The 144,179-nt window shown below is 44.7% G+C and overlaps 1 protein-coding gene and 1 long non-coding RNA gene across 2 annotated transcripts; one reads left to right on the top strand and one right to left on the bottom strand.

Moving 5' to 3' along the window:
* The first annotated feature begins 18,395 nt into the window (after positions 1-18,395).
* Positions 18,396-78,191, top strand: LOC311236762. The gene is made up of 3 exons (XR_014620249.1): positions 18,396-18,540; positions 57,485-57,567; positions 78,077-78,191. It is a non-coding gene; the product is annotated as an uncharacterized lncRNA (long non-coding RNA).
* A 7,085-nt stretch (positions 78,192-85,276) lies between these two features.
* LOC311237248 (E3 SUMO-protein ligase ZBED1-like) lies at positions 85,277-87,623 on the bottom strand (the record flags this gene model as incomplete). The annotated part of the gene is made up of 3 exons (XM_084325055.1): positions 87,458-87,623; positions 85,787-86,965; positions 85,277-85,283 (listed from the first exon to the last, which is right to left on the bottom strand). The coding sequence occupies exons 1-3, from the start codon at positions 87,514-87,516 to the stop codon at positions 85,277-85,279; spliced, it is 1,245 nt and encodes a 414-aa protein (XP_084181181.1). The 5' UTR covers positions 87,517-87,623.
* Between the last annotated feature and the right edge of the window lie 56,556 nt (positions 87,624-144,179).

The raw sequence follows: 144,179 nt of genomic DNA on the forward strand, positions 1-144,179 counted from the left end.
TCCGGCCACTGCTCCACAGCCTGGATCTTGCGAGGGTCGGCTCGGGTCCGGCCGCTCTCCACGATGAAGCCAAGGTAATCGACGGAGTCGGAGTGGAAACGGCACTTCTCTGCCTTAACGAAGAGCCGGTTGTGGAGGAGGCACTCCAGTACTCGGCGGACATGCTGGACATGTTCCTCGAGAGTCTTGGAGAAGATGAGGATGTCGTCAAGGTATACCACCACAAACTCCTCGAGCATGTCACGGAGGACGTCGTTCATGAGCGCCTGGAATACCGCCGGAGCTTTGGTGAGGCCGAACGGCATCACCAGATACTCGTAATGACCCCTGGGAGTCTTGAAGGCGGTCTTCCATTCATCGCCCTCTCGGATACGGACCAGATGGTGTGCGTCCCAGCTGCATGGGTTCCTCCTTGGTCACAGATCTTGGTCACAGCCGTCGAAACATCGTGGGTTGGAGAGATGGGGCTCCCGAGGAGCGAGGTCGGGAGGTGCAGGGTCTGTCGCGGCGGTGGGTGGTGGTCTGGCTGGGACTCCTGCCACAGGTGGGGTTAAAAGCAGGGCGTTAAATGCTGCACTGAGAGCCTGTAGCTGGTGCAGAATATCAGCCTGCTGATTACCCTGGGTAGTCTGCTGGGTGGTTAGAGTGTCAAGAGAATTCTGAATAGGCTGGACCTGGGCCCGGAGGTCCTGCACAGCAGCCGCAGCCGCACCTAACTGTTGGGTGTGGTCGTTGGTCAGCTGGATCTGCCAAAGCTGCCCTAACACTGTCTGTGTCGGCTGGGGTCGACATGGTCGGGTCGTAATGTTATGGTTTGTAAACAACCCCAACAGCACGACACAGACAGGTAGTTCAGAGTTAGCCAAAAACTATGGGCGTATTTATTTACAAAACAGAGAAGAGCAAAAAACAAAAAAAAGCATTCAGGGGGAGTGTCCTTGGGCAGAGTAGGCTCTGCGGCTCTGCAGCTCGGCCCAGAGCAGAGTCGGCACTGTGGCGTTGCGCCTCTGTCTCTGCGGCTCTGCAGCTACTTGTATTTCCACTCTGGGAGGAACAGAGATCCACTCGGGGAGGAACAGAGAGAAAGGGAATGTCAATAAACGAGCACAGGGATTACGAGGCAGTCCAGTATTAAAGCTGAGTTCAGTACTAACACAAAGCGACACATCTTCAGTGTTTACCCAAACACACAAAAAACAGAAAGGTCTTGAGTCCAGGAAAATACGAGGAAAAACAGAGCATCAAAAAAGTATGTTTCCAAAACTCACCAAGGCGCAAAGCGAGCTACGAGGCACAGGTCCACGGATGGCAGAGAGGAGCAACAGCGGCGACTTCCAAAAACGTTCTGGAGAAACAACGGTGAAACAACACGGGAGGAAACAAGCAGCAGGTAGTGGTAAGCAAAACGACCCGACACAGAACGTTCAGAACCCCAGAGTATATAAGGGCTCCCTTTGAGCTGATTTGAAACTCACTTCAGGTGCGTGAAGGTAATTGGTACCTGGAAGCGTGCGGTATTGGACCAATCCTCACTGTACATAAGTTATTTACAGAGCATGGAGGACATGCTAGGTCCTTTGGTAGTGCAATACACTGTTACTGTTACTATACTATTTTTAAAGTGACCTTTCCTTAGTGGCCATACGTGTGGGCATGTGCAGCATGAGTGTGTGCTTGCTCATGTTAAAGTGGCTGCTAGTGTGCGAGTGTGTACAGTGTGCATGTCGTGTGTGTGCTCATGTGTGCTTGTGTGTGGAGAGTTCAGTGTTCAAGGCTCTGGTGGCCTGGGGGAAGAAGCTGAACCAAAGTCTCTCTGTCCTAGTAGCTGGGGTTCGCAGGCGTCTGCCTGACCTCAGCAGCTGGAACAGGCTGTTGTTGGGGTGGTGAGGGTCTTTAGAACCTGCAGGGGAGGTAGTGCAATACCCGTGGTACGCTCGGCTGAGCGCACCACTCTCTGTAGGGCCTTCTTGTCCTGTGCTGTGCTGTTTCCATACCAGGCAATGATGTTTCCAGTCAAGATGCGCTCTACAGCTCCAGAGTAGAAGGACTGGAGTATCTTCCCAGATACTCTGAACTTCCTTAACTGTCTCAGGTGGTAGAGGCGCTGCTTCGCCTTTTTTACGACTGAGTCTATGTGTGTTGTCCATGTCAGATCCTCTGAGATGTGGACCCCCAGGTACTTGAAGCTGCTCACCCTGTCCACGGTAGCCCCGTTAATCATCAGTGGTGTGTGTGTCTCCTGCTGTCCTCTCCTATAGTCCACGATCAGCTCCTTGGTTTTACCAATGTTCAGGAGCAGGCTGTTGTCCTGGCACCAACGTTCCAGTACCTCAACCTCCTCTCGGTAGGCCTTCTCGTCGTTGTCCGAGATCAGCCCCACCACCACCGTGTCGTCGGCGAACTTCACTATGGAGTTGGAGCTGAACTTGGCCACACAATCGTGTGTGTAGAGTGAGTACAGCAGGGGGCTTAGAACACAGCCCTGGGGGGACCCGATGCTCAGGGTGATGGTGTTGGAGGTCTGACCCCCCACCCTGACCGCCTGGGGTCTTTCACTCAGAAAGTCCAGTACCCAGGCGCTCAGGGCGGAGCTCAGACCTAGCTCGATCAGCTTGTCCACCAGTCTGGTGGGGACTATGGTGTTGAACGCTGAGCTGTAGTCAATGAACAACAGTCTCACATAGCCCTTCTGACGGTCAAGGTGGGAGAGAGTGCTGTGCAGTACCTGGGAGACCGCGTCGTCAGTGGACCTGTTTGTCCTGTATGCAAATTGCATAGGGTCCATATCACTGGGGAGAGAGGCACAAATGTGGTCCTTGACCAGCCTCTCGAAACATTTCATGACCACAGAGGTGAGTGCCACCGGTCTGTAGTCATTTGGGCATGTTGGGGAGGGTTTCTTCGGTACAGGGATGATGGTAGACATCTTGAAGCAGGCAGGGACTACTGACTCCGCCAGGGATTGATTAAATATGGCGGTGAACACCGGGGCAAGCTGGTTTGCACAGGACTTAAGTATGCGTCCTGTTATACCATCTGGGCCCGCAGCCCTTAGTGTCCAGGGTCAGGAGGGCAAAGCTCCAGTTTGTATGAGACTGGCTGGATGGCCACAGAGGCTGGGACACACTCTATCTGCAGAACTCCACTAAGTGTGTCTGACTCTTAACCACCACTGGCTGACTGATTATGACGATTATGATGCCCTCCCTCCCACAGGTGATTTTCTTTTTTCTTCTCCCCCCCCCCCCCCCCCCAAAAGAATAATGATGTATGATAAATATAATAATAATTTTAAAAGTCCTGCCTCTGAATACCATAGTCCAATCGGTTGCAGCATCTAATTTAGTTCTGGAATGAATCTCAGAATCACTGTCTGACTCCATGGGCGACTTCTCTCTGGCTGCCGATCGCCCCTCAGTCCTCTCGTACATTCATGTGCCTGGTGCCAGTGTATGGCAGCCATTGAGCCTGCGTAGCCCAAGGTTGGGTGCTACCAGTGGTGGTGAAGGAGACAATTTCCACCCTACATTGTGGGGAGCGCTTTGAGTGTCTAGAAAAGCGCTATATAAATGTAATGAATTATTATTATGTGTTGGCATTTTTATTGATTTTTTTACACCACGACCTCCAATGCATTTCTATGGGTTATTTTAGTGCAAGCCCTTACGGGCTTTCGTCGTAGGGAGTGGGGGCTGTATTGACTCTGGTTTCGCCTTTTACTAAAGACTTCCATGGAGAGGAACACTTATGAGTTCAGAGTATTCTTGGAGAGGCTCTGCTATTTGGCAGAGCCCAGTATGACTGTGTAATATAAAAGCAATCCAATATGACGAAAGCCCGTAAGAAATGCATTGGAGGTCGTGGTGTAAAAAAATAATATGTAAGTCACAATAATTAAACAAATAGTCTATTGGCTGAGCGTGTGGCATTCGTTTGACATCACATCCGGAATCACACCAACCAGGAAATAACTAATAGTTGTCGTCGATGAAAATTGATAATAATCACAACATACATTCAGTGCTGGATCTAACTAAATGGATTTATAGACACATTTATGGAAAGTTCAAGCCCGGACCACAAAGCTTCTGGAAGGGTTAGCGCGACACGCAGCGGCTCTTCCAATTCGTACGGCGATGTTCTACCGGCAGCAAAAAAAAGTGAGTCTCAGCCTCTGTGTTATGATATTATGATATGAAAATGTAATCGTAGTGCTGTCAGACCCAGATACGGGTTGTCTTTTCCCTTTATTTTTTTATTGAGTGCTTCGTTTACATATTAAAATCACAACGATTTTCTTCTGGGGGACAATGCCGGGATGCCCACACACCCTACAGGGGTTTGGTTTACAAACATGTCACCTTTTCCACCTCTTATCAGTTTGCAGGTCTGGTATATACAGTAGTTACTGAAACTGAGTGAATATGGCACCAGGTCTGGTTATATACAGTAGTTACTGAAACTGAGTGAATATGGCACCAGGTCTGGTTATATACAGTAGTTACTGAAACTGAGTGGATATGGCACCAGGTCTGGTTATATACAGTAGTTACTGAAACTGAGTGAATATGGCACCAGGTCTGGTTATATACAGTAGTTACTGAAACTGAGTGAATATGGCACCAGGTCTGGTTATATACAGTAGTTACTGAAACTGAGTGAATATGGCACCAGGTCTGGTTATATACAGTAGTTACTGAAACTGAGTGAATATGGCACCAGGTCTGGTTATATACAGTAGTTACTGAAACTGAGTGGATATGGCACCAGGTCTGGTTATATACAGTAGTTACTGAAACTGAGTGAATATGGCACCAGGTCTGGTTATATACAGTAGTTACTGAAACTGAGTGAATATGGCACCAGGTCTGGTTATATACAGTAGTTACTGAAACTGAGTGAATATGGCACCAGGTCTGGTTGCGTGAATATTAAAGGCAACCAACTTGTGTTCAGCTTTTCGTTCAGCGTTTCTCTGATTGGCCACACGGCCAATCAATCAATCCACTAGCATGCGGCCTTGCGGCAAGAGAGACAAGAGAGACAAGAGAGACGCTGCAGTCGCGGCAGAGAGCCGCGCATGCGCATGAGGCTCCCCCAGGTGCTCTTGAGAGGAGGAGGTCCTTGTGTTTGAGACAGCCATATTAGACACATAGCCATAATTTAAGATATAGTTTATGCATTCGCAAAATATGAGAGCGCTTGTCATTGAAGGGCTTCCTACAACGGAGGAACGGCCGCTGCTGCTGCTGGAGCTGAACCGAGTCAAGCCGCGGGCAGCACACGGAAGCCGGGGAAAAAACAACCGCGTCGCCCCGTTGGCTCTTCAGCAAGGAGCCTCCACAGCTCCAGTTAACCTAATTTATACCGTAATGAATCATTAAAAAATATACCGTTAACTGGAATATGTTGTTTCTTTACACATATGTTGGATTATGTAATTGGGTTTTCATGACAAAACAATAAAAATCGCTACTTTACATCAGGGTGAACGCTGAACCGAGTCAAGCCGCGGGCGGCGCACGGAAGCCGGTGAATGAACAACCGCGTCGCCCCGCTGGCTCTTCAGCAAGGAGCCTCCACAGCTCCAGTTAACCTAATTTATACCGTAATGAATCATTAAAAAATATACCGTTAACTGGAATATGTTGTTTCTTTACACATATGTTGGATTATGTAATTGGGTTGTCATGACAAAACAATAAAAATCGCTACTTTACATCAGGGTGAACGCTGAACCGAGTCAAGCCGCGGGCGGCGCACGGAAGCCGGTGAATGAACAACCGCGTCGCCCCGCTGGCTCTTCAGCAAGGAGCCTCCACAGCTCCAGTTAACCTAATTTATACCGTAATGAATCATTAAAAAATATACCGTTAACTGGAATATGTTGTTTCTTTACACATATGTTGGATTATGTAATTGGGTTTTCATGACAAAACAATAAAAATCGCTACTTTACATCAGGGTGAACGCTGAACCGAGTCAAGCCGCGGGCGGCGCACGGAAGCCGGTGAATGAACAACCGCGTCGCCCCGCTGGCTCTTCAGCAAGGAGCCTCCACAGCTCCAGTTAACCTAATTTATACCGTAATGAATCATTAAAAAATATACCGTTAACTGGAATATGTTGTTTCTTTACACATATGTTGGATTATGTAATTGGGTTGTCATGACAAAACAATAAAAATCGCTACTTTACATCAGGGTGAACGCTGAACCGAGTCAAGCCGCGGGCGGCGCACGGAAGCCGGTGAATGAACAACCGCGTCGCCCCGCTGGCTCTTCAGCAAGGAGCCTCCACAGCTCCAGTTAACCTAATTTATACCGTAATGAATCATTAAAAAATATACCGTTAACTGGAATATGTTGTTTCTTTACACATATGTTGGATTATGTAATTGGGTTGTCATGACAAAACAATAAAAATCGCTACTTTACATCAGGGTGAACGTTGTTACACTGCCACCACCCACTTCAATGACAGAGCTCTCATATTTGCGAATGCATAAACTATATCTTAAATTATGGCTATGTGTCTAATATGGCTGTCGCGAAGTCATTGATAAGCGACAGCCATATTAGACACATAGCCATAATTTAAGACATAGTTTATGCATTCGCAAAATATGAGAGCTCTGTCATTGAAGGGCTTCGTTCTACAACGGAGGAACGGCCGCTGCTGCTGGAGCTGGACCGAGTAGAGCCGGCGGCGGTGCACGGAAGCCGGCGACAAACCACCGCATCGCCCCGCTGACGTTAAAAACGCGAAATAACGTTACTGATGTACAGTGACACCCAGAGTTTCTAGTTACAGTAGTGACGCGTGACTCGAGATAGTCCTAACACTGTAACAGTGTTTATTATTAAGAGTCAGATAGTCCTAACAGTGTTTATAGTCCTAACACAGTGTTTATTAGTAAGAGTCAGATAGTCCTAACACTAGTGTTTATTATTAAGAGTCAGATAGTCGTAACAGTGTTTATTATTGCGAGTCCTAACAGTGTTTATTATTTCATAACTGTATGGGCTTTGTTTATACATGTACAGTGACGAGTGAATCTACCGTTGGTTGTTAAAAACGCGAAACATAATAATCAGTCAGCAGCGCTCCACTGCTACCGCAGCCCAACACAAGTGCGTTGGAACAGCAGCCCAACACTACACAAGTTGGTTGCCCGCGCTGCCGCGCTTGCTCTTTGGATTTCATTTGGGACGTGGGACGGCTGCGCTTGCCTGCGCGTGGGGGCGGGGGGGCGCGGCCAATCAGAGAAAAGCCGAACACAAGTTGGTTGCCTTTAATATTCACGCGGTCTGGTTATATACAGTAGTTACTGAAACTGAGTGAATATGGCACCAGGTCTGGTTATATACAGTAGTTACTGAAACTGAGTGAATATGGCACAGCCCCACCTAGAATATTTTTCACCAGCCGCCACTACACTGTTTTTCTCCTATTTTTATATTCAGAGTGAATTATATTGTTTACACTGTTTATTTGTTCTCATTTTATAGCCCATATTTATGTCTTTCTACTATTACCCTGCCCATACATGTACTTCCCCTCCACCATGCTGCCATGACGACTGAATTTCCACAAGGGGATCAATAAAGGAATATCTTATCTTACAGTATCTTATCCTCCAAGATCTTGTGTTGAAGTTTGTGGAGCTGCTGCATGTTTCTCTGCAGTCGATCCCGCTGGCAGAGAAGAGGTGGGACCTCTGGCCAGAGACTGCAACATTAATAATAATAATAATACATCTATCTTATATAGCGCTTTTCCAGGTGCTCAAAGACGCTTTACATGGGTAGGAGAGACAAAACTATGGCAGAACAAAAAACAGAACAAAAACAGAACAAAAATAAAATAAAACCGACAGAATTAGAGGTCAAAGGCAAGATTGAAAAGGTGAGTTTTGAGGGCTGATTTAAAAGATGTCAGGGTGTTTGCATCACGGATATGGCTGGAGAGGGCATTCCGGAGGGAGGGGGCAGCAGCAGCAAAGGCCCTGTCGCCCCAGGTCCGGAGGCGTCTATATTAATCCCAGCCGAAGAGTGCAAGAGCGCTTCCGCATTTTGCCCTGATTGGCCCCGGTAACGCCCTCCAAATGCGCATTTTCTTTTCCCCCGCTCAGACGCCGAAATGGAATACATGTATATTATCGCGACGCGATTCACTCGCAACGCCATAACGTTTTCCCTGTACATTGCAACGTTAACACAACGCAGCTGTCAACTGTACTTTACATATTATCCAAACGAGGACCACATGTACTTTACATATTATGGAATACATGTCAATCAATCAATCGCGTACCTCTTAGTTAGCTCAGTTAGCTGCATGTTAGCTCTATGTTAGCTCAGCAGTTAGCTCATGTTAGCTCAGCAGTTAGCTCATGTTGGATCAGTAGTTAGCTTCATGTTAGCTCCATGTTAGCTCAGCAGTTAGCTCATGTTAGCTCAGTAGTTAGCTCCATGTTAACTCAGTAGTTAGCTCAGCAGTTAGCTTCATGTTAGCTCAGTAGTTAGCTTCATGTTAGCTCAGTAGTTGGGATAAAGGAGTCGGAGGCGGTGTATCGAAGTTGAACCTAATTCCTTTATTCAACAGCAGCATAACAACAATGTCAACGTAGTCGAATCGATAGGTAGAATGATGTATCGAAGTTGAACCTAATTCCTTTATTCAACAGCAGCATAACAACAATGTCAACGTAGTCGAATCGATAGGTAGAATGAATGCTCGAGGCAGGAAGTGCTACACACAATATCGTCCGTGGGGAACTACTATTCCCAACAACAGTTCTGTGTGAATTATGTACAGTCACTACACAATCAAGCAATCAATCAATCATGTACCTCTTGCACGGCTGCGGCGCGGCGGCTGACGTGGCTGAATAACAGTAGCAGTGATCGCCAGCAATAGCAATAGCAATATATAGCAATAGCATATAGTATTAATGTGATTGACCAGCGTTTAACGCGTCGCGTGTATATATATACCGTATTAGTATTAATAGCATATAGCAATAGCAATATATAGCAATAGCAATAGCATATAGTATTAATGTGATTGACCAGCGTTTAATATGGCGCGTTCTGGCATCTGTGATTAGTGTTGAATGGGGGTCTCGCGTCGAACCAAGCGGCGACCTCATGCGCATGCGCGGCGAGCACCTGGGTGAAGGAAAACTAAATGCACATTACCGTACTGGCGTATGGCGAAGAATGCGGAAGCGCTCTTGCACTCTTCGGCTGGGATTAATATAGACGCGGTCCGGAGCCTGGTCGTGGGAGGTGTTAGGTGTAACGTTCGGGAGCCTATCCTCCTTAGGATAGTATCCTACTGTCTACCTGGGTCACTTCCTGTTGTTTTGGGTTCACCTTGTATGTCACCACTGAATTGCTGTCATCACTAATTGTCTGTCACACCTGGGTGCTGTCATTGGTTGTCAGACTGCTGTCACTCATTGACAGCGTGGAATGTTTGGTATGTGCCTATCCTTTGTCATTTGCTAGAGCTTCACCTAAACTACGGACAAGATACAGATGGAACAAGCACTGACCTAACGTCTTTATCACTGTACTTGCATATACTCTTATCCCTGGTAATAAACAGTACACCTGTTTTGGAAGAGTAAACCTAGCTCTGTCTCGTTCTTCTTCGACAACTTGGAAGTCACTTACCCCGTTCGTAACAGAAGCTCTAGCCAATCATGACTTCCAACGAGGAGATACGGGACGAAATGGTGAGCCTACGGGACCAGCTCCGAATCATGATGGAGCGGCAGATGGCAGTCGGGGTCGAGCTCGGTCGACTGGGAGATGTTTCCCTGTCTTCTCAGGAGACGGCGGAGACAGCGTTGGCGGCGGTGAACCAGGCTCGCTCTGCAGCCGCTGGGACGACACCAGCGATGAGATCCGCAGCCGGAGCATCATCGATCGGCGGGGAAGGCGAGCGGGGGTATCCGGTAGATCGGGAGGAGTACCGAGAGCCACGCCTGCCGGCGCCGGATCGCTATGGAGGGGCTTCGACCGGCTGTCGTGAGTTCATCGCCCAGTGCTCTCTCATTTTTCAATTGCAGCCGCGTACTTTCGCCAGTGATGTGGCTCGGGTAGCTTACATTATAACTCTCCTCATGGGTCGTGCTCTCTCTTGGGCCACAGCGGAGTGGGAGAGTGGGTCTGTGCTCTGCCGCGACGCGGATGCCTTCACCCTGGAGTTACGTTGTGTATTTGATACCTCCAGGGTGATTTCCATTTACGAGGCCGGCGGTCGACTTATGTCCTGCCGGCAGGGCATTCGCGCCGTAGCAGACTACGCCATTGATTTCCGCATTGTGTCTCGAGAGGCGGACTGGCCTGAGATTCCCTGCTGTGTCCACTTCTTGCATGGTCTCTCCACTCGCATGCAGGACAAGATGGCTACACGGGAGCTGCCCGAGCGCCTGGATCTGCTGATCAACATGGCTATTCGATTGGATAATCGTCACCGGGAGAGGGGGCGCGAGAGGGAGGCTTCGTCACAGGTACTCTTCAGCCCCTCTCCTAGTGTCGAATGGCCAGCATACCAGCCCATGATGAGAGAACACCGGGGCGATGACGAGCCCATGTAGCTGGGAGCGTTGAACCTCTCTGAAGCGGAGAAGCAGAGGCGGGTCAACGAGAGGCGCTGTTTTCGTTGTGGCCGCACGGGGCATCGTTTCGCCGCCTGTCGTGGCTTGGGAAACGGAGGAGCCCGCTAGGCCTGGGGAAGGTGCTGGCAGGTGGGCATGTCTCTCCGGTCATAGACGTTCACGACTCACATACTTTTTTTGATGTCACTCTTGGGTGGGGGGATTCTTCTAAAACGGCCAAGGCTTTAGTGGATTCGGGGGCTGAGTATGCGCATAATACCCTCCTCTCCTCCTCTACTGGTATGTCTCCCTTTCAGTGTCAATATGGTTTTCAACCTCCTCTGTTTCCCGAACAGGAGGTGGAGGTGCCGTCGGCCCAGGCACATGTGGCTCGTTGTCGCAGGACGTGGAACAGAGTACGGACGGCGCTGCAGAAGGCCTCGGTTAAGGCTCAGCGGCAAGCTAACCGCAAGCGTCGTCCGGCTCCGGTTTTCCGTCCGGGACAGCGGGTTTGGCTTTCCACTCGTGATCTCCCTCTCCGGGTGGAGTCCAGGAAGCTGGCTCCTCGCTTTATAGGCCCCTTTAAAGTGGTGCGTCGGGTGAATCCTATGGCTTACAGGCTACGCCTTCCAGCCTCTATGAGGGTCCATCCGACGTTTCATGTGTCCCTGTTGAAGCCATTCCTCTCATCGCCCTTGTCCCCGCCGCTCCCTGCGGTTCCTCCGCCCCGCATTATTGACGGTCAGCCTGTCTATACGGTGTGGAGAATCCTGAGTTGTAGGCGGAGGGGTAGGGGGTTTCAGTTCTTGGTGGATTGGGAGGGGTACGGGGTAGAAGAGCGTTCTTGGGTGCCTCAACGGGACATGTTAGACCCCAGCCTGATCGATGATTTCCGGCGGCTGCATCCCGAGGCCCCTAGGTGAACGTCAGGTGCCGTTCGTCGGGGGGGGGGGGGGGGGGGGATACTGTAACGTTCGGGAGCCTATCCTCCTTAGGATAGTATCCTACTGTCTACCTGGGTCACTTCCTGTTGTTTTGGGTTCACCTTGTATGTCACCACTGAATTGCTGTCATCACTAATTGTCTGTCACACCTGGGTGCTGTCATTGGTTGTCAGACTGCTGTCACTCATTGACAGCGTGGAATGTTTGGTATGTGCCTATTTAACGTTTGCTCTATCCTTTGTCATTTGCTAGAGCTTCACCTAAACTACGGACAAGATACAGATGGAACAAGCACTGACCTAACGTCTTTATCACTGTACTTGCATATACTCTTATCCCTGGTAATAAACAGTACACCTGTTTTGGAAGAGTAAACCTATCTCTGTCTCGTTCTTCTTCGACAACTTGGAAGTCACTTACCCCGTTCGTAACAGTTAGGAGGTTGGCATCTGCAGACCTAAGGTGACGGGTGGGCGTGTGCCGGTGGAGGAGGTCAGACAGGTAGGGAGGGGCAAGGTTGTTTACATTACAATTACATTTAGTCATTTAGCTGACGCTTTTATCCAAAGTGACTCACAAGTTGTGTACAGCAAGTCAGCAGGAAGGGTACAACTCTGGCAGCTAAGTAACATTGTTCCTCAAACAGTGTTGAACTTGGGTGCTACAGTCTTGGGTGCATAGTAGACAGATTAGCATAGTAGGTAGTAATATAGGCAAGGCAGATTACTTTGTAGCAAAGTGCATGATAGTAAGATGGTACAAAGGTTAGTAAGTAATTAAAAATATATATATACATTTCAGATATTGATTGAAGAAGTGTGGCGGCGGCGGAAAATTGGGCGGGTTTTGTCAGTCCTGACTGGTGGGAAGTTTGTTCCATCATTGTGGAGTGAGGACTGAGAATAGCCTGCTTCTCTTTGATGACCCCCCTGGAGCTCAGGTGGGAGTGGGTCTGAGGCGGCCAGAAGATGTAGAGAGTAGGGGTCTTGGGGGTGTGTAATTAGAGATTATTGACCGGAGGTAGGAGGGAGCTGTTCCCCTCCTGCATACAGTAAACATACAAAATAAATAGCAAAGACTATATTAAATAATAAGATAAAGTGAGTGGGCAGGTACACTATACCAGAAGTCTTTAGTGTCCAGGGTCAGGCAGGGTTCCCACTCGTCCTGGAAAACCTGGAAATCCAGAGACTAGATTTCCAGTCATGGAAAACCTGGGAAATTACCAAATATGCTGGAAAAAAGATGATGTTGTCCTGGAAATGTACAATTGTATTTTAGCCCCTAGATGTGCATTTTGATTGAAACTCAACTGTTGGTAGGATTATAGCAGTACCGCCCAATTTTGGGCCTGGGGCCAAGTTTGGCCCACGTTCCCTTTGTTTTGGCCTAACATGGTATTTGACAAGCACATGCTTATTCTCTTATTATTTAAAGTGCTGTAAAATCCTGATGTAATGACTACAAAAGGTACATTTTGTGATGGGTGTAGCAGGCACTTGTAATGAACAGGTTTGATTCAAATGACAATACTCCCCATGCTTGATCATAGTCTACAGATCTGCATGTAAGACCTCACTCCACAAACTTGATGTCCTCTACCACTCTGCTATCCAGTTTGCCACCAGTGTCCCTTTCAACACTCACCACTGCTCCCTTTACTCCTCCGTCAACTGGCCATCCCTGCACACTCGTCGCAATATGCACTGGTTCATGCTCATTTACAAAACCCTCCTTGGGTTGTGTCCCCCCCCCCCTTATCTATGTCACCTGTTGCAAATTACATCTGCCACTTACAACACTCGTTCTGCTCAACACATTCTCCTAAAGGCCATGGTTAGACTGGTGTTTTTGTGGCGTTTTTTTTATACGTTTTTGAATACGTTTCATGTCCCTATTACACAGAAATGCGTTTTTTGGCGTTTTTTTGTGGATACGGCTGAAACGCTAAATTGTGTTTGCGTTTTGGAGAACCGCTAAAAAACGCGCCGACAACAGCGTGTAGTCTGCATGAGCCGTTGTTGCGAAAACGCCCATGCGCAGTAGATACCATCTGCGTGCCCTTCCGGTGACAACAGAGTGTGTGTGTGTGTGTTTGGGACAGAGGCAGAGCTGTCCCAAATAACTGCAGCTACCATGTGTTGTCAAGTTATTGTTATAAGGATCCCAGTCCAAGCTACAACAGTCTGCATTCCCTTAACAATTGTTTGTATTGAGCCGTATTGTATTGTACCCATATGCAATATGTTAAATAAAGTTTACATCCATTCATTCTGCTAGCATTACCGATTGCATGAGCAGCTGGCTAACGTGAGCTATCAGATCCTGTTAGCTCAAAGCTCCTCTTTCAACTTAACAAGCATTAAACAAAATGGCCCAGTCATCTATTCACCTTTGTTTAATACACACAGCGTTGTCTCTAATGTTATCTAACTACTGATAGCTCTCGATATCATCAGTTTGGTGCTGGCTAAATAGCGTGAGCTATCGTTAGCTTCTAGCCACAATGCTATACTGTTATAATGGCATACTCCATTGATGTTAGCATGCAGCTAACAATGCTACCGATCTTTTTTTAGACTAAACTATCCGCTCTTGGTGGTCACTTGTGTTGATGTTAGTTTTGTTTCATCAACAAATGACAGGCAGAACACACAGTGAATGTATCCGTTTTGTTTATTGCACTTTTATTAGGCTTTGCTGAAAAAGAATTGCTGCATTGAGTAAATAGGCAAGATCGTGGCGCCCATAGGCGTCTGCCTTGTTGACATTTTCTTTGCTGGAGCTACCAGGAAGTGTATTGGCACATTCAAGTTGATTGGTTGAAATTGCCTTCATGTTCGCCACCTACTGCCACCTACTGCTTTGGCAGTGTACTACATCAGTGTGCTCAGTTGACAAAAACAAAAAAAAAACGAAAGTGTGACTCGAGGCGCAGGACGTCGCGGCGAAACGCGTATGACAATGAAACGAAAATGAAACGAAAGGTGTAACCGCAGCCAAAGATTCAGAAAACATACACTGCACTTGGTCAAACGTCATTCAAGGCTGCTGCTGCCAGGGACTGGAACAACCTACAGAAATCTCTCACACTGGTTACCTTTATGCCTATAGTCAACATTCAAGCACTCTCTGATGAACATTCTCACTGATTCCTGCAACTGTTTCTCAAGCCAGTAACATCCCCCCCCCCTGTCTGTCATGGTGCCCCTCTCACTGCTATATTACTTGTTGTATGTATATTTATATTGTAATAACATATATTGTATGTCGGAAATGTTTAATCCTGAATTCCTTTTCATCCCCCCCCGGCCCCCTCCCTTCAAGAGGCATTGTCGCTTGCCAGGCCATCATTGTAAATACAAATTTGTTCTTAATTGATTTGCCTGGTTAAATAAAGGTACAAACAGGTGGGTTTTGAGGTGGGACTTAAATGTTTCTACGGACGGGGCTTCTTTAAGTAACATATCTTGGATAGTTTGGGGTCAAATAGAACACCAGAGTTTTTCACTATGGGGGAGGGGAGGACAGAGTGGTTGTTGATGGATATGGAGCAGTCAGGGTTTTTACGGAGAAGGTGAGGTGGGCCTATTAGAAGGATTTCAGTTTTAGTACTGTTAGTTTGAAATGTCTTTATTGGGAATAACCCCTTGAGATGAAACCATCTCGTTTTCAAGGGGGTCCGCAAAGACAATACAGAGTTATTTGACAATCTTATATAACAAAAACAACAAACAACAAATAAAAAAATAAAAATAAAAAAAACTAGACAAAACAAAACAGAAACAAAAGCAACAAAACAACAGAGTAAGCAACGCCAGCCAAGAAAATAAAAGAATCCAAAGATAAAAAGCATACAACAGTATGTCAACAACAACAACACAACACAAGAACATGAACTGCAACACCAGCAATGGTTAATCTATCATATTATTCTATTGAGGTCCAAAGCATAAGCAGATAGTCTCACCGTGAGAGGACAACATATTTTTAAACTATTTAAAAGATGATGTTGAACGGATGTGGACAGGTAGATTGTTCCAGTTGGCTGGGGAGGGCATTCCAGATTGTTGAGTTGGAGAAGGTTGTGGTTCATCCAGATGTTTATTTCAGGAGGCAGGAGGAGAGGGCAGTAGTAGCAGCAGTGGTGTCAGGAGGGGATCTTATGTTGACGTTTGTCATCAGCTGCAGACTGCTGTGGAGCTCCTGCATGTTTCTCTACAGTCGATCCCGCTGGCAGAGAAGAGGTGGGACCTCTGGCCAGAGACTGCAACACTGTATACCGTATACATTTATCTATATCAGTATGGATATATCTGCATATATACCTGTATACAATTATGTACACTGTACACACTGTATACTTTATCTGTTACATGCACTCTGGTTAGAACTTATTTTCATTCTACTGAACTTGTGTGGTATGATGATAATAAATATGAATCTAATCTGATCTAGGACGTTTGTTGTGAGAGTCAGTGTGTCTGTTTAGAGAGAATAAAGCATATCCTCCAAAAATTACTTTAGTTAGTCAACTCTTCGGTTCAAATAACAAAAAAGACCGACGGCTTCTCGGTTGCAGTGGGTGACAATATTATCACAAGGAAAGATGAAATTACCTACCTGGGTTCCATCCTAGAGGCTAATCTTTCCTGTGACAAAATGGCATCCAATGTAATAAAAAAAGTCAACCAACGAACGCGATTCTTGTACCGGATCTCCTCTCTGGTAAACAAGAATACCCTGAAGACTCTAGCAGGAGCACTCATTCAAGGGTACTACGACTATGCTTGCACCTCATGGTACCAAAGCACCTCAAAGGCACTAAAAAACAAATTACAAACATCTCAAAACAAGCTAGTCAGACTACTGTTTGACCTAACTCCTAGAACCCACCTCACCCCTGCCCACTTTGACAACCTAGGATGGCTTAGAGTAGACGACAGAGTACAGCAACTTGCAATGGGCCTGGTCTACAAGATACACTACGCGACCAAGGTACCCATGTACATGTCAAAATACTTCCCAAAGGTCAGTGAATACCACGATCACAACACCAGAGGGAGCTCCACAAATCATGTAAAACCCAGATTCGGCTCAAACAAGGGACTAAACACGTTCGCAATTATGCCACATCAATGTGGAACGCCCTACCTAAAGCTGTAAAGGAATGTGAATCACTACCCACTTTAAAAAACACTCTCAAAAAACACCTACGTGAGACTGCAATTCGAAACTGGCCCCTACAAATGTCCTAACCTAGTTGTACAGTAAATGACCAAGTAAGGCTTTGTCAGTATTCCAATGTACAGTGTAAAATGTGTGTGTGTCCCCTACCCAACCCCCCCCCCCCCCCCCACACCTCCAATGTACAGCCCTCACCCAACCCACCCCACCCCACCCCACCCACCCAACCTCCTCCAATGTACAGTTTCTACGCCAAATGTATATACACTCTTTTTTTTCTGGACACTTTTGTATCACAAACAGTACTGTATTTGCAAATCTGATATGTCATAAATGTATAGATGTAGCAGTACTGTATCTGTATGTCATATATGTTATGATGAATTGAAAATGGGGGACCCTGATGTAAACAAGACGAAAGTCTTTCTCTGGTCTGCATCCCCTTAACAATTGTATGTATTGAGCTGTACTGTACTGTACCCATTCTGCAATCTGTTAATAAACTTTTCAATCAATCAATCAAATTGTTTTTGTGTAAACCTCCCATTGACTGCACTTCATTTTACACTTACTGCACTTCGAGCGCCATCTGCTGGCAAAGTTAGAGTTGGTCCAAGGAGCGCATTGAGGAAGTCCCCGCCCAGCGGAAATGACGTCAAGGCTTTGTGTAGCTTCTTCACCTCGTTGTATGCAGACTAGAGCCGTACTACTACTCTGGTTGTATGTTGCTAATGGGCTAATGCTAACTTGTGATTCTGAACAGATCTAGAATGTAGAGATCGTGTAAAGAACGGACTAACTGCAGCTGCTGGAGAGATATGTGAAGTATTTGAATGGACTAAGGAGCAATAACTACAGTAGAGTTTGGTCGCCACCTTGAATGTTCTGACGTCTGAACGTGAGATGAAGAAACACTAGCATCGCGAAGACACTCTGACGTGACGAGACCGCCGCCATCTTGGTATTGGGGAAACAAACTGATTTCTACTATCAAATGTATGCGTTGAGCTCCGTTTTTATTACATATTTTATTGATTGATTGATTGATTGAAAAGTTTATTAACAGATTGCAGAATGGGTACAGTACAGTACAGCTCAATACATACAATTGTTAAGGGGATACAGACCAGAGAAAGACTTTCGTCTTGTTTACATCAGGGTCCCCCATTTTCAATTCATCATAACATGACATACATGACATACAGATAGACAGTACTACATCTATACATTTATGACATATCAGATTTGCAAATACAGTACTGTTTGTGATACAAAAGTGTCCAGAAAAAGAGTGTATATACATTTGGCGTAGAAACTGTACATTGGAGGAGGTTGGGTGGGTGGGGTTTGGTGAGGGCATTCTTGTTCATTTCATAACCTTTTCGTATCATTTGTTTTTGAAAATATTGAGGCCAACATGGCATTTCACTATTTCGAAAGCCTTTCTGGTGATTCTAAAAGTGCATGTTTCCCCCCAAGCTGAGTATGTTAAGAGTGGGGGGAGTGAGGTGAGCGGCCGTCACAGCGCATGCGCGGGTCCAGAGTGGTAGAGTAACGTTAGTCAACAAGAACATAGAGCTGTTGTCAAACCAAACCCAAATAAACTGTTTCCTGGTTTACTGTCACCACCTTCCAGAGGGAATGAGCCCGAAGTCCGGCTACTTCTAACCAGTAGGTTACATGAGCGGTGTTGTTGTGTCGGACTCGGACTCCCTGCAGAAGAACCACCTCGTGTTGTTAGCAGAACGCTGCTGGACTCTACTACGTTCAGAACAACACAGGAGAAGGTAAACAAAGGTAGGTTCATGTCCACCTCTCCGTTTTGTTACAGTAACATCTGCTTGTATTCAGGCACGTTGGAACTTTAAATCTGTAGGGGGTGCGGCCTTTGAGCCGCCGCGGGGGGTCGCCAGTAGCCCCTTTCGTGACTGCGGTTTGCAAGCCTGGGGCTTTTGTGACCGCAGTCACTTGTTTATGTGACGCAACCACTTTAGAAAATACCAACCAAGCGTGAATGTGTGGATGACGTTGTGTCAAAAATATATCAGATATGAATTTCAAAGATACCCAGCGTACAATATGGGTTTAACACAGCTTTACGGTGGGGTCTGGAAGCTCGGAGTTGCTAATAAACAGTTTAAAACATTGTTAGGAAAAAAAAGTGGTACTCACAACGAACTCTGGCAAGATGGCGTCTTCTTCTGCAACTTTTTTGGGATAGGGAGCGCAGTGATTGCTGGACGCACCAGGCATGCGACAAAAAAAGTTGCAGAAGAAGACGCCATCTTGCCAGAGTTCGTTGTGAGTACCACTTTTTTTTTTCTAACAATGTTTTAAACTTGTTTATTAGCAACTCCGAGCTTCCAGACCCCACCGTAAAGCTGTGTTAAACCCATATTGTACGCTGGGTATCTTTGAAATTCATATCTGATATATTTTTGACACAACGTCATCCACCATCCACACATTCACGCTTGGTTGGTATTTTCTAAAGTGGTCGCGTCACATAAACAAGTGACTACGGTCACAAAAGCCCCAGGCTTGCAAACCGCAGTCACGAAAGGGGCTAGTCGCCAGATGATAAAAAAAAAAAAAAAAATTGCAGTCAGGCCACTGAACTTAGAAGCAGGCCAGGCCAGTGTTTCTAGTTGCACCAGCGCAATAGTTAGATAACCTAGGTGGGGAACAACCAGGAGATCACTGCAACTCACACAAGTTGGAGAACTATCTCTCTCTCTCTCTCTTGCTCTCACACACACACAAAGGGAGCCGCATGTGATTGGTGGAGGCGGGACCCTTACAAAAAAACTGCTAATCATTGACACATGCTAGCCTGTAATAATCCCCCCCCAGAAAAATCTACTTTGCATTTGATATATTGCAAATATATGCTATCACACACACTGGCATTTAAAGGGTTAGAATTATAAAATGAATATGTGGTGTTATGATCAGGGCTGAAGTTGAATAAAATATTGTATTTATCAATTACAAAAAAACTGAAAATCCATAAAAATCTGTGTTGTTGCTAATCATACATATGCTAGCCTGTTTTTTAACAATAATTTGTGATGCCATCACAAACACTGGCATTTAAAGGGTACAAATAAAAAAATTCCTGCACCAGAATCCAGGAAATGAAGTCTTTGTAACAAAAAAAATCCTGGTGGGGGACCCCCAGACCCCCTACTTAAAAAGTGGCCTGACTGGGGCTATATTTTGCACTATATTTCCTGGCCTGAATGATTTCCCCAGTCCGGCCCTGGTTAAACGCCTCCAATGCTTATTAGTGTGTACACGTGCGTTTGAACGTTTGCATGTTTCAACCATACATTTCCATTTATTAAAAAAAAATTTAAGATTAAAATGTTTTATTTAAATTTTTTTACCTCTTATAATAGTGGGGGTCTCTGACACAGTTTTTTTTTTGTCGCGGCCTGAAAAGTTTGGTGTCCCCTGGTCTAGCCTGTTCCCTCCCAGACATGTTGCTGGCCCCGTCAAAACAGTATCCTATCAGCCTCTCCATGGGCAGGTCGAGGCGTAAAAGTCTTTTATACACAAAAACAGCGTCTCGGCTGTTGTGTCTGGGCCGGGCATTGTAAAATCCCCAAAAGAAGTTCTGAGCTTCCAAGTTGTCATCGGCGAACTGTATATTACACGAGAATTGTTCTTTTCCAGTGAGTGACATCAGTGGTTCCGTCAGCGCTCAAGCCAAAGAATGGGCTTTTGGATGCTTTGCCTCTAATTTGTCGCTGAATATCATGGGCAAACAGCTGTAAGATTTCGTTTTGGATGTTGTTGGACATCCAGTTGTCTCTCTTTTGGAGCCAATTCTTCAACTCTGACGTTTATCGGAATTAGTGGGACTGTCAATGGGACCGGCGGGACATTTCGAAAATAAATCTGATATTTTTATTTTCTGCGAGTGAGACATTCTGTGCTAGCAAAGTCTGACTACTAGCTAAAATTGACTGACTGCGCAAGCACTGTATCACAGTAGCTCAGTGGTTCGTGGCGCGTGGGAAGGGCGGGAGATGGGAGGTGAATACAATTAGTTGTTTCACCTGTCATTCAATCAGTCTGTGACAGTCATCACTCGAAAATCTACTCTGCTGCAATCTTGTCGGTTTTACACATATGATTGTGTACGTACAGTAGTGTAATGAATGAATGAAAACTTTATTTAACAGATTGGAGAATGGCTACAATACAGTACGGCTCAATACACACAATATTAAAATGGTGAAGTGCTTTGAGCAGGATAAACTTATAATATACAGTGTTACAGTTATACAGTTACAGTATATAATATACAAATATATAAATACTGTCATAAAAAAAAACTAAAAAAAAGAAATTATATTTTATTTTTATTTATTTTTATTCTTTGCATTCTCTGCCGCACCCCCCCTTCCAATGTGCCTGCTTGTATTCATCTACTGACCGGCGACCGCACATCTGATCTGTTGGGCGTTTCTGCCACTTTTCCATCCAGACTGGGCCTTGACCAGAGGTAGCTGGAGCAGCTAACAAGCTAAGCTGCTATGCTAATGCTAAGCTAATGCTAATGTTACTTACTACTGAGTTTGTGACGTTAGGTCAGAAACTGGTGCGACTCTGTGTATAGAGAGAAATGTGCGTTTATTCAGCTCGTTACTAATGACCGAACATCTCAACTGTTACAGGCTGGATACACTCAGCAGAGACAGTAGAGCAGGACACCTCTTACAGACTGGATTAGGGCTGCAACGATTAGTCGACATAATCGACGACGTCGATTATAAAAAATCGTCGACGAGAAATTGTTGCGTCGATTAGTCATAATTTTTTTTTTTTTTTTTTTTTGTGCACTACCTATCTTTGTGAGAGTGGCTTCTCAGGGTTCCAGACAACATCATAACATGATGATCCCATAGCAAATTTTGGACATTGAAAACATTGTTCCCCTGCAGGAGATGATGATCAGACTAGACACACAATACATTACACACGCACTCCTCTCACTCACACACAGCGATCAGAGTAAGACACACACATACACACTCCTCTCACTCACACACAGCGATCAGAGTAAGACACACACACATACACACTCCTCTCACTCACACACAGCGATCAGAGTAAGACACACACACATTCACACTCCTCTCTCTCACACACAGCGATCAGAGTAAGACACACACATTCACACTCCTCTCACTCACACACAGCGATCAGAGTAAGACACACACACATACACAAATTACACAGTACACACCTCTCACTCACACAGCGATCAGAGTAAGACACACACACAAATTACACAGTACACACACTCCTCTCACTCACACAGCGATCAGAGTAAGACACACACACATACACACACACAGACTCCTCTCACACACAGCAAACAAAAGTTATTTAAAGTACACTTCCACTTTAATTTGTATTATTTAATTTATTTATCTTGTTATGAGTGATTGCTGTATTGTTCTTCAAATACATTTTCATTTAAAGTGGCTTAAAGATCCAAATTCAAATGTTTCATGAGTCATTATTTTAATTTGCTATGGGATCATCATGTTATGATGTTGTTGTTTGGTCCTGACAAGAGTCTCAAAGTCTGGGGTGATGGTAGACAAGCAACTCTGAGGTCATGCTCAATGTCCAATCTGTTCCTCTGCTCTGTCTTCAGCTGGACCAGAGCTGAGAAGCCACTTTCACAAAGATAGGTAATAAAAAAAAAAAAAAAAAAAAAAAAAAAATCATTTTTTTGTTGTTGTTGTTTACATTGGTTTTCGATTAGTCGACTAATCGAAAAAATAATCGGCAGATTAGTCGACTACCAAATTAGTCATTAGTTGCAGCCCTAGACTGGATACACTCAGCAGAGACAGTAGAGCAGGACACCTCTTACAGACTGGATACACTCAGCAGAGACAGTAGAGCAGGACACTTCTTACAGGCTGGATACACTCAGCAGAGACAGTAGAGCAGGACACCTCTTACAGGCTGGATACACTCAGCAGAGACAGTAGAGCAGGACACCTCTTACAGGCTGGATACACTCAGCAGAGACAGTAGAGCAGGACACCTCTTACAGGCTGGATACACTCAGCAGAGACAGTAGAGCAGGACACCTCTTACAGACTGGATACACTCAGCAGAGACAGTAGAGCAGGACACCTCTTACAGGCTGGATACACTCAGCAGAGACAGTAGAGCAGGACACCTCTTACAGGCTGGATACACTCAGCAGAGACAGTAGAGCAGGACACCTCTTACAGGCTGGATACACTCAGCAGAGACAGTAGAGCAGGACACCTCTTACAGGCCGGATACACTCAGCAGAGACAGTAGAGCAGGACACCTCTTACAGGCTGGATACACTCAGCAGAGACAGTAGAGCAGGACACCTCTTACAGGCTGGATACACTCAGCAGAGACAGTAGAGCAGGACACCTCTTACAGGCTGGATACACTCATCAGAGACAGCAGAGCAGGACACCTCTTACAGGCTGGATACACTCAGCAGAGACAGTAGAGCAGGACACCTCTTACATGCTGGATACACTCAGCAGAGACAGTAGAGCAGGACACCTCTTACAGGCTGGATACACTCAGCAGAGACAGTAGAGCAGGACACCTCTTACAGGCTGGATACACTCAGCAGAGACAGTAGAGCAGGACACCTCTTACAGGCTGGATACACTCAGCAGAGACAGTAGAGCAGGACACCTCTTACAGGCTGGATACACTCAGCAGAGACAGTAGAGCAGGACACCTCTTACAGACTGGATACACTCAGCAGAGACAGTAGAGCAGGACACCTCTTACAGGCTGGATACACTCAGCAGAGACAGTAGAGCAGGACACCTCTTACAGGCTGGATACACTCAGCAGAGACAGTAGAGCAGGACACCTCTTACAGGCTGGATCGTTTATTTTGTACATTATTTTGTACATTATCTAACGTTAACACAAACCTAAACTAACGTTACAACTAACCTAACGTTAGTTTAGGTTCGTGTTAACGTTAGATAATGTACAAAATAAACGCTTTCCGCTGCTATAAACGTCGCACTTTTATTTTGAAAACCCCAGAAAGGAAGTCATTATATTTGCTTTACTGACCGTCCTGTTCTGTGTTAGCTCCGGTTAGCTACGTGCAGTAGTTAGTATTATATTATCAATACCAGCCATTTGATTACTGTTTTCTAAATTGGGGAGGCTTTTAATCGTCAAGGTAAGAGGATTTTAAGTCATGGTATCCATAAACTTCAATCGGTTCGGATCCTTTGAATTAATGAGAATGTCCACAAACATGGCTTTACGTAGAAATAACGATAGGTTATGTATATAACCTAGTTATATTAGTATTGGCTGAGCGTCCCGCTCTAGCCTATTGAGATACCCCTTATCTCATATGGTACCTAATGTACCCCACGAACAACTAAAATGCACCCCACCTGAGGGCCCCGCCCCTATGGAGGCGTAGCCTATATAACCATGACTCTGGTCACCAAACACTCTTCCTCGCCAAATCTCGTTCCAGCAAAAGATCCCTCAAAAGGGAACTCGGGGCCGCGTAGAGCGGGACGCTCAGCCAATACTAATATAACTAGGTTATATACATAACCTATCGTTATATATCGTATGGCTATCGCGTCCCGCTCTAGCCTATTGAGATATGGGTTAGAGCGGACGCGAGACCCGACAGATGTACCCCCTGAGGACCCGTAAGCCCACATCAAGGGGTGCGGGGAGCCCTGTCACCCCATCCTTCCTAGTGAAGGGGGGGCGCAGTCAACTCCACCTGAATGCGAACAAGAGGGAACCAGAACCCCTTGAACACACCGCACAGGCGGAACCACGTGTGACTCAACACACTGTGGCCCAAACCCACACACTCCTGCTACCCTACCAAAGGACGGGAAGCAGGGAAGGCCACAGACCCCAGAACCGCCTGGGAGACAGAACCCCCGGTCATGTCCATGAGGTAAAACCTTACAAAGGGGCCCGGGGAGGGCCATGAAGCTGCAGCACAGATGTCCTCCACCGAGGCCCCACCCAGGAGAGCGGCAGAGGCAGCCATCCCACGAGTGGAGTGCGCCCTGATGCCCCCAGGGGGATCCTGCCCAGCCAAGGTGTAGCAGAGGGTGATTCCCTCGCACAACCAATGGGACAGGCGCTGCTTCGACAGTGCCTTACCAGCACGAGCCCCACCGTAACAGACAAAAAGCTGATCGGTAACCCTGAAGTCCTGAGTACGGCTGAGGTAAATCCCCAAGCACGGACTGGACATGACGGGTGAAGGCCCGCATCTAACTCACCACCGTGAGGAGGCGGATGAAACGCCTGAACCACAATATCCCTGGAGCGGAAGAACTCCGGATATTTACAGGCACGAAGGCAGGATTAGGCCGTAGAGTGGCACCGCAATCGGAACGAAAGACAGGCACTCTGGGCGTACCAAGAGAGAGCACAAAGCACACCCACGCGTCAGCGGAGGTGACGGCCAGCAAGAACGCGGTCTTGAACGACAGCTGTTCCAACGGCGCCTGCTCGAGCGGCTCAAACGGGGCCAAGGACAACCGACCGAGGACCAGTTGAAGATCCCAAGTCGGAGCCCAGGAGCGTTGCACCGGCTTAACGCGTCGAGCGCCAAGCAGGAAACGCTTCACAAGAGGGTGGCTGAACAAGACATCCCCTCAAACCCCTCATGATAGGAGGATATAGCTGCTGCATATACCCTCACCGTCGAAACCGACAGTCTATCAAGGAGAGACTGGAGGTAACTAAGGACAGCATCCAGGGGGCAGGAGACTGAGTCCCGGCCCCCCGCCTTACACCACACTTGGAACATACGTCATCTGCCCGCGTAAGCGCGACAGTGGAGGGAGCATGCGCATTCCGGATGGTAACACCATCAGGATCAAGAACCTGCGCCCCTCAACGTACCCGTCCCAACAACTGACCTAACAGATGTATGGGGAAGAATCCCTGGCGGCACGGCATCGGTCCCAGACCTGCCTGGCTATGTCCAGACGTAATCCTCACCCGTCAGGATGAGGACCGCCCCGCGACAGTACACCTGCACCCACATTCTCCCTGCCGGGCATGTGGGGAGCCCTCAGGACGCCCAGATGGAGGACGCCCATAGCCAGCCGCCCGCCGCCTGGTGCAGACAGGGGGAGCGTACTCCTCCCTGTCTGTCGATACACGACACTGACGTCGTATCGTCCGTCCTGATCAACACCATTTGTGGACCAGAAGGACCGCTTTCAACACCAACACATTGAACGTAGCGCAGACCGGGCAGCATGGTTTGCCAGCTGCCCCCTACTGCGTTGGCCCGACACGTCACCAGCGAGGGAGGCGTCGGTGAAAACGCGACGTGAGACAGCGCCGTAACCGTCCTAGGACGGAACCTCCCGAGCGTGTTGACAACACGCTCTGAGAGGGATGCCCATAGCCCTCCAACCGTTGACTGGGAAGAGGAGTACTCTACATCCAGTCTACAGCAACCCCAGGCTGGTAGAGACCTGCCTGGTACGAGACCTGACGATCGACCTTGACCGCGAAGGACCAGAACGTCATCAGGGCAGAACACTCCGTAACCCCTGACGACGCAGAGGCCCCAGTGCGGCCTCCACGCACTTGGTGAAGATGCGGGGAGCCAGAGAAAACCGAACGGCAGCCTCTGGTACTCATACGCTAACCCTGCAAAGGAAGCGTAGGTAAGCCCTAGGATGGAAGATCGGAGATGCGCATACGCATCCTACAGGTCTATGGAGGAGAACCAGACCCCCACCTGACAGTGTTCAACAGGTAGGAGACGATCCAAAAAATGCTGAACCTTCCCATGGGACAGGTCCAGCCTGGGTCTTACACCCCTTCCTCCCGACTTCTCAGTCAGAGAACACCGGGAGGAGAACGCCACGACGATGGCTTGCTTCGTCCACAGAGATTGGATCTTGTTGACCAGAGCTGTCACTGCTGGAGACCCTGACAATAGGGTCTGTACCAAACCTGAAAACGGGTGGGGTTGTGTAAACACAAGTCCCCGCCTCAGCGTTCTCTCCATCCATCTCGACATATAGTACTGCCGTAGTCATATGTGATGACACTCCCAACGCACCCGCCGTCACGTGGCGCAGGTCCGCCAGGAACTGTAGATAGTTGGCCCGGTCCCCCCGCTGTGCGTAGCCAACCCTGGAACCGTGCGAGGAGCGCGTTCCGTGTCGGGACATCTGACCCTGACACCACCCACGAGGCAATCGCACCCAAGGGGGGACCCCGACAGAAAGGACCGGTCTGATACGGGGGGCTTCCGATGAAAAAAGCCCCCCCACTGAACACCCCTCCAGAACATGCTGAGGAGTTGTTCTGCAGCCGGACATGCAAGGTGTAAGGACCCCATGGGTTCCTACACACCGTAGCCCTGCAGTGATATTACTACCACCCCAAATCACGTGTGCCTGCGACCACTGCCAATATTTCAGGAGTGGGAGGCACCAACATGATACCTGGCCTGGCGAAGGCGAGGCCGGGGAAGCCCGCACTGTGTGCCTCAAAAGGTTTCGAGCCCCCCTGCTGACAACACTTAAGTTGACAGACGTAACACCAGGCTCAACCAACACAGCTTATGGTGTGGGAGCCGCTTGACAGCACAACATTCTCACGGACAGACCCAGGCTCAGCCATCAACTGGGTGTCAGCCCCTGTCCCCATGAGAAGCGAAAGGGGGGCCGCCCGCGCTTCAACGAAGGCACGCGGCCCGCAGCCAAAGGAAACAATCAGAGCCCACTTTTTCCGCTGGTGTTGGGGAAGGGAGTGATCGGAGAGCGGGCTGCTCGCGGCAGGACGGTGACGGCTTGTTTGTTCAAGCCGAACCCATCCTACATGGCCGATCCCTCGGCCGCCAAGGCTGTCGGCCTTGTGGACACCTGTCGAATCAACGCCCAGGATACCTCCGGCGGGGGAAAACATGGCCGCCTGTCGATAGGGATGGGTATCGTTAGGATTTTATCGATACTACTACTCTTATCGATACTGCTTAACGGTTCGGTACTTTATCGATACTCTTATCGGTTCTTTTTGATAATTTTTTTATGATTTTTATATTTGCAGTTGAGAGCATTGGTCATCTCCCTACAGTAAAGATTAGAAATGATTGAATTATTGTAAATTTGTGTGGAGTGGTGGGAATAGCTGCTTCAATAATAACTTATAACAACAACAGACAAGTTAGACAACTATGTATACAAAAAAAACGATATACACTGAATGATTAGTTGTTACCTAAAGTCCTTGGACTCCACTGTAGAGAACGGGTGCAGGCCTTTGACAACAAACTTTGTCACAGCCCTGTGACACTCGTTCACCCTATCCTCTGTCATCTTTCCTCTAGCTGCTAGGGGGGAGAAAGGACTTTGGGTGGTGGAGGTAGAGGGAGGATGTGTGGTGGGCTCACTGGCCTGGGACACATTGGTGGCTGACGCCTCAGCTTGACGATCTATAAAAAGTTTTTAGATTGTAGTATTTGTAGCTAAACAATTATTTTGTTTATTAGCCTATTTGTAATAATTCGTTATTAGCCTAGGAAACTCCGTATCTTGGCTTACCGGCTGCAGTGGACGTGGATGCAGATGGACCACTGCGCGCAAGGCAGTCGAATACGGCGCATTTCTGCACACTAATATCTTGTTTTGCCAACAAATGTTTTGATAGATTGCTCGTATTGCCACCCTTACTGGCAAATGTTTTGTTGCACTTGTGGCAATGTGCGTTGTCGGCATTGACCCTTGTGAAGTATATCCATACTTTAGAATGCTTCGCTCTATCCGCCATCACGACTCAGTGCATGCAGAGGCAGAGCCGTCTGTGTGCAGCGCGCTTCAGCATGGGCGTCGGGGACAGCACTTTCATTAAGGAGTACCCGTATGTATAAGAAGTACCCGTATGTGTAGCGCGACTCGCGAGGAGTGTGTGTAATAATGACTCGCTGCGGCTCGCTTCTCGTGCAGAGACAGAGAGAGGAGAGATCGTTCGCAACTTTTAAATAATAATAATAATTTCTCTAGAGTATCGATAGCAGTACCGAGGACGTCGGAGCTTATAAATACTCCGGTATTTTCTAATATAGTACCGGTTCCCTACCTGTCGAGGGCCTTGTCATCGCCGCTGACGAGGCCGTGCTCTCTCTTCTTCTGGCTGCGCGGTGTGAGGCGGTGTAGGGCCTAGGACAATACCGCCCGCGCTCCAGCAGAAGACCAAAATCCCCTGCGGAGAGGGGAACCCTGAGCGGTTATAGCTTGCGGCTGGGTCAAAGCTAATAACGTCAACAACCTCGCGCGATGTGTCGACGTCGGCTGGCCCTCAAGGCCCCGCCACCAGACACCATTTTTTTTATAGAAAAAAACAGCAATTCGAACACAGTTCTAATCGCTGCCAATTCCATACCGTGGCGGTACAGGCTTTAACAGCCCACCAGCCACTCGCCAGGCCGACCCACCCATGGCGCCGGCCGGGCGGGGCACTGTTTCAATATGTCAAAAACAAAGGACTGCAAACAGCAACCTCCACTGTGGTGTGCACCATGAAAAGGTTAAATGAATAAAAGAACTAAACCACAAAATACTGTAGAATGAGCAAACCCATATACACAACGTTAAGGGGAGGCGGACCAGAGCGAACTAGTCCCGCCTTCATTCAAAATATTCACAACAGCACACCAGCCCTAGCTTAGCCCAAAAAAGGTAAACAAGCCCCCCCCGCACTACTCCCCCAGTATACCGATTGACCGTCAGTATGAATGGTTGAGAGGAGAGAAAGCTGTAGCAAGACAGACCTTCTCATAGCAGAGTGACAGAACGAAACAATAGCCCACTACACAGGGGGTGGGGGGCCTCGCGTTTAAATTCGCACAGGGCCTCACATTTCTCCCAGGCGGCCCTGCCCCTATACTACTACAGCCTAGCGTGAGGCGATGTGGGACCCAGATCAACAACCGCCTGCGCACAGACCATGTCGGCTGGACCCATAGCCCCACTACCCGACGCCAATGTGGATAGGAACTAGCCAGCTGAGCCATAACCCGCCGTTAAGTCCCATCCTGCAGTAATATAGCTCTACTGCTACACCGCCGAGCTCACGCATCGGCCCCAGATGGGGACACCGTTCCATAGACCCCGCCGGAACACAAGGTAACATACCTGGCTAGGGTACCTAGCCACGGCCTACCCTGTTGTCAACCCATTTACCCGAAAAAAGGTAAATAGGACTCAGCACAAACCCCCACAACAGCTACCGATTGACCTTCATTGATGAACCGGGCAAGAGGAGGGAGAAGTGACAACATCTCACGGCGGAGACATTAGAACAGCGTAGCAGTTAGTATGTAGCAGTAGAGGTAGCATGTAGCATTAGCGATAGCATGTAGCATAGCATTAGATAGTTAGCAGCACGCCCAAGACAGTTTGGAAACCGTTCCCTGCAGTGAACGTTCACCAAACCATCCTGCCCCCGGCGCCAACACACAATATGGTTGTGTAACAAAACAAACCAGCATTACTAACACTAATACCCATGCCTGAAGACACAGGGCCTACCTGGGTACAAGCTGGCCCGACAGCCAATCTTGTACAGCTGAACCTTGATCTGCTGTCATCAGACGAGGAACATCAACATAGGCCCGTCGTGTCGCCGAAAACATGCGTCGAAGATGCCAGGGGCCAGCAACCTCCGGTAAGCTTTCAACATTATGACTCTGATCTTTTTCATCCTGCTAGTTACGAAAGGTGCACGCAGCTGATGGGATGGAACGAAAAATAGAGGAAGAGTGTTTGGTGACCAGAGTCATGGTTATATAGGCTACGCCTCCATAGGGGCGGGGCCCTCAGGTGGGGTGCATTTTAGTTGTTCGTGGGGTACATTAGGTACCATAGGAGATAAGGGGTATCTCAATAGGCTAGAGCGGGACGCGATAGCCATACGATATATAACTGGCTGCGCGCAGAGACGAGTGCTTAGGCAAAAAATAGTTCAGAGTATATTTGCTTAGAAAATGTAATTGTCTAATTCAATTATTTTTTATTTCTCCACGTGGTAAATACACAGGTCACAACATGTTTACATGAACGTTTTGGAGTTGTATTTGGAGTGTATTTGGTGACTATACACTGTAAGGGAACGTCAGGCTATTGTCCCCCCCCACTTCCAGTGATGAAGCTAAGCTATGCTAACGGAGCGACTGTTCCCAAAGCTAAATGCACGCACAGAGACAAAAAAGGTATGCATCTTCTTGTCTAACTCCAGGGAAGATGTATAAGCTAATTTCCCCAAATGTTGGAGTTTTCCTTTAACTATATTAACTAGTCAAGGCTGTACAGAGAATATGTATTCAACAGAGAAACATGGCATTTTCTATAACATGCTCTCTCTACACTATAGAGTGCTAATAGGTCCAGTAAACTGTACAACTAACTGTAATAGTAAGTAAGTAAGTATTTATAAAGCACCTTTCATACATGTCATGTAGCTCAAAGTGCTGTACACAAACATAGACATATATAACGATAAAAGCAATAAAGTCACAGTGATCAGTTAAGATCAATGTTTTAAAGAAAAAAGAAAATAACGTAAAAATGAAAACAGTCATTTGCGGACCAGTTTGGGAGAACAGGTCCGCGAACTTTCTTTGAAGCGCATGCGGCCCCACTTTTCGCTTCTCATGGGGACAGGGGCTGACACCCAGTTGATGGCTGAGCCTGGGTCCGTCCGGGAGAATGTTGTGCTGTCACGTGGCTCCTGCACCACACGTTGTGTGATGGGTGAGCCTGGTGTTACGGCTGCCACTATTTACAGTGGTCAGCAGGGGGACTCGAGGCCTCTTCGGTTGAATGCTCAGCAAGGGTTACCCCAGCCTCTCCTTCGCCAGGCGGGGTATCACGCTCATGCCTCCAACTCCCATGAGAGCGGCAGTGGTCTGCAAAGAAGAGGCGAGCGTGATTTGGGTGATAGTAATATCACTGCAGGGCTACGGCGTGTAGGAGCCCATGGGGTCCTCGCGCCTTGCATGTCTAGCTGTAGAACAACTCCTCAGCATGCGCTAGAGGTGTGTTCAGGGGGGAGGGGGGGGGGGGGGGGCGTAGGGCTGGGCGATAAAACGATAACGATAAATATCGCGATAAATTATTTCCTCGAAATAAACATGAAACGTGGTCGCAAAGTTTCGATATATCGATTTTCCAAGTTTGGCTCCGTTCAGCCTCAGCTCAGCACACTCACTAACAACAACCAACATTACGTGATGACGTGCTTACGCACCACAGCTCAGGACTCAAGGCTGCTAGGATACTTAGCTTGCACGGCGCTATTTAATATATTTACGTGCCGAGTATGTATGTGGCGTGAATTCTGATGCCACGGTTATAGTAGTGTGTGGTATACGGTGGACGTCGTTGCAATGTATTGGCGGAACAGAGTATTTTATGGTCATATTTTAGTACATTGTCATGGAATACATCGCTTGGTAACGAAGCTGGCTAGGATAACTAGCTTGCACTGCGCTGTTTTTATATATTTACGTGCCGAGTATGTGTGTGGCGTGAATTCTGAGGCCACGTTTATAGTAGTGTGGGGTATACAGTGGACGTCGTTTCAATATATTGGGGCGGAAGAGAGTATTTTATGGTCATATTTTAGTATATTGTCATGAGATACTCCGCTTGTCGGCTAACTGCTAACGTGCGCGGACTGATGACGACATCAACTCGACTCGAGACATTCGCAGCAGCATAAGAAGTTAATTAAACTTGACAAACATTATATCGACGATAATTATCGATATCGAGTTATATGAAAATAATTTTATAATTTTATCGCGATAACGTTTTTGGTCATATCGCCCAGCCCTAGGGGGGCGTGTGTCAACCAGTTTGATGGGAGCTTCTCCCGTATCAAACCGGCCCTTTCTGTTGGGGTCCCCCCTTGAGTGCGTCGCACAGTGGGAGGGACCGGGCCACCTATCTACTGTTCCTTGCGGCCCAGCGTCAGTTGACGGCGGGTGCGCTGTGGGATTATTTTCACATTTGGCAACAAGAATGCCGTTTGGAGGGGTGGATAGAGAGAACGTTGAGGGAGGGGCTTGTTTTGCAGTTCGCACAACCCCACCCTCCGTTTTCAGGTTTGGTGCAGACCCTATTGTCAGGGTCAGAAGCAGTGACAGCCCTGGCCGACGAGATTCGATCTCTGTTGGCGAAGCAGGCCGTAGTCATGGTCCCGAGAGAGGACGCGATGTCAGGCGTCTACTCCCGTTATTTTCTGGTGCCAAAAAAAACGGGAGGGTTCAGACCTATACTGGATCTGTCCGCATTCAATCGTCTGATTGTAGCGAGACCATTCAGAATGTTGACCGTCAAACTCCTTCTGCTTGCTGTCAGAAGGGGAGACTGGTTCACCTCCATAGACCTGAAGGATGCGTATTTTCACATCCCGATTTTCCCTCCTCACAGGAAGTTTTTACGGTTCCTGTTTCAGGGCGTAGCGTACGAGTACCAGAGGTTGCCGTTCGGCTATTCTCTGGCTCCCCGCACATTCACCAAGTGCGTAGCGACTGCGCTGGAGCCTCTACGTCGTCGGGGAATACGGGTTCTATTCTATCTCGACGACATTCTACTCCTCAGCCGGTCGGAGGAGGTTGCCAGGTCTCATACCAGGCTGGTGGTGGAATTCCTCACCAGGCTGGGTTTTGCTGTGAACTGGAAGAAGAGTACGCCTCTTCCCAGTCAACAGGTGGAGTACTTGGGCTTGACATTGAGGTCAAGGCCCATGATTGTAACCCTCTCGGAGCAACGGAGGGTGTCTATCCTACACACGCTCGGGGGTTTCCGTCTGGGAGGGACGGTCACGGCGCTGCAAGTGATGCGCCTGCTCGGTATGATGGCATCTGCTCACACGGTGGTTCCTCTTGGCCTCCTCTTCATGAGGAGGATACAGAGGTGGTTCTTCTCTATGGGAATAGATCCGGTGAGGGACAAATGGAAACGGTTGACGGTTCCTTTGTCGATATGGGGAGATCTCGCCCATTGGAGGAGGCTGGGTATCCTCACCATTGGGGTCCCCATGGGCCGCGGGCGCTCACACGTCACGGTCTTCACGGACACTTCTCTCACGGGTTGGGGAGGGACGTGTCGGACCAACGCAGTGGGGGGCAGCTGGCTGGTCCGTGCTGCCCCGTCTACCCTGCACATCAATGTGTTGGAATTGAAGGCGGTCCTTCTGGTCCTCAAACGGTTCGACCACCTGGTGGTAGGGGAGCACGTTCTGGTCAGAACGGACAGTATGACTGCAGCGGCGTATATCAACAGGCAGGGTGGGACTCGATCCATCCGCCTGCACCGGGCGGCGGTCGAACTCTGGCTATGGGCATCTCGCAGGCTGCACAGTCTGAGGGCGCTCCACATCCCTGGTATGGAGAATGTGGGCGCAGATATGATGTCTCGGGGCGGTCCTCGTCACGACAAGTGGGAACTCCGCCACGATGTAGTCAGGCAGATCTGGGATCGCTTCGGGAAGGCTTCAGTGGATCTGTTTGCGAGCCGACGTTCTCACAAGTGCCCCTTGTGGTTCTCGGTCAGTCGGGCAGATCATCCCCCCCTTGGGGGTGGATGCCTTCTCGATCTTTCCATGGCCGCCCGGCCTTCTGTACGCCTTTCCTCCTGTACAGCTGTTGAGTCAGCTGTTGGAGCAGATACGGAGGGAGCGCAGGACGGTGATCCTGGTCGCGCCGGACCGGGGCACGGCAGTGTGGTTCCCGGTCTTGATCCAGCTACTGGTCGCTCTGCCATGGGTTATTCCTTGGTCGGCAACGGCCCTCTCTCAAGCACACAGGTCACTGTTTCAGTACCCGGTGTTGGGCCAACGTCTGATGGTGTGGCTGGTGAGAGGGTAAGTCTAGAGAGGATGGACCCTTCTGTGGTTGATACCATCCGGAATGCGCATGCTCCCTCCACTGTCGCGCTTTACGCGGGCAGATGGCGTATGTTCCAAGAGTGGTGTAAGGCGGGGGGCCGGGACCGAGTCTCCTGCCCCCTGGATGCTGTCCTTGGTTACCTCCAGTCTCTCCTTGATAGACTGTCGGCTTCGACGGTGAGGGTATATGCAGCAGCTATATCCTCCTATCATGAGGGATTTGAGGGGGATGTCTTGTTCAGCCACCCTCTTGTGAAGCGTTTCCTGCTTGGCGCTCGACGCGTTAAGCCGGTGCAACGCTCTTTGGCTCCGAGTTGGGATCTTCAATTTGTCCTCGTCGGTTGTCCTTGGCCCCGTTTGAGCCTCTTGAGCAAGCGCCGTTGGGACAGCTGTCGTTCAAGACCGCGTTCTTGCTGGCCGTCACCTCCGCTAAACGCGTGGGTGAGCTCTGTGCTCTTTCGGTACGACCAGAGTGCCTGTCTTTTCGTTCCGATTGCGGTGCCACTCTGCGGCCTAATCCTGCCTTCGTGCCTAAAAATATCCGGAGTTCCTTCCGCTCCAGGGATATTGTGGTTCAGGCATTTCATCCGCCTCCTCACGCTAGTGAGTTGGAGGCGGGCCTTCACCTGTCATGTCCGGTCCGTGCTTTGGGAATTTACCTCAGCCGTACTCGGGGCCTCAGGGCTACCGATGAGCTTTTTGTCTGTCACGGTGGTTCTCGTGCCGGTAAGGCACTATCGAAACAGCGCCTGTCCCATTGGTTGTGCGAGGGCATTGCCCTCTGCTACACGTTGGCCGGGCTGGATCCCCCTGGGGGCGTCAGGGCGCACTCCACTCGTGGGGTGGCGGCCTCTGCCGCTCTGCTGGGTGGGGCCTCGGTGGAGGACATCTGTGCTGCAGCTTCATGGTCCTCCCAAGTTCAAGTTCAAGTTCTTTAATAGTTGTCATACAGAAGTACAGAATACTTTCATACAAAATGCTTCTTACTGTTACGCTCCAGAGACTGTGCTAGACAAGATAGTATCAAATAACATAATAACATAATATAGCATGAATTTAGAAGAAGAAAATGAGGTCACAGTGTTCGGTATAGACATATGTACAATGTTCTGAGTTACCATATAATATACAATACACAATACTATGCAGTGTACTAATGTACAGTACTATCTAGTGCAAAGCAGAAATGGGATGAGGTACAATTTTAGGTACAATTTACAGTAAGGTGTACGAGTTGTAGTGCAATCCTTCATCCATAAATATAAAGTGTGGGGAGTGGGTGCTACAGTGTGTTTGTTTAAAGTGGGTGTGTGCTATAAGTGTGTGGAGTGGGTGCTACAGTGTGTTTGTTTAAAGTGAGTGTGTGCGTGTGGATGTGTGTGCTATGTGCGTTTGGTGGTTGTTGTTGTGTAGTGTTCATTCATTGTTCGTTTAGCAGCCTGATGGCCTGGGGATAGAAGCTTCTTCTGAGTCTTTCTGTGCTCGCCTTGAGACTCCTGTATCGCTTGCCTGACGGCAGCAGTTCAAAGAGGCAGTTGTTCGGGTGACTGGAGTCTTTAATGATTCTCTTAGCCTTGCCCTTGCAACGCTTGTAGTAAATGTTCTGGAGGGTGGGGAGCCCCCCTCCAATTGTGCGTTCGGCTGAACGTGTCACTCTTTGTAGTCTGCTTTGGTCTTGTGCAGTGCTATTCCCAAACCAGGAGGTGATGTTGCCGGTCAAGATGCTCTCTATTGTACATGAGTAGAAGTTCTTAAGGATCTTCTGGCTGACTTGGAACTTCCTTAGGCGCCTGAGGAAGTAGAGGCGTTGTCGTGCCTTCTTCACAACACTGTTAATGTGTGTGGTCCATGTCAAGTCCTCGGATATGTAGGCTCCGAGGTACTTAAAGCTGTTGACTCTCTCAACCGGTGCCCCGTCGATGCTGAGGGGGCTGTAGTCCCTTCGTAAGGTTTTACCTCATGGACATGACCGGGGGTTCTGTCTCCCAGGCGGTTCTGGGGTCTGTGGCCTCTCCTGATTCCCGTCCTTTGGTAGGGTAGCAGGGGTGTGTGGGTATGGGCCACAGTGTGTTGGATCACACGTGGTTCCGCCTATGCTGTGTTCAAGGGGTTCTAGTTCCCTCTTGCTCGCACTCGGGTGGAGTTGACTGCGCCCCCCCCCCCTTCATTAGGAAGGATGGGGTGACGGGACTCTCCTTTCCCCTTGATGTGGGCTTACGGGTCCTCAGGGGATGCATCTGTCGGGCCTCACGTCCGCTCTACCCCATATCTCGGTATGGCTTAAGAGTGGGACGCGATGCAAGTACGCTATATAACGACAGGTTATGTATATAACCTAGTTATATGAGTACTGGCTAAGCGTCCCGCTCTTAGCGTGCCCTGAGTTCCCTTCGGGAATCTTTTCCTGGGAACGGTTTTGTTCCGAGGAAGAGTGAGTGGTGACCATGCCCAGTACTTTATAGTACGCCTCTATAGGGGCGGGGCCTGGCAGGTTGTGGGTGTATTTGTTTTTTCGTTGATGGAGTACAGTAGGTACATGAGATGAGGTATATCTCGGTATGGCTTAAGAGCGGGACGCTTAGCCAGTACTCATATAACTAGGTTATATACATAACCTGTCGTTTGTTCTTTTCCACAAAACCATCTAACTTATGCGAAAACAGTTTTTCAAGCACTTTCGAGAACTGTGAGAGCAATGACACTGGTCTATAGTTAGTGAAGCTGTGCGTATCTCCTACTTTGAAAAGTGGGATAACTTTTGCTACCTTCATCCTGTCTGGAAAATACCTCTGAAAAGAAAGATTACAAATATAACAGAGGTTTGATTATACAATCAATTGTCTTCTTCGCTATAATCATATCTATCCCATCACTGTCAATGGATGTCTTATTCTTTGACTTTGATACAATGGATATGATTTCTGCTTCACTGACATTTCCAAAAAACATAGACTGCAGTACTTTACTATCTCCTCTCTATCCTTCCTGTAATGGTTCATCGTGTTTTTGAATGGCATCTGCCAGATTTGGCCCCACATTTACAAACAAATAGTTGAATTCATTAACCACCTCATTCATGTTTTTTATAGTCTTACTATTACTAATGAAATGGCTAGGCATTTTTATGGATGCTGATTTATTTCCCATTACCTTATTTAGAATGTCCCATGTGCCCTTTATATTATTTTTATTTTCGCCTAACAATCTATTGTAATAATCTTTCTTAGCCCGTCTCCTAATTAATACTAACTTATTCTTATACACTTTGTATTTAGTTTCAGCCCTTTTTTCTACATTTGATAAAATGTAGGTCACTTTGACACGCTGCACGGCAGGAGCTGGAATCAAACCGGGAACCTCTACTGTCTCTGCTTAGTGTATCCAGCCTGTAAGACGTGTCCTGCCTTATTTTTAACACCATATTTTATCTACTTATTACTCAAATATTTGCACTACATCTCTACCTCATTTTTGCATTTTGTACTTTAGTTTTGTATATTTAGTATCGTGTTTAGTCTTTACTTTTTTTTTTACTGTATGAAGCACAATCTTAGGGGGCTCAATCCAATGTAGGTAGGGCTACATAAAACCAGTTCAATAATTTTTCTAATTGTTTTCCATGTCACTTTTTATTGATTTCTTTTTTAAAACCAATTTACCTGGGTAAACCATTAGAGGCAGGAATCGTACCCCATTATTCCGTCTTGCCGTTCTCTGTAAAAGGTATGAACACGGAATGGGGGTCAAAGTTGATGCAGCATTATGCCGGCAGCAGGTGTAGTAACATTGCCAGGGTGGGTGTCAGGATTGGTGGGTGTAGGATACACACACACACACACAAGGGGGGAAGCTTAAAGTTACCCCAGAGGGGTAACCACTGGTATCACAGAGCGATGAGATAGGGTGCTGGAAACACAAGAACACTGAAATGAATACAAATAAAAGCTATAGAAAACACAAAACACCAGGATAAAAGAAATGGGGGAAAAAAACAAAATAACCACCACTGCTTGGCAGTTGAAAAGAACCAGGAAACCAAAAGAAATACAGAAAGAGAAAACCCTAGAAACAATCCTTGAGACACTCCTCTACTACTGAGTAGGGGTGTAACGGTACACAAAAACCACGGTACGGTACGTACCTCGGTTTTGAAGTTGTAGTGTGCAATTGTACTTGTAGGGCTGTCAACGAATATTCTATATTGAAATTAATAATCGACTTGTAAAAAAAATTATAATAATTATATTAGATTGTGAAAAAAATTATTGTGGGCGGTCGTTAGTGGTTAACATACCTTTGTATTCGTTCGGTACACTACACAGTCGTTTGGTACGGTACGGTACACACTGAAACGGTTCGGTACGGATACGTGTACCTAGGCCTGTCACGATAACACATTTTGCTGGGCGATTAATTGTCCCAGAAAATTATTGCGATAAGCGATAGGGGTGCAACATAAAAAGATCGATTCATATTGCGATACTCTTATTTTGAAAATCCCTCGTATCCGCTCGGCTCGGATCAACAGCACACAGCATTAGCGTCTAGAGCGTCACTAGAGCAAGGCTAGTGTGCCTATTCTGCAACCCAAAACATGTCCCTGCTGTTTTATTCCGCCACGGGTCAAATGCATCTAACCTGCTTTGCAATCCTTGCCATTCCATTATGCCCACGTCGCGTTAAAGATCGAAAATAACGTTACGTTAGCGTAAGCTAACCCAGAGCCATAGGCAGAGAGAAGTGGGGACTGGGAAGGAGGGTGCATTCTCGAAATAGCCCCACTAACAGGATCTGGCCGGTACTGCACCTTCGGACTCCCAATATGCCTTTTCCAGCCAAAATACAGCTCTGTTTATGTTTATTTGGATCCCATAGCCACAGCAGTGCTGGGGCTATTCTTCCTGTCTTCTCTGTGACAGTGAATAGGATATTAATATCGAAAAAAAGAAAGACGAACCAAAAACAGTGAACAGGGGGTCTATTTGTATTAAAAACAATAGATTGTTTTTCATTTAAATGTCTGGAAGAGCTCAAAAATGTCAAATGATATTTCCATTGCCTTTTTTTTGTTGATTTAAATGTTACTGATTGTGTTAAATGGGCATATAATATTGTCTCATATCGATCGCAGGCACCTGAATCGAATCGTATCGTATCGTGGCAGACTTTGTGATATCGGAAAATATTGTATCGTTGTCCAAAGATTCGATATCGTATCGTATCGTGATGAAACTGGTGATTCCCACCCCTAATAAGCGATATTATTGCGGTTTTGAGATTTTTTCTTTTTTTTTAGAAATGTATTTCCCAAAAGTTTTCAATTAACCTCTTTATTTTTTTTTTACTAATATAATAATAGCATAATAATGCAAGGACACCGTTTCAAAGTGCAATAAACCTTTATTTAACATTGGAAGACATTTTAAATATCCTAAATAAAAAAATTCTCAGTTTGATTGTTTATTATAAAACACTGAAACTGGAAACAAGCCCTTTGTCTGGCTTTTTGTGTCATCCTTTTAACATGTACATGTATTATTAATGTACCTTGCGGTACCATGTACAAAATGTTAATAACGTATGAGGAAAAAACTGTGGAAACGTAATAAATAAAAAGGCAGTGAAACAATAATCAAATAAACACCAAAATATATACTATCTCTATTGGAATGGAGACTTCAGCACAGGATAAACTAGGGACGGGCAAAAATAATCCAGATCGATTGATCACATGATGTACTCGTGGAGGAAAACGCTGTACAAAATAAACGTCTTTTCCGGTGTTTTAGACTTTTATTTTGAAACCCACCGACCGGAGCGAGCGGAAGTATTGTTGTTATTATCCTAGCAGAACGTATGAGTAGACAATTTGTCTCGTCCGGTTCTGTGTTTTTGAGCTAATGATAAAACAAATGTTGAGATTGTTGGTGAACAACTAACTTTATGTTAGTTTTAACGTTAGCTACTAACGTTAGATGCAGCTACGAGGAGGAAGCGTCAAAGCCGTATATAATAGAATAGCCCTGTGGTGCGTACTTAGGCACGACTCGAAACTACCTGTTATAATACATTTATTCATGTTTAACTTGTCCCTGTGTCCAGTCCTTTGACTAAACAATGATGCATGTAATTGTATTAACGTTATTGTGTGTTGTAGCTATGCTTGCTATACATTGTATTTCGTTTGTTAGCTATTTAGCTAATGTTGATAGCAGGGCTGGGCGATATGGCAAAAAATCATATCGCGATAACGATATGATAATGTTATCATATCACTCGATTCCCAAATAAAAAATAAATTATTTTGTATGTTTATTTTGCAGCAATTCTTTGTCGTTGCCGCCATCTTTAGTGTTACATCCCCTCACACTCCAGTTCTCAGGCTGCAGCTGGTTTAAAAGCAAAAGTAAACCGGCTTCTCTGCTGGCTGTGGCTCCAGGGGAGTTGAACAGTTCTGGCTCTGCTAGTTTATTTTCTATCTTTTGGCGCTTTTTTGGTAAACAAACCACCAAATGTGCACCGTGACTCGTGACTGGAGTCTAGTTCTGCTAGCACACATAGCCTACTGTGTACAGACGGTTTCAAACTGTATTTTAAATTAGAAAGCAAACAAAATAAATGGACAAGAGAAAAATAAATCTCAATTTGGTCAGTATTGTCATTTGGACAAGCAAAGCCATTACTTTAAGTTGCAGGCAAGAAAGACAAGTCTGTCCACTGTCTCTGGTTTTAAAACTGCCCTGTTGCAGGTCACAAAAAAAATAAAAAATTAAATATATATAAAAAAATCGATTTTCTTTTTTTTGATATTCGATATCGATTATTAAAATATATCGCGATATTTATCGTTATCATTATATCGCCCAGCCCTAATAGCAAGTATAAAATAGGAGTCGGGTACAGTCACGACAGTAACAGTTACAATACAATATACTATATACTATACAGTGCAAAGCAGAGATGGGATGAGGTACAATTTAGGTACAATTTACAGTAAGGTGTAATGAGGTATGGGTTGTAGTGCAAATTCTTTACCAATAAATATAAAGTGTGTTTAGGTGTTCTAAAGTGGGTGCTGCAGTGAGTTGTTTGTTTAAAGTGAGTGTGTGCGTGTGGATGTGTGCTGTGAGTGCATTTGATGGTTGTTACATAGTGTTATTGTTCGTTGAGCATCCTGATGGCCTGGGGATAGAAGCTTCTTCTGAGTCTCTGTGCTTGCCATGAGACTCCGGCAGGGTTAGAAAAAATAAAATAAAAAATCCAGGGCTTTTTTTGCCTCCCTTAATTGCTTTTCGGGGGCTTTTTTGTATTTCGGGGGCACAGAATTTTTATGATAAATTAACAAAGATTATAAAACATTGTTGACACTTCGTGTCCCTATGTTTGATAACGTAATGTTAATGTCTCCATATATAGGGCTCTATGCTAACCTTTTTCCCAAGGAGCACATGTGCTCCTAAATAAAATGTTAATAAATAAAATCTAAATAAAAATTTAGGAGCACACACAGAAATTTAGGAGCACAGTGAACATTGTTCAAGTAACAGAGTTTATTAACAAACTCACATGCTATTATACTGTGCGTGTGCACACTATGAATTGGAAATGGGGGACCTGATGTAAACAAGACGAAAGTCTTTCTCTGGTCTGCATCCCCTTAAAAATTGTGTGTATTGAGCCGTACTGTATTGTACCCATTCTGCAATCTGTTAAAGGGGAACTCCACTTTTTTTGGAAATTAGCTTATTTAACATCTTCCCTGGAGTTAGACAAGAAGATGCATACCTTTTTTGTCTCTGTGCGTGCATTTTAGCTTTGGGAATAGACGCTCCGTTAGCATAGCTTAGCTTCATCACTGGAAGTGAGGCAGGACAGTAGCCTTACAGTGCCTTACAGTGTATTGCAAGGTCTGACATTGACCAAACTTGATATGCATGACCTTGGTGGGCTCTAGGTCAACTCCTGAAAAGGGGGTCAATGTCAGACTTTGCAATCAAAAGTTAGGGGGCTAATAACCCTTGCCATAATTTCAGTGCGCCCCCTAACTTTTGATTGCAAGGTCTGACATTGACCCCCTTTTCAGGAGTTGACCTAGAGCCCACCAAGGTCATGCATATCAAGTTTGGTCAATGTCAGACCTTGCAATACACTGTAAGGCACTGTAAGGCTACTGTCCTGCCTCACTTCCAGTGATGAAGCTAAGCTATGCTAACGGAGCGTCTATTCCCAAAGCTAAAATGCACGCACAGAGACAAAAAAGGTATGCATCTTCTTGTCTAACTCCAGGGAAGATGTTAAATAAGCTAATTTCCAAAAAAAGTGGAGTTCCCCTTTAAATAAAGTTTTCATTAATTAATTCATTCAAGGGCTAAACATCTGTGCAAATAGCACATACCACCAAAATCACAAATTGGCCCATGCCTACTAGACGCAAAGGATATCGGTTGTCACGCTGCTTTTGTATGTTGTAGTGTTGTTATGATACCAACATTTTGACTTTGATACAGATAGGAAAGGCAATGGAATATATTATTAGATGACAGAACATTGAAAATTATTTATACAATTATTTAATTCATTATAATTTAAACGCTATTGAATAATAGTTAATTAATAGTTAACCCTTTATCTGCCAGGGATTATTCTGATCTTAATCCACTGTCTGCCAGTACTGTAAGTCTATGGAGATGTTCCCCTTCTTTGCAGGGCTATAACTTTTTAAATTGTATTGCTAAATTGACATTACTATGGCTTATTCAACGTCAAGTATCTATCGTTTAGGATGTAGCAACGTTCTACTTTTTCATTCACATATTCATACAAAAATACGGTCTAAAGTATAAATATGTTTTTATCGTTTTATAATTATTCTGTTACAGCTACAACTGAGCTATAATTTATACTATAGCTACTGTCCATCAATGTCTTCCTTTTGAATTAAATAGGTTCAGGAGAGAGAGAGATGTAGAGAGGGAGAGAGAGCGAGACACACAGATACGTAGAGCCATATGAAATAAATTTTTATTATTTTCCAAATTCCATTTTTATTTTTTCCCAAATTCCGTTTTTACCGTTTTAATATTTCAGAATTCTGTATTTTGCCTTTTACGCCCATTTTACCATCAGAAATAGTGTCTAATAAGTGGGAATGAATAAATGTCCACAATTTAATAAGATATAACGGTCCATTTAATGTTTTTAAGTGCTGCAACTCAGAAATACAGTTCAATTTTACACAATATTTTTCAAATAATATTGTGACAAAATAAAAATACACATTTCAAGTGATCACAATGTCAGTAGCCTAGCTCTATTGTGATGGAATACAGTAATGCATAATTTATGCACCTTTAGTTTATTTCATTTATAAAGGACAGTGTAGGCCTACTGACAATAATTTGCAAATACTGTAGATGGGTGCACCAGATTTAGCAAGAAGCTATCATTTCCATCTATAGTCTTATGTACTGTGACGTATAGCTATTTAATCACAATAGTGTCAGTGATTAGCCTCGCCCTCTAGCTCTATCTATTGTGATCATCGTTAGAGAGTTGGTGTGTTTTGGGAAGCACAGTCCTTGTTCCTGACATGGCTTTTGAAGTGATATTTGCACTAGTTTTTGCGGGTCCAGTCCACAGGGTATGTTGACAGAATTTGCAAAACACCTTATCGACTGAAGCATAAAAGTCATTGGGATACTGCTCTGCTCTGAATTTAGGGTTTAGTGGGGAATTTCTTCCGACGTTAACGCTAACGACGCACCGAAGCAGCTAGACGCTTGGACATTTTTCCGTGTTGTGTGTAACACACAGCGGTCCCCGCCTCCCTCCCTCCTTGCAACAAACGTTCCACCCAAAAACTGAATTTCAGTCCAGATTAGGGCAAATTCTGCAATATTCCACGTTTTACAGCTGATTCCATTTTTATTGGTAAATTCCGTGATTCCGTCCGCGATTCCGTGAACGCGGATTTCATATGGCTCTAACAGATAGACACAGATATTCTCAGCCCCCCTTTCCTGTGTTCACTTGTGATTGGACGTTTATGCGCTTTGTGGAATGTGGGACTTGTAGTTTCTGAACTATTAACAGCGGAGCTGTTTGTAATCTTCACTCGCACACTGCGAGTAATTGATTTTTCCGGTTCGCACACACATTATTAGGGGCAAATACGAGGGAAATGCTCGCACTGTAGAGCATATATATAACTATATATATAATTAGTAAACTGTCGGGGGGGCTTTTCTTGCCCCTCTTAACTGATTTTCGAGGGCATTTGGTAAATTTTCGAGGGCATTTTGCCCCAAGCCCCCGTTAATTTCGAACCCTGGACTCCGGTATCGCTTGCCTGACCGCAGCAGTTCAAAGAGGCAGTTGTTTGGGTGGCTGGAGTCTTTGATCATTCTCTTAGCCTTACCCATGCACCGCTTGTTGTAAATGTCCTGGAGAGTGGGAAGCCCCCCTCCAATTGTGCGTTCGGCTGAACGGGCCACTCTCTGTAGTCTCCTACGGTCTTGTGCGGTGCTATTCCCAAACCAGGAGGTGATATTGCCAGTCAGGATGCTCTCTATTGTGCATGAGTATAAGTTCTTAAGGATCTTCTGTCTGACTTGGAACTTCCTTAGGCGCCTGAGGAAGTAGAGGCGTTGCCGTGCCTTCTTCACAACACTGTCAATGTGTGTGGTCCATGTCAAGTCCTCGGATATGTGGACTCCGATGTACTTAAAACTAGAGTTGTTCCGATACCGATACCAGTATCGGAAATGCCGCCGATACTGCCTAAAATGCTGGTATCGGCGAGTACCCTCTAATGCTGCGCTCCGATACCACGTAATTTATCAACAACACTGCGGTCTGTTGAGTGAGCATTATAAAACAAACGTGTGTTTAACCGACCGTGAATTAAAGTGTCAATGCTGTTTGTCATTTTAACAGCAGATACTTTCTTAAATGCCATCCTCCCGACAGAGCGGTGTTGACGGGGAGCTCAGATGGGTTCGCTTGGTGGTGTTATTAGCATTGAACAGCTAACCGAAAGCTAGCGTTAACTAACGTTAAAGGTTTAGCCATAACGTTACCTTGGCTAAAGTTGGGGCTATTCATAATCCAGCAATAATGGCTGCAGGGCGAGCTCCCGTAGCTCACCGCGTATCTCGGCGCTATTTCGGCGTCGGGGACAACCGTGCTCGTCACGGATCTGGGGTACACGAGTTCGACTCCCGGACTCGCCGTGTCTTCCCCTGATCTATATCCTATTCAACCTGTTTCTGTCGGTCATGCTTGACCAGAAAAAGCGATAAACGCTAAAAAAATGAAGTTTAAAAAAAAAATATATATATAATGGCTGCAGACCTGCAAGCAAAGTACAGCAAGTTGGCAAAGGAGTATTCCAACGTAAATCACATTTTCACCAGTAACGTTAGTCTTTCCATCTGCCGGTAGCTCATGCTAGCTCACGTTAGCGTCGTCACTGAACCACCTCGCGTACACAATTAATGACATGTTGTGGACAGCCTCAAAAGAGAATGTTGAATATTTATTGTGCAAAAATCACAACAGAGCCTCTACTACTAACTGAACCGGAGCCTTCTGGTAGCAATCGCAGCAACTAATAATGTCTGTGTGGATCATTGGAGTAGGGTATATCTGCAGTGCTGCAGCCCCACTCATTGATTAATGATACTAATACAAATCTATACATTCACCTGTTGTTGAATAAATACCATAACTTTCTAGTTATTACTAAAAAACAGTATATATAAAACAGTAGCTGTATATATAAAAAAATAAATAAAAAATTATAATTTATATATTTTTTAAATTAATTTTTTTTTAAATGTATGCACTGGTATCGGATCAGTATCGGTATCGGCCGATACCCAAAGCTTAGGTATCGGAATCGGATCGGAAAGGAAAAAATGGTATCGGAACATCTCTACTTAAAACTGTTCACTCTCTCAACCGGTGCCCCGTCGATGTTGAGGGGGCTGTAGTCCCTGACCCCCGACCTCCTAAAGTCCACAATCATCTCCTTTGTTTTGCTGACGTTCAAGTCAGGTATGACTTGTCTGCAAAAGTTGTACTGATGAGGGTCTTCAGCTGCTGCCATTCCTGAAGGACCTGCTCCGACTGGCATCCACCACTAGGTGTCAATAGAGATACAGGGAGAGAGATTAGGGGAGAAAATAAGGTATAGAAACATTTAGACATAAGAAATGTGTGAAACTTAAAACATTGAACATGTTATAGATTCATTAAAATAAATATTGGCTGGCGGTCAGGTGGCGTAACGGAGATTGCGTTGTCACCAGCTTGGCTGGCCGTTCACACTAATACAATTGGCAGTATTAGAGGGTGGGAGAAGCTGGCGGGGTGGGTCCGGGTCGTTGTAAACAGCGACTCCTACAGTTCGGTCGGGGCGCCTGCTAAGCGCGGATAGGATCTAAGTGGGATAGTGTGATCCTTCCACACGCTACGCCCTCTCAGTGAGAATCCGCGCTGCCAGGTGAAAAGAAGCGGTTGTGTCGGAGGAAGCACGTGGTAGCCTCCACTCTCCCAGACCGACTGTGGGGGGTAAGTGCGCAGCGACCAGGAAGGGGATTGGGAATTGGCATAACGACTAACATTGGGATGGGAGAAAATCGGAGGAAAAAGGAGGGGGGAAAAGATTAAAAAAAATATATATATATATATATAAAATGAGAATTTGCAATATTGCCCTATCTACTCACTTTCTGAGAAGTTCTCAAGTGTTGGAGAAGAGACTGAACTCTCTGGCCATGCGTCATGGTTAAACATTTTGAAGCAGTCGACTACACCTTCCCCTGACTGACTCATCACGCAGCTGAAGTGTGATCTGATCTCCTCGACTGCAATGTCAACAGCTGCTGCCACACATGCAGATCACTGAAAACACCGGCATCCGTCAAGGAAACTTGCCCTTTCAGCTCCATGCCCTGAAAAGCATGTTAATGTTAAAATTGAAATACTAATAACAACTGAGAACATTATTTTCTAAATATGTTCTCGTATTTGCTATTGTATCACACCTGAAAGGTAACACTCTCTCCCTCAGACTGACTGCTCAGAAACCTCTCCAACATCCCTCCTGGCTTGTGCCTCAACTTCATCCCTTCCAGTTCAGACACTGTTCTCTGTAGCTCAGCAGAAGCCTTTGGTCGGATCAAGTCATTTGCCTGAAGGATCCGGCTAAGGTTCCCTAGTTCTGCAAAAACGTCAGCCATGAAGTGGCTGAAGGCGCAGAACTCTGCACGTTCCATCTCACACTTGACCTAAAAAATTATTTCAGAGATTGCAGAAAATTACATTATTTCTAGAAACAACATGGTTAAGAAAAGATTCAGCAACCTGAAGCAAGCATTTATTTTGATATATATTCCCTTCTTAGCCCTTCCTGTCACCTCAGCAGAGGGAGAGGATGCAGACAGACAGGTGGCTCATGTGCTGCAGGGCTGCAGAGGGAGAGGAGGCAGACAGGTGGCTCATGTGCTGCAGGGCTGCAGAGGGAGAGGAGGCAGACAGGTGGCTCATGTGCTGCAGGGCTGCAGAGGGAGAGGAGGCAGACAGGTGGCTCATGTGCTGCAGGGCTGCAGAGGGAGAGGAGGCAGACAGGTGGCTCATGTGCTGCAGAGGGAGAGGAGGCAGACAGGTGGCTCATGTGCTGCAGGGCTGCAGAGGGAGAGGATGCAGACAGGTGGCGCATGTGCTGCAGGGCTGCAGAGGGAGAGGAGGCAGACAGGTGGCTCATGTGCTGCAGGGCTGCAGAGGGAGAGGAGGCAGACAGGTGGCTCATGTGCTGCAGAGGGAGAGGAGGCAGACAGGTGGCTCATGTGCTGCAGAGGGAGAGGAGGCAGACAGGTGGCTCATGTGCTGCAGGGCTGCAGAGGGAGAGGATGCAGACAGGTGGCTCATGTGCTGCAGGGGGAGAGGATGTTGGCCGCTGTCCTGTTCATCCTGTCCAGCTGGTTTGAGAAGTGCATGCAATGCAGCTCAATATGAGGAAGCCAGCGTGTGCCTTTGACGCTGGAAGGGTTACTGATATTGACTCCCAGCATGTTGCCCACTGCCTGCAGCTCCCTCTGAGATTTTGGGCTATAGTGGTATGTTTTCCACAGCAGGTGGAGGAGGTCATAGAGTTTAGCTACCATTGGCTCCTTTTTTTGGACCGTCAGCATGGCCAATTCCAATCTAAATGAATGACGGTGTAAAAGTAGGTTTGATTAAAAAAAACAAGTTGGGTGGCTAAGTGGCGCAGTGGGCAAGGCGCTCGCCACTAGTGCAGGAGATGCTGGGCTCTCGGCATTGCTACCAGCCTGGCTGGTCGTTCATACTAGGGGTGGACGGTATGGTCTAAAATGTATATCACGGTATAATTTGAAGCATAGACGGTAACGGTATATATCACGGTATCAGTGTTTCCGTTAGAATAATTTTTTTTGCCTGATAGGCAGGCTATATAAAGAATGACATCCTCAAGGCATGTAGATTTATAATATTTTAACTTAAAACTAGGCTACTTTTGCGTATACAGTCATTATATTCCAAATAAAATAATTCCCGAGTCGAGACTCCATGCTGCTCCCAACGAATCCCAATAGTATGCAACTGCAGAGCCACAGAGTAGGGGCGCTTTCAGGTCCGGTCACAGGCCCGCTCAACAGCACCCCCCACCCAACGGCTGAATTGCCAATATTCAGCCGTTGGGTGGGGGGCGCTGTTGAGCGGGCCTGTGACTGGACCTGAAAGCGCCCCTACTCTGCGGCTCTGCAGCTGCATTATGCTTCTCACAAAATCCAGCATCCAGCTCGCGCTGCCCAGCCGTCAGAACACTACACACATATCATAATGTTCACAGCAAACTGTAGTTGATCACCAGGTATGTTTTATTAACGTAGAATAATTCATATAAGAAAAACGATAGGGAAATCTCTTACCTTTCTCCACTGGTTAAAAATGCCAGGAACTGAAATTGAAACTTGCTGTGCGCCGCGGTGATATGTGTTTATTATGAAATGACAATTGCGTGTTGACAGGCCCACTGCGCGAAGCCTCCTAAATAACTTTTTCCAGTTTGCACATATCTATTATCTATGATTAATTCTATCTATTTCAGGGGAGGAAACTAACTTTTTGGCTTACCAGCCAACTGGCGGGTATCTGATTTTTTTTACCAGCCAAATAGATTTTTTACCAGACAAAAAAAATCGCTAATTGTGATAATTACTTCTTTGTACGTCTTCGTCTAAATTGATTTTCAATCATAGTAAATTAATCACACTGTCTCTACTCTTCAAAATATTACATCATTAAATCACATATTAACATGAAAGAGGGAACTATTCTGGACTGGGTTGGGCTGAACTGGGCAGTGAAAGATGCTGGGTTGGGCTGGTCTAGGTTATACTGAATGATGAATTGAAAATGGGGGACCCTGATGTAAACAAGACGAAAGTCTTTCTCTGGTCTGCATCCCCTTAACAATTGCATGTATTGAGCCGTACTGTACTGTACCCATTCTGCAATCTGTTAAATAAAGTTTTCATTCATCACAGCTCAACTACTAGGAATGTGTGTCTGACTCTTAAGTGCAGGAAATATTCATCAGAAAGGGGGGACATGATGGAGGGAATGGAAAGAGCAGGTTTGACAGGAGCAGGGTTGAAGGGATTGATTGATTGAAGTGTATTAACAGATTGCAGAATGGGTACAGTACAGTTCAATACATACAATTGTTAAGGGGATGCAGACCAGAGAAAGACTTTCGTCTTGTTTACATCAGGGTCCCCCATTTTCAATTCATCATAACATATTGGAGTGTGGAGGAAGTGGACAAGGCATTAAGCAAACAGGACTGAAATGGGGGACCCTGATGTAAACAAGACTAAAGTCCTTCTCTGGTCTGCATCCCCTTAACAATTGTGTGTATTGAGCTGTACTGTATTGTACCCATTCTGCAATCTGTTAAAGTTTTCAATCAATACTGGGTTGGGCAGTGAAAGAACCAAGCATTTCACTGTAATGTAATAGCTAAATAAAACAACTTGAACTTGACTTGTTACATTTGCACTCTGGTTGTATGCCAAATGTATTCTGGTTGTACTGTACTTGTGCTGTAAGATGACAATACATTGGAACCGAATCGACAACGCTAGGGGTTCAGCGGGTGTATTCTGAATGCCAAATATGACAACATCACCGTTGTGAAGGGCATATGGGCGAGTGGTGATATGCTGGGAAACCCGGTAATAATAAAATGTCACTCGGCTGCATTTAAGCAAAGCCGCTCAGTATAGTCCACTATGTTGAATGCGCGTTATGGTAGCTTGTTACATGCTAGGTAGCTAGCCGGCTAATGTTGTTGACTTGTCATTCTCATCCGACTCGAAGGAGACGCGTCGCGTGCTGTTGTTCGCCCCCATGTCAGACCGCACCGATATCCGAAAGCGACGACTCTACATGCAATTATTTTCATCCACTCATGTGTTTTTGTAAGTTTGTCTACGTTGTCAAGCCGGCTGCCGGTGGCAGGAGTTTGTAGGTCTGCGCGCAGTCAGTGGTCTGTCCACTTCCCCTAGATGGGCGGCATATTCTAGAAAACGAGTGTTCATTGGAGGAGCTTAGAGCGCATCTGTACAACGATGATGTTCATTGGTTATGGTCTGATTATTATGTGGCGCAAATGGGAGGAATCAAGGGGGGAGTCAGAGTTCGGTTTGTGTCAGTGAGCGAATCAGCAGATTGCAGAATGATTTTTTTGTTTTGTTTTGTAATTACTAGTACTCGCCAGACTGGCGAGTGCTCTTCATGAATTACTCGCCAAACGTAAAAAATACTCGCAATTGGCGAGTAAAGTGGCCTAATTTCCTCCCCTGCTATTTTTAGGGGCAAATGCGAGTGAAATAGTCGCGCTGTGGTTACATGACGTCATTGCTATTTTAGAGCTGCTCTACCGGTTACAAGGTATAGTCAAAATCCATACCGTAGAGCAAATTCATACCGTTTATACCGTCCACCCCTAGTTCATACTAACACAATTGGCAGTGTTAGGGGTGGGAAAGCTGGTGGGTGGGTCCTGGTCGTTGTAAACAGTGACTTCTACAGTTCGGTCGGGGCGCCTGCTCAGCGAGGAAAGGATCTAAGGGGGGTAGTGTGATCCTTCCACACGTTACACCCTCTCAGTGAGAGTCCACGCTGCCAGGTGAAAAGAAGCGGTTGATTGGCTACACATGTGTCGGAGGAAGCATGTGATAGCCTCCACTCTCCCAGACCGACCGTAGGATGTAGGTGCGCACTGCGCAGCGACCAGGAAGGGGATTGGGAATTGGCATAACGACTAACATTGGGATGGGAGAAAAATTGATGAAAAAGGAGGGGGGAAAAGATTAAAAAAAATAAAACAAGTGGTGTGGTGCTTCAAAGTCTGAATGTTTCTATAATACAATTTACCATGTAATAGGGGTGGGAATCGCCAGAGACCTCATGATACGATACTATTGCGATACTTGCGTCACGATACTAAATATATCGCAATACGCTGAGTATTGAAAAAAAAAATTATCAAATTTTATTTATTACCTTTTTTCAACTGCAAAGTAAAACTGTCAACATGTTTTATCTAATAAAATAAAGTTCAGTCTGTTCATCTCATTTCAATCATTTTTATTGCAGAACATGGTATTTTCTCAAGCAGACAGATGTAAACACTGTAATCTGTGTTGCATGTACCTGACAAACTGAACTGTTTGTATTACAGTCATATTCCAACTTAACACTTTAATTGCCAATGACGAGTTTCGGCGTCTTTCCTAGCCATGCTCAAGTTGCCGAGGACGCCGTAACTCGTCTTTGATATCAATATTTCAAAAATCTGTGATCGGAATCATATTTTCCATCCGCAACCTTCACAATCAATCAATCAATCAAATCCTTTATTTAACCAGATAAGCATCATTGAGATTAAAATCTCTTTTTCAAGAGCGATCTGGCCAAGCAAGGCAGCAGAAAGTTTCAACATAAAAAAGAACATCACAATAAAATACAGATAAAACATTTACATCAAGCTCCAATTTCAGGCAAGTTATCAAACAGGCAAATGATCAAACACAGTTGCACTGACCAAGGGAACTGAGTTCGTAGGATTTTAAAATGGCTTTGAATTCTCCGAGGGTGACCAGTCCTGGTAATTTTAGGTCCTCCTGTATCTTGTTCCAAGATGAAGGAGCAGCATATTTAAAAGCCCTTTTTCCCAATTCAGTTCTCATATGGGGAACTTCCAGTGTTAGAACAGCTTGAGAACGAAGGGCATACTTATATTGCTTTGTGCACAGAAGCACACTTAGGTACGAGGGAACCAGTTTAAGCAGAGCTTTGTGCACCAGAGAGAGCCATCGAGAAAATCGTCGTATTTGTAGAGATGGATAACTTGCAATGGTATATAGGGTGCAATGGTGCACTCGATTTCCACATCCCGTGACAAAGCGTAAGGCAGAATGGTACACAGTATCAAGCTTTCTAAGGTACTGATCAGGTGCATACATATAGAGTAAGTCACCATAATCGAGTAGTGGTAAGAAGGTGGTCGAGATCAGGTGACTTCTCACTTTAAGTGAAAAACAGGACCTGTTTCTGAAAAAGAAGCCGAGTTTAAGCTTCAGCTTTGACACAAGTTTGTCTATGTGAGATTTAAACGTAAGGTTCTCGTCCACTGTAATGCCTAGATATTTGTAGGAAGCAACCCTTTCGATGTCAGTCCCTCCAGCAGTAACCAGTGTGGGAAGATCAGCTGGGAGTCTCTTCCCATTTGAGAAGAGCATAAACTTTGATTTGCCAGCATTTAACACTAGCTTAAGCTGGGTAAGATGTGACTGAACAATGTCAAAGGCAGATTGCAAGAACTCCATCGTTTGCACAACACTGGGAGATGAGCAATAAATTACTGTCATCAGCATAGAAATGGTAAGCAGCATTAGACAGGTTGATTAGATACAAAGATCATTTACATATATGGAGAAGAGTAGAGGTCCCAGTACGGAACCTTGTGGTACACCCTTAAGTACAGGGAGGAAAGATGATGATAAACCAGCAGACTGTACACACTGTGATCTATCCGTCAGGTAATTTGAAAACCACTCTACAGCCTGCCTAGATAAACCAATTTTATGTAGACACTTCGATAAAATGGCATGGTCAACTGTATCAAAGGCTTTGGATAAGTCTAGGAACAGAGCTGCACAGTATTTATTGGAATCCAGTGATTCAATGACATCATTGACTACTTTAAGAGTAGCAGTGATCGTGCTATGCTTCTTTCTGAAACCTGACTGGTTCTTGGAAAGCAGGCCATGTGAGTCTAAGAAATCTTTTAGCTGCTCACTTATTAGTTTCTCAAGGACTTTGGCTAAAACACACAACTTTGAGATTGGTCTGTAATTGTTAAGGGATGAGGGAACACCCCCTTTCAACAGGGGGAGGACGTGGGCTGATTTCCAGACTAATGGAATCTCATTGCTTTCGATGGTGAGATTAAAAATGTAAGTTAAAGGTTCTGCAATAAAATCAGCAGCTGCCTTGAGAAAATGAGGCTCCAACTTATCCGGACCTGCAGATTTGGCGGAGTTGAGCTTCTTTAGGGCACACACAGTTCTGAGCTCCTCTCAATCCTCTAGCGGTTCAAGAGCGCCATCTGGTGGCCGATCGGCAGAAGTGCCAAACAGGAAGTCATGTGGATGATGTGGTGATCACCCATATTACTTCCGGGCACTCGCTATAGGTCCCGGGACTCTATCTTGACACAATACATAGCGATCCGTTGCCAATAACTCGATAAACAACATGATTTGGACGTATATACTATTATACAACCTGGAAATGGGCCGGGTATTTTGACATCCCATAATGGAAAACTGTCTACCCCACGCTGATCGCCCAACGGCCCGCAGAGACTGGGGTGAGTTTTAGCGTGTAATATTTCCGTGTTCGATACTAACTGATCTGATGAACATATGACCCACATTAGATGAATGGTATAACGCTGCCCACAGAATTATAAACGCCCCCTCGCCCATCCGGTCAACATCAGATGACGTGTAGTAACTTCCAGAAGTACGTCCAGTTGGAATTTCTTATATCGCGCTGATTGCTATCAAACTGTATTTCATCATCAATATAATGCATTTGGGGCTATAAATCACGTTCTGGAGAAAGCTGCAGAAAGAGATGAAAACATACTTATACTTTAGACCATATTTTAGTATGAATATGTGAATGAAAAAGTTTAACGTTGCTACACCATGAACAATACATATAGGACCTTGAATGGGCCCTAATAATGGCAATCTAGCAATAGAATTAAAAAAGTTATAGCCCTGCAAAGAAGGGGAACTTCTCCATGTTAAATAGAGCTGGCAACGGATGTTATATCATGAATTTAGCCTGAGGCAATCAAAGTGTTAACTGAATGCACGTGTGTGTGTGGACTACTGTACTATTACAGGTATTGAAATGAACAATGCAACAACTTCCTTATACAAATGTTTAAAAAAAAATGTATGATACAGTATCGCCACGCAAAGTATCGCGATACTACTACGTATCGATTCCCCCCCCCCCCCTACCTTGTAGTCTTTAGCCTAATTAGAGAGGAAAAATATTACTGTTCTGATGAGGATTATTTAACAAGAATCAATCATGAAATTATACCAATTCTTGATTTTATGTACAGTATATGACATGCTCCCCGACCTCTTCTTTGAGCAGGGCAGTGACACCTCCACGATGTCCCATATTCACCGCAGCTCCATCTGCTCCGAAGCCAACTAGCTTGTTCATCCATCCGGTCTCCTGTCCCTGGCAGCTGCTCAAAAGCAGTCTTGGTGGCTTGTAGGGGTGGAACGGTTCACAAAATCGACGGTTCGGTTCGTATCACGGTTTTAGGTTTACGGTTTTCGGTTCGGTATACGTTATTTTTTATTTAAAAAAAATTTAACACTCCAAAAATACCATACATCAACATAAGATATATATAGCCTAAAAATAATCCAACTTTTCAGTTATTCTCAAGGACGTAGCCATGCAAAAACTGAAAGAATGAGGCCATTTGACATCAGGCACATTATTTTGACCGTGACGGTTAGAGCTAGGAGAGATTTTGGTACATCAAGAGGGGAGGCATTGCTGAGTTAAACATGCTTCTCACAGGCGGTCGGGTGGCGTAGCGGAGATTGCGCTCGTCACCAATGCAAGAGGCTGCGGTTTGGGCCGGCCGTCATACTAACTCGTTTGGGTTAGGGGGGAGTTAGGGGGAGGGAAGTCGTGGGTGGTAATCTGGCGTTGTGGACAGCGACACCTACAGGTCAGGTCTGGGCGCCTGCTCAGCGAAAGGCAGGAAGAGGTGAAGGCAGCGTGACCTCCCACGCGTTACACTTCACCAATGAGAGTCCTCGCTGCCTGGTGAAAAGAGAGCCACTGGCTGTCTCCGCATGTGTCGGAGGAAGCATGCAGTAGACTTCAGGGTTCCCTTGTACCGACCAGTAGGGGGAACATGCGCACAACGACCAGGTAGGGGAGGAATATCGTTCCCTGTCTCTTTTAACTTTTTTCAACTGAGAAAAAAAATACTCCAGTCTGCAAAAATACGACACTTGGTGCTAATTCACGGAGCTGTAAACACTGGTTAGCCTAGCCAAGCTCTAGTAGGCTGTAAGCTTGGCGCTGTTAGCTAACGTTATAGTAGTTGGTGGACACGCAGCCTCAACAACATATTAACTGAAATAGCGTTCGCTTAGCAAGCATTATCCATGATACATTGTTTTCCAACATGTAAGCTAAAACGTACCCATGATCCGAGTAGCTATCATCACGGTTCCAGGGTGCTTGCTCGTGCATCACTGCTTTCTTCTTCTTCGTCGTTAGTACACAGAATGGAGTCATGGCAGACAAGGGAAATGATACTGCCCCAGCACTTCCTGTAGTGCAGTTTTGAATGAACGTTACCGTCTCTCTGTTTACTTTTTATACGACGCATCGACACAAAAATTCCGCGTTGACGAATTTTTATGATCGACGTCGTCGATTATGTCGACTAATCGTTGCAGCCCTACTGAATATACCTGCATATAATGCTTCCATATACCTACTTATATGCTGTATATACGGTACATGTATTCTCGCCAAATTGTTTCGGTTGTATAATTGAATGGATTATAATTTATTACTGTATCTACAAATCCTTCTGTTTAATCATCTTCCCTTTATTCATTTGCTTCGATTTTTTTGTACACTTGATCTCAAGAAGGTGGGGAATGAGCTCAGTGAGCTAGCTCGGTGGTTGCACAATTTTAAGTTTGTAACATGGTGTTATTCACCGGCAAAGATGCAATAAAAAATTCATAATTTATATTCTCCTTTGTTTCATCACAATTTACTCAAGCCTAGTAACGGACACAATATTTCTGACACTGGGAATACATACCCCCAGGTCCCTAGATGTTCCTAGATACCAAGAACATGCAAATTGACCTTGTAGAAGTGGAGCAATCTTCCATTTACTTGGGCATCTACCTTTAGGCGAAATTTCAAAAAATAGGGCTACAGCTTAACTTAAACGGAACACATTTGTGATCAGTCACCGTCAACTCCTCCGTGCAAACATTACTGACTTTTAACCCAATTGTGAACAAGATCATGTGTGTTACCTTTGTTGTGAGTCGGACCAGAGAGACATGTTGGATACAATTAAACAAGTCTCTTTCTAACGTCTCTGTGGCAGAACTGTACTGGATCAAGACTTCACATCTGGATCAAAACGTTCTTCTTGTGGAAACCGATCAGAATGTGGACACCACAACATCTGTAAGTACAATTATGTTCACATTAGGGATGCCCCGATCACGTTTTTTGCCACCGATACCGATCACCGATCGTTGTGAGCCATATCGACAGATACCGATCCGATACCGATCATTTTTGATAAAAAAAATTTATATACATTTTTTTTCTTTTTTATAAAATATATATATTATATAATTAGACTTGTACTTGTATTATCCGCGAGACATCGCCACCACGCAACAAGTCAAAATGCTTGCTATCTGCAAACAGCTCCACTGTGTGTACTGAGTAGCCTCCAGCTACGGCCAGGATTCTCCGGCGCTGCAGCTGGACCCTCCGGCGCTGCAGCTGGACCCTAGTATTGGTATAAATCAAATTCAGCAGGCCCTCAGCTCGAATAGGCATCGAATCAATGTTATAAGACATTGATATATAGCCGGCTAGCAGTAGCTACAGATAGCTCCTGATAACGTTAAGACAACGCCTCAGTGAACTATTTAGTTCAATGGGACATTTAGTTTTGAACAGTGAACTAACGCGAGCTACCTAACGTGAGCTAACGGAGGTATCAACATACACTACTAGACTTGCTGGAGCATTTGTTGATATCAGGAGCTATCAGTAGCTAGCCGGCTAGATACCGGTTAGACAATGCCTACTAAAAGTGAATAGTTGACTGGGTAATTTTATTTAAACAGTAACGATAGCTAGGTAGCTAACGTTAGCTCACGATGAATGCACTATAGCAGGGGTAGGCAACCCTAGGCACGCGTGCCTGCATAGGCACGCGGGGGCATTTTCATAGGCACAGTGGGCAGCAGTAAAAAAAATAAAAAAAATTGCTTTGAAATATTATAGTGAAATATTTTGCACTGTTGTCGCATTTATCTTGTTGAAATCCTCCCACAGGTTCTTTTTACTACCACATATTTAATTGAGACCCTTTATTTGTTTATTATTTCAATTTAGCTGGAAATGCATTGCTACATAATTCAGTAACATTTGCAGAGCCTTATAACAAAAACATTATTACGGTCACCATTGTGACCAGTGGGATTAATCAACAAATTTTATTTATTTTTCTATTTCATTGAACATTGCACATGTTAAAAGCAATTTGTTTACTCAAAATGTGAGTATTACCAAGTCAACTTGTGTTCTTAAAACAATGACAATAAACATAGTTTTATTAGGTTGAAATAATGTGGTTGTGTACTTATTTTTCTGTTAACTTATTATGGATTGAAAACCTTAATGCACAGTAACTGAACTCAATATTTTAAAGTTCTGGTAACTTATTATTATTTATTTTTTTACAGTGTAGTCTTGCGATCAATCAAAACTTATTTACACGATATACCTCACATTCACCCTCCATTCACATCCTGGTGTTCTCCTGGTGTTCTCCATTAGGCCTGTAGGTGGAGCTATGACAGCACACGTACAGTACACACACCGATGGTGTGTGATGTGTCCAAAAATGAATGGGCAAATGTGAGTGAAATGGTCGCACTGTATGCAGCTGTTTGTCTACATTGCATTCCCCCCCCCCCCAACTCAGATTTAGGGTTGATACAACCATCATAATAATATTGTTAATAATAACAATAACAATAATGTTGTAATAATGTAAAAATTATCATTAAAAAGACCTGATTATGAGAAAAAAAATTACGATGCATGGAATACGGTTGAGGCACACTAGTTACAACTATATTTCAAACAGGCACTCCATGTCAAAAAGGTTGCTGACCCCTGCACTATAGACTCGAGCAGAGCCTCCTCTCAGTCCTCTGTGTTTACAAACTGTACACGGGTGCGGGCGGGACAAGGGAGGAGGAGGAGCAGCGGCAGTTTGCAGGTCCTGTGTGTCTGAGACAGACAGCGAGTGAGATCTCCGCTTGATCGGTTTCCGCGATCTGCGAATATGACTCATTATCGGAATTCACCAATTGCATATTTATACTGATTATCGGCCGATAACGATCGGTGGCCGATCGATCGGGGCATCCCTAGTTCACATTGTTTTCCACTTATTGCTCCTTCCTTGCAGCAGCGAAGCTCGAAAGGAACTGTTGCGGCTACATGTAGGCTGTCAATAAAAAGGCTGCGAGGGGCTAAACAGAGGAGTATAAACACTGTGATGCGCATCGTATAATAATTCAGTTCCACGTCCAGAATATGCTTTTAAACTATATATTCTTTCACTTAATGAAACGCAGTAGGGGAGACTGGGGTAAATTGAGTATAGGGTTAAGTTGAGCCACCCCTTGTTTCTAGGAAATCGTAAAAAAAAGTGAGCATGTGATCAGAGATTTTGGAGAAAGGCGCCATTTCATGGAGTCTGTGAAGGTAAGAGCCACATGGCTAAAGTGGTTAGACATGTATCTCCAAAAAAAAAATTCACTCATGAAAGTGAATTTAATAGATCATTTAAAATTTGTTTTATAACTGAGTTGGGATATCTATAAGCTGCAACATGAGGTAGTAAACCTAGCATGAAAGTGCACCATTTTAGCTGTTCGGGCTAATTAATTACATATGGTATCTCTGGGGTAAGTTGACAGTTTATTAATTGTCACAATATACATGTACTTTACGGTGAAATGCTTGGTTCTGTATGAGCCCTGAGAGTGTGCTTCATATAGTAAAAATTTAAGTAAGTAAAAAAGTAAGTAAAGAGGAATATACAATGAAGGCGGCTGGGTGGCGCAGTGGAGATTGCGCTCGTCACCAATGCAAGAGACTCCGGTCTCGAATCAGGGTGTCAGCATTGCCTCCGGCTTGGGCCAGTCGTCATACTATCTCAATTGGCAGAGGTAGCAGGTGGAAGTCGATGGGTGGGGATTGGACGTTGTGGACAGCGACTCCTACAGGTCGGTTGGGGGACGCCTGCACAGCAGAGACAGGAAGTAGCGGGGGTAGTGTGAGCCTCCCATGTGTTACACCTCGCCACTGAGAGTCCGTGCTGTCTGGTGAAAAGATGCGACAGGCTGCCTCCTCGTGTACCGGAGGGGACACGTGATGCACGGCTTCTATCCTCCCTACGACCGACCAGTGGGAGGCATAGTCGAGTAACGTTCAAGACAGGGGAGGGGAGAATTGGAAATACGAAATTTGGATGGGAGAAAAATAAGGAGAAAACGTGGATAAAAAAAAGGTAAGGTGCAAATGAGGTATGAATGTATGTAGTGCAAATCTCTTTAACACTACATTATATTTATCGATAATTAAAGTGAGTGTTAAGGTGAGTGTTTGTTTAAAAGTGAGTGTGTGCATGTGGATGTGTGTGCAATGAGTGTAGAGTAGATGATGGGTTATTACATGGAGTCATTGAGCATCCTGATGGCCTGGGGATAGAAGCTCCTTCTGAGACTCTGTACTGGTCATGAGACTCCGGTAGTGCTTGCCTGACCGCACAATAAGTCCATTATTCTGCCTCATTTGTTAATGAAACAAAACCAACATCAACACAATTTACCACCAAGAGCGGAGAGTTTAGTCTCACAAAAGGATTGCTGGTGTTGTTAGCTTACATGCTAATGTGATCGGGATTTGCCATTATAATAGTTAGCATTGCGGCTAGTGTACATTAGCGTAGTAACGTTAACGCTAGTAGAATTAATGGATGAAAACGTTATTTAACAGATTGCAGAATGGGTACAATACAGGGATGCCCCGATCATGTTTTTTGCCACCGATATTGATCACCGATCGTCTTGAGCCATATCGGCCGATACCAATCCGATATTGATCGTTTTTGGTTTTATAAAAAAATAAATATATATATATATATATACTTTTATTTTTTATAAAATATATATATTATATAATTATACGTTGTATTATCTGCGAGACATCGCCACCACGCAACAAGTCGAAATGCTCGCTATCTCCACTGTATACTCTGCTTTGATCAAATCACATTCAGCATGCCCTCAGCAGGGTATATCTGCAGCTCTGCAGATATACCCTACTCCCTCAGCTAGCCCCTTTTGTGACTGCGATGCAAGCCGGGGCTCGAATACGCATCGAATCAATGTTATAAGATATTGATATCAGGAGCTATCTGTAGCTACTGCTAGCCGGCTAGATAACGTTAAGACAACGCCTCAGTGAACTATTTAGTTTAATGGGACATTCCGTTTTGAACAGTGAGCTAACGTGAGCTAACGTGAGCTAACGTGAGCTATCATGCACTACTAGACTATTGCTGGAGCATTTGTTGATATCAGGAGCTATCAGTAGCTAGCCGGCTAGATACCATTAGACAATGCCTCATGTATTAAACAAAAAGTGAATAGTTGACTGGGTAATTTTGTTTAAACAGTAACGATAGCTAGGTAGCTAACGTTAGCTCACGGTAGGCTTGGGCGGTATGACGGTATTACGGTATACCAGGGTATTTAGAAATCCCGACGGTATTGAAAACCAATACCGTCAAAACGGAGTTTTGTTGTAGTGCACACACGCGCCAGCAGAGGGCGAGACCAGTCCTCACTAGTGGGGCGAGCCATGCAGAGCTGGTTGTCTACACACAGGAGGAGGAGGAGGAGGAGGGGAACCCCGCTTCACTGGGTGAAATTAAATGAGACACGCTTACCGTTGCTGGTGCTGCGGGCTAACTGGCTATTCTGAGAGCTAACTGTTGTTGTGTATGATCACAACGGTGTTCACGCTTTACGGTAATGTTGCGACAGTGCTGTGAAAATACCGTAAAGCGTTGTGGTAACGAGAGTGTGTGTTGTTGTTGTGTGTAGGATGCTGCGGGCGAACTGCTACCATTCTGAGAGCTTAACGTTAGCACTAGCATGCTGCGGGAGAACTGCTACCATTCTGAGAGCTTAACGTTAGCACTAGCATGCTGCGGGAGAACTGCTACCATTCTGAGAGCTTAACGTTAGCACTAGCATGCTGCGGGCGAACTGCTACCATTCTGAGAGCTTAACGTTAGCACTAGCATGCTGCGGGAGAACTGCTACCATTCTGAGAGCTTAACGTTAGCACTAGCATGCTGCGGGCGAACTGCTACCATTCTGAGAGCTTAACGTTAGCACTAGCATGCTGCGGGAGAACTGCTACCATTCTGAGAGCTTAACGGTAGCACTAGGATGCTGCGGGAGAACTGCTACCATTCTGAGAGCTTAACGTTAGCACTAGCATGCTGCGGGAGAACTGCTACCATTCTGAGAGCTTAACGTTAGCACTAGCATGCTGTGGGAGAACTGCTACCATTCTGAGAGCTTAACGTTAGCACTAGCATGCTGCGGGAGAACTGCTACCATTCTGAGAGCTTAACGTTAGCACTAGCATGTTGCGGGAGAACTGGCCATCTCCGTGATTTGTTTACTTGGTAACACGGGTTGCCACCTCCCCCCCCCCCCCCCGCTAATGATAATGAAAGTCATACCGTCATATACCGTACAGGGCTCTACAGTGCGACCATATTGCTCGCATATGCCCCTAAAAATATGTGTGTGCGAACCTCAAAACTCAATTACGCGCACAATGTGCGAGTGCAGATTACAGCCTCGGACGTACTTTTTATTTCTCCGCTGAGAATCGTTAAAAAACTACAAGTCCCACATTGCACTCAAGCCAACGGTCCAATCACAGTAGAGTGAAGTGACTGGTTTCATGGGAAATAAAGCAAATTACCAATCGGAAGCTCTCATTTTGCTTGTTTACTTCCTGAAACTCCGCCATTGCGATCAGGGCTCTCGTTTTCCGAGACACTAACTTATTATAGTCTCTCTCTTACCAATAGCAATAGATTTTATAACACCTAGATTTATCGATAGCAATAGTAATATAACGTTAATGCAACAAAACAAATGCCTTGCTTTGTTAATCATAACGTTGATGCAGTAGCGTATGTCGGTGTGTTGGCTGTAACGGACATGACAATAACAACGTGTACACATTAAAATTGCGATAATCTATTCTAACATTTTCAAATCGATGCAGTTGAATTTCCCCCTTAGGATCGATGCATTGTTACACCCCTACACCAAAGTCACTGGCCCACTGTGTATCTGTGTGTATAATAACTTGGCTAGCGTTATCAACAGCAGAGATGCGCAATAGGGTCCAGATGCAGCGCCGGACGGCCGGAGTGCAAGCGGTGTGATGTAATTGGCAGACTCGACTGTCAATCAATGGTCTACCTGACACGCAAACTCATAAACAATGTTTCTGTACTGGAGGTGTACAGTATTTCAATAGGCAACCCTGAAAGGATTATTTTTCTAGAAGAGCAACACAGCCAAAACATATGCATTGTATGCATAAAAGGGGCTAAAGTTAAGTGACTGAACCTTTTGTAGCAGTAATTTGATTTGATAGTTTATTTGATAGGGACAGCACATGTTAATGAACATCAAGTACAAAATACAAAATGTAAACATGCAGGGTTGTAGCAAGAGCTAATTTACACACATGCACGCACAGTACAAATATGCATTTATTTAAAAAAAAAAAAAAAAAAAACTCTGTTACTTTTACTGTGCTCCTAAATATTTTTGGGTGCTCCTAAATTTCTTTGTGTGCTCCAAAATTTTTTCATTTAGGAGCACATGTGCTCCTTGGGAAAAAGGTTAGCGTAGAGCCCTGCCGTATACCGGGGTATTAGGTAATCAAGGTATGAAAAAAGTGATACCGCCCAAGCCTAGCTCACGGTCCCATGCACTGACTAGACTAGAGCAGACTATTGCCCGAGGCAATAGGAGCCGCCTCTGTGTTTACAGGGGTGCGGGAGGGGCAGGGGAGGAGGAGGAGGAGCGGCGGCAGTTTGCAGCTCTGTGTGTCTGAGACAGAACTCAGCGAGTGAGATCTCCGCCAAGAATTGGATCATGTTTTTCGATCGGTTTTCACGATCGGCGAAAATAAAGCATTATCGGAATTTACCGATCTCATATTTATACTAAGGCTGTCAAAGTTAACGCGATATTAATGCGTTAACTCCCGATTCTATTAATGCCACACATTTTTTTAACTCAAGATTAAATAATAAAAAAAAATAAATAAAAATGTTTTACTAGACTTCACTCATGTGTATTATTGATGCTCTCATTGATACTATGTTTGTTTCTGAAGTGTGTGTGTGTGTGTGTGTGTGTGTGTGTGTGTGTGTGTGTGTGTGTGTGTGTGTGTGTGTGTGTGTGTGTGTGTGTGTGTGTGTGTGTGTGTGTGTGTGTGTGTGTGTGTGTGTGTGTGTGTGTGTGTGTGTGTGTGTGTGTGTGTGTGTGTGTGTGTGTGTGTGAGATATAGAGAGAGAGGGGGGTGAGAGAGATGAGGAAGGGGAAAGAGAGCTGGGAGAGTGTGTGTGTGAGGGAGAGAGGGGGGTGTGTGATTAATCAGCCCTTGTGTGTGTGAATGTAACAAGTTCCTAACGTTTTCTTTCCCCTATTATTTCATGCACACTTTATTCATTGTTTTAAATTATTATTTTCTTTTAAGTTATTTTGTGCATCACTCTGTTTTGAATTTGATGCAAATTTGCAATGCATGAGGGTCATCCTTTTGTGTTAAATGGCTGCATAAAGCAAGCATTTGTTGACTCGCATGTTAAGAGTATTAAAACTTGGAACTTGAAAAAGATCTGTTTAAGGTAAAAAGAAAAAATGCAATTAATTTGCGATTAATTGCGAGTTAACTATGGACAATCATGCGATTAATCGAGTTAAATATTTTAATCGTTTGACGGCACTAATTTATACTGAATATCGGCCGATACCGATCGCTGGCCGATTGATCGGGGCATCCCTAGTACTAGGGCACGAAATTAGAGCCCGCCACCCGCCATTGGCGGGCAGATTTTACGTTTGGCGAGTGAGACTGAGAGGTCTGTCCGCCATGTGGCGGGCAACGAAATAGTCATGTGAAAACCGATAGAAAAACATGATCCAATTCTTAGCGGAGTTCTCACTCGCTGTCTCAAGCACACAGACATGCAGCGCACTGCTCCTCCCCTCCTCCTGCCCCTCCCAAACCTGTGTAAACACAGAGGCTATTGCCTGGCAGTCTGCTGACTGCTCTAACAGTTAGTCTAGTGGGACCTCTGTGAGCTAACGTTAGCTACCGTTACAAAATGACCCAGTCAACTATTCACTTTTAGTTTCATACATGAGGCATTGTCTAACGTTATCTAGCCGGCTAGCTACTGATGGCTCCTGATATCAACAAATGCTCCAGCAAGTCTAGTAGTGCATAATACCTCCGTTGGCTAGGTAGCTCACGTTAGCTCATGTTAGCTCACTACGAAATTACCAAGTAAACTAAATAGTTCACTGAGGCATTGTCTTAACGTTATCTAGCCGGCTAGCAGTAGCTACAGATAGCTCATGATATCAATGTCTTATAACATTGATTCGATGCGTATTTGAGCCCCTGGCTTCCATCGCATGAGGGCATGCTGAATGTAGAGTATAGGGTCCAGCTGCAGCGCCGGAGAATCCTTGCTGGAGCTGGAGGCTACTTGAGTATAGGGTCCAGCTGCAGCGCCGGAGAATCCTTGCTGGAGCTGGAGACTACTTGAGTATACACACAGACAGTGGAGCTGTTTGCCGATAGCGAGCATTTAGACTTGTTGCGTGGTGGCGATGTCTCGCAGATAATACAACTACAAGTATGATTATATAATATATATATATTTTATTAAAAAAATTATTTGGCTGGTAAGAAATATGCTTGGCGGGTAGATTTTTCCCATCTACCCGCCACTGGCCGGTGAGTCAAAAAGTTAATTTCGTGCCCTGCCGTACAATACGGCTCAATACAAACAATTGTTAAGGGGACGCAGACAGTTTGGACTGGGTTCCTTATAACAACTTGACAACACATGAGCTTAGTTGGTAGCCGCAGCTACTTGGGACAGCTCTGCCGTAAACACTGGAAATAATCTCTGTTACTATGTCCACATGCAACCAATGCAACCAGGGTGAGCCCAAAACTCCACCCTGGACTCCGGTTTTGAAAGAGCACGGTTGCAGTGTTCCAAAAACCCGGTTGCGTGTGGACGAACAGTGCGACTGCGCACATTAAATCACGGTTACATAAAACCCTGCATTCGTGTGGACAGGGCCTTAGCCTTGGCCCTGCAACGCTTGTTATAAATGTCCTGGAGAGTGGAAAGCCCACCTCCAATTGTGCGTTTGGCTGAACAGGCCACTCTCTGTAGTCTGCTGCGGTTGTGTGCGGTGCTATTCCCAAACCAGGAGGTGATGTTACCAGTCAGGATGCTCTCTATTGTGCACGAGTAGAAGTTCTTAAAGGGGAACTATCTTATAAATGGCCTTTTTCAGTGTTTAGCATTGTTTCCTGGCTATGTGGACTTATATTAATAGGATCTATGTCTCTAATTCTCATATTGGCGCATTCTTCCAATTCTCCTCTCACAATATTCACCCTCACTGAACTGAGTCATCTGAAAATGTGCATATCTGTGCTGTCAGAGATTTCTCAGCTGCATAATAATGTGGCAGTTGGTGTGGCAGTTGCCACCAGGCCACACAGTCGTTGGAGCCCAGCCTCAAAACGGCTTAAGATCTTGAGGTAGAAAAATGCTGTTTTTGAGTACTTGATTAGAAATGCAAAACAATGAATTTTTTTGAAAAAAAACTTAGAGGTGTTCCATAGACTCTCAGGAATTGTGTAAACGTGCCCAAATAGTGAAAGAAATAAAGTAAAATAGTTCCCCTTTAAGGGTCTTCTGACTCACTTTGAACCACGTGTGATATCTACCCTACCGTCACTGCGTTCCGAATCCTCAGCCGGCAGCTTCTCTGCATAGTCGAAAATAGTGTTATCGGCATGAAATGAAACATCTTTGTCAGACCTCCTCTTGAGGCTCCGAGTATGCTGTTCTGCCACTCTCATGTTTGGTATATTTACATCCCTTTCCCTCAAAGGTAAGCCACTGTAATGGCCATCAATCAGCATAGCAGACTTTCATCAAGGCTTGAAACTGAGCCTGTTGACTGATGTCTGGCTGTCCACAACTTGTTTCATTACTTTCATTTTGTCTGAGAGGTCCGTTCACGGTCCAACCCAACACAGTTTTGACTGCGTATGGACCCTCGTCCACACTCCGAACAACTTGCCATGGCTCCAATTAGGGATGTCCCGATCGCGTTTTTTTTCTCCCGATCCGATCCCGATCATGTGATTTTGAGTATCTGTCGATACCGATCTTTCCCGATCCGATCTTTCACATTAGTAACCAATTTGACGCATTTTTGTCAGAAACTGGCGAAGCGAGACAAGCCCCTCCGTTCACATCCCCAGCAGCAGCAGCTAGGCACGTAGCTATACATTACAGTAGCAATCACTTCACTGTCTGCCTAGCTAGCGTTGGATACCAAGCAAGCTAACATTGACTTTAACGCCAGCGCTAGCTAATGGTTAGGTAACGCTAACGCTAGCTGCAAGGTAGCTCATATATTGACGCTATCAATAGCCCCAGTCGAGCGCGGCGGCTCGCATTACATTCATCATACGAGAAATATTAAAAGTTTCAATCTGTTTGCACATTTAGTATACATTCAGTGTTCGACTTACGTAATGATTTGCTCCATTTTGGTCTGAAACGCCGACGAATATCGGAGACCACTTATGGGAGTGACATCACAAATGAATTGCCACTCAGCATAGAAACTGAGTCCTGTACTGTGACTGATAAATTAACCATTATTTTTTTTTTTTTTTCTCAGCGCGGACTCTCACTGAGAGGGTGTAACATGTGGAAGGATCACACTACCCCCCTTAGATCCTATCCTCGCTGAGCAGGCGCCCCGACCGAACTGTAGGAGTCGCTGTTTACAACGACCAGGACCCACCCATCAGCTTTCCCACCCCTAACACTGCCAATTGTGTTAGTATAAACGACCAGCCAAGCTGATAGCAATGTGGAGAGCTGGGCTCGAACCCAGCATCTCCTGCATTGGTGGCGAGCGCCTTGCCCACTACACCACCTAGCCGCCCTAAATTAGCCCCCCAACCCACCCCGTCATAGGCCTGAAAAGAAAAAGAATTGAGCAACGATTTCAACAAAGACCAAGAAAAAGGGGGGGATTATACAGATATAATTAGTTATGTCATGCTAGTTATATAGTAGAGGTCCTAACTTGATAGAGAATATGGTTCCAGCTATCTATTGTTTGATAGTTTACACCATTTAATCTAGCTGTAGAAAGCTCCATTGTTACAACATCAGCTAATAACTGTTTCCAGTGATTAAAGGGCAGAGAATGTGGAGCTTGCCATCGCAGTGCCAAACTTTCTTTTGCAGTGGTATTTCCTGCCAGCCAAAATCGTCTCTGAACAATACTTAAAGCTAAAGAATCATCATCATTGAGGAGCAATAATTTGGGACAACAGGGAATATGTTTTTGTAATACTTTAGATAGATAATTAGTTATCTGTACCCAGAAACTTTTGACTGTGGGGCATTCCCACATCATATGTGTAAAAGTACCAGTAGTATTTAGAGAACAAAGTGTACAGTTTGGTGAAATAGCACGTCTCATTCTATAAGCTTTCTGGGGGGTTAAATATGTTTTATGGACTAAATTGAAATGAATCTGCTGCCTCTGGCCCAGGCCCTGCCCCCCCATCAATCTATGGCCGGCCGGCCCCGCCTCTCGCTCTCTCTCTCTCTCTTGCGCGGACAGGGCGGGGGAGGAGGAAGGAGGGGGGAAGGACACGTGGCACAGCAGGAGAGAGGACATTGGACGAGAGTCCAGGGGGAGGGATTTGCAAGGGTGAGGGACAGGATCTCTGCATGCTAGTTAAGGCTTCATTACTTGGATAAAATTGTAAAGTTGATTTATGTGTGTACGCCCTCTGACGTAGATCCTCTCTCTCTCTCTCTCTCTCTCTCTCTCTCTCTCTGACACTAGAGAGACACTAGAGAGACAGACAATAGAGAGAGACACTAGAGAGGCACTAGAGAGAGGCACTAGAGAGAGACACTAGAGAGGCACTAGAGAGAGAAACTAGAGAGAGACACTAGAGAGAGACACTAGAGAGAGACACTAGAGAGAGACACTAGAGAGAGACACTAGAGAGACAATAGAGAGACACTAGAGAGAGACACTAGAGAGACACTAGAGAGAGAGACACTAGAGAGACACTAGAGCAGGGGTAGGCAACCCTAGGCACGCGTGCCTGCATAGGCACGCGGGGGCATTTGCATAGGCACGGGGCAGCAGTAAAAATCTATATATATATATAATTTTTTATTTATTTTTTTTTGCTTTGAAATATTATAGTGAAATATTTTGCACTGTTGTCGCATTTATCTTGTTGAAATCCTCCCACAGGTTCTTTTTACTACCACATATTTAATTGAGACCCTTTATTTGTTTAGTATTTCAATTTAGCTGGAAATACATTGCTACATCATTCAGTAACATTTGCAGAGCCTTATAACAAAAACATTATTACGGTCAACATTGTGACCAGTGGGATTAATCAACACATTTTATTATTTATTTTTCTATTTCATTGAACATTGCACATGTTAAAAGCAATTTTTTTTACTCAAAATGTGAGTATTACCAAGTCAACTTGTGTTCTTAAAACAATGACAATAAACATAGTTTTATTAGGTTTAACTTATTATGGATTGAAAACTGAAAACCTTAATGCACAGTAACTGAACTCAATATTTTTAAGTAATTTATTATTATTATTTTTTTTACAGTGTAGTCTTGCGATCAATCAAAACTTATTTACACGATATACCTCACATTCACCCTCCATTCACATCCTGGTGTTCTCCTGGTGTTCTCCATTAGGCCTGTAGGTGGAGCTATGACAGCACACGTACAGTACACACACCGATGGTGTGTGATGTGTCCAAAAATGAATGGGCAAATGTGAGTGAAATGGTCGCACTGTATGCAGCTGTTTGTCTGCATTGCATTCCCCCCCCAACTCAGATTTAGGGTTGATACAACGATCATAATAATATTGTTAATAATAACAATAACAATAATGATGTAATAATGTAAAAATTATCATTAAAAAGACCTGATTATGAGAAAAAAAAATTCGATGCATGGAATATGGTTGAGGCACACTAGTTACAACTATATTTCAAACAGGCACTCCATGTCAAAAAGGTTGCTGACCCCTGCACTATAGACTCGAGCAGAGCCTCCTCTCAGTCCTCTGTGTTTACAAACTGTACACGGGTGCGGGCGGGGCAAGGGAGGAGGAGGAGGAGCAGCGGCAGTTTGCAGGTCCTGTGTGTCCAAACTCTGGTCCAATTGATAGATTGATAGTGTTCTAATCCCAATTCTGTGCTCCACGATTGGATAACAGGTATTAACAAAGTACATCTTTGTGATAGATCTTTATAAATTATAGAAACTTGACCTTTGGATATACCTACAGTTTTTTTAGAGAAAGTAACTAAGGGGTGAGTAGTTGGTTTGGTCCATGGAACTCTATAGGCTCGCATAGCCGAACGGAGCTGTAATATTAAAAAAAGGAGGTGCCAGGTAGCGTAATTATTTAAGGTAACCAACTTGCGTCCGCGGCAGCATTATGTAGCCGTAATTCCCCCTCTTTTAACATCGACGGTTAGCTCAACTGGTTCGCCGCCTTGCTGTGGATCCTGCGGTGCGTTGGTGACAAGTTCGAATCCCTTACATTTTTTTTTTTTTTTTAACATGCATTCTTTCGCGGGTTAAGTTTAGGCATTGTTTCGGAGTTGGTTAAGGTTAGGGTTAAGTTTAGGCATTGTTTCGGAGTTGGTTAAGGTTAGAAGGGTTAAGTTTAGGCGCTGTTTCGGAGTTGGTTAAGGTTAGAGTTTGTCTTAGAGCATGGCAATATTCTTTCGGAGTTGGTTATGGTTAAGTTTAGGCATTGTTTCGGAGTTGGTTAAGGTTAGGGTTAAGGTTAGGCATTGTTTCGGAGTTGGTTAAGGTTAGAAGGGTTAAGTTTAGGCGCTGTTTCGGAGTTGGTTAAGGTTAGAGTTTGTCTTAGAGCAGGCCTGTACAGTGCGATGAATGAATTGACTTTAGTAGCACTGGTGCGATGGCCCGTGGCGCAAGCAAAAAAAAAGAAAGTGTGACGGTAAATTGAATGGACCACAGCGCCACGCTATCCACTTGGTACTTGTAGTCTCGTGCGATTAAAAACAATGTCCCGTCTCGCCTAGAGTCCATAATCAAACACCAAATCCCATAATCCCTAGCGAACAATATCCCTGCGACTAAATTGCGAGCTCAATGTACACTGACTGGGTGACTTCGACAAGATGAAGCGCTTTTTTAAGGTATTAAATCCAACAAAAGAAGTACAAGATCAAAACCCCAAACGAGCCCGAGAGGGACCACCGTTAATAGAAACGAGACAAAAGGAGAAGATTAACAAGATGTACAGATATAACGCAGAGTGGGAAAATGATTTTCCGTGGATATTTTTTAATGAGGAAGCACAGCTATTATTATTCTGTCACTGGTGCCGGGAGACTCCGGAAAAGATCCGATCAGAGAATCCCTATGTCGCGGGTAACAATATCCTAAAAAGGGATAACATTAATAAACACAATACGTCCCATCGACACGTTCTTGCCCAGGATGCCTTCAACGCTAAATAAACTACTGAGCGGGCCGGCACCCTCTTGCACTCGCTGACTAAACACGACCAGAGCGGATGATGCTGATCTCCGTGAGGTAAAGTTTAAGATGAATGTGACATATTGCATCGCCAAGGAAGAAATGCTATTCACTAAATTTAAGCTGCTAATTTTACTCTGTAAAAAGAACTCCATCGTATGGCTACTTAAATTCCCCTCCGGGATCAATAAAGTATTAATTATCTATCTATCAATCAATCTATCTATCTAATAACGAGACAATATGCAAATAAGGTAATAATAATAATAATAATTAATTTAATTTATAAAGCCCTTTTCATTCATGCAGAGTTCCTTGTACTTAGTTCTGATTAATGCAATAGTGTGTGTGTGTGTGTGTGTGTGTGTGTGTGTGTGTGTGTGTGTGTGTGTGTGTGTGTGTGTGTGTGTGTGTGTGTGGATCTGAAAAAGTGGCCAGCAGACATGATGCTGGAACTGTGACACGTGTGCAGTGCACACACACACACGCACGCACACACACACACACGAATAATTATAATAATAATAATAATAATACATTTATTTATTTGGTTCCACAAATATGTACAGGTGTTTGTATGCATTATATCTATTTTTTATGTTGGTTTATAGGTGTTTCTAGGTTGGTTTCTAGCTTTCCCTGTAATCTGAGTCCACACCAGCGCTGCCTGGTCTCGGACTGCTTCATATCGGTTATATGGTTATGTCCTTGTTCTTTTTGTTTTACATTATGGGCAAATAAAGAGAGAATTTGTCTAAAAGCATTTCTTGTTAAAGTTTGGATTTTGTGTGCCCTGTATGCAAGATTCATGTCCCTTGCCAGTCACATACCTATTTAAGTAATGAACTGCACTACTTGTGGTTGTTTTTAGAGATTTTAGAGACGTTTTATACTCGTGCTACAAGATTTTGGCCTGTGCTACAAAACTATCAACCTCTGTAGCACCAGTGCTATGTGCAAAAAAAGTTAACGTACAGCCCTGTCTTAGAGCATGGCAATATTCTTTCGGAGTTGGTTAAGGTTATGGTTAAGTTTAGGCATTGTTTCGGAGTTGGTTAGGGTTAAGGTTAGGCATTGTTTCGGAGTTGGTTAAGGTTAGAAGGGTTAAGTTTAGGCGCTGTTTCGGAGTTGGTTAAGGTTAGAGTTTGTCTTAGAGCATGGCAATATTCTTTCGGAGTTGGTTAAGGTTATGGTTAAGTTTAGGCATTGTTTCGGAGTTGGTTAAGGTTAGGGTTAAGGCTAGGCATTGTTTCGGAGTTGGTTAAGGTTAGAAGGGTTAAGTTTAGGCGCTGTTTCGGAGTTGGTTAAGGTTAGAGTTTGTCGCAGAGAATGGCAATAGAATGTAGCCTATTTCCGCACTGCCGCTCTCTCGCGCTGCCGCGGTTACATGGGCAGAGAAACGCTGAACACAAGTTTGTTGCCAGATCTTTCAGATCTGAGAATGATCTTAAACCATTGTCCTCCATAACATCGGCAAGTACATGAATGCCACAATTGGACCATGATTGAGCTACAAAACAGCGGCCTCCGCTAAGCAATAAAGGGTTATGGAATATGGTCTGTTCATGCCACTTAGTATCCCATTTAAGTAACTTTTCATATTTGTAATCTACACTGCTTTAGTGAAATATCTGTGAAGACAATGTCTTGTAAACGAATCTGTGCCACAATATGTTTTTCAATATTAAGCCAGGGGGCCTCAGAATTTAAATTAAACCAACTCAACAGAGGACGAAATGATAACGCTTGAAAATATAACTTAAAATTTGGACAGCTAAACCGCCAGATTGCCGCTCATTTTGTAAGGTAGTACGTTTAAGAGATAAGATAAGATAAGATGAGATATTCCTTTATTGATCCCCTTGGGGAAATTCAGGCATCATAGCAGCATGGGGGGGAGGGGGGGAGGGGTACAGGTAGTAAAACAACACAGTATACAGGTAGTAAAAGACAACACAGGCAGTGTAAACAATTTGATCAATATGGTCAATATAATTTACTATCTGACTAGCTGAGGAATATTCACATTATTCACAGTGTCACATAAGGTGCAGTATGCATGAGGTAGTGTTATAATTTACTATCTACTGAGTATACATTAATCAAAGTACCAGGGTAGTCTACTTTGTCCCCCTTGGGTTCCTATAAGTCCCAGGTCAATGTCTGGTAGCAGTCGCTGTCGCTGCCCCCTGTTGTGGGGCCTGGAGGCTGCTAGTCGCTGCCCACTGTTGTAGAGCCTGATGGCCGCTGGTATGAAGGACTGTCCGAGGCGGTTAGTTGAGTGTCGGGGGGGGGATGAGTCTGTGGCTGAACGAGCTTCTCATCTTGACTAGCTCGTCGTAGAGGGGGTGGTAGGGGTTCTCCATGATGGCATCCAGCTTCCTTATCATCCCCCTCTCTACCATCACCTCAAGTCTAACCCGAGCTCGCTTGCCTCGCCATATACATTTTGAGACTGCTCTATGTAAATTTTCCCAATGAGCAACAGGTGGGGCAATAGGAATCATGGAACTACAGAAGTTTACTCGAGGTAATATGTTCATTTTGATAATAGAGACTCTTCCGGAAAGGGAGACAGGTATATTACACCATCGATTGAGATCGTCTATGATTGACCTAATGGTTCTATTGTAGTTTACAGACACAATTTTTTCAATTGAAGGAAATATATCAATACCAAGATATTTAAATTGGGTTACAACCGGGATCTCATGGTCAAGCACAGAGTTAGGAGTGGTTCTTAGGTACATTAGTGCTGATTTGGTCCAGTTTATTTTATAACTTGAAATTTAACTGAATTTTTCAAAAATGTGCAGGAGGCTTAAGAGGGACTGAGATACATTCTCCATATATAACAAGATTTCATCCGCATAGAGCGAAATATGATGATCAGTATAATTTACAGAGATTGGCTTGGATATATTCTCCATATATAACAAGATGTCATCCGCATAGAGCGAAATATGATGATCAGTATAATTTACAGAGATTGGCTTAATGTTTTCTGATTGCCGTATAGCTTGGGCTAAAGGTTCAAGGGACAAAATAAACAAGCTTGCAGAAATCGGATCCCCTTGCCTACTTCCACGTATCTGTATTAATTAAAGAAATGGGGCGCCAATTAGAACACTGGTTTGGATCTTTACCTTTTTTTAATAAAAGAGATATTAGGGACATATTCACGTCTCTCCCTAAGGAGCCTTTAGATATGGATATATTAATCATTTCAAGTAGTAGTGGGCCTAAAATGTCCCAGAACCTCAAATAAAATTCAGGGGGAATGCCATCCCACCCTGGAGACTTTCCTTTATTCATAGTTTCCAGAGATGTTTTGAGTTCTTGTAATGATATAGGAGCACCCATTAAACTTGATTCAACTGGTGACAAAACAGAGAGGTTAAGGCCACTTTAAAAAGATTCAATCTCTTCAGAGGAGCGCTCGCCTTCTGTAGTATATAAATCATTATAAAATTTAGCAAATCTTGTATTGATTAATTTTGGATCTGTAAGCAGCTCACCATTTTCTGATGTAACGTAGTAATATTTCCTCCAAGATCACTATTGCGTAGTTTGTTGGCCAGTATTTGACTCGGTCGACTACCATGAAAGTATTGATTTACTCTACCTTTATGGATGGAGGATTTGGCTCTTTTCCTGATTAGATCGTTTAGTTCACTCTTAACATTGGCTAGTGTAGCGGCAGTCTGCTGAGAGTAATGCCTCTGTTGAGATAGGTCCAAGGTAGACAGCATGGTTTCTAATTCCGATATTTGTTTTAGCTGAGATTTATTAAGACTTGAAGAGAAAGTAATAGCATTATTTCTGACGAAGCCTTTAGTGGCGTCCCAAAGTATCCTGAAATCATCCACGGAGTTATTATTAATCAACTGACTGAAATTGCTCACAGAATGCTGGATTATCCAATAAAGAGCAGTTAAAGCGCCATCTGGTGGCCTTTTTCTTAGCCTGGCTGAATTGAAATGGACAGAAATAGGCATGGTGATCTGATAAACTCATAGGTCGGATTTAAATTTGACGTCTGAAAATAAGAATGCTGATATTAAAATTAAATCAATACGGGAAAATGATAGATGTCTATTAGAGAAAAAGGTATACTCCCTGTTGCCTGGATTATGAACCCGCCAAAGTCAGATAGCAAGTGCTTTAAAGCGTTTGTCGAGCGAGCATTATGATTAACTGCTTTAGATTTATCCCAGGTATGATCCAAAACAGAATTCATATCTGACCCAATCAACTGGAAATCAGCTAGTTCCATTAGTACTTTATTCAATGATTGAAAAAAGTCTGGTTCATAACAGTCTTTTACCATTATGAATACATTTTAGAAAAGCTATTCTTCCTTCTTGATCACTGCCTTTGCCTATGATGGTACTTTTGCATTTTTTTTATCAATGATTATAGCAACCCCTTTGGTTGTATTCAAAGCTGAAGCAGAAGAAGCCACTTTATAACGCTGATTTTCTAATTTGTGCATATCTCTTTCAAGCAAGTGCGTTTCTTGTAGCATGGCAATTTTTACTTGATTTCTTGATATAGTATCAAGACAGCTAGCCATTTTAATGGAATTGTTAAGACCTTTAACGTTCCATGAAAAAATAGCTAAAGACGACATTTATAATATGAAGTAAAATAATTCAAAAGTATTATCTGTACTAATAGATAACCTAAATTTGGTCTTTGTTGACGAGATGCCCAAAGTATGAACATAAGAAGGGAAAAAGGCCCATATAACCCACCCCATCTTAAAAAAAAAATCTGTAAGAATATAAAAAAAAACAGTACAAAAACAACAAAAAGAACAAAAAAACAAAACAAGAAAAAACAAAGGTGATTGGTGCCCCTCCCACGTAGATCCTCCCCACCCCGTATATCTAACACAGGGTTGTGACATAGCTGCAAAAGGAAGCTCATCTCCTCATGTCCCAGTGGGTGGCTGTGTGCTGGTCGGTTCTCTGTGCAATTGGAGTAAACAGTATTGATTGTCTGAGCAACTATTCAGTTGGAACATATCTTTATGACATTTGTCAAATTGATCAAAATAATGTTAAAAACGTTGTGTTTAACCAATTAATAAGTAGACTTGGATAGCTTAACTATGTCCCTCTGCACAGAGAAGCCCCGCAGAACAGCACCACCAGATTAATCCTATGATTGACTATGCAGATGGATAGGTTAAGTTAAAAAAAATGAAAAGAATAACTGAAGAAAAAATAAATATGAAGAGCAATAGGTAAAATAAAAGGGATATTGGCCAAAAGTATGAAAATTACTTTAACATTGTTGGTATCACCATTAAATAATTAGTGTTCTTGAGTGAAATATCGCCGTTAAGTATTATGCTAATGCAAGTGGTTATATACTAAACTATAGTAAGTTTAGTCTGAGGAGAATTGGAAAACAAATAATGAAACGAGAAAAACAAGAAGAAAACAAGTAGTTAATAATACTAATAATAATAACAAAGAAGGTAGTAAAAATATATATTAAACCTTTTTTTTTTTAAACTACTATGACAGACTATGAACAAATCAACAGATAAAGGTAACAAGTCTCTCCTCCTTTGCCTTTCGTTGTCTTGGTGCTGGGCAGACTGAAAGGTTATAGGGTGGCAATATGCTGGATATAAGACTGTTGAAAGAAACAGGCAACAATGATATTGTTACAAGGATGGATAAAACCACGTCATATTGCAGGCAACTGCCTGTTGGGTTGGGTTTTATCTCAGTATTTAGGTTTCAATAACTGCCCTTGGAGCAGATTCACGTTTAAATCACACTAAATTTGGAGGATAAAACATTTTTAGAACTTGAGAAATACAAACTGAACGAATGCAAAACACACAAGATCTGAACTTTTCATTGTTGTACTTCTCTCTTCTCCAGGTACAATTGCTGCATTGCTCCCCAACAACAAGCAGAGATATGAACGAGTCAAGGCCTCACTGCTGTGACCAGTGTGGAAAGAGCTTCATCAATAAGTCCACCTTTCTAATACACCAGCGCATTCATACAGGAGAGAAGCCCTACCACTGTGACCAGTGTGAGAAGAGCTTCAGAACCGCTCGACGCTTAAAGGAACACCAGCGCATTCATTCAGGAGAGAAGCCTTACCACTGTGACCAGTGTGAGAAGAGCTTCAGTCAATCTGGAGCCTTAAAGCAACACCAGTTTATTCATACAGGAGAGAAGCCGTACCACTGTGACCAGTGTGGATCGCGTTTCAAGACCTCTGCAGAATTAAAGCAACACCAGCGCATTCATACAGGAGAGAAGCCTTACCACTGTGACCAGTGTGAGAAGAGCTTCAGTCAATCTGGAGCCTTAAAGCAACACCAGTTTATTCATACAGGAGAGAAGCCTTACCACTGTGACCAGTGTGAGAAGAGCTTCAGTAGATCTCCACACTTAAAGGCACACCAGCACATTCATACAGGAGAGAAGCCTTACTACTGTGACCAGTGTGGATCACGCTTCAAGACCGCTGGAGAATTAAAGTTACACCAGCGCATTCATACAGGAGAGAAGCCTTACCACTGTGACCAGTGTGAGAAGAGCTTCAGTCAATCTGGAGCCTTAAAGAAACACCAGCGCATTCATACAGGAGAGAAGCCTTACCACTGTGACCAGTGTGAGAAGAGCTTCAGTACCTGTGGAGCCTTAAAAATACACCAGCGCATCCATACAGGAGAGAAGCCTTACCACTGTGACCAGTGTGAGAAGAGCTTCAGTTACTCTGGAGCCTTAAGGCAACACCAGCTCATTCATAGAGGAGAGAAGCCTTACCACTGTGACCAGTGTGAGAAGAGCTTCAGGCAATCTGGAACCTTAAGGCAACACCAGCGCATTCATACAGGAGAGAAGCCTTAAAGACAGTGGAGGAAACATTTCATTCGATCATTTAATTTAAAGACACACCAGCACATTCATACAGGAGAGAAACTCTCCAGTGAATTCATACAGGAGAGAAACTCGCCAGTGAATTCATACAGGAGAGAAACCCTACCACTGTGACCAGCATGGGAAGAGCTTCAGACAATCCAGATTTAAGAACCAATATATTCCAGTATATTTATTCAGGTGTCAAACCCTAAAATTGTGTAGAAATCTGCTTAACAACACATTCATCCTGGACAGCAATCCAACTAATGTGATCTGCATCAGAAGAACTTCTGACACTCATCTTCAAACACCAGTTTCATGGTTTAACCTCTTCCGCCCGTGCAGTCCGTCGGCCGACCGCAAATGACATCATGTCATAAATCAATCTCTCCAGACTGTTTGACAAAAGTATAGTTGTTTTTTTCCAAACGTATTCAAGTATAAACATCATAACCATGTCACAACAGCATTTATAATGTATATTATCATCAATACATTAGTTTAGCAATAGGTTAAAGTGTTATTAGATAAATTTAACATTTCGATTTGGTCATGTTTATTTCACGATAGGTGACAATTTTGGACATTTTGAACCATGGGAATTGTATTCTTTTTGCCGCCATTTTGTAAAGAAAATCGCTAGCTGTCGGTCAGCATCGGAATTTTTCAGAACGACACTTCCCAAAAGGCTCTATGGGGTTTCAAGCGTCATACTTCTGTATGATTTTTTTTAATGTCTCTTATTGACAGCGCAGTTAGTTTATCTTCCCTATTTTTAGCATGCAGCAACAATTAGATTTGAAATTAGTTTCAAAACAGTTGCCCATTTAAAATTAAAAAAAAAGTACAGTAGATTACAGATTTTTTTTGTACACATGATCTCAAGAAGGTACTGAACGAGATCAGTGGCAGTTCTTCCGGGATCTGGTCATTATTAGCATGGTGTTATTCACTGTCAAAGATGCAAAGAAAAATCATAATTCATATTCTCCTTTGTTTCATCACAATTTAAGCAAGCCTAGTAATAGACACAATATTTCTGACACTGGGAATACATTCACTGAGGTCCATAGATGTCCCTAGATACCAAGAATATGCAAATGGTCCTTGTAGAAGTGGAGCAATATTAGATTTACTTAGGTATGTATTTTAGGCAGGGCGGCTACGTGGCGTAGTGGGCAAGGCGCTCACCACGAATACTGGAGACACTGGGCTCGCCTGTTCGAGCCCAGCGCTCCACATTGCTTTCAGTTTAGCTGGTCGTCCGTACTAATACACATTGGCCGTATTAGGGGGTGGGAAACTGATGGGTGGGGATCGGGCGTTGTGGACAGCGACTCCTACAGGTCGGTTGGTGCGCCTGCGCAGTAGAATCAGGAAGTGTCGGGGGCAGCGTGAGCCTCCCACGCGTTACTCCTCGCCACTGAGAGATCGAGCTGCGCAGGTGAAATGATGCGACTGCTGTTACCTCAAGTACCAGAGGGGACTTGTGCTATGTATAACTTAGTCCACATTGCAGCCGGCTTGTGGGAGGCAAGAAACGGCGTTCGTGACAAGGGGAGGGTTGAATTGGATGATACGAAATTGGGATGGGAGAAAATATAGAAAATGGGAGAAAAAGTGGATAAAAAAAAGGTATGTATTTTAGGCGGATTTTCAGAAAATAGGGCTCCGGGCTAAAGAGGTTTAAATAGAGCCTTGGTCTCCAGTCCTCTCTTCCAACAATAGTTGTCTCTCTTCCAACATGGCTGCCAGTGTAACCAGACACACATAGGGCTTAAGGGGTGCTTGAGCATCTGCCCTGAGTCAAACAATGCCCTTTCTGTCTGGTGGTAATGGTATTTTATTTTCTGTTTATTTTCTATTGAAATTCTATCAAATATGTGCTAAATATAGATGCAACAATGCATTTAAAATTTTTGAAAGATTGCGTCCCTCCCAACTATTCTTTGATACTTTGACATCTGTAAGCTTTGCAACAGGACTCAGTGGGAAATACTGCCTGTGGTTTAGGAGGGGTGGCTCCTAGGTAGAGCAGGGCAGGACGCAGAAAGAGACTATAGCTCCTGTGTATGAAGATTATCATTTAAATATCTATTTAAAATATTTCTTGTTATACCCGACATCGCTGCGAATGAGGGCAATCTGAACTTTTTTCTAGTTAAAATAAAGGTTTGAAATTAAATTAATTAGGATCAATGGTATTCAATACAGTGTGAAATAAGTGACCAACAGTGCAAAAAAACAGGATTTTACATTGTGAAACTTTATCTAAATAGTTTACAATCAATCCAAAATGTTTGAAATACTCATAATCTGTTAATGTATGTAAAGTTTTTGGATGATGAGCAAACGGTGTTTCTCATCTTCAGTCAGACATCGGAGCAAACTGGTCAGCATATCATCTTGACTGGATATTTAAAAAATCTCCTGTTCCAAAGCATTATTGAGCAAAAGCTGAACTATTTCACAAATGATGACCACTTAATAATAGTTTCATACAGGCTAAATGATGACCACTTAATAATAGTTTCATACAGGCTAAATGATGACCACTTAATAATAGTTTCATACAGGCTAAATGATCACCACTTAATAATAGTTTCATACAGGCTAAAACACTGAGAATCACACATTTAATATAATCGTACGACTTTGCTGCAGTCTCGTTCTCGGCGCTCGCCTCCACACTGTTTGGAACATATTGGGCACATCTGGCAAACTCACTCAAATCTTGATGAGACTAAAACCATACACTTTCATTTAACTATCAACAACATTGTTGTTGGAACATGGTTAGTTAATCAATTCGCCCACTCGCTCGCTGTGTGAATTCTGCCAACAATGATCTGCTTGTGTTCCGACATGGGCTCAGTTTGGCATTACATGGTTTTATTACTTGGGTGCTGGGAGGGTAAACTCTGCGTTCACACATACAGCCCCTCCGATTAATGTGCAGATTGTCAGGAGTCCAGTGCAGGTGTGAACGGAGCTTCAGTGTGTTTTGGGGGCACAGGCATACTGTTGATTTGTCCCCCAATTTGCTGTGTGTGTGAGAGAGAGAGAGAGAGAGAGAGAGAGAGAGAGAGAGAGAGAGAGGAGAGAGAGAGAGAGAGAGAGAGAAACTTGATTCGCTGTACGCTTGGCTATTTTTTCACCTGCCATGATGACATTGATATAAATATGTATTTAAAATATTTCTTATTATACTCAACATCGTGTGAATGAGGGAACCCTTAACCTTTTCTATTTAAAATAAAGGTTTGAAATTAAATTAATTAGGATCAGTGGTATTCAATACAAACGTGTAAAAAAGTAAGAACTAATGTAAAATGTGTTTTCGATTTTGGGAGTTAAATTATGGAATAGTCTTGACAGGTTGAAGTTGTGTACTTCTCAGGGGAGATTAAAAAAAAAAAGCCTTAAAAAAATTTATAATTCAGGAGTGTAGGAGTGCGGAACAAACAGACTGCCAGACGGTTGTTTAGATGCAATACACGTAACGTCTCATGTTTACTTCCCACTTCCTTAATACAAACTAATACGTCATCACGTCAACCCGTGTGACTACATAACGTCAATACCCTCTAACCACACCCTGTGCATAACATTGAACATGGAGGTGACAGAATATGAATTCTATTGTCCATTATTGTCCCCCACATGCGCCCCCCAGAATTCACAAAACTGGCAGCATGAGCCGCTGAGGACCCCGTAAAATCCTGCCGAAGCGGCTTCGGAGTGTCCAGAGTCTGTGTAGCGACGGGACCAGTTACCACCAGAGGGTGGTCTGAGGACTTAACGGCCAGGGGGAAACCCTGCGTCATGGTGGAACCCGTAGACCCCGGAGGGTGGTCTGAGGTTTTGATGGCCGGAGGGCGGCCGCGCCGCGGCGGCTGAGCTACAGGAACCGGACGGTCCAGGTCCACATGAGCCGGTTTCAGACGGTCTACTGAATGTGGTCCGGTTTCCCTCCTATTTCGACTACAAATGACTTGTCCCCTGTCTCCAGAACACGAAAAGGCCCCTCATATGGTGGCCGTAGTGGCGACCGATGGGCATCATGGCGGACAAAGACGTACTTTGCTGTATGGAGATCAGGTGGAATATAAGCCTGGGGCACAATGTGCTGTGACGTAGGCACCGGCCTAAATACCTTGGCATTGTCCAGGAAAACAGACCGTTGCTGGCCAGCAGACCAAGGCGTTGTGGTGTTGGGTATGAAATCCCCGGGGACTCGCAATGGCTGCCCATAAACCAGTTCGGCTGAGGAGGACTGAAGATCTTCCTTAGGGGCTGATCGGAGGCCCAGCATGACCCACGGAAGTCTGTCAACCCACCCATTGTCAGTAAACCCTCTCAGTAAATGCTTTTCAAATAGTCCCGGGTAGGCAGATAGTAAACGAAGACGTTTCAAATGGTAAATAATAGGGCTGCAACTAATGACTATTTTGGTAGTCGACTAATCTGCCGATTATTTTTTCGATTAGTCGACTAATCGAAAACCAATGTAAAAAAAAAAAAAAAATGATATTATTATTATTTTTTTTTTTTTTTTTTTTAACTACCTATCTTTGTGAAAGTGGCTTCTCAGCTCTGGTCCAGCTGAAGACAGAGCAGAGGAACAGATTGGACATTGAGCATGACCTCAGAGTTGCTTGTCTACCATCACCCCAGACTTTGAGACTCTTGTCAGGACCAAACAACAACATCATAACATGATGATCCCATAGCAAATTAAAATAATGACTCATGAAACATTTGAATTTGGATCTTGCAACTTTAAATGAAATGTATTTGAAATGTTGAAGTCAAGAACAATACAGTCAGTCAGTGCATTGAGTCAAGTGCAATCACTCATAACAACTTAACAAGATAAATAAATTAAATAATACAAAATTGGAAGTGTAGTGCACTGTACTTTAAGTTTAAATAACTAAAATAATAATAAGCATCTGCCCCCAGCACCACGGCTGATGGGGCTGTAACTTGGTCCAGGACCAGGAGGGGAGGGTGACGTACACTACTGAGTACTGACGTCGTGGAACAGCTGTAGGGGGAGACGGGGATGAGTCAGATCAGACAGACTTCTAGGTCTTTTGTTTGCTGGGTGTGAGAGGAGTCCGTGTGTGTGTGTAATTGTGTATGTGTGTGTGTCTTACTCTGATCGCTGTGTGAGAGTGAGAGGAGTGTGTGTACTGTACTGTGTAATTTGTGTATGTGTGTGTCTTACTCTGATCGCTGTGTGTGAGTGAGAGGAGTATGTGTGTGTGTCTTACTCTGATCGCTGTGTGTGAGTGAGAGGAGTGCGTGTGTAACTGTGTAATGTATTGTGTGTCTGTCTGTCTGATGATCATCATCTCCTGCAGGGGAACACAGTACACCAATTTCTTTAAATTGCAGTGAGTGCGAGCATATCGACATGCTCTGTACTTTAAATAACTACTAAAATAATAATATTAAAAAAAGAAATAACTAGCAGCAGCATCTGCCCCCAGCACCACGGCTGATGGGGCTGTAACTTGGTCCAGGACCAGGAGAGGAGGGTGACATACTACTGACGTTGTGGAACAGCTGTAGGGGGAGAGGGGGATGACATGAGTCAGATCAGACAGACTTCTAGGTCTTTTGTTTGCTGTGTGTGAGAGGAGTCTGTGTGTGTGTATGTGTGTGACAGACAGTGGTGGTATTGGTGGTGTATGTTAGTAGTGGTGGTGGTATTGGTGGAGTTAGTAGTGGTGGTATTGGTGGTGTTAGTAGTGGTGGTGGTGTTAGTAGTAGTGGTGGTGTTAGTAGTGGTGGTGTTAGTAGTGGTGGTGGTGTTAGTAGTGGTGGTGTTAGTAGTGGTGGTGGTGTTAGTAGTGGTGGTGTTAGTAGTGGTGGTGGTATTAGTAGTGGTGGTATTGGTGGTGTTAGTAGTGGTGGTGTTAGTAGTGGTGGTGGTTTAGTAGTGGTGGTATTGGTGGTGTTAGTAGTGGTGGTGTTAGTAGTAGTGGTGGTGGTGGTGGTGTTAGTAGTGGTGGTGGTGTTAGTAGTGGTGGTATTGGTGGTGGTGTTAGTACGTGTCTTACTCTGATCGCTGTGTGTGAGTGAGAGGAGTGTGTATGTGTGAAGTCCAATGTGTGTGTGTCTTACTCTGATAACTGAGTGAGAGGAGTGCGTGTGTGTAATTATAATGTATTGTGTGTGTCTGTCTGATCATCATCATCTCCTGCAGGGGAAAACACAGTACACACCATTTACAATTTCTTTAAATTGCAGTGCAGGAACGTGAGCATATCGACATGCTCTGGAGTGAGGCTGGCCCGCTTCTTTGAGGCGATGTTCCCAGCTGCTGAGAAGAGACGCTCAGAGGGAGTGGAAGTAACTGGAATGCACAAGTATGACTTGGCTTGTGATGCAAGGGTTGGGTACTTTGCCTCATTCAACTTCCACCAAGACAGGGGATTTTCTGTCTTTGAGATGGGCTGCTCTCCGAAGTACATCAGCACTTCGTTAATGATCGCTTGTGTGCGTGCATCCTGATCATTGCTCTCAGTGTCACTGTCTGTTGACTCACTTCCAAGCAGTGAATCGAGAGCTGAAACAGACCTAGTTGTCTCAGCTGAGGCTGTGGCATAATTGTCATTAATGTCAAGTTGAACAACAGCTTCTTCATTCCTACTCCTAGTGGACTGTAGGACCAGAGCTTGTAATTTATTCTGAACAGTGAACCTCTCCTCTGGTGTCAGGAATTTTAGTTTTCGGAATCGTGGGTCTAGTGCAGATGCAATGATCGTTTTGCTTGGGTCATCATCTTTGATGGCAAGCTCTGTTGACCAGCGTGTAGTGGTCGCCACTGAAGCAGCCGCCTGGAAGGCCTGCACAGGAGCTGTATCATAGGCAGTGTGGGTGGACTTCAGAAGCCCTCTGACTAGAGGAGGCAGGGCGGAGACGGTCACATAGTTTTCACCACTCAGGTAGACAGTGGCACATTCAAAAGCTTGGAGAGCTTTGGCCAGTTCATCTAGCAGGGTCCACTGCTCAGGCTTGAGGTCCAGGTATTGTTTCCCTCTCTGTGTTACTGCCGGGTCAGACAGAGTCGCAGTCAGTGGCCATCTCTGTTCCAGCAGGCGAGTCACCATGTAATAGGTGCTGTTCCACCTGGTAGAGACATCTTGGATCAGTTTGTGTTCCGGGGTGCCCATCTGTTTCTGCTTTATTTTCAGCTTGCTTGAAGCCAGTTCACTCCTTTTAAAGTGCTCGACGAGACACCTCGCTGCTCCTAGTGCTTTACTAATCAGAGGCTGTTTCAGTGCATGATTGATCACCAACTGTAATGTGTGGCCTGCGCAGCAGATGGACACCCATCCATGTTTTTTCTCCAAGATGCCAGCAGCCAGCAGGACATTGGCGCCATTGTCATGAACAACCGCCACAAGCTTGCTTGGAGGGATCTCAAACCTTTCCACAGCCTGCTCAATCCATGTAGCAATGTTGGTCCCAGTGTGCCGTTCTTCGAGTGGCATGGTTGTGAGGCAGAAGCTATTGAGCTTCCAGTCATCACTTATAAAGTGACAGGTGATGCCAAGATATGCCTCTGTCGCAACACTGGTCCAGGCATCAGTTGTCAGGGCAATCTTGTTCTTGTTTGCTTTAAGAGCAATTTTAACCTTAGCAAAAGTATCTTCATACTTTCTCTCCATGAGCTTTGTAAAATGAGTTCTGGAAGGTAAGGTGTAACCTGAATGGAATGTGGTGACCATCTGCTTAAAGCCCTCATCTTCAACCATCGATAATGGTCTCATGTCTTTAACAAGCATGGTGAGGATGCTCTCTGTGAAGACTCCAGCCATTTGAGGGGTGCATGAGCCTCTCTTCAGGACAAACTCATCCACACGTGTTTGCTTTGCCCTACAATAGAAAGAGAACAAAAAAAACAGAAAGCTGTATTAATTATCATCAGAATTTGTAGGCTATAGTATCAGACTATCAGTTTATTTTTATTAATTATAGTCAGCCTTATATATACCTAGGCTAGAATTAATAATATTGAGATGCAATATCTATGTTTTCCCACTAGAGGGAGTTATCGCTTAAGGGATATTATTTTGTGGACTACAGACAGAGTGACTACAGATATATACGTGAGGTATTTCCGTATCCGGTTGGTCGGCATAACAAACGAAACTAAAAGTGAAGCAGCGCCAGCAACGCTGTAACCTCACCTGTACTAACTACTAAGCATGGCGCTGTTTAACGTTACTTACAACATACAGCAGCAGCGCAGCCTCTATAAGCCTCAGCAATAGAGTTCGCATAGCAAGCATTATATCCATATCCATGAGACGTTCTGTTTTCCAACGTAAAAAATACAATACTATGGCTAACTACTCTAGAACTTACCCATGTTCCGACGACGTCACCGTGGCTCCGGGGTGCTTTCGTTTTAGATGTTCGTGCATCGCCGTGGTGCTGCTGTGAAATGCCAATTCCACCTTGCATAATCGGCATTTAACAGTTTTCTTCGGTTTGTCATCTGTAAAGAATTCCCACACCTTTTATGCCCTCGGTCTTGCTTTTTTTAATTCATCTCCTCCGTCTTTCTCTCTCCCTTCCGCCATCTCATCTCCTCTGTCTTTCTCTCTCCCTTCCGCCATCGTTCATTCTTTCTTCTGCAGTGAAGTTCTTACCTGCAGGCTGCGCCGTTTTGTACCAGAATGCACTGCAGTCAGACAATGGAAACTATACTGCCCCCAGCAGTTCCTGTAGTGCATTGCAGTTACAAATGAACATTTGCGCATTGCAGTTACTTATTATTAATTGTTATTGTTATTGTTTTTAATGACTAATCGACGCAACAATATCTCGTCGACGATTTTTCAGACTAATCGTTGCAGCCCTAGTAAATAATATTTATTGTATGTGGGGCTTCAAACCCACGGCCTTTTCCCAAAGGGAAAAGGGATGTTATGTCAGTGGGGATTTAAACCCAGACCACACAAAGGGAAAAAGGTAAGGGGAGAACAAACACGGTATACACACAGACAAACAAACAATTAACAAGATAACCACGTGTCCGTTATAGGACACCACCACAATCTAGGATCGATCCACACCAAGTGGTCACTAACACAAAGCCACAATGTATATCGCTTCCACCGCGACAGCTAGTAGAGAAGGCAACCTCCTCACTCCACTCTGAGACGTGGCAGTGACTCCAATGAGGCGCCCCGTGTGTGTCATTCTCCAGACTATATCCCCTCATTCCACTGACTGCCCACAGGTGTACGAAGCAGGTGCAATCAGCTCAATCAGGGGAATGAGTGATATCTGGGGAAGGGAGAAAGAAAAACAGAATTAGAGGATGACACATCACACAAACGAAAATAACACAACCCATACTAATTATACTAACCCGATGTTCACATGGTCTTCCAAATACAGTAACAATGATAATGACCAACCCACGTACGTCACAGGTCTACACAGCCAGTCTTTTTTCTCCTCTTCATAAGAGTTTGAGGTTTTCCTTTGTTATAACGGGTATAAAACAGCAATAAAAAGTCAAAAAATTTATTTTGGTTTCTTTATAATTCCATTAATGCAACAAACTGTGTGCTATAAGCAGTGTTGTGCTAGTTACTGAAAAATAGTAACTCAGTTACTTTACTAGTTACTTCATTTCAAAGTAACTTCGTTACTTTACTAGTTACTTACACCCAAAAGTAATGAGTTACTGTGAAAAGTAACTATTTAGTTACTTTAAAAAAAAATGCTCCCATGCCCCAGATACTCAAAATCGGTTGATCAACTTGACAGTTTCCATTCACATCACTGAACTCTGCTAAGCAATGTGGTCTAGATACAAACACAAATCTGACACAAACAAATGTTGTCCAGAGTCCCGACATAATAAGAAATGCGCCGTGCCTAATTGTATCGCAGCTTATTAGGTTGAAGGAACAGCCTTGATGTCGCCGGAGCGTTTCATTATAACCATCTTGCAACGTTGTTTAAGATATCAATCAAAGCATTGCAACATTAGAATAGTTAGGATATCAATTGTGCATGAAAGGACTATATTTATATTGTTTGATTAGTATTATGAGATTCCATGGCAGATTCGTACAGTCAAAATCCGTTGATCAACTTGAGTTTCAGTTGCACTCACCAAAGTCTGCGGTGGTCGAGATGTAACGTTAGTCCAGCTGACTCCAGCAGCCCCTCAAACATGTTCTTTATCTCGTTTCCATGTTTTATTATATTATCTCTCCAAGTAGTTGCTGTGTGTCGGCTGTGTGTCGGCGGCTAGATTCATAGCGTTTGTTTTGATTTCTAGAGAGCGTCTATTACTTTCCGTAGCCGCATTTTCTGGCGGACGCTCTCTGATTGGCCAATGGCCACTGACTGACGCTCTCTGATCAGAGAACGTCAGTCAGTGGCCAATCAGAGAGTGTCCGCCGGAAATGCGGCTACGGAAAGTAATAGACGCTCTCTAGACTATAGTAAACAAAACAAACGCAGGCGAAATCAAACAGGAGTCAAGAGGACGCTCGCTATGAATCTACATAAAAAGAACGCAGTAACGAACTAACAAACCATTTAGTAACGGTAACAGCGTTACTGAATTTAAAAAGTAATGCGTTAGAGTACTAGTTACGGCAAAAAGTAACTTCGTTACTGTAATGCGTTACTTTGTAACGCGTTAGTCCCAACACTGGCTATAAGTATAAAGTATAATAAATCGCAAATTACTTTGGGTATGCAATTGTCAGGCGTTTTATGCTAAATGTGGGGTATGCTTGGGGATATATAAAACATTATACACCGTGTTATCTTCATTTTAAGGGTAAATAGGTTGTGCGGCTCCCTGAGCATTTTATTTTGTGGGAGGGGGGAAAAGTGGCTCTTTTGATAGTAAAGGTTGCTGACCCCTGGTCTAGTGTAACGTTAGCTATGATGGCTAGTGTTAATCAGTTAGGCAATCTGCATGAAATTGTCACTTTACACACCGGCATTAATGTTCCACAAGTCTTAGAAGAAATGGGCTCTGCAACCCAAGCCGGTCTAACAATAGTAATGGCTTTAACATTAGCCTAGGCAACCAACCAACACATTACAATAATGTTTCTGTTTATAGTAATGCCTTATTCACCATTACATGTGTAAAATAAAGTTTTTCATTGGAAATTTGTGTCCAGTAAAATTAATAAAGTAGTCGCTTTTATTTTGAAAAAGTCTTATTCTTGTTCTAATTAAAACAGCAACCATAGATATAAAACATTATATGCCACGTGTCATAGTCAATTGACATTTTGGAATAGGACCATCTTACCTGGGTCCTGTTCTAAACTTGCTGTAATTTGAACCTATGGTGAAAGAGATGTAGGTTGTCTTTATAATCCTTGTATTTTTCTTCCAGTACACCGAAACCGCTGAAGTACAAATCTCCTGTAGGTCTCCGACTGGATTACTTATCCTGATCAAGACATGGATTATTTTTTATTTGCTTTACGGATGTTGTAAAAAATCAATAAATTGTGTGAAGGCATGAGATAAACTGACCAGTGATTTGCTGGATGTCTTGAGATATGATGAAATGGGATGTAGGAATAAAGACTAGCACTTCTCCTCGACTATGACTACTTTACACTTGATTGGTGGGGAATCAGCTGCTGTCTTAGCAGTTAGGCTAAACTTTACTAAATGTTACCTTTGAGATCAAAGTTAGCTTAGCTAACATTAAAACATTTGCAGGTTATTAAGCCTCTGTTTAGCTAACAGATCAATGCTGTTGAGAGCTATTGGGAAATAATTTTACGAGATTATTCACAGAGGCAGACTTTGATTAAGGATAGTTTACTGACAGAATGACATGTTGCAACACGGAGAGACCTCGCTTACAGCAATGGACCTATAGCCCAGATCTCTGTAGAATGGCAGGCTAACAAAGTATTTATACAGGAGGAGAGTAGACTAAACTAAGTGGAACATTGACATACAATCTGAATTATAGATATGATGTACAGAGAGAGAGATAATGACGTAGAGATAGATATGATTGGGAATGACGTAGAGATATGAGTGAAGGTTGCGTGTGTGTGTCAGAAAGGGAGGTCATAGATGTGATTTTGTGCATAAAATAATATGTGTACAAGTTGCAAGGGGGGGGGGGGGTAATGTGTAGTGTAGATAGATATGTCTGGGACTGAAGGCTATGTGTATGCAATTATGCATGTGTATTTGTGTGTGTGTGTTTGTGCACGTGGGATATTAAGAGAGGCAGGGAGAGATAGTGTGTGTGTGCATGTGGGATAGTAAGAGAGACAGGGAGAGATAGTGTGTGTGTGCATGTGGGATAGTAAGAGAGACAGGGAGAGATAGTGTGTGTGTGCACGTGGGATAGTAAGAGAGACAGGGAGAGATAGTGTGTGTGTGCATGTGGGATAGTAAGAGAGACAGGAGAGATAGTGTGTGTGTGCATGTGGGATAGTAAGAGAGGCAAGTTCAAGTTCTTTAATAGTTGTCATACAGAAGTACAGAATACTTTCATACAAAATGCTTCTTACTGTTACGCTCCAGAGACTGTGCTAGACAAGATAGTATCAAATAACATAATAACATAATATAGCATGAATTTAGAAGAAGAAAATGAGGTCACAGTGTTCGGTATAGACATATGTACAATGTTCTGAGTTACCATATAATATACAATACACAATACTATGCAGTGTACTAATGTACAGTACTATCTAGTGCAAAGCAGAAATGGGATGAGGTACAATTTTAGGTACAATTTACAGTAAGGTGTACGAGTTGTAGTGCAATCCTTCATCCATAAATATAAAGTGTGGGGAGTGGGTGCTACAGTGTGTTTGTTTAAAGTGGGTGTGTGCTATAAAGTGTGTGGAGTGGGTGCTACAGTGTGTTTGTTTAAAGTGGGTGTGTGCGTGTGGATGTGTGTGCTATGTGCGTTTGGTGGTTGTTGTTGTGTAGTGTTCATTCATTGTTCGTTTAGCAGCCTGATGGCCTGGGGATAGAAGCTTCTTCTGAGTCTTTCTGTGCTCGCCTTGAGACTCCGGTATCGCTTGCCTGACCGCAGCAGTTCAAAGAGGCAGTTGTTCGGGTGACTGGAGTCTTTAATGATTCTCTTAGCCTTGCCCTTGCAACGCTTGTAGTAAATGTTCTGGAGGGTGGGGAGCCCCCCTCCAATTGTGCGTTCGGCTGAACGTGTCACTCTTTGTAGTCTGCTTCGGTCTTGTGCAGTGCTATTCCCAAACCAGGAGGTGATGTTGCCGGTCAAGATGCTCTCTATTGTACATGAGTAGAAGTTCTTAAGGATCTTCTGGCTGACTTGGAACTTCCTTAGGCGCCTGAGGAAGTAGAGGCGTTGTCGTGCCTTCTTCACAACACTGTCAATGTGTGTGGTTCATGTCAAGTCCTCGGATATGTAGGCTCCGAGGTACTTGAAGCTGTTGACTCTCTCAACCGGTGCCCCGTCGATGCTGAGGGGGCTGTAGTCCTTGACCCCCGACCTCCTGAAGTCCACAATCATCTCCTTTGTTTTGCTGACGTTCAGGGAGAGGCTGTTTTCCTGGCACCATCCCGCCAGGACCTTGACCTCTTCCAGGTAGGCCCTCTCGTCGTTGGCAGAGATCAGGCCCACCACCACTGTGTCGTCAGCAAATTTGACGATTGTATTGCTACTCCGCTGAGCCACACAGTCGTGTGTGTACAGGGAGTAGAGGAGGGGACTCAGAACACAGCCCTGGGGGGCCCCTATGTTGAGGGTGATGGATGAGGAGGTGCAGTTGCCTGCTCTCACCACCTGGGGTCTGCCAGTCAGGAAGTCCAAGACCCACTGGCAGAGGTCATAGCCCAAGCCCAGGTCCCTGAGCTTGGCTATGAGTATGGAGGGGACTATGGTATTGAATGCCGAGCTGTAGTCGATGAATAGCATTCTCACATAGTTCCCCTGCCTCTTGTCCAGGTGTGATGCTGCTGTGTGCAGCACATGGGATATGGCGTCCTCCGTGGACCTGTTGGGGCGGTATGCAAATTGCAGGGGGTCCATGTTGATGGGGAGGGAGGAGCAGATGTAGCCCTTTACTAGCTTCTCAAAGCACTTCATGGCTATGGAGGTGAGAGCTACAGGGCGGTAGTCGTTGAGGCAAGCAGGCTTGGATTTTTTTGGGTACAGGGATAATAGTGGACTTCTTCAGGCAGGGAGAGATAGTGTGTGTGTGCATGTGGGATAGTAAGAGAGACAGGAAGAGATAGTGTGTGTGTGCATGTGGGATAGTAAGAGAGACAGGGAGAGATAGTGTGTGTGTGCATGTGGGATAGTAAAAGAGGCAGGGAGAGATAGTGTGTGTGTGCATGTGGGATAGTAAGAGAGACAGGGAGAGATAGTGTGTGTGTGCATGTGGGATAGTAAAAGAGGCAGGGAGAGATAGTGTGTGTGTGCATGTGGGATAGTAAGAGAGACAGGGAGAGATAGTGTGTGTGTGCATGTGGGATAATTGTGTGTGTGTGTGCATGTGGGATAGTAAGAGAGACAGGGAGAGATAGTGTGTGTGTGCATGTGTATAAATTAGGGATGCACGATAATTATCTGGTTGATAATTATCGGGCCGATACCAGCTATTATGACGTCATCCCGATTTTTTTACTTTTTTCTTTTCATGTCAATGTTCACACACACAATATATGCTTACTTATTTGACTTGATTCAACAACAAAGCAGTCGGGGCAATGGCAAGCCGAAAACGGTCGAAAATGTGGTTATTTGAAGTTTGGATTTTTTTTTCCACAACTGAGGTAGGTAGATTTTTTAGAGACAAAAGTACCGAAAAAAGGTACCGTTGGGTACCGGTATCGATTCATAGGTACCGGTACCCATTCCTACTGACAAAGCACAATACCTGTTGGTTTTTAGTTCACTCATTGTTCAGGGAAACACATTGTTAATGACATTGACGGATTGTGAATTTTGTGATTGACTCAAATTATATTTATTTGGAAAAATAAATATAGTCACTTTATTTGGAGAGTCAAAACGCTCATGTCATGATAAATCTGGTTAGGTCAAAACTACAGGAATATACATTAAAAAAATAATATTATAATACAATAAATATATATATATCGGTTATCGGTATCAACCTTGAGGAGCAGAAAGTTAGCGGTATCGATATCGGGGTCAAAAAATCAATATCGTGCACCCCTAGTATAAAGTGATGCCAGCCTCCTTAGTAACTAGGCTGCACAGCCGACAAACATAGTTGCTGCCTAAACAATATCCAGGTAAGATGGCGGACGGTTATCCCATGATTTATGGCGTAATGTCGCATCTAATGTTTTATATGGCAGCACTGCTGGTCTAACTTGTTGGGTACATTATTTAAGGTTAGGCAATTGTGAAATACCATAATCACAAACCGGAACATACCTATTGATCAAAGAACAATGTCCAAAGGACCTTCTGATGAAACAAACCTGCTTTGTGTTTCTTCATCTCACTTTCACAACACACTGAAGTTTACGGCCAGTCTCGACTCCTCCTTAGTTCAAATGTGTCTCCAGCAGCTGCAGTTAGTCCGTTCTTTACACAATCACTGCATCTAGATCTGTTCAGAGAGTTAACAGAGTTAGAGATTAGCCTGTTATATTTCATTTATGGCTTTGCGCTCTGCCCTATTGGAACTATCCCTTTAATCATATACTATCATGAAAACTTTTAACCACGTGTACGCACCCACCTGCCTGACCACACCCATATCCGCTCACATATATGCGGGGTCATGGCCATACTACCAGCTCCTTCCCTACTTTCACCACCGTGAAGTCTGTGAGTTTAGTGCTAAAAGTAGTTGTTTGGTAAAATGAGCTGCGTCGGCATTGTAATTTTGTTTTTCTCTCCCTCACAAATTTCCGAGAAAAAGAAAAGCATAATGTCTTCACCCCCGGAGAGCTTAGATGACTATCGTTCTGACCTCCACCAGCGCTTCACAGTCGCGGCTTCCTCCGTGCGTTGTGGGGCGTTCCTGGCTCCACGGCTGTGGCAGACAGGTGCGCCTCAGCGGCGTACGGAGGAGAGTGTGCGTCGCCGAGGGACCGTCGAGCTCCCATCTCCTGTGAGGTGGCCGAGTTCCGGTTCTGGTTCCCCCCCGTCGGAGGGCAGTCAGCCGGTAGGCTTTTTACCCCTGCTGCCCCTGCTCCCCCGCCCCAAATATGATTTTGTTTATTAAATAAAGGGTCCCTCCTGAAGAGGGACTATTTTTTGTTAACAAAACGTGTGTTGATTCACTACATTTTGGGGGATACGGCATGTGCAATTTTAAGCCCACAGCTAAGAATGCTGGGGTTGCGTTCTTGCTTGGAGAGTTTGTGCAGTTTTGGTCTGGGTGTTAGCTTACAGAGTTGTACATGTGTAGCATATGAACCAAGGACCTTTTGAGTCCCTCTCTTTAGTCTGATATTTTTTCTTTGCTTAAGGGTAGAGGTCAAAATAGCGGGTGGCAAGTTTTTCGCACATAAGCCAGAGCTTATCCCCGGCCGCGTCCTAAAAGTCTGTGCCGACCAACTGGCCCGGTATTCACTGACATATTTAACCTGTCCTTGGAACAGGCTGTCATCCCCACCTGTCTGAAGAAGTCCACTATTATCCCTGTACCCAAAAAATCCAAGCCTGCTTGCCTCAACGACTACCGCCCTGTAGCTCTCACCTCCATAGCCATGAAGTGCTTTGAGAAGCTAGTGAAGGGCTACATCTGCTCCTCCCTCCCCATCAACCTGGACCCCCTGCAATTTGCATACCGCCCCAACAGATCCACGGAGGATGCCATAGCCCATGTGCTGTACACAGCAGCATCACACCTGGACAAGAGGCAGGGGAACTATGTGAGAATGCTGTTCATCGACTACAGCTCAGCATTCAATACCATAGTCCCCTCCAAACTCATAGCCAAGCTCAGGGACCTGGGCTTAAACTATGACCTCTGCCAGTGGGTCTTGGACTTCCTGACGGGCAGACCCCAGGTGGTGAGAGCAGGCAACTGCACCTCCTCATCCATCACTCTCAACATAGGGGCCCCCCAGGGCTGTGTTCTGAGTCCCCTCCTCTACTCCCTGTACACACATGACTGTGTGGCACAGCGGAACAACAACACAATCATCAAATTTGCTGACGACACAGTAGTGGTGGGCCTGATCTCTGCAAACGACGAGAGGGCCTATCTGGAGGAGGTTAAGGTTCTAGCGCAGGGGTGTCAAACTCATTTTCACAGAGGGCCACATCAGCATTATGGTTGCCCTCAAAGGGCCAAAGACTGTATAAATGTTAATGTAATGTAAAATAAATGTAGCTACTCATTTACATATTGTTAAACATGTTGTTTCTGTATTTATTACTTATTCAAGTTATACATATTGCATATGCATTTGCATAGATGTAAAAATATATGTTAGCTTATGTTATTTTAACAAATATTTTAAGTTTATCAGAACCCCATATTACTCCATCAATCAATGATCAAACCATTCAAGTAAATAACAAAGAAGAATATCATCAAATACAAGCTATGACATTAAGTTTGTTCAAAACCTTTTTGTCACAGTCAAGAGGGGCAGAACTAACAACTGTGAGCTGCAAAGAACACGTGGGACAGATGTAGCAGATGTTACAAAAACAAATGGCTGCACACAACCTTGCAGAGGCCATACATCCAACTAATGGAAGATAGTTTAATTAACAGATTGCAGAATGGGTACATTGTTAAGGGGATGCAGACCAGAGAAAGACTTTCGACTTGTTTACATCAGGGTCCCCCATTTTCAATTCGTAATGAAATTGCTATTATGTGTCTGCATGAACACACAACTGTAACTGTACTCAAAAATAACAAAATAAGGGTCGTCTCAGTTCACAACTATATTGGTCAAGTTTTGGGTGGGACTTGTTTGCGTCCCTACAGCTTCTTATTCAATTGAGCGAGATGCTCGGTTATGTCACACAGCCAGTTTGCATCTGACAGTTCAGACAATATTTCTTCAACCCTTTGTTACCTATTCCGCCTGGATCTTTTTTGTATTTTGGGCTGTAAAATTGTCAAAGAATGTCTGAGGAGTAAGTGCTTTTGGCTTTTTTCCTTTGTTACTTCATCAATACCTCAGATGTTCAACATACATGTATGTGTAAGAATGTGTAATAACTAAGGCTGTCAAAAGTTAAAGCTTTATTAACGCATTAACCCACAATTATTTTAACGCCGCTATTTTTTAACCCAAGATTAATGTTTAAAAAAATATATATATATATTTTTTTTTATTTATTTTTTTTACCAGAGCTCTTGGAGGCCACATCAAATGACGTGGCGGGCCACATTTGGCCCGCGGGCCACGAGTTTAACACCCATGTTCTAGCGGGATGGTGTCAAGAGAACTGCCTCTCCCTGAACGTCAGCAAAACAAAGGAGATGTTTGTGGACTTTAGGAGGTCGGGGGTCAGGGACTACAGCCCCCTCAGCATCGATGGGGCACCGGTTGATAGAGTGAACAGTTCACTTTGACTGCCAGGGGGCGTCTTTAGACGTCTTTGCTGGCCATGCTAAAGTTGCCGGGGGACGCTGTACGTCGTCTTTATATCAATATTTCAAAAATCTGCGATCGGATTCATAATGTCCCTCCGCTGGCCTGAGACACAAGTGTGATCTCCTCTCAATCCTCTAGCGGTTCAAGACTGCCATCTGGTGGCCGATCGGCAGATCGAAACCGGATGTCAACCTTTAACCCGGTAGGACTCACTCCATATGGGGTCCGGGCACTCGCTAATGTTAGAGAGACTCCGTCTTCACACAGTGAACATCGATCGCTGCAAATAACTCGAAAAAACAACATGATTTGGACGTATATATTATTATACAACCTGGAAATGGACCGACTATTTCAACATCCCATAATGGAAAACTGTCTACCCCACGCTGATCGCCCAACGGCCCGCGGAGACTGGGGTGAGTTTTAGCGTGTAATATTACCGTGTTCGACACTAACTGCTATGATGAACATTTGACCCACATTAGATGATTGGTATAACGCTGCCCACGGAATTATAAACGCCCCCTCGCCCATCCGGTCAACATCAGATGACGTGTAGTAACTTCTAGAAGTACGTCTAGTTGGAATTTTTTATATCGCGCTGATTGCCATCAAACTGTATTTCATCATCAATATAATGCATTTGGGGCTATATATCACGTTCTGGAGAAAGCTGCAGAAAGAGATGAAAACATACTTATACATTAGACCATACTTTACTATGAATATGTGAATGAAAAAGTTTAACGTTGCTACACAATGAACAATACATATAGGACTTTGAATGGGCCCTAATAATGGCAATGTAGCAATAGAATTTAAAAAGTTATAGCCCTGCAAAGAAGGGGACTTTCTCCATAGACAAATAGCGCTGGCAATCTATGGTATATCATTAATTTAACCTTAGGCAACCAAAGTGTTAAGTACCTCGGAGTCCACATATCCGAGGACTTGACATGGACCACACACATTGACAGTGTTATCAAGAAGGCACGACAACGCCTCTACTTCCTTAGGCGCTTAAGGAAATTCCAAGTCCCATGCACAATAGAGAGCATACTGACTGGCAATATCACCTCCTGGTTTGGGAATCGCACAGCACAAGACCGTAGCAGACTACAAAGAGTGGCCCGCTCAGCCGAACGCACAATTGGAGGGGGGCTTCCCACTCTCCAAGACATTTACAACAAGCGGTGCATGGGTAAGGCTAAGAGAATTATCAAAGACTCGAGCCACCCAAACAACTGCCTCTTTGAACTGCTGCGGTCAGGCAAGCGATACCGGAGTCTCATGGCAAGCACAGAGAGACTCAGAAGGAGCTTCTATCCCCAGGCCATCAGGATGCTCAATGAACAATGATTGCTCAATGAACAAGGGTTGAACAATGAACAATCGTAACAACTAGGGGTGGACGGTATAAACGGTATACGGTATAAACGGTATGGATTTTGACTATACCTTGTAACCGGTAGAGCAGCTCTAAAATAGCAATGACTCCATGTAACCACAGCGCGACTATTTCACTCGTATTTGCCCCTAAAAATAGATAGAATTAGTCATAGATAATAGATATGTGCGAACTGGAAAAAGTTATTTAGGAGATTGATTGAAAACTTTATTAACAGATTGCAGAATGGGTACAATACAGTACAGCTCAATACACACAATTGTTAAGGGGATGCAGACCAGAGAAAGACTTTCGTCTTGTTTACATCAGGGTCCCCCATTTTCAATTCATCAGGACATATATGACATACATGACATACAGATAGCCAGTACTGCTACATCTATACATTTATGACATACCAGATTTGCAAATACAGTACTGTTTGGGATACAAAAAGAGTCCAGAAAAGAGAGTATACATTTGACGTAAAAACTGTACATTGGAGGAGGTTGGGGGGGGGGGGGGTTGGGGGTGGAAACACTGTACAACTGTACAAGCAAAACTGTACATTGGGATATTGACAATCATACTAGGTAATTTACATTGGAGGGGGTTGGGGGGGGGAGAAACACTGTACAAACAAGCAAAACTGTACATTGGAATATTGACAACCATACTAGGTAAATTACTGTACATTGGAGGGGGTTGGGTTAGGACATTTACTGTACATTGGAGGGGGTTGGGTTAGGACATTTACAGGGGCCAGTTTCGAATTGCAGTCTCCCGTAGGTGTTCCTTGAGAGTGGTTTTGAAAGTGGGTAGTGATTCACATTCCTTTACAGCTTTGGGTAGGGCGTTCCACATTGATGGAGCACAGAGGCTTCGCGCAGTGGGCGTGTCAACACGCAATTGTCATTTCATAATAAACACAGAAGCAAACTAGCTCTTCCGCCCTGCGTTTGAAGGCAGTGTGACAACTTCTCTTGTGAGTCGCGCAGTTTCTATGTGTAATGTAAACTCTGCGACGACTCCAATGGTCTAACATGCTTTGCATCCTCGCTATTCTGGAATGCCCACGTCTACCTGCACAGCGCAATCTTTCAGCGTCAGGGGTCTGCGCTTTGGAGGGACCCCGTCGCTTCTTAATTCTACTGCGCAGGTGCACCAACCGACCTGTAGGAGTCGCTGTCCACAACGTCCGATCCCCACCCATCAGTTTCCCACCCCCTAATACTGCCAAATGTATTAGTGCGGACGACCAGCCAAACTGAAAGCAATGTGGAGCGCTGGGCTCGAACCCAGCGTCTCCAGCATTGGTGGTGAGCGCCTTGCCCACTGCACCACCTAGCCGCCATGAAGTGGTATTTATTGACATTTGATATCGTTCTCCTTCATTGTGTGAATCAAACCCTGCCCGGTCAACGCTGATTGGGGTTCCTGACATGAGGTTGAAGTGGGCTTATAGTATTTATGTCCACTACTTTTATATGATAAATACTATTGTTAAATTAACCTACACTCTGTGTCTTTCTTAAAGCTAGGAACTTAGCGGGTGTAACATATATTATGCTTATGTTGATCTGAAAAACACATTACAAACTAATGATCAATAGTAAAACAGTAAAACTCTTGTACTACGTCTGCAGCTCTTTTCTCCTTTATGACCCAAGTCATTGAGGATGAACGTCAACAAGATGGCGCCGCGCTGTGCGCCTCGTTGAGCTCCGTCCAGATTGTGTTGAAGACTATGCAGCCCTAGTGTAATTCCCTCTTATGCGATGATGACAGCAACACGTTGTTTATAGTACTGGTGGGAATTCTTTCAAATCCGGACGGTGAGAACTGTGGAACACATACATGAAATACAATAAATCACAGATCAAACAATAACAACATAAATCCATCTTATTTCTACTTGTCTCTTAGTGTCACATGTCTTTGCAATATTGTTAAACAAATTAACTTAACCTAAAAAACACATTGAATGAATGAAAACTTTATTTAACAGATTGCAGAATGGGTACAATACAGTACGGCTCAATACACACAATTGTTAAGGGGATGCAGACCAGAGAAAGACGTTTGTCTTGTTTCCATCAGGGTCCCCCATTTTCATTTGATATTGACATTTATGACATACACAACATACATGACATTTATGGCATAGGGACATACAGGTATTTAGTACTGATACATTTGTGACATAAACGGTATTCAAATATACAGTACTGTTACCCATAGATCCTGACAGAGTATATACATATGATGGGGAGGGGCCGGTACATTAGGAGGGGGTGGGTGGGAGAGAAATATACATACGGTGGGGTGGAGACTGTCTGTGAAAACTTTATTTAACAGATTGCAGAATGGGTACAATACAGTATGGCTCAATACTAGTGATGTGACGTTTGAAGCGAGGCTTCGGAGCTTGTGTCGGGTAATTCCGTTTTTTTTAAGTGGAGCCTGTATCGAGGCGTGTATCAGGTGACGTACTGATGACGTCCGAAGCCTCGGTCCGTGTCACTGATTCAGGAAATGGCTTCGGGGTTGGTGCGCAACACAATGTGTCGACATAGGAATTCATTACGAGTTTCTTTGCGTTGGAGAATCCCGTGGAGTACTGGGAAAGACAAATAAATGTGTATCCTAATAATCCCAACATATATATAACAGATGGTAGCGCGAGGCACTGTCAGTCACGATGGACTTCAAGCGTTGTGAAGTGACTGGCGAGTAGCGGTACTGCGAGTTAAACTCACTCCACTTAAAAAGACACACTTTACACGTCATTAAGTGTGAATTCACCTTGGTGTAGCGCAGGGGCGGGGCTAGGGGGTGGCTACTTGGGCTCAAGCCCCGAATGTTTTCTGAAAAGCCCCGAATCTATTTAAAAAAAGATTTTTTTTTTTTTGACAATTCATCATTGTTGCATGAAAATATGTTTGCACCAGATTTAGCAGAAGCTAATTTCCATCTGTGGTCTATCCAGCTGCTAACTGTATTTGAGAGAGTTAAGTCTTGGTGTTATGGTAGATTCAGACCTAAGCTTTAAATCACAATCAACAAGTTGACAAAAACTTAATTCTTCCACCTTAGAAACATAGCTGTACGGCCATTTATAAATCAAAAGGACGCTGAAAACCAGATCCATGCCTTTATCTCAAGCCAACTCGACTAGGCAGGGAGCGAAATTAACTTTTTGACTCACCGGCCAGTGGCGGATAGATGGGAAGAGTCTACCCGCCAAGCATATTTCTTACCTGCCAAAAATTTTTTGATTAAAAAATATATATATATATATTTTATATAAAAAAATTTTTTTTTAATAAAATATATATTATATAATCATACTTGTAGTTGTATTATCTGCGAGACATCGCCACCACGCAATAAGTCAAAATGCTTGCTATCTGCAAACAGCTCCACTGTCTGTGTGTATACTTGAGTAGCCTCCAGCTCCAGCAAGGATTCTCCGGCCCTGCAGCTAGACCCTATATTCAGCTAGACCCTACATTCAGCCTGCAAGGATTCTCCGGCGATGCAGCTGGACCTATTTATAACGTTACCGTTCTTTTGTCAAATCACATTCAACATGCCCTCAGCTAGAATACGCATTCAATCAATGTTATAAGACATTGATATCAGGAGCTATCTGTAGCTACTGCTAGCCCGGTAGATAACGTTAAGACAATTTAGTTTACTGGGACAGATGGATCAACGTGAGCTAGCTAAGCTAGCTAACGAGGGACTGGAGGTATTATGCACTCGAGTAGACTATTGCTGGAGCATTTGTTGATATCAGCAGCTATCAGTAGCTAGCCAGCTAGATACCGTTACAATGCCTCGTCATGTATTAAACTAAAAGTGAATAGTTGACTGGGTCATTGTTTAAACAGTAACGTTAGCTCTTGGAGGTCCGATATAGACTAGAGCAGATGGAAGTAAACAAGCCAAATGATAGCTTCCGATTGGTCATTTGCTTTTTTTCTCATGAAACCAGTTACGTCACTCTACTGTGATTGGACCGTTGACTTGAGTGCGATGTGGGACTTGTAGTTTTTTAACGATCTCGCGGCGGAGAAAAAAAAGACGAGCGGCTATAATCTGTACTCGCACAAGAGTATAGTTATGAAGTTATGAACTACACGTCTACACGCCACACGGCGGGCAGCCCTCTAAGTGTCATGCGCCAAAGGTAAAAACAGCCCGCCCCTGGCGGGCGGCGGGCTTTAGTTTCGGTCCCTGCGACTAGGGATGCACCGAAATTTCGGCACCGAAAGTTTTCGGCCGAAAATGGCAAAAAATGGCCTTTCGGCTTTCGGCCGAAAGAGTTTTTTCACCGAAAATATATCACCGAAACAGAAACAACCTTGCGTGTTAAAGGGGAACTATCTTATAAATGGCCTTTTTGAGTGTTTAGCATTGTTTCCTAGCTATGTGAACTTATATTAATATGATCTATGTCTCAAAATTCTCATATTGGTGCATTCTTCCAATTCTCCTCTCACAATATTCACCCTCACTGAACTGAGTCATTTGAAAATGTGCGCGATATGTGATGTCATAAAGACACCGCTGCATGTTAATGTTGAGATACAAGATGACCTGCACCTGCATCCCAGGCTCAAAACGGCTCGAGATCTTGAGGTAGAAAAATGCTGTTTTTGAGGACTTGATTAGAAATACAAAACAATGAATAAAAAAAATATATATATTACAGAGGTGTTCCATAGACTCACAGGAATTGTGTAAAAGTGCCCAAATAGTGAAAGAAATAGTAAAATAGTTCCCCTTTAATGTGATGATGTTGCCCTGTCGGGAGTCGCGCTGCCCCTATGTAAACTCTGCGCGCAACGCGTCCAACAAATGCGTCTTCAACATGCTTCCATATCCTCATTCACTATTATGCCCGTCGCGGTAGTGATCTATGCATATCATCATTTGCGTGTTGTTGTGATGATGTCGCGCTGTCGGGAGTCGCGCTGCCCCTATGTAAACTCTGCGCGCAACGCGTCCAACAAATGCGTCTTCAACATGCTTCCATATCCTCATTCACTATTATGCCCATCGCGGTAGTGATCTATGCATATCATTCGCGTGTTGTTGTGATGATGTCGCGCTGTCGGGAGTCGCGCTGCCCCTATGTAAACTCTGTGCGCAACGCGTCCAACAAATGCGTCTTCAACATGCCTTTACATCCCCATTCACCATATGCCCGTCGCGGTTAATCACTGAGTGATCTAATATGCATATTATTCACATTTTGACGCTGTCTACTGTGCCGAGTCAAGCGAGCACATTCAGCTGGGGACTAGAAAGGTGCGCTCAGTAGAGCACAGATGTCCGCTGCGGCAGCCAGAGAAAAGATGGAATTAATGTACTGTATGCATTCAGAAGTGCTGAATAAATGTTTTATGGACCCATAATAGTGATTATTTATTATTTAAGTTAAGTTTTGCCATAATCATATATTTTTCCATAATCATAATGTTCCACAACATTGGTAAAAAAAATCTATTCTATGAATCATTTTCGGCCTTTCGGCTTTCGGTTTTCGGCCAACTGTTTTCTATTTTCGGTATCGGTTTCGGCCAAGAATTTCCCATTCGGTGCATCCCTAAACTCGACTACTGTAATGCACTCCTTACCGGCCTCCCGAAAGAATACGATGATAACTATTTTATTGCAATGCACTATTGCATTATTTTATTCTATTTTACTAACTATTTTATTGCACTGCACTATTTTACTTTGTATCAGTGAATCATAGACGCCTGGCCATAAGAGCATTCGGAGCATCTCTGCTCTCCCACTATTGAACTTGGGGGAGCAAAGGTATGCTCTTGCTCCACCACTTTTTGATCATATGAAAAATATTATATCCGCCCCCAATAAATAAATCTAACCATAACTACGTTATGGTTAACTGAGTTTTATAGTGAAAAGAGCAGCTTTATTGGTCAAGATTGAAGGCTCTATATTGCAGGAAATTGCACGTACAGGTTCATTAAATAAAAAAATAAAAAAGCCGTGGAGGGGGTCGTGTCTGACCCCCTCCAAACCACCCCTTGCCTACCAAAAAAAAATTTTTTTTAAAAGAAATTAAAATAAAATAAAAGGGCACCTATCTGGGCTAAGCCCCGGATCTCCTACTATCCTAAATCCGCCCCTGGTGTAGCGGTCTGTGCTGTCACCTGTCGCCCGTGTTGCGGCAGACCCGGGTTCTAAACTCTCTCGGGGCATCGAAGAAAGTTAAACCATATCATCTCCGTTACATATAAACTTGCTGTAATGTCTAACTTGCTGTGCCTAATCTGGTCACATCTGTATGATCCAAATGCAGGATGGCATGTCGATTTTGAGTTGCTTTTTCTGAATAAAAATGAATGAAGCAAGCACTTGTCCCTGCCATCATAGAAAAACACACTATATTAAAGAATAGAATGTTGTAGTAACACAAGCACTTCTCCTCTGTCCCTGCTATCATGCGGTCAGAAAAACAGACACAATATTATTTGTTTATTGAATGGCATCATCATCATCATCACATCAAAGCTTCACACACCAAATCATTATAATCACGCAGCCTGTTCTACATTTATTGTCCACTTGATGGCACAGTAGAGCAAATACACCATGAAGCTTCAACACATGTGTGGTACTACTATTGGATGGAAAGCCTCAATGCTTCATGAAGCTTCATCTCGCCATCACTATTCAATTGTTAAGGGGATGCAGACCAGAGAAAGACGTTTGTCTTTAAGTCCTTCTGCAATAATAACTCACTTAGCAAACATTTAGTTAGCTATTTAGCTACATGGCTTGGGCCTACACATAGCTATCAACCACAACACCAAAAACGTACCTTATTGGCTGCATGCAATAAGAGAGGACATTATGGGGACTGTATCATCTTCTTGACCTTGTAACAATGACAATAAAGATCATTCTATTCTATTCTATTCTATTGATCTTATGAACTCTTTACAAGAAGAAGTGAAACTTCTTAAATCCGCGGAGATTTTGACACGCGTGCGTCGGCATAAAACGTCCCCGGACACTGTGGGCTTCAACATTAGTTCCGCCATTAAACAGCAGCATTTAGGTAGGAACCAAAAAACTGGTAGGAACCCAAACTTAAACTGAACACAGAGGCAGTTACACCCATAGATATATACACATATGTTCTATGGTTACACCTAGTAGCAACAATTGTAAATCTTGGCAAGGTTTGCATTCTTTCTGGTCTAATTCCCACCCTCAGAGGGAGCTCTGAGTCTTTTAGCCGTATCTACATTGCTGATAGATGGCTGCAAAATGTTTGCTCAGCTTGTGGATATGGCTACATCAGCCACTTTGATTCCTTCTGGACTGAGACAAAGTTATATATATACGATAGACTTCTTCCCAATCATAAGGGAATTACAGTCATGGCGAACAACCTTGCTGCCACATTTCCACCCTTGTAGAACGACGCTATGACTCCCCCGTTCTGGGTGCAGAATCCACATCCCTCTGCAGACATTTCCCACAGCCCTCTCAACTTAACTGTCCCAGCACTCCCACCTGACCATGTCCTGCTCCACCACCAGGCCTAGTCCAGCTCCACCACCAGGCCTAGTCCAGCTCCACCACCAGGCCTAGTCCAGCTCCACCACCAGGCCTAGTCCAGGCTACAGCAGCAGCTCCACCACCAGGCCTAGTCCAGGCTACAGCAGCAGCTCCACCACCAGGCCTAGTCCAGGCTACAGCAGCAGCTCCACCAGGCCTAGTCCAGGCTACAGCAGCAGCTCCACCACCAGGCCTAGTCCAGGCTACAGCAGCAGCTCCACCACCAGGCCTTGTAGTATTAGGCTATATTTGTATAGGAACCTTTGTGCGGTAGGAACCTTGATGTGTGACGGGGGGGAGTTAAATAAAGCATGCACGGACTCGAAAGCAATCGCCTGTGTCATATCGTCTCTTCATTATAACAAACCTAAGATCTCATGATTATAATTCAACATGGTGTCAGATGTGGGATTGAACATTAGATATAGCGTTAACTAAGTAGTATAGACTTTAGAGTAGGCTGCTACAGTAACGTTAATACAGTTTGAGTTTGAGTTTAGAGACGGCAGCGCGAGCCCAACGGCGCGAAAGCGAAAGTATGAGTCAGTTTCAAGTTCCCCCGCCAGAGAAATTCACTTTCAAGGCAGAAGACTGGACAAAATGGATAAAACGATTCGATCGATTTCGGATTGCGTCGGGATTAGAAACCCAAGCTGAAGAAAACCAAGTGAATGCTTTAATCTACACTATGGGAGAAGAAGCTGAGGATATTCTGACTTCCCTGCATCTGAGCGGCGAAGAACAGGCTGAGTATGAGACGGTCAAAGACAGTTTGGTTGCTCACTTCATAGCACGCAGAAATGTCATTTTTGAGAGGGCCAAGTTTAACCAGCGGCAGCAGGAGCCGGGGGAGTCAACAGATAATTGTATTACTGCATTGCATTGCCTGGCCGAACATTGTGGATATCAGGATATGGGACACTGCATGATGAAATGGTGAGAGACAGACTTGTGGTTGGGCTGAGGGATTCAAGACTTTCAGAACAGTTGCAAATGGACCCTGACCTAACACTTGTAAAAGCTGTGACCAAGGCTAGACAGAGTGAGCAGGTAAAGAAACAACAAGAAGCTCTCAAGAGAAACTTTAAAGAGGACTCTACAAATACACAGCTTGATAGTATGCAGGCCCAGCAGCGGGGCAGAGCTAAATATACACAAGCCAGGCCACAGTCATTCCAGTCGGGTAAGAGAATAGCACAGAAAATGAATTCTAAGCAGACACAGTGTATATGGTGTGGCGACATGGAAGGCCACAGCCGACAGAAATGCCCGGTTAGGGAATCACTGTGTAACCACTGTAAGAAGCAGGGTCACTATGCCAGAGTGTGCAGAGCTAGAAGGAGCACTGAGGGGCACATAGCCACGTTGACAGATGACAGGGATGACTATGAGGGGGATGACTACGATGTGGATGAAGAGGCTTCATTCCTTGGCTCACTGACTGTCGATTCAGATGAAGGTCCATGGATGACGGAAGTAAAAATGGACCACTGCAACATTGTGTGGAAGATAGACACAGGTGCGGATGTAACAGCAGTGCCAGAGACCATGTGTAGTCAGGATCAGCTCAGTAAAATGGGGAGATCAACAAAGCCTTTAAAGGGGCCAGGAGGAAGGCCACTGAATGTAAAGGGGAAATTCACAGCCACACTCAAGAAAGGTGAGAGGATCACAAAACAGGATGTTTACATTGTGGAGGAACTGGCCGTACCATTGCTAGGCCGGTCAGCTGCCATAGCACTGCACTTGGTGGCAAGGCTGGATGCCATCAGCCTAGCTTTAGTCTCAAAAGAAGATGTGAAACAGGAATTCCCAAAGCTCTTCAATGGTCTGGGGAAAATGCAGGGAGAATACAATATTGTATTAAGGCCAGGGGCTAAGCCCTTTTCTGTCTCCCCCCCCAGGCGGATATCCCTCCCCCTCCTACCAAAAGTAAAGGAAGAACTAAAACACATGGAGCAACAGGGAGTAATTTCAAAGGTGGAACAGCCAACGGACTGGTGTGCACCAATGGTGGTGGTTCCCAAGCAGGCTACGGGAAAGGTGAGAATATGCACAGACCTCACTGAACTGAACAAATCTGTCAAGAGGGAGAGGCATCCACTTCCCTCAGTTGAACACACACTGGGACAGCTCACCGGAGCCAGAGTGTTCTCTAAGCTGGATGCAAACTCAGGCTTCTGGCAGATTCCACTGTCAAATGAGTCATCGCTATTAACCACCTTCATGACACCATTTGGACGGTATCGGTATAACCACATGTGCTTTGGAATATCGTCTGCACCAGAGCACTTTCAGAAGCGCATGACACAAATCCTAGAGGGTCTGGAAGGCGTTGTGTGTCAGATGGATGATGTGCTCATCTGGGGAGCCACACAACAACAGCATGATGAGAGGTTACGCACAGCACTGACACGACTCCAGGATACAGGGGTCACGCTCAATGCTGGAAAATGTGAGTTCTCCAAGAGCAAAATCAAGTACCTGGGACAGGTCATCGAGGGGTCAGGGGTGAGCGCAGACCCAGAAAAAGTGTACGCAGTGAAAGCCATGAAAGAACCGAGGAAGTTGTCAAGTTCAAGTTCTTTAATAGTTGTCATACAGAAGTACAGAATACTTTCATACAAAATGCTTCTTACTGTTACGCTCCAGAGACTGTGCTAGACAAGATAGTATCAAATAACATAATAACATAATATAGCATGAATTTAGAAGAAGAAAATGAGGTCACAGTGTTCGGTATAGACATATGTACAATGTTCTGAGTTACCATATAATATACAATACACAATACTATGCAGTGTACTAATGTACAGTACTATCTAGTGCAAAGCAGAAATGGGATGAGGTACAATTTTAGGTACAATTTACAGTAAGGTGTACGAGTTGTAGTGCAATCCTTCATCCATAAATATAAAGTGTGGGGAGTGGGTGCTACAGTGTGTTTGTTTAAAGTGGGTGTGTGCTATAAGTGTGTGGAGTGGGTGCTACAGTGTGTTTGTTTAAAGTGAGTGTGTGCGTGTGGATGTGTGTGCTATGTGCGTTTGGTGGTTGTTGTTGTGTAGTGTTCATTCATTGTTCGTTTAGCAGCCTGATGGCCTGGGGATAGAAGCTTCTTCTGAGTCTTTCTGTGCTCGCCTTGAGACTCCTGTATCGCTTGCCTGACCGCAGCAGTTCATTTTAACTATAAATTTATGAGCTCAAAGTATGAGCTCACTACTGACTGAAATGTCCAACAAAAAGCATCAATTGTCAAATAATATTGATCACATTAACTAGACTAGATGTTTGAGGAAATTAGAAAGGGAACAACAACTTAACCCTTGTGTCTGATCAGATTCGTATTTGTTTGATAACTTTGCAGTGATTATGTTTGTAGCCAACATAATATGTGGCATAATCTTTTAATTATCTTGTATTTTTTTTTTACTCTTCATAAATTGTTTATTCCACTTCAGCCCGATCATAACCACCACATATAATTTTTTTTGTCATATTTAACAACTCTTTTCAGAAAAGTGGGAGTATTTCATTACAAAAATAATATAAAAAATGGTTATGATCAGGGCTGAAGTTGAATAAAATATTTATGGAAAAGAAAGTGGGAAATTATTTCAACATAATCTTTTTATGGAGTTTTTCAATTTAGTCCCCTAATAAGAGTATAATACTTTAGTTTTCAGACACAAGGGTTAAATAACAATGGCATAGGATTTGAATTTAAACACAGTGGAGCTTAGATGATCTACAGTTGTCCACGACTTATCCTCCAAGGCATCTGCTATATAATAATCTTCAGATTTACTTAAGTGTTATTAGTAGGTTACAGCAGTAAGCATTAGTTTGCTCAGTCAATTATGGCCAATTCGTTTTATATTGTTTAATACAGTTAAATAAATAGATAAATGAAAAGCAATTTTTTTTGATTCCGCCCCCCCCCCCCCCACTGTACCGAAAATAATACCGAACCGTGTCTTCAAAACCGAGGTAAGTACCGAACCGTGGATTTTGTGTACCGTTACACCCCTAATGTTTCTATAACTCTCTCCCATATAACTCTCTCCCATACCCTTAACACCAACCGCTGAAGTGCCCTTGAGCAAGGCACTAAACCCCCAACTGCTCCAGTGGAGTTGCTCAGTGGCCAACAGTGTCAGACTGTGGTTGTACTGGGGCCTAACAAAATTAATAGTTGGTTTCAGGTTGGTTGTCAGTTTGGCCATGGGTAGGTAGGGAATTTATTAAATTTTTTATTTTATTCTTTCCCACGGCGACTATGGATAGGGAATTTCTTTATTTAATTAAAATGTTCACAACAACATGGATGCATGTACTCTGCCAGCATGTTTAATATCCATAATACTAAATGTTTGACTAAGATTTCTATGAAACTTTATTAAAAAAAAATTCTAAAAACTCATAAAATATATTGGGTCGCACCTAAATCGGCAGGGTCGGTCGGCAACCTGAAACCAACTATTAATTTTGTTAGGCCTGGGCAGCTCCCAGGTGTGAATGGAACTCTGTGAATGTGAAGCAGGGCGTAGCTGAAAAAGAGCATCCGTGCTCAGCGAACCTACCCTATAAAGGTTAAAATTAAAAATTAAAAAAATAAACACTGCAAGAACAGGCTGAAGCAGCATAAGTCATTCAAGTAGATGCCGTCCATGGAAGAACAGTGTCCATGAGGGTAATTCCTTGTACTGTATGAACCAGGGAAACAGTGTGCTGGGGTACCCCAAGTTTGACTCTGGTTCGCTTGACAATTAAGTTTGGGTCACTTCGGTTCCAAGAACAGGCTGAAGCAGCATAAGTCATTCAAGTAGATGCCGTCCATGGAAGAACAGTGTCCATGAGGGTAATTCCTTGTACTGTATGAACCAGGGAAACAGTGTGTGCTGTGCTGGGGTACCCTAAGTTTGACTCTGGTTCGCTTGACTTAAGTTTGGGTCACTTCGGTTCCTTGAGATGCCTCCCTCCCGGTCTGGCGCATAACGAAGCCACTTCTTGACAGTTTCGCTGTAGTCCTGGTCGGTCAGCTTGGGGTCAAACTGTCGAGCAGCAGCTGATAGACACAAAAATAAAAAAGTGAGGAAGAGAGGTGGGTGAGATGATGTACGATGATAAGAGCACCCCTCACTTCACACGAGTGCGATTTTTTTTAATCACTCAATTACTCACTCTGTAGGTCTACAGTAACAAGCTACAGTCAGCATCCAGTTATGGCGCTTTTCCACTGCATGGTACCTACTCTACTCTACTCTACTCTACTCTGTATTTTCGGTTTTCCATTACCAAAGTACCTGGTACTACCTGGTACCAGGTACTTTTTTGGGTACTTTTTTAGTCCCTGCTCGACTCTGGTTCCAAGCGCGAGCCAAGCGGGTAGAACTGGTACCATAAATGTCACGTGAAAAACTGCAGACCACTGATTGTTTTAGTACCTGCAGTGGAAAAGCAACATGGTACCAGGTACCTAAAGCGAGTAGAGTAGAGTAGAGTAGAGTCGAGTAGGTACTATGCAGTGGAAAAGCGCCATTAGACTGGACAGGAAAGAGAATTAAGCAATCGCCTAGCATGACACCATCTAGGCAATACAATGTGTATCCATGCACCTCTAAAGCTCACCAATTACGTTGTCCATTTCTTATAGGTTGCAGCATAATTATATTCTGAATCACCAGCATCACCAGCATCACCACCTCACTACCTAAACTTAACCTATGAAGTAGTTTGCAGGGGAGGAAGCTCACCAAACATGCAGGCTTGTAGTGTGGTGTGCTTGAATGGCTTCTTGCTTTCTGAACAACGCTTGTCTTTCTTTCCAGCCCAGTTGAACCCACTGGCCAGGGCGTTGGTCATAGCAGTTTTCAACATCAGTCTGATCAGGTTCTCTGAATTGGTGCCTCCTACCAAAGCCAGGCGAGAAATCTAAATCAGAGAGAAGAAAATGAAGGCCCTGCGTTAGAAACAGCATAACGTTTATTTTATGAACACAGAGCAACCAACTTGTTTATACACACACTTTATGCATGCACTGATATTCCAGCCCATGCCAGTCATTAGGTTTAACCACATTAACCCTCCTGTCCATATGTAAACGGTATATTTGAACAATTTCAAAACGTTTCATAAATAGCAGATATACAAGCTCTAACACGTTTTGAACTAGAAAGTGCTAAACACATTTTTCCCCTGAACAAGACCACACTGAAACGATCTACATTTGATAAATGAATGCAGTTCAATAAATTACCATCTTTTGACGGACTGATTGCTCCATCAGTAATGATTCTGCCTCATTGAAGTCTTGTTCACTGGCGATTGGCAGCTGGAAGGGGAGCATAGTGGTTGTGGTGGCCACCCCGTGTCCCCTGGTCCCACCAGATATGTTGCCCTCAGCCAACTCGGTCTTGATGAACTGCACATCTCTCGATAGATCCTTCACCACGACAAGTAATTCAGCAAGCATTGAATTATTCTTCTGGATGGTAAGGTCTTCAGAAGAAGAGTTAAAATCATTAAGTGAGAAATAAAAATAGCAGCAAATCACACGAGGAATTACACCATGTCCAATAGACTTGCCTTTCATAAGCTGCCCGTCATCGCCGGCCATCTGTCTACGCTGTGAAACACCAGATGGGGTGTTGTAGTTCTCTAAAGAGTGATGGTTTGTCCTTGAATTAGCAGCAACAATTAACTTATAATCAGTGAGGATAGCCTGCTCTGTCTCTCTCAGTAATTTGTTGACTCTACGTCTTTTAGCCCGAGAATAAGATGACATAGTGATGAGGTGCTGTAGTCAATGTAATGGTACATACATTGTGCTATTTACTTGGCTAGAACAGGTCTTTGCTTCAATTGCTGCAACGTGCGGCTTCTTGAAACTGGTACGTGATTCTGGAAAAAGAAAGAAAAAAGGGGGGAGGGTCCTGATTAATGTGCTGCATTGCAATGTGCAGGGTGAAACGCTTGCATAATTCTACATTTTGATCAATATCAAGAGAGTCCATTATTATATTATTGTTATATTGTTCATTAGAAAATACCATGCATATAACCAAACGTCTAACTATATAGTCAATGTAATGGTACATAAATTGTGGTATTTACTTGGCTAGAACAGGTCTTTGCTTCAATTGCTGCAACGTGCGGCTTCTTGAAACTGGTACGTGATTCTGGAAAAAGAAAGAAAAAAGGGGGGAGGGTCCTGATTAATGTGCTGCATTGCAATGTGCAGGGTGAAACACTTGCATAATTCTACATTTTGATCAATATCAAGAGAGTCCATTATTATATTATTGTTATATTGTTCATTAGAAAATACCATGCATATAACCAAACGTCTAACTATATAGTCAATGTAATGGTACATAAATTGTGGTATTTACTTGGCTAGAACAGGTCTTTGCTTCAATTGCTGCAACGTGCGGCTTCTTGAAACTGGTACGTGATTCTGGAAAAAGAAAGAAAAAAGGGGGGAGGGTCCTGATTAATGTGCTGCATTGCAATGTGCAGGGTGAAACACTTGCATAATTCTACATTTTGATCAATATCAAGAGAGTCCATTATTATATTATTGTTATATTGTTCATTAGAAAATACCATGCATATAACCAAACGTCTAAATATATAGTCAATGTAATGGTACATAAATTGTGGTATTTACTTGGCTAGAACAGGTCTTTGCTTCAATTGCTGCAACGTGCGGCTTCTTGAAACTGGTACGTGATTCTGGAAAAAGAAAGAAAAAAGGGGGGAGGGTCCTGATTAATGTGCTGCATTGCAATGTGCAGGGTGAAACACTTGCATAATTCTACATTTTGATCAATATCAAGATAGTTCATTATTATATTATTGTTATATTGTTCATTAGAAAATACCATGCATATAACCAAACGTCTAACTATATACTATCTGTATATCATGTATGTCCCTCCCTATGCCATAAATGTCATCATGTGTATGTCATAAATGTCACTATGAATTGAAAATGGGGGACCCTGATGTAAACGAGACAAAAACGTCTTTCTCTGGTCTGCATCCCCTTAACAATTGTGTGTATTGAGCCATACTGTATTGTACCCCTTCTGCAATCTGTTAAATAAAGTTTTCATTCATTCATTCAACATTAGCAGGACCAGTGGCACGCCAAACAGCCTGCAAACTACCTGGCGTTCTATCGCCATGCTCTAAGACAAACTCTAACCTTAACCAACTTCGAAAGAGTGCCTAAGCTTAAAGGGGAGATGAAGCATATAGCGATATAAACATAGTCATAGCATCAAATTAGTATTTAGATAAGCCACAGAAAAAATCACGTTATAAAAATAAGCAATAGACACAATATTTCTGACAATGTGAATACATTCCCTGAGGTCCATAGATGTCCCTAGATACCAATAATATGCAAATGGTCTTTTGATTTTGATTACTATTATTGTGAAATAATAATTAAATGTGAAATATTGCTATGTTATTGTGAGATTACAAAATCTGATGTGATATTACAGAGGATTTTGATTACAGCATTTTATTGTGAAATAATAATTAAATTATGTGAAATCAAAGGATACTGTATGAATGTCACTGTAATATGACACTCATAACAGAATTAGTTATCAATAACCTACCTGTATAAATGTTAAAAGTTGTTGCAAATATGCTTTCCCCTCATAAATATACCACTATACATTAATTTCTTATATTAGTTTTAAAATTACCATTTAACAGTTTAACAGTGCTCTGAAAATGCTCTGAGAACATGCGGTCATCATTCACTGTTTTAAGCACAAACACATGAGGGAGGGAGGGAGAGAGACAGGCCCGGCCTGTATGCCTGCACCAGCCAGGTATCAACGTTAGCTCCCGGAACGATAGCCAGTTAGCCAGCACCAGCCAGGTATCAGCGTTAGCTCCCGGAACGATAGCCAGTTAGCCAGCACCAGCCAGGTATCAACGTTAGCTCCCGGAACGATAGCCAGTTAGTTAGCACCAGCCAGGTATCAACGTTAGCTCCCGGAACGATAGCCAGTTAGCCAGCACCAGCCAGGTATCAACGTTAGCTCCCGGAACGATAGCCAGTTAGTTAGCACCAGCCAGGTATCAACGTTAGCTCCCGGAACGATAGCCAGTTAGCCGGGAGCTAACGTTGATACCTGGCTGGTGCTGGCTAACTGGCTATCGTTCCGGGAGCTAACGTTGATACCTGGCTGGTGCTCAGGGTGCGATCCAAGAGGGGCGCCCGGGGAGCTATAGCTCCCCTAGATCAGACATCAGCTCCCCTGGGGGTCTCTAAAGCTCCCCTGGGAGCTGTATCATCATCGTGTATAATAATAAACGTATGCTATTTTGGATGTATGATTAATGATTTGCGTGTAGTGGCTACTTACTGGGACACAATTCACGGCATTCTAGCCTTTTGTGGTGTTTACTACATCTCCCATGACCCTTAGCGGGGGATGACGTAGATAAAGAGAGACAGTGAAAGTTGAATGGAAGTGTTGTTTGTGAGACAGTACCGTGCGTAATAAACTAGTGTTTTTGCATCGGAACACGACCCCGTCTACGCTATCATTACTGCATTCCTACATTTGTGACCCTTGGACGTATTTCGGAGATTATATCGAACATGTCAACTGAACAACAGAACGCAGATCGCAGAACTTTGAACGCAGTTTCACTCAAGCTGCGCAGAGTGCCAACGCTTGGTTCGCGCGAAGCCCAATTCGCTCTCAGGAATATTACCGCGGATGCCACCAAGTACTACTATGTGGTAGCAGCCCTTACGAATTCAACGGCAGCGAGAGTGGTGAGTTTGCTGGAAAACCCACCTACACATGACAAATATGTGACTATAAAAACACGCTCTGAGTTTTTTTCTGCTGAGAGGCGCGCTGCGCACCCCCCCCCCCCCCCCCCCCCCCCCCCCCCCCCGACGACGGGGCTCGCCCAAAGATGATGCTATGGATCGCACACTGCTGGTGCTAACTGACTGGCTATCTTTCCGGGAGCTAACGTTGATACCTGGCCTCTTATATTCTTATATGCAACAGGTGGATATCACTAAACACCAAAATCAAGAAACATTATAGCTAACTGCTAACGCTACTAGCTAAATTAGCTTCAGCTAGCAGGCATGCATAACGGTTAATATAATATTCTCTACCACACTGTAAGAAAAAAATCGGTAAAAAAACGGTAGAAGTCCGGCAGCTTGGCGCCAGAGATTTTCTGTAGAATTTACATTGAAATACCCTAATTAAAATAAAGTGGAAAAGCAATAAATTTACAGATAATTCTGTTTATTATTTGAGAACCAGAGAACAGAGAACCACTGTTAATTGACAGGTTAGGTTCAGCAGTGAAACACTGTTATTTTACAGGTTTTTTCCTACATTATTATGATCAAACACCTTCAATAAAGTGACAGAACTTAAAGTTCAGCAGTGAAACACTGTTATTTCACAGGTTTTCCCTACATTTACGATGAAACTCCTTCAATTAAGTAAGTTCAGCAGTGAAACACTGTTATTTCACAGGTCTTTCCTAAATTATTACGATCAAACTCCTTCAATAAAGTGACAGAACTTAAAGTTAAGCAGTGAAACACTGTTATTTCACAGGTTTTTCCTAAATTATTATGATCAAACTCCTTCAATAAAGTGACAGAACTTAAAGTTCAGCAGTGAAAGACTGTTATTTTACATGTTTTCCCAGAATTAATACAATCAAACTCCTTCAATTAAGTGACAGCACTCAAAGTTCAGCAGTGAAACACTGTTATTTCACAGGTTTTTCCTAAATGATTACGATCAAACTCCTTCAATAAAGTGACAGAACTTAAAGTTCAGCAGTGAAACACTGTTATTTTACATGTTTTCCCATAATTATTACAATCAAACTCCTTCAATTAAAGGGGAACTATTTTACTATTTCTTTCACTATTTGGGCACTTTTACACAATTCCTGTGAGTCTATGGAACACCTCTGTAATATATATATTTTTTTATTCATTGTTTTGTATTTCTAATCAAGTCCTCAAAAACAGCATTTTTCTACCTCAAGATCTCGAGCTGTTTTGAGCCTGGGCTCCTAAACCACTGTGCAGCGTCGTGTTCGCCTGAACATTAACATGCAGCGGTGTCTCTCTGACATCACATATAGGCACATTTTCAAATGACTCAGTTCAGTGAGGGTGAATATTGTGAGAGGAGAATTGGAAGAATGCGCCAATATGAGAATTTTGAGACATAGATCATATTAATATAAGTTCACAAAGCTAGGAAACAATGCTAAACACTCAAAAAGGCCATTTATAAGATAGTTCCCCTTTAAGTGACAGAACTCAAAGTTCAGCAGTGAAACACTGTTATTTCACAGGTTTTTCCTAAATGATTACGATCAAACTCCTTCAATAAAGTGACAGAACTTAAAGTTCAGCAGTGAAACACTGTTATTTTACATGTTTTCCCATAATTATTACAATCAAACTCCTTCAATTAAGTGACAGAACTCAAAGTTCAGCAGTGAAACACTGTTATTTCACAGGTTTTTCCTAAATTATTACGATCAAACTCCTTCAATAAAGTGACAGAACTTAAAGTTCAGCAGTGAAACACTGTTATTTTACATGTTTTCCCATAATTATTACAATCAAACTCCTTCAATTAAGTGACAGAACTCAAAGTTCAGCAGTGAAACACTGTTATTTCACAGGTTTTTCCATAATTATTACAATCAAACTCCTTCAATTAAGTGACAGAACTTAAAGTTCAGCAGTGAAACACTGTTATTTCACAGGTGTTTCCTCAATTATTACGATCAAACTCCTTCAATAAAGTGACAGAACTTAAAGTTCAGCAGTGAAACACTGTTATTTTACAGGTTTTCCCATAATTATTACTATCAAACTCCTTCAATTAAGTGACAGAACTCAAAGTTCAGCAGTGAAACACTGTTATTTCACAGGTTTTCCCATAATTATTACAATCAAACTCCTTCAATTAAGTGACAGAACTCAAAGTTCAGCAGTGAAACACTGTTATTTTACAGGTTTTCCCATAATTATTACTATCAAACTCCTTCAATTAAGTGACAGAACTCAAAGTTCAGCAGTGAAACACTGTTATTTCACAAGTTTTTCCAAAATTATTACGATGAAACACCTTCAATTAAGTGACATAACAGTGAAACACTGTTATTTGGCAGGTTTTTCCAAAATTATTACAATCAAACTCCTTCAATAAAGTGAGAGAACTTAGTTCAGCAGTGAAACACTGTTATTTTACAGGTTTTTCCAAAATTGTTACAATCAAACTCCTTCAATAAAGTGACAGAACTTAAAGTTCAGCAGTGAAACACTGTTATTCCACAAGTTTTTCCAAAATTATTACGATGAAACACAGTGAAACACTGTTATTTGGCCGGTTTTTCCTAACTTATTACAATCAAACCCCTTCAATAAAGTTATGCCACTAAAAACTCAGCAGAGAAACACTGTTATTTTACAGATCTTTCCTAAATTGTTACAATCAAACTCCTTCAATAAATTGGCACCACTAAAAGTTATTCAGACAGACACTTTTATTGTACAGATTGTTAGAAACAAAAAGCTTCAAGTGTTTTAAGATTTTCAAGTGTTTAAAGATTTTTTTTTAATTAAAAACGTAGGATCAAATGTCCGTTTGAAAAACCCTGACGAAGTTCGAATCCCAAAAACAGGCTTCGGGGACAGCTTTAGTGTGTGTGTGTGTGTGTGAGAGAACAGGGTACAATAGACTCGAGCGCTAAACCATGACTGCGTTTTGACAGGAAATGTCTGGAAATGCGACTAACTCACCTGCCAGTTGGAACGCCTTGACCTCCCACCTGAGCATGGGCGGAGTTTATGGGGGTGCAGGGGGTGCATTGCACCCCCTGGTGGCCGGGGGTGAAATTGCCTTTTTTTTTTTTTTTTCTTTTTTTTTTAATCAAGATTATTTTTATTTTAATAAAATTATAATAATTGTGAGAAACAAATCTGAATTCTATTATGTTTTGTTTTACAATACATTCATTTTATAGTAGTAATCATGTCACATTATAAGGCGAACCTTCTGTAGTGTGGCAGTGAAAGGGTTAACGGCAACGCGCGGCCAGCAGCAGCAGCAGCAGCGCGATACAAAGCCACTTATTCTGAGATGATAATTAATGTATCTGGATAACCAATGCACAAATTTTGTCGAGGCAGGTAGCGTTATTTCGGGAAAATTGATATCTATAGCCTGGTATATTTTTCGTCCACGAAAAATGGAGGCTGTAATAATTATTATTGCTCGAGAGTCTCTATGAATAATAATAATTAGAGCCTAAGTCAGTTAAAAATGATCCCCCGTAGTGCTGTGTGTGTGAGTGTGTGTGTGTGCTGCTGTACTACCTAAATAAAATAAAAAATTAGGGGTTAGGGCATTGTAAAAACGCTAAAATAATAAAATAAAGGTCAAAAAAAATCGCGCGCGCCCGCTGCGCGTGCGCGCGGGTATAGTTCGCCAAGCAGTCGCACCCCCTGGCGTCAAGTTCAAACTCCGCCTATGCACCTGAGCAACGTCATGCTGAAAGGTAAGAGGATGTTTCGATATGTGTTGCCTTGTCCAACGAGAGTTAAATCATCTCCTATCAGGCTGTCTGGCTGCAGGTTCAACAAGTTAAATCATCTATCAGTCTGCCTGTAGGTTCAACAAGTTAAATCATCTCCTGTCTGGCTGCAGGTTCAACAAGTTAAATCATCTCCTATCAGGCTGACTGTCTGCAGGGTTCAACAAGTTAAACCAAGACCTTTTAAGGCTTTAAATGGAGAATTATGAACGTAATACTTTTTAAGACTTGTTAACCCTTTCACTATCACACTACAGACGGTTAACCCTTTCACTATCACACGACAGACAGTTAACCGGTCTGTGTCTCTGAGGATGTGTGTCTGCGTCTCTTTTCTGAGGATGTGTGTCTCTTCTTTGAGGATGTGTGTCTGTGTCTCTTCTTCTTTGAGGACGTGTGTCTCTTCGTCTCTGAGAAAGTGTGTCTGTGTCTCTTCGTCTTCAGGTCAGCACGCGTCCCTGCCAGCAGGCCTTTCGCTGGACGATCTGCTAGAAGGAGTGGATCGTACCAAGTACTACCGCTACCTGGGCTCCTGGGTGAGGTTTCATTTCATCATAGATGTTAGCTAGCTGGCACCACAAGTCTCAAGAGAGATGTAAATGATCGACCACAGGAAAAAAGGTACATAATTATGTTATATCCTCATACGTCTTGTATAAGTCAGCAAAAGTCAAAAAGTGACCGGTAGTCGAACCAACAATGATTGTAGTTGTGGTTTGAGTGCTCTCACCACTTGACTAAGCATCCCACCCTGAAACAAACACAGCTCTCACCACTAGACTAAGACGACACCCACCCTGATACAAACACTGTGACAGACCCTCTAAACACTGATAGACCCTCTAAACACTGATAGATCCTCTAAACACTGATAGACCCTATAAACACTGTGACAGACCCTCTAAACACTGTGACAGACCCTCTAAACACTGTGACAGACTCGACAAACACTGTGATAGACCCGACAAAAACTGTGATAGACCCTCTAAACACTGATAGATCTATCACAGTGTTTAGAGGGTCTATCAGTGTTTGTAGGGTCTATCACAGTGTTTAGAGGGTCTATCACACCCTCTAAACACTGATAGATCTATCAGTGTTTAGAGGTGTCACAGTGTTTGTCGGGTCTGTCACAGTGTTTAGAGGGTCTGTCACAGTGTTTAGAGGGTCTAGCAGTGTTTAGAGGGTGTGATAGACCCTCTAAACACTGTGATAGATCTAGAAGTGCATGGATACACATTGTATTGCCTAGATGGTGTCAGGCTAGGCGATTGCTTAATTCTCTTTCCTGTCCAGTCTAACTGGATGCTGACTGTAGCTTGTTACTGTAGACCTACAGAGTGAGTAATTGAGTGATTAAAAAAAATCGCACTTGTGTGAAGTGAGGGGTGCTCTTATCATCGTACATCATCTCACCTCTCTTCCTCCCTTTTTTATTTTTGTGTCTATCAGCTGCTGCTCGACAGTTTGACCCCAAGCTGACCGACCAGGACTACAGCGAAACTGTCAAGAAGTGGCTTCGTTATGCGCCAGACCGGGAGGGAGGCATCTCAAGGAACCGAAGTGACCCAAACTTAAGTCAAGCGAACCAGAGTCAAACTTAGGGTACCACAGCACAGCACACACACACTGTTTCCCTGGTTCATACAGTACAAGGAATTACCCTGGCATCTACTTGAATGACTTATGCTGCTTCAGCCTGTTCTTGGAACCGAAGTGACCCAAACTTAATTGTCAAGCGAACCAGAGTCAAACTTAGGGTACCCCAGCACAGCACAGCTACCCCAGCACAGCACACACTGTTTCCCTGGTTCATACAGTACAAGGAATTACCCTGATGGACACTGTTCTTCCATGGACGGCATCTACTTGAATATGCTGCTTCAGCCTGTTCTTGGAACCGAAGTGACCCAAACTTAATTGTCAAGCGAACCAGAGTCAAACTTGGGGTACCCCAGCACACTGTTTCCCTGGTTCATACAGTACAAGGAATTACCCTGGACACTGTTCTTCCATGGACGGCATCTACTTGAATGACTTATGCTTCAGCCTGTTCTTGCAGTGTTTATTTTTTTTATTTTAAATTTTAACCTTTATTTACCCAGGGTAGGTTCGCTGAGCACAGATGCTCTTTTTCAGCTACGCCCTGCTTCACATTCACAGAGTTCCATTCACACCTGGGAGCTGCCCAGGCCTAACAAAATTAATAGTTGGTTTCAGGTTGCCGACCGACCCTGCCGATTTAGGTGCGACCCAATATATTTTATGAGTTTTTAGAAAAAATTCTAAAAAAAAAGAAAAACGTTTTTTTTTTTTTTTTTTTTTAATAAAGTTTCATATAAATCTTAGTCAAACATTTAGTATTATGGATATTAAACATGCTGGCAGAGTACATGCATCCATGTTGTTGTGAACATTTTAATTAAATAAAGAAATTCCCTATCCATAGTCGCCGTGGGAAAGAATAAAATAAAAAAATAAAATGATGATCCAAAAAAAAATTCTTTTCATTTATCTATTTATTTAACTGTATTAAACAATATAAAACGAATTGGCCATAATTGACTGAGCAAACTAATGCTTACTGCTGTAACCTACTAATAACACTTAAGTAAATCTGAAGATTATTATATAGCAGATGCCTTGGAGGATAAGTCGTGGACAACTGTAGATCATCTAAGCTCCACTGTGTTTAAATTCAAATCCTATGCCATTGTTTATATTTAACCCTTGTGTCTGAAAACTAAAGTATTATACTCTTATTAGGGGACTAAATTGAAAAACTCCATAAAAAGATTATGTTGAAATAATTTCCCACTTTCTTTTCCATAAATATTTTATTCAACTTCAGCCCTGATCATAACCATTTTTTATATTATTTTTGTAATGAAATACTCCCACTTTTCTGAAAAGAGTTGTTAAATATGACAAAAAAAATAACATGTGGTGGTTATGATCGGGCTGAAGTGGAATAAACAATTTATGAAGAGTAAAAAAAAAATACAAGATAATTAAAAGATTATGCCACATATTATGTTGGCTCATCACTGCAAAGTTATCAAACAAATACGAATCTGATCAGACACAAGGGTTAAGTTGTTCCCTTTCTAATTTCCTCAAACATCTAGTCTAGTTAATGTGATCTATATTATTTGACAATTGATGCTTTTTGTTGGACATTTCAGTCAGTAGTGAGCTCATACTTTGAGCTCATAAATTTATAGTTAAAATGATTGCAATCTTGTCTTCGTTGTGCATGAATGCGTGTGCTCACCACACACAATATGTGTGTCACTATTCTGGCAGTGGCTATATTGTTAATGAAAGCCTGTTATAAGGTCTGTTATTTGTTTTTTGTAAAGTTTTAGTCACTGGAAGTTCTGATACCCTAGAAATTTTTTTTTTTTCATTTTAAAAGCCATGTTGTCATTTTTGTTCACACATTTTTGGAAATATGGTCATATAAGAATTTTATTATTATTTATTTAACAATAGTGTGTTTAACAGCAGGAAAAAAACATGTAATGTTATGATGTATACATATCAGCAGCAATATTTTAATGTAAAATGTACATTAATCAGTATTGATTCCTTAACTTTACAAGTTACAAGTAGATGTACAAGTTACAAATGTACAAGTAGAGTACCATTTAGATTATGGTTGAATAAACATTGATGTCTAACATTGATTCAATATAAAATCAACTAAAATGTGCATGTAGATTACCATTTAGATTATGGTTGAATAAACATTGATGTCTAACATTGATTCAATATAAAATCAACTAAAATGTGCATGTATATTACCATTTAGATGATGGTTGAATCAACATTGATATAGTATCAGCTATGGTTGACACCTAACGTTGATTCAACGTTAGGGTCATAGACAACGATCTATATAATTTAGATGTCAGGCTTCAACATAGATTCAATATTTCTGCTGAACCCTATTTCAACGTTGATTCACTCATTTTTTGCTATCTGGGCTAGTAGTAACGTGAGCTCGCGCTACAGTGTATGTAGCCTAGTAGCTAACGTGAGCTTGCGCTACACTCACTGAAACACAGACTAAACAGCACTCATTTATATCAGCGGCACGCATTACTTATAAATAATAAAATATATGTGTTGCACAATTACCCAATAGTATGATCTCCAATAAATTACCTGAGGAGAAGATGCAACAGTTGCTCACGGCGTGGTGCAGGCTCTGTCTGTAACGTGCTTCAATTCAAATTTCAAACCGGGATCCCCCACAATGCAACGCATCAGTGTTGCCAGATTGATTGATTGAAAACTTTGTTAACAGATTGCAGAATGGGTACAATACAGTACAGCTCAATACATACAATTGTTAAGGGCATGCAGACCAGAGAAAGACTTTCATCTTGTTTACATCAGGGTCCCCCATTTTCAATTCATCATAACATGACATGTGACATACAGATAGACACTTCTATACATTTATGACATACCAGATTTGCAAATACAGTAGGGCCTACTGTTTGTGATACAAAAAGAGTCTAGAAAAGAGAGTATATATTTGATGTAGAACCGTACATTATAGGTGGGGGGGGGGGGGGGGGGGGGACACTGTACAACTGCACAAGCACAACTGTACATTGGAATATTGACAAAACCATGTTTGATACTTTACTGTACATTGGAGGGGGTTGGGTTAGAACATTTACAGGGGCCAGTTTCGAATTGCAGTCTCCCGTAGGTGTTCTTTGAGAGTGGTTTTGAAAGTGGGTAGTGATTCACATTCCTTTACATCTTTGGGTAGGGCGTTCCACATTGATGTGGCATAATTGCGAAACGTGTTTAGTCCCTGTTTGAGCCGAATCTGGGTTTAACATGATTTGTGGAGCTCCCATGGTGTTGTGGTCGTGGTATTCACTGACCTTTGGGAAGTATTTTGACATGTACACATACCTTGGTCGTGTATGTATCTTGTAGACAGGCCCATTGCAAGTTGCTGTACTCTGTCGTCTACTCTAAGCCATCCTAGGTTGTCACGTGGGCAGGGGCGAGGTGGGTTCTAGGAGTAAGGTCAAGCAGTAGTCTGACCAGTGTGTTTTGTTATGTTTGTGTAGCAGGGTGGATTCCCTACTTTATGAGAGTAGATCGATGTACACACTGTCACCAGCGGTAGGGGGGAACGCAGCAGATCTGAGTCCAACTGAATCCCCGACTTTAGTGCAGGAGTGGAGCTTTAGCAGAGGGTCACAGCCTCTTCACCCTGCTCCCCTCTGGGAGAAGGCTGAGGATCCCAAAGGCTGTGAAAGCTCGACACAGACTGAGCTTCTTCCCCTCAGCCGCCAGGCTGATCAATGCCTCAGCCCCCCCCCCCCCCCCCCCCCCCCCCCCTCGGTACCCCCCCCCCCCCCCCTCTGCCCCCAAGTGACACTGGCACAATGACACTGACTGCACTGCACTAGTCGGTACTGGATCCCTGCACTCTTCACTTTATATATATATATGTATTTATTGATTGATCCCCCACTGCACTGTTTCGTTTCTTGTCTGTGTTGGTGTTGTTTTCTGTGAAAAAAGAAAGGAAATGCATTCACTGTATTGCTGCAACAGGCTAGCTGCTCCCTACTGCTTCCAGCCCTTTTGCTAATCTAGGCTAGCTGCTCCCTACTGCTTCCAGTCCTTGTGCTAAGCTAGGATAGCTGGTCCCTACTGCTTCCAGCCCTTGTGCTAAGCTAGGCTAGCTGCTCCCTACTGCTTCCAGCCCTTGTGCTAAGCTAGGCTAGCTGCTCCCTACTGTTTCCAGTCCTTGTGCTAAGCTAGGTAGGCTAGCTGCTCCCTACTGTTTCCAGTCCTTGTGCTAAGCTAGGTAGGCTAGCTGGTCCCTACTGCTTCCAGCCCTTGTGCTAAGCTAGGTAGGCTAGCTGGTCCCTACTGAATTGAATTGAAAACCTTTATTTATCCCAGAGGGGAGATTAAGATGTAATTTACAGCATAAGCAGCGTAACAGCAATTTAAAAACAGAAATTAAAAAACAGTTTTTACATAACATACATGTGTTAAAAACAAGACGGACAAGTACACAGGGATAGAAATAGCTAAAATAGGACTAAAAAGAGCTAAAAAGTGGTAAAAAAGAAACAAGTCCAATCATGAATGTGTTGTTAAATAATTAAATTAATTTGTTACAGTCCACAACCCAGCTCGTCCAGTTCACAGCAGTTGGCCCATCCTGGCCCTGCTTGGTTGTGGAGCCTGATTGCCACCGGCACAAAGGACTGCCCAAAGCGCTTTGTGGTATGTCGGGGGGGGGATGAGTCTGTGGCTAAACGTGGACTGCATTGCGGTCAGCTCATCATAGAGGGGGTGGCAGGGGTTCTCAAGGATAGCATGCAGCTTCCTCCTCGTCCTCCCCTCTGCCACCACCTGCAGACGGTCCAGGTCCGCTCCCACCACAGAGCTTGCTTTTTTTTTACCAGTTTGTTTATTTTGTCTGTGTTGGTGTTGCCCCCCCAGCATACCACAGCGAAAAAGAGGGCACCCGCCACCACAGACTGGTAGAACATCTGCAGCAGTTTGCTGCAGACATTAAAAGACCTGAGCCCTCTCAGGAAGAACAGTATGCTCTGTCCCTTCCTGTAGAGGGCCTCTGTGTTGTCCGTCCAGTCCAGTTTGTTGTTCATGAGAACACCCAGGAATTTGTAATTCGCCACCCTTTCCACCTCCTCCCCCTGGATGATGATGGGAGTTGAGGGCTTCCTCTTGCTCCGCCGATGGTCCACCACCATCTCATTCGTCTTGCTGATGTTGAACTGTAGGTGGTTTTCCTTGCTCCACTCTGTGAATCTCTCCACCACAGCTCTGTACTCCTCCTCGTTGTCGTTGGTGATGTATCCAACGATGGAGGAGTCATCAGAAAACTTTTGGAGATGGCAGTTCCCGGAGCTGAAGCGGAAGTCTGAGGCAGTGGCGGCCGGTGGGTTTCGCCACTAGGGGGCGCTATACCAAACATATACCAAACATGTACAGTACAGTACCACGCAACACTCATTGCCAGACGTGAGCGATTCGACTCACGCTCACGGCAATGAATCGGCTCTTATGAACGAGTCGCTCAGCTGTTACTACAACAACACACAACCAGTCAAATAAAGTATAGTCTAGACTCTAATTCACAACTTGAAACACAATATATAAATAGAAAAGTTAGAAACAAAACTCGCCCGTCTACAAACACAGGCAGATCTCTCCCTCTCTCCTTCTCTCTCTCACACACAGCGCGACGTGGAATCGATTCGTTACACAATCAGACCTATTATATACCAAGAATAACTTCAGTATGAGTACAGGGCTGTACACATATTTTGCATATTGTTAAACGAGCCAAGGCTAGCTATTAAACTATCGATATGAATCGAAAATCTGGGACCCTGATGTAAACAAGACAAACGTCTTTCTCTGGTCTGCATCCCCTTAACAATTGTGTGTATTGAGCCGTACTGTATTGTACCCATTCTGCAATCTGTTAATAAAGTTCTCATTCATTCATTCATTCATTCAAACATAGACGATATTGAACAAGCCATAATCCACGTATTTTCAATCCGAGAGAGCTGCAGTAGTTAAATCAATGAGCCATCGAGATAGTCAGTGTGGTAAGTAACGTTATTATTGCATCCAAGATTGATACAGATACAGAGAGAGAGAGAGAGAGAGAGAGAGAGACTCACTGTTTAGTTGAACGTCCAGGGCCAAGTTAGCAGTTAGCCAAGTGTTAGCTCAGCTGAGCTCGTTGCCACAACACTCAACAAGTACACCTTTGTCCATTTCCGCTCGAACAGACTGCAAAACTACCTGGCGTTCTATCGCCATGCTCTAAGACAAACTCTAACCTTAACCAACTTTGAAAGAGTGCCTAAGCTTAAGAACTTGCAGTCACGGCACGGCAAACAGCTGCATGCATCTCACAACAACACAACTATCTCAACCAAGCTAGAAGCTAGAAATTGGATTCGGCCAATCAGATATCGTCTCTGTGAAATTCTGCCATGGAAAGAAATACTGGCGTCGGCCAATCAGAGAGCGTCTCCGCGAAATGCGGCTATGGAAAATCCTTCACGGAAGTTCACGCTGCTGGCTAGACCGCTTCAAATCGCGCTCGGATTCCAACATAATAGTCATATTTCAACGCACAACGCCGTATGCACTGATTGGCTGTGACGGAGACAGCGATCAAACTGTGACGCGCACGCAGAGCGCTATCGCGTATTGCCCCCGAGAAATACGAAAAAATTAAAAAAATTAAAAAAACGTGATGTCACTTCCTGCTCTGGAAAACGGTGTTTTTTTTATTTAGATAATAACGTTATATTGTGCATTGGAAATACAAACATACTTAAAATGAGTAAATATTATTAATTTTAAACATGTTTATATTATTTATAGGGCTATAAAACACAAAAACGAAAAAGTTTTATTCTCTTCTTCTCTGATTTAACAGCAGCTGGCCAGCAGGTGGGTCGGCGCCCTAGCGCCCCTAGTGGTAGAGCCGCCACTGGTCTGAGGTGTACAGGGTGAATAAAAAGGGTGCCAATATAGTTCCCTGGGGGGCTCCAGTGTTGCAGATCAGCACGTCGGAGTGGCACCCCTGCAGTTTGACAGACTGTGGTCTGCCAGTGAGGTAGTTGAAGATCCAGGCCACCAAGTCGTCCTCCACCCCCATCACTGACAGCTTCTCAGTCAGTAGTGGAGGCTGAATAGTGTTGAAGGCACTAGAAAAGTCAAAGAATGTTACCCTCACTGACCTGCCCGGCTTCTCCAGATGTAGATAGGCCTTGTGGACCATGTAGATTATGGCATCCTCCACACCGATGTTCTGCTGATATGCAAACTGCAGCTTGTGCTAAGCTAGGCTAGCTGGTATGCAAACTGCAACTTGTGCTACGCTAGGCTAGCTGGTCCCTACTGCTTCCAGCCCTTGTGCTAAGCTAGGCTAGCTGGTCCCTACTGCTTCCAGCCCTTGTGCTAAGCTAGGCTAGCTGCTCCCTACTGCTTCCATTCCTTGTGCTAAGCTAGGCTAGCTGCTCCCTACTGCTTCCAGTCCTTGTGCTAAGCTAGGCTAGTTGCTCCCTACTGCTTCCAGTCCTTGTGCTAAGCTAGGCTAGCTGGTCCCTACTGCTTCCAGCCCTTGTGCTAAGCTAGGCTAGCTGCTCCCTACTGCTTCCAGTCCTTGTGCTAAGCTAGGTAGGCTAGCTGGTCCCTACTGCTTCCAGCCCTTGTGCTAAGCTAGGCTAGCTGCTCCCTACTGCTTCCATTCCTTGTGCTAAGCTAGGCTAGTTGCTCCCTACTGCTTCCAGTCCTTGTGCTAAGCTAGGCTAGCTGGTCCCTACTGCTTCCAGCCCTTGTGCTAAGCTAGGCTAGCTGCTCCCTACTGCTTCCAGTCCTTGTGCTAAGCTAGGCTAGTTGCTCCCTACTGCTTCCAGTCCTTGTGCTAAGCTAGGCTAGCTGGTCCCTACTGCTTCCAGCCCTTGTGCTAAGCTAGGCTAGCTGCTCCCTACTGCTTCCAGTCCTTGTGCTAAGCTAGGTAGGCTAGCTGGTCCCTACTGCTTCCAGCCCTTGTGCTAAGCTAGGCTAGCTGCTCCCTACTGCTTCCATTCCTTGTGCTAAGCTAGGCTAGTTGCTCCCTACTGCTTCCAGTCCTTGTGCTAAGCTAGGCTAGCTGGTCCCTACTGCTTCCAGCCCTTGTGCTAAGCTACGCTAGCTGCTCCCTACTGCTTCCAGTCCTTGTGCTAAGCTAGGCTAGTTGCTCCCTACTGCTTCCAGTCCTTGTGCTAAGCTAGGCTAGCTGGTCCCTACTGCATCCAGCTCTTGTGCTAAGCTAGGCTAGCTGCTTCCTACTGCTTCCAGTCCTTGTGCTAAGCTAGGCTAGTTGCTCCCTACTGCTTCCAGTCCTTGTGCTAAGCTAGGTAGGCTAGCTGGTCCCTACTGCTTCCAGCACTTGTGCTAAGCTATAGGCTAGCTGCTCCTTACTGCTTCCAGTCCTTGTGCTAAGCTAGGTAGGCTAGCTGGTCCCTACTGCTTCCAGCCCTTGTGCTAAGCTAGGCTAGTTGCTCCCTACTGCTTCCAGTCCTTGTGCTAAGCTAGGTAGGCTAGCTGGTCCCTACTGTTTCCAGCCCTTGTGCTAAGCTAGGCTAGCTGCTCCCTACTGCTTCCATTCCTTGTGCTAAGCTAGGCTAGTTGCTCCCTACTGCTTCCAGTCCTTGTGCTAAGCTAGGCTAGCTGGTCCCTACTGCTTCCAGCCCTTGTGCTAAGCTAGGCTAGCTGCTCCCTACTGCTTCCAGTCCTTGTGCTAAGCTAGGCTAGCTGCTCCCTACTGCTTCCAGTCCTTGTGCTAAGCTAGGCTGGCTAGCTGGTCCCTGCTGCTTCCAGTCATTGTGCTAAGCTAGGCTAGCTGCTCCCTACTGCTTCCAATCCTTGTGCTAAGCTAGGCTAGTTACTCCCTACTGCTTCCAGTCCTTATGCTAAGCTAGGCTAGCTGGTCCCTACTGCTTCCAGCCCTTGTGCTAAGCTAGGCTAGCTGCTCCCTACTGCTTCCAGTTCTTGTGCTAAGCTAGGCTAGTTGCTCCCTACTGCTTCCAGTCCTTGTGCTAAGCTAGGCTAGCTGGTCCCTACTGCATCCAGCTCTTGTGCTAAGCTAGGCTAGCTGCTTCCTACTGCTTCCAGTCCTTGTGCTAAGCTAGGCTAGTTGCTCCCTACTCTGCTTCCAGTCCTTGTGCTAAGCTAGGTAGGCTAGCTGCTCCCTACTGCTTCCATTCCTTGTGCTAAGCTAGGCTAGTTGCTCCCTACTGCTTCCAGTCCTTGTGCTAAGCTAGGCTAGCTGGTCCCTACTGCTTCCAGCCCTTGTGCTAAGCTAGGCTAGCTGCTCCCTACTGCTTCCAGTCCTTGTGCTAAGCTAGGCTAGCTGCTCCCTACTGCTTCCAGTCCTTGTGCTAAGCTAGGCTGGCTAGCTGGTCCCTGCTGCTTCCAGTCATTGTGCTAAGCTAGGCTAGCTGCTCCCTACTGCTTCCAATCCTTGTGCTAAGCTAGGCTAGTTACTCCCTACTGCTTCCAGTCCTTATGCTAAGCTAGGCTAGCTGGTCCCTACTGCTTCCAGCCCTTGTGCTAAGCTAGGCTAGCTAATAATTTAGGAAAAACCTGTGAAATAACAGTGTTTCACTGCTGAACTTTAAGTTCTGTCACTTAATTGAAGGTATTTCATCGTAAATGTAGGAAAAACCTGTGAAATAACAGTGTTTCACTGCTGAACTTTAAGTTCTGTCACTTAATTGAAGGTATTTCATCGTAAATGTAGGAAAAACCTGTGAAATAACAGTGTTTCACTGCTGAACTTTAAGTTCTGTCACTTAATTGAAGGGGTTTGATTGTAATAATAATGGGAAAACCTGTAAAATAACAGTGTTTCACTGCTGAACTTTAAGTTCTGTCACTTAATTGAAGGTATTTCATCGTAAATGTAGGAAAAACCTGTGAAATAACAGTGTTTCACTGCTGAACTTTAAGTTCTGTCACTTTATTGAAGGAGTTTGATCGTAATAATTTAGGAAAAAACTGTCAAATAACAGTGTTTCACTGCTGAACTTTAAGTTCTGTCACTTAATTGAAGGTGTTTCATCTTAAATGTAGGAAAAACCTGTGAAATAACAGTGTTTCACTGCTGAACTTTGAGTTCTGTCACTTAATTGAAGGAGTTTGATTGTAATAATTATGGGAAAACCTGTAAAATAACAGTGTTTCACTGCTGAACTTAAGTTATGTCACTTAATTGAAGGTGTTTCATCATAAATGTAGGAAAAACCTGCCAAATAATAGCGTTTCACTGCTGAACGAGGTTCTGTCACTTAATTGAAGGAGTTTGATTGTAATAATTATGGGGAAACCTGTAAAATAACAGTGTTTCACTGCTGAACTTAAGTTATGTCACTTAATTGAAGGTGTTTCATCATAAATGTAGGGAAAACCTGTGAAATAACAGTGTTTCACTGCTGAACTTTAAGTTCTGTCACTTAATTGAAGGAGTTTGATCGTAATAATTTAGGAAAATACTGTCAAATGACAGTATTTCACTGCTGAACTTTAAGTTCTGTCACTTAATTGAAGGTGTTTCATCTTAAATGTAGGAAAAACCTGTGAAATAACAGTGTTTCACTGCTGAACTTTGAGTTCTGTCACTTAATTGAAGGGGTTTGATTGTAATAATAATGGGGAAACCTGTGAAGAAACAGTGTTTCACTGCTGAACTTTAAGTTCTGTCACTTTATTGACGGAGTTTGATTGTAATAATTATGGGAAACCTTGTAAGATAACAGTGTTTCACTGCTGAACTTTTAGTTATGTCACTTAATTGAAGGTGTTTCATCTTAAATGTAGGAAAAACCTGTGAAATAACAGTGTTTCACTGCTGAACTTTGAGTTCTGTCACTTAATTGAAGGAGTTTGATTGTAATAATTATGGGAAAACCTGTAAAATAACAGTGTTTCACTGCTGAACTTAAGTTATGTCACTTAATTGAAGGTGTTTCATCATAAATGTAGGAAAAACCTGCCAAATAACAGCGTTTCACTGCTGAACGAGGTTCTGTCACTTAATTGAAGGAGTTTGATTGTAATAATTTAGGAAAAAACTGTCAAATAACAGTGTTTCACTGCTGAACTTTAAGTTCTGTCACTTAATTGAAGGTGTTTCATCTTAAATGTAGGAAAAACCTGTGAAATAACAGTGTTTCACTGCTGAACTTTGAGTTCTGTCACTTAATTGAAGGAGTTTGATTGTAATAATTATGGGAAAACCTGTAAAATAACAGTGTTTCACTGCTGAACTTAAGTTATGTCACTTAATTGAAGGTGTTTCATCATAAATGTAGGAAAACCCTGCCAAATAACAGCGTTTCACTGCTGAACGAGGTTCTGTCACTTAATTGAAGGAGTTTGATTGTAATAATTATGGGGAAACCTGTAAAATAACAGTGTTTCACTGCTGAACTTAAGTTCTGTATCGTTAGTGGCTTAGCTTGGCATCGCCTTCTGCACTATCTCGCGTACGTGCACGCGTACTGAATAAACCACAAATGTACCTCTAATACCAGTATTAGTCTGACCACACCCCTCATCAGCTTACCTTCATAAGCAGGTGTGTGGTCACCTGCTCTCCTCCTTCTCGCTTTCACCACAAGGAAGAGGTGCCTCGGTAGATCCCCACACTTGACACCATGATGGAAGAAATTGGATTAGGAACAGCTTGGGAAACAAGGATACGTTGACATCATATCTTTATTTTCTCTCTCACTATTTTCGAGAAAATACGGCGATATTGTCTTCGTACTGGAGTGTCTAGAAGATGATGATCATTCTACAAACCCTCCACCGGTTTTCGTATTGGGAGCACGCCGCTGCATGCTTCTCAACTGCAGTTCCTTGCTGTGTTTGTTGGGGTGAAACCTGTCAGGCCACAGCTGAACTGTCGGACATGCCGCTGTTGTGAGGAGCGGTGCGTTCCAGGTTGGGTGAGTAGTGTTTGCTGGCAGGCTCCACTTGTCTGTTAGTGCTATGGGGGCTACTAGACAAAGTTTATGGAAACCGGCCCCAGGCTAGGGTCCTTTGTTTAGCCGTCTAGGCGACAGAAGGCCTTGGTCTGGCGACCATTATAGTTTTAACTAGTGGGCCGCGACCATTGACACTGGTGATCCCTGTGTGTTCTGGACGAGTGGATTCTCTCTGTCACCGTGTTAAGACCCCATCTTTCATATCCAAATGAGAGTATTCCTTCACGAGGGGATATGTGCATGTAATGTGCGATAGCGGCAGATTCATGTTCAAAGTCAGCTATACAGGCCAGTTGGTACTGTGCTGATTCCGCCGGACGTGTTAATGTCACCGTTGTGAAGCGGTGTTGACGTCTTGTTTTCTCTTTTCTCTTAAAAAGTGAGGAGGGTTCAGAACGGCGGCCTGTCTGGGTGAGTGTTATGTCATTGTTTACATGTTCATAGCTTACGGTTAGCCGGTCGGTGGCCTGGCGCGGGGTAGCTTAGGCTTCTCGCGCGCCGCCGGGAGCTCGCTCCTGATCGCGTGCGTCGTAGATCGGCGTCTCGCGAGCGGAAGCGATAGCACCCGAACGGTTGGAGCAGCCGTTAGCTTGATGCTATTCTGTTGAACGTGCTTTGATTTTTAACATGTTTTACACTCTTGACCACGACGTCATCTTTGACAGGGGATGTTCGTCAACCCTGCCTGAGCCTAGACGGGGATTGCGTCAACAAAGAGGGCTGTGTTCTACGGTGGCTTATGACTGCACTTCGCTGATCTGCGTTCCGGGCAGGTACGGGGTTGGCCAGACCCTCATAACACGTCTTCTGGTTTTACCTTGCTAAATGTATTGTGAATGACGGTGTTTTTTCCCAAAACGTGTGTTGTTGCAATGCATTTGAGATACGTTGCGGGTTGTGTGTGAGCTGTTTTTGTCACTGGCAGTAGCTTCTCTGTGCAGTTCGTGATGTATTGATCTGGTTGTTGTGTGAGAAACATCATGGTGTTTATGTGTACCGTGTACTCACTACTAAGGCAACTAACCTATGAAGCTATGCTTGGTGACGAGTGAGTAAAAGAATGTTCTTTCTCAGACTGTAATGACAATGGACAGTGAGTTCACACATTAACAGGTTTTCCTGTTTTAACTGGCCGTATTGAGGGTAAAATAGGAGGATTGTGTTTTTCCCCCCCCGGTTCCCTGGGGACTTTATCACCTCCTATCAGACATGTTGTGCATTAATTGTGTCTTTTGTGTGGTAGGGATACGATGTAACTCTCAGCTTGATTGCTGAGGTTGTGCTAAATCTGCTGGAGAAACTTATTTCCTAAAGGGAAATTGGTTTGGTTGCTGTCATGTGTGCTTGGCAAGGCCTGTGGTCGATACTAATCAAGAATGATGTATTCTCTCATTGTGATGATGATGGGTTGTGTGTGTCATGTGACCTACAACTGGGTTGTACTGACCACAGAAGCACATGTGTATGTTGGACCGGGGTTCTTAGAGCCCTCTCTATTCTGTGTTTTTCCTTAGTAAAAATCAGATAGCAGGTTAGCTCGTGCGCTGTGTGGAGCTGTGAAACGCTTCATAGGGTTGACTATGACTGTGTCATATTCTCTTTTTGTCGTTACGTCGTATCATGGGTGTGGGGTCGTAAAGGGGTGAACTGGTAACCTTTCCTCTCCCCGTTGTTCTGTCGGTCAGGGGTACACCCCCTGTCCTTCAAGGTTCCCGTCACGTGGCGGTTCGGCACGTTACGGGGGGGGGGGGGGGGGGGGGAGGGAGTTCCTGGTCCCACGGCCTGGTATATTGGGCGTGTGCACCGCAGGAATTCCCCCGCCATAGAGTACGTCACCGTGCGCGTCTCTGTTGGTAGGACTTCCGTGTGCTGTTCAGGTCCATGTGATGGATCTGTTTTCAGGGGGGGTGGTCAGGGCTCCTCCTCACCAAGCGCCTACTCAGGCCTTCTGTGAGTTCGGACTCCTTCTTCCATGTGATCCATGTGAGGAAGCCTCCATCAGAGTACAGAGCCTTCCTCCTCAGATTGTCAAAGTGAGTGGACCCTCTAGAAGGGTCCTTTTCTATTGTATGTATATTCGATTCAATTCGTTTATTGAGTGTGTATGGGTTCGGTGCCTCTTCCCCGGAGGCCCTAAAACCAGTTTTTTACATGGCTCAAGGTGCAATATATTCTTTTCAATCTGTACAGCTCGCGTGGGAAGTCTCTCTGGGGATCCCCGTCTCTTTCCTATGGGAGGGTGGTGGGATGTAAAAATGTGAAAAATTTTTACCCCGGCTGTGTAGACTGGGATACATACTGTTGATGCTTCCTTCTTTCTATTCCAGAAGTGTTGGAGTTAGGGAGTGTCACACCCCTCTTGTCGTTCCCCTGGGCGCCTTGGGGATTCAATGGCAGGTCTAAATAGCCTGTTCATTGATGGGGGTGTGTCCCGACGCACGTATAGTGCTAGCTCGCTGTAAACAGGCGATTGACTGGCACGCCTTAGTTGCTTGTGGTTGAAACAGCGTTTTTATAAAGCAACTGAGATGGGGGTTTTTCCTCTTCCGGCGACCACATCCCATGACCTGGGTGGGTTGTCGACGGATCCTCGTTCATGTCTGGGGGATGATGACGGGATGGATCTGAACATATGTAGTGGGGTCTCACGCCCTTGGGGTGGGCCACCAGGCGCGGTTCGTCCCGACGTCTGGGTGGCGCCTTCTTTTCATGTTAAGATCAACACGCATATCTGCCCTTTTCCTGGGGCATGTCGGCGTGGTTAGGGCACGGGACTGGTTCTGGTCACGCTGGTCCAGATCAGTTGAACCCGTTGTCCGCCGGGGATGCAGATCTGCTGTTCTGGTACCCTGAGGGACTTGGGCTTTTTTCAGGGGGAAAAATGCCAGGTCGGTCTGGGTGTCACAGGGTTAAGCGCTATGGAGACCCTGGTTGGGTATGTTTTTACTCAGCACTGTCGTCATGGCTTACAGCCATGCCATTCTGTACGCGCTCGATCTCGTCGGATCTCGGCCGCTACACAGGTTGGTCCTGGTTAGTACTTGGTTGGGAGACCGCCGGGGAATACCAGGTACGGTGTGCTTAGGGGCTGGTTCTCCATTGTTTTTCGCTCCTCTCTCACGCATGGCGAAGAGGGGCCTGTGGGGGTGGTTTTTTGACCTCCTCTGGTGACCCTGTGCTTCCCGTACCGCCAGGCCCGGTCCGAAGTGATGTTTGCGACCCGTAGGCCTGGGTTAACCCTTTTTGGAAACTGAAACACTTGTACTGCGGTATAGCCGGTGTATACCCGCAGGTGTGTTTTGGAGTTTTTTCTTGAGGGGTTATAGGAACAACCACCGCATTGGGTAACACCGAGGTGGTTGATTCCCTGGTGTGTTGGAGCAGTGTCAACTCCCGGGTTCACCGGTTGAGGGTGCCCCTGCACGTTCATGACGTCTGCCAATCGTGTCAGCCTTCTCTGCCTCGACCCCTCTGGGTGGGGGTTGTTAAATGGAGGCTTGGTCATGCAACACCGCCAGCTTACGCTCCTTCCGCCGGGGCGGCTGTGTTCAGCTGTCCCCTCTGGCGCCTGTCTCGTCCGCAGTCTCCAGGCTAGGGTTAACAGCCTGTTGCCTGGTTTTTCCCCGGTGCGCTGCCTGCTTCCGTTGGTTAACCTTTTTTGTGTGCTTACGGCCATGCTGACTGCCTATTCTGCAGGGTCAGTGTGCCAGGCGGTGTACTATTGGGGGGACGGGGCCCGCTCGGCTTACTGGCCTGGTTGGTTCCGCCTGGGAATACCAGGTGCAGTAACTGAGGGGCCTTTGTCCGAATACGCTGGCGATGTGGGGGGCGGGGCACTACGTGCCCACCTGGTGGGGTCTTGATGCTGGCATCATGGACTTCTCCGGGCCCCCATTCCAGGGAGTCCAGTCCTTTTGGTGGGTCTGGGTCTTCCTTCGTGCTCCGCTGCTACGGCCTTGCCACGGGGTTGGGTTTGCCCTTGACCCCGTGATTCTGGGGGCAGTAACGAGGTTGTTCCTCCGTTCGTTCCCGGGTGGCATGCGGGTTGTGCGTGTGTGTAGTCGTGGGTCAAGCCACGGTCTGCTCACCCTGTGCGTTGAGTTGCTTGAGTGCCTCTTCGCACGGTCGGGTCCGTCGCCCTCCCGTGACGTCCCTAATAGGGGGGCTACCCTCCATTAGGGGGGGTCGGGGGGGCTCGGCCCTCCCTGTTCTGATGGTTTTGGGGGGCTGTCAGCGGGGTGTATTTGTCAGCCAAGTGGCTCCGCTTGGCCTCCCTTGTGCAGAAGGCGATGCCAAGCTAAGCCACTAACGATACAGAACGTTAGGTTATGACTATAACCAAGTTCTGTTAGTTAGGGGCGATGCTTGGCATCGGACGCCGCTGCAGCCCTTGTCCTCACCTTGTGGTGAAAGCTTGGGAAGGAGGAGAGCAGGTGACCACACACCTGCTTATGAAGGTAAGCTGATGAGGGGTGTGGTCAGACTAATACTGGTATTAGAGGTACATTTGTGGTTTATTCAGTACGCGTGCACGTACGCGAGATAGTGCAGAAGGCGATGCCAAGCATCGCCCCTAACTAACAGAACTTGGTTATAGTCATAACCTAACGTTATATATCGTATAGCATCGCGTCCCGCTCTGAGCCTTACGAGATACTCATATCTCCTGTGATACCTAATGTATCTCCCACGAACAAAAACACATGCACCCCACCTGTATGGGGCCCCGCCCCTTATGGTGGCCACCGCCCATATAACCATGACCCTGGTCATGAAACACCCTTCCTCTATTTTCGTCCCAGCGTGTTGGATGCGTGCACCATACGAGCTAGCGGAATGAAAAGATTAAGGAAGATTAATAATGTTGGAAGCTTACCGGAGGTTGCTGGCCCCTGGCATCTTCGACGCATGTTTTCGGCGACACGACGGGCCTGTGATGTTCCTCGTTTGATGACTGCACATCGAGGTTCAGCTGTACAAGGCTGGCTGTCGGGCCAGCTTGTACTCAGGTAGGCCCTGTGTCTTCAGGCATGGGTATTAGTGTTAGTAATGCTGGTTTGTGTTGTTAACACAACCTTGTTGTGTGTTGGCGCCAGGGGCAAGATGGTTTGGTGAACGTTCTCTGCAGGGAACGGTTTCCAAGCTGTCTTGGGCGTGCTGCTAAAACATCTAAAGCTATGCTAACATGCTATCGCTACTGCCGCATGCTATCACTACTGCTAATTGCTATGCTGTTTTAATGTCTCCGCCGTGAGATGTTGTCACTCTCCCGCCTCTTGCCCGGTTCATCAATGAAGGTCAGTCGGTAGCTGTTGTGGGGTTTTGAGTTCTATTTACCTTTTTCGGGTAAATGGGTTGACAACGGGGTAGGTCGTGGCTAGGTTCTAGCCAGGTATTACCTTGTGTTCCGGCGGGGTTTGTTGAACGGTGTTCCCATCTGGGTTGGCGTCGGGTAGTGGGGCTATGGGTCCAGCCGACATGGTAAACATGTTGCGTGTCTGTGCACAGGCAATTGTTGTCTTGGGTTCCACATTGCCTGGCGTTAGGCTGCAGTAGTATAAGGGCAGGGCCGCTTGGGAGAAATGTGAGGCCCTGTGCGTTTTTAGACGCGAGGCCCCCATCTCCTGGGGCGGCCCTGTGTAGGGGGCTATTGTTTCATTTTGTCACTCTGCTATGAGAAGGTCTGTCTTGCTACAGCTTTCTCTCCTCTCAAACCATTCATACTGACGGTCAATCGGTATACTGGGGGAGTAGTGCGGGGGGGGGGGCTTTGTTTACCTTTTTTGGTAAATGGGCTAAACTAGGGCTGGTGTTCTGTTGTGAATATTTTGAATGAAGACGGGTCTGGTCCGTCTCCCCTTAAACTTTGTGTGTATGGGTTTGCTCATTCTACAGTTTTTGTGGTTTAGCTCTTTTATTCATTTAACTTTTTCATGGTCCACACCACAGTGGAGGGTGCTGTTTGCAATCACCACTGGTGCTCCATGTTAACGTCAGTCCTTTGTTTTTGATATATTGAAACAATGCCCCGCCCGGCCGACACCATGGGTCGGCCTGGCGAGTGGCTGGTGGGCTGTTAAGGCTTGTACCGCCACGGTATGGAATTGGCAACGATTAGAACTGTGTTCGAATTGGTGTTTTTTCTATTAAAGAAATGGTGTCTGGTGGAGGGGCCTTGAGGGCCGGCCGACGTTGACACATCGCGCAAGGTTGTTGACGTTATTAGCTTTGACCCAGCCGCAAGCTATAACCGCTCAGGGTTCCCCTCTCCGCAGGGGATTTTGGTCTTCTGCTGGAGCGCGGGCGGTATTGTCCTAGGCCCTACACCGCCTCACACCGCGCAGCCAGAAGAAGAGAGAGCACGGCCTCGTCAGCGGCGATGACGGGGCCCTTGACAGGCGGCCATGTTTCCCCCGCCAGTGGTGCCCTGGTTGGAGAATCGACAGGGTATCGCGAGGCCGACAGTCTTGGCGGCCGAGGGATCGGCCATTTTGGGTGATTTCGGTGTTGGTAAACCACTCCGTCGTCATTTTGCCGCGAGCAGCCCGCTCCCCGTTCAATCCTCTCTCTGGTATCCCCAGAAGCGGGGCTCTGAGCGTTCTCCTTTGGCTGCGGGCCGCGAACCTTCATTGAAGCGTATGCGGCCCCATTCTTCGCTTCTCATGGAGACAGGGGCTGACACCCAGTTGATGGCTGAGCCTGGGTCTGTCCGTGAGAATGTTGTGCTGTCAAGCGGCTCCCACACCTTGAACTGTGTTGGTTGAGCCTGGTGTTACGTCTGTCAACTTAAGTGTTGTCAGCAGGGGGGCTCGAAACCTTTTGAGGCACACAGTGCGGGCTTCCCCGGCCTCGCCTTCGCCAGGCCAGGTATCATGTTGGTGCTCCCACTCCTGGAATATTGGCAAGTGGTCGCAGCTCACATGGTTTGGGGTGGTAGTGATATCACTGCAGGGCTACGGTGTGTAGGAACCCATGGGGGCCTTACACCTTGCATGTCCGGCTGCAGAACAACTCCTTCAGCATGTTCTGGAGGGGTGTTCAGTGGGGGGGCTTTTTTGATCGGAAGCCCCCCGTATCAGACAGGCCCTTTTCTGTCGGGGTTCCCCCTTGGGTGCGATTGCCTCGTGGGTGGTGTCAGGGTCAGGTGTTCCGACACGGAACGCGCTCCTCGCACGATTCCAGGGTTGTCTTCGCACAGCGGGGGGGACCGGGCCAACTATCTACAGTTCCTGGCGGACCTGCGCCACGTGACGGCGGGTGCGTTGGGAGTGTCGTCACATATGACTACGGCAGTACCATATGTCGAGGTAGATGGAGAGAATGGTGAGGCGGGGACTTGTGTTTACACAACCCCACCCGTTTTCAGGTTTGGTACAGACCCTGTTGTCGGGGTCTCCAGCAGGGACAGCTCTGGTCGACGAGATCCAATCTCTGTGGACGAAGCAAGCCATCGTCGTGGCGTTCTCCTCCCGGTGTTCTCTGCCCGAGAAGTCGGGAGGGAGGGGTGTAAGACCCAGGCTGGACCTGTCCCATGGGAAGGTTCAGCATTTTTTGGATCGTCTCCTACCTGTTGAACACTGTCAGGTGGGGGTCTGGTTCTCCTCCATAGACCTGTAGGATGCGTATGCGCATCCCCGATCTTCCATCCTAGGGCTTACCTATGCTTCCTTTGCAGGGTTAGCGTATGAGTACCAGAGGCTGCCGTTCGGTTTTCTCTGGCTCCCCGCATCTTCACCAAGTGCGTGGAGGCCGCACTGGGGCCTCTGCGTCATCCGGGGTTACGGAGTGTTCTGCCCTGATGACGTTCTGGTCCTTCGCGGTCAAGGTGGATCGTCAGGTCTCGTACCAGGCAGGTCTCTACCAGCCTGGGGTTGCTGTAGACTGGATGTAGAGTATTCCTCTTCCCAGTCAACGGTTGGAGGGCTATGGGCATCCATCTCGGAGCGTGTTGTCAACACGCTCGGGAGGTTCCGTCCTAGGACGGTTACGGCGCTGTCTCACGTCGCGTTTTCACCGACGCCTCCCTCGCTGGTGATGCGTCGGGCCAACGCAGTAGGGGGCAGCTGGCAAACCATGCTGCCCGGTCTGCGCTACGTTCAATGTGTTGGTGTTGAAAGCGGTCCTTCTGGTCCACAAATGGTGTTGATCAGGACGGACGATACGACGTCAGTGTCGTGTATCGACAGACAGGGAGGAGTACGCTCCCCCTGTCTGCACCAGGCTATGGGCGGCTGGCTATGGGCGTCCTCCATCTGCGCGGCCTAAGGGCTCCCCACATCCCCGGCAGGGAGAATGTGGGTGCAGGTGTACTGTCGCGGGGCGGCCCTCATCCTGACGGGTGAGGATTGCGTCTGGACATGGCCAGGCAGGTCTGGGACCGATGCCGTGCCGCCAGGGATTCTTCCCCATACATCTGTTAGGTCAGTTGTTGGGACGGGTACGTTGAGGGGCGCAGGTTCTTGATCCTGATGGTGTTACCATCTGGAATGCGCATGCTCCCTCCACTGTCGCGCTTACGCGGGCAGATGACGTATGTTCCAAGTGTGGTGTAAGGCGGGGGGCCAGGACTCAGTCTCCTGCCCCCTGGTTGCTGTCCTTAGTTACCTCCAGTCTCTCCTTGATAGACTGTCGGCTTCGACGGTGAGGGTATATGCAGCAGCTATATCCTCCTATCATGAGGGGTTTGAGGGGATGTCTTGTTCAGCCACCCTCTTGTGAAGCGTTTCCTGCTTGGCGCTCGACGCGTTAAGCCGGTGCAACGCTCCTTGGCTCCCACTTGGGATCTTCAATTGGTCCTCGGTCGGTTGTCCTTGGCCCCGTTTGAGCCGCTCGAGCGGGCGCCGTTGGGACAGCTGTCCTTCAGGACCGCGTTCCTTCTGGCTGTCACTTCCGCTAAACGCGTAGGTGAGCTCTGTGCTCTCTCGGTACATCCAGAGTGCCTGTCTTTTCGGACCGATTGCGGTGTCACTCTGCGACCTAATCCTGCTTTCGTGCCTGAGAATATCCGGAGTTCCTTCCGCTCCCGGGATATTGTGGTTCAGGCGTTTCGTCCTCCTCCTCACACTGGTGAGTTAGATGCGGGCCTTCACCTGTCATGTCCAGTCCGTGCTTGGGGATTTACCTCAGCCGTACTCAGGATTTCAGGGTTACCGACCAGCTTTTTGTCTGTTACGGTGGGGCTCGTGCTGGTAAGGCACTGTCGGAGCAGCGCCTGTCCCATTGGTTGTGCGAGGGTGTTACCCTCTGCTACACGCTGGCTGGGCAGGATCCCCCTGGGGGCGTCAGGGCGCACTCCACTCGTGGGGTGGCTGCCTCTGCCGCTCTCCTGGGTGGGGCCTCGGTGGAGGCCATCTGTGCTGCAGCTTCATGGTCCTCCCCGGGCTCCTTTGTAAGGTTTTTCCTCATGGACATGACCGGGGGTTCTGTCTCCCAGGCGGTTCTGGGGTCTGTGGCCTTTCCTGCTTCCCGTCCTTTGGTCGGGTAGCAGGAGTGTATGGGTATGGGCCGCAGTGTGTTGAGTCACACGTGGTTCCGCCTGTACGGTGTGTTCAAGGGGTTCTGGCTCCCTCTTGTTCGCATTCAGGTGGAGTTGACTGCGCCCCCCCTTCGTTAGGAAGGATGGGGTGACAGGGCTCCCCGCACCCCTTGATGTGGGCTTACGGGTCCTCAGGGGGTACATCTGTCGGGTCTCGCGCCCGCTCTTCCCCATTATCTCGTAAGGCTCAGAGCGGGACGCGATGCTATACGATATATAACGATAGGTTATGTAGATAACCTAGTTATATTAGTATAGGCTAAGCGTCCCGCTCTGCGCGCCCTGAGTTCCCTCTTGAGGGATCTTTTCCTGGGACGGGTTTTGGCGAGGAAGGGTGTTTCATGACCAGGGTCATGGTTATATGGGCGGTGGCCACCATAAGGGGCGGGGCCCCATACAGGTGGGGTGCATGTGTTTTTGTTCGTGGGAGATACATTAGGTATCACAGGAGATATGAGTATCTCGTAAGGCTCAGAGCGGGACGCTTAGCCTATACTAATATAACTAGGTTATCTACATAACCTATCGTTATGTCACTTAATTGAAGGTGTTTCATCATAAATGTAGGGAAAACCTGTGAAATAACAGTGTTTCACTGCTGAACTTTAAGTTCTGTCACTTAATTGAAGGAGTTTGATCGTAATAATTTAGGAAAATACTGTCAAATGACAGTATTTCACTGCTGAACTTTAAGTTCTGTCACTTAATTGAAGGTGTTTCATCTTAAATGTAGGAAAAACCTGTGAAATAACAGTGTTTCACTGCTGAACTTTGAGTTCTGTCACT

The sequence above is a fragment of the Notolepis coatsorum genome (assembly GCF_963971535.1).
Source record: "Notolepis coatsorum genome assembly, chromosome: 11".
Lineage (NCBI taxonomy): Eukaryota > Metazoa > Chordata > Actinopteri > Aulopiformes > Paralepididae > Notolepis > Notolepis coatsorum.